Here is a 111,417-nt window from a genome sequence, read left to right as displayed (position 1 = left end):
TCATTCTAGTCGCCACATTACTGAGAGCATGGTGCAGACAGAGCTCAGTTAGTAGGTTCAGGCGCCACCATGTGGTCAGTCGGCACAAGTCAACTGGCTTGATTTCCAGCCTCAGCTCAAAATTAGTTTGTAATAGAGAGAAGTTAAACATATTTGAGTGAGCTGGCCGATACTTATTTGTATTGTTAGGATGCAGATAAGGCCACACAAATAAATCCTTACATCATGGAATGGTTAGGAATACTATTACTGTAGATTTTGTCATTAAAAAGTATCTCAGCCAAAAGTGACTAAATCTGTTTCGACTTTTACGGTGGCACCTTATGTTGAATTGGCCCCTCATTCGAACTTTCTTAATAATACAAAAAAATAATTTCTAGATGTATATACAATTACAATGTGACATAAATACGAGCAGGATACACATACTTTTCTGAGAACTATTTAATATGCGTTACTTAAAATGTTTTAAAACTATAGCATCCCACTGCTTGGTTTATTTTATTTTTCCACAATCATTATTAGCCTACTTCAATGTCAACATATGATTTGTCCATGTCAATGCACAGCACTGTTATACAAGCACAATTCTTCATTATTTGAGTTACAACTTTTCGGTTGCTTAAAAAAGTAAAACATTATGGGGGGGGGGGGGGGGGGGGGAATTATTATAAAAAAAAATACCACAGGAAAACCAAAACAAAAAGGACATGTAGCCTACTGTTCATTTTAAAAAGTGTGCCATCAGATTTTAATACACCAGGGTTAAAACAAACAAGTTGAAGTTTCTCCTTGATGAGACTCCTTTAGATGAATGACAATGGCAATGCAGGGGAAACAAAATGTTAATAGTTAAAATTAAAAATTAAAATAACTAACAAATGTGTAGGAATGAAAAAATCAGGACTGTACCACAATCACCCATCATTCTACAGTGTACTCTAGAGATGACTTATGAATACATTGAAATTAGTCCTGTGTAAGGTATTTACAGTTAAATGTAAAGCTTTGTTTCTTCACTTGTTGATGCAAAAAAAATAAAAAGAAGTTAAGTTCAGTAACTGCATGGTGTGTCATTTACACTTCAATTAAAAACCATTATTAGCATTATGGCACCCTTTATACCTGGCATCAACGTGTATCCTGACTCAGTCAAACAAGGGTCTTTGCTGTGTAAAAGCACCCAAGATGGACTAACAATATAGTCATGCAAAGCCTTCAAAAAAGGATACTTAATATATATTAACTAGCTCTAAAAAGGAAATGTTGCACCAGATCATGTAAATATCCACCAATGTGGAAATAACGGACGAGGCAGGGAGCAGTCTGGATAGCAACATGCCACAAGTACTGTTAGGTTGTGGCTATTTTTCAAAAGTTTTTACTTTTTTTTTAGGAAGCAATGACTGTAGGTTTTTAGCCTTTTTAAAAATGTATACTTCAGAAAGAAAATAGAGTCTACAATTCCTGCACTGCTCAATGCCCCTAAACTCAGCACTTTATCCTCACATTTCAAATCCAGTTCGCTGCAGTCAAAACATTACGGTCCAGATGTTTAAAAGCTGCACAGGAAACGCATTATTGCTAAATGGAAATGCTACGACTAAAAAAATCTGCTAAGTAAAACAGTACATAGACACAGCCCCCGGATAGGATGCATGTCAATGCCAGGTATTATAAGGGTCTCTATGATATTATTATAGTAATCTGTTAGCTCAGGTGTGTGCAGTGTGCCAGTCAATGCATGATTCGTAATAAAAAATTGTCCAACAAAAGCTTCATGTAAGTTTGCACTAAATTGTCCTTTTACACATTGTTTTTTCTTTCTGGTATACTATATACACTTTAAAAACTGACCAGATTCACCATTCTGAGTTATCATTACATATAGAACAGTCTATCAACTGAGGTTGGGGTCGGTGTCTCTTCTTATTTACTTCCCGCTGTCAAAGTGGCGTATTCTGTACAGTGGTATGTCGCCCAAGCTTTATAAAATGAAGTCAGACTTGTCCTGTAGTGTAAGGTGAAGAGGGAGTATGGTGGTGGTCCAAAGTCTTCGGAGGAGAATCAATAAGTATGCAGTGTGCATTATGCAGTGTGGACAAGGCCTCTGGAAGTCCTATTCCCAAGCATATTCCTGAGTTAAATCCGTGAATAGTAGCGGTGGCGATGATGAGTGTGTCAGTAATCGCAGAAACGGCCTGTGCTCACACCAACACTGTCCCTCCCAGTCAAACAGTCAGCTCATTGTTCATTGTCCCAAACAGTCTGCTAGTAGTTGAGGAGGTGCTCCCTTTCTGTACCGGCGTAGCGCTTGTTAGCAGCAAGCGCCTTTGCTTTGTTCACTGAAGGGCCTGTATAAAAATAAAGTCAGAACAGATCATTCATTTAAAAAAGCATTCAATCTTGTGCCTCAATCTTGTATGATGATGATTAGTGTGTTTTCCGTTAAATGTGTGACTTGACTGACCGATATAACTGAGCAGTACAGGGAGGAAGATGAGGCCGTGCGTGGCCCCCAGCAGCACTATGGCCAAGTACATCCTGAAGTAAAAGACCTGGAAGATCTGGGACTTGGAAAGCGCCAGGATTAGGATTCCTCCAAACTTTGTCAATGTGATCCCACTGAACACCTGTGAAAAAGGAGAAGGTGCCATCAGACATAACGTTATGTGATGATCAAAATTAGACTTGATGTTTAAAGGATAAGTATTATTTTACAACTGTTTTAATTAGAATGTATTATTTTTTTTCTAGTTCAGATACAGCAGTTATCTTATCCTCAGAAAAAGATTGCTTTACCTTTCCCCTGAAGCTTGTTCACACAGAAACCGGCATGCAAAAAAAACATTTAATAGCCCAAAAATCTCGTTATTTACCGTAATTTTCGGACTATAAGCCGCAACTTTTTCCCCATTTTTCGACCCTGTTATTACACAGCACAGTATATGTTCTGTAGCTACTAGGGATGGGCGTTAGTAATCGAGTACTCGAGTACTCCTCGTTTCAAATGAACTCGATTGGTGGATTAAAATGTTATATACGTGTACAAAACGTCACAAAACGGATAAAATAAAGTTTAACAAAATTAAATATTTTGATGCAAGTGCAATAAACTGAGCGTTGTGTCAAACGGCAACTGCAAATAACTGCCACCTCCGTGCCACCGCAGCGCAGCCTGTGTTCTCCACGGCACCGCAGAGCTGAACACGGTCTCTCCTTTCTCCAGAACATTTTCAGGAATATAACTGTCCAATTATTTCACGGAGTGAGCATTACGCGGTTGGATATAGTCTACTGCTTTGGAGTTATTTATATGTGTTTAAATTGTAGGACAATAATTTTATATTATTTGCTGCCCTTCTTATTTTAACCCTTAGGGCCCGTTGGTCCATTTTACGGACATTTCATTTTTCTTTTTTTGGATAATTTTGGCTGTGTTCATGCATATGGCATGAAAACTGGTAAGGAAGTGTATTTTTATATGATAATGTTATTTCCAGCTCAGCTCCTACAGTAAGGCTAAAATACACTGTATACAAACAAGAGTTACATTCAGACTGCTAAGGTCCATAAAACGTCCATTAACACCCATTCAAACACCATTTTTTCAACACACTGCCATTAAAGCATAATTGATGTATTTTTTTATATCTGGGTGTCAATCTGGGCTTCTACCTTGGAATTGATCATTTTTACTACTCTCCACCATGTTACGTCATTATGACCATATTTGGCATATGGAGAAAAAACAGGCTATTTCCACAAGATAGCACTGTCACAATCCCCCCTTCCTCTCCCTTTAGCTTTAACCCTGAGGAGTGTGTGTGTGTGTGTGTGTGTGTGTGTATGTGGGTGTGTGTGCACGTGTGTATGTGTGTGTGTGTGTGTGTGTGTGTGTGTGTGTGTGTGTGTATCCATGACCTATGACATTATGAGCAAAAGGCTAGTGGTTTTCAAGTGGCACTGTTTTCATTTACTCTGAATCCTCCTCCAGAGCTGGGATGTTTCCTCTGACTTTCAGTAGTGGAGAATTCAGTTGGCCCCACCAACACCCATACACAGAGACCTGTTACGCGTTAATGGAGGTTTCAGACACTGTGGTTGCGTTCCGAATCTCATACTCTTTCTTTTTTCTATTCTACATACTACATCCGACGATAAAAAGAATCTAGTTAGGATGCAGTAGGCATACTATTGGGACATACTTTACTCTCTTATTTCATCATAACATTGCGCCTTGATCTTGCCTCTTGCTTTTATATCCGTCGCGCGCACTTCACGTGCGCACTGGATTGTGGGTCAGAATCGCCCAAATAGGATGCACTTTTCAACACTAACAATCTTGGCCGCATGAAGTAGGACATCCGGGTACTTCTAACCATCCTAAATCTGGCCATAAGAATCGGGACATCCTAAATCTTTTTTCTACATACTATATAGTAGAAAGTATGCGATTCGGAACGCAACCATTGTCTGTGTCAGATTCCTATTACTCGCTATCAGAATCAGACTCCATCACTGTTTCCAAAGCTTTATGTACTTCTTGTGTAAAGGCTCCCTCCATATTGCCAGGTAAGAAATAACTAGTTCCACAGTTTGCTTTGTATAAACTCTGGTTTCAATGGCAGCTGTGTAAACAGCTCAACGACTTGTTATGTGTCTCTGACGGCTGCACCTTTGATGTGATTGAAGATGGCCCATGTTTTAACTTATTTGAAGCAGTGCACTGCACATGCTTGTGTGTATGGACCTCAGGTAGGTGTGTGTGCTGTGCATTTATACAAAGTCATCTTTAGAGGGATTTTGAACCTCTGCATGAAAAACTACACATGGAACAGAGTGAATGAAAACAGTGCCACTTGAAAACCACTAGCCTTTTGCTCATAATGTCTAGGTCATGGGGATACACACACACACACACACACACACACACACACACACACACACACACACACACACACACACACACACACACACACACAAACAACTTTATTTAGCCAATGATGTCCCTGTTACACTGTTCTTGGCCCGTTCACTGTTCACTGTTCACTTCTGGATAATAACAAAAAGAGTGGAAAATGTGCATGGACTGCAGGTGAGGTTCTTTTCCTAACACAAAAATTCAATTTATGATTAGTACTGATGTTGGTTTAAAATTCAAGCCTAAAAAAGTTGGAAAAATATCGATGTATAATATTTTTTATAGCTACCTTTTTCAAAAGTCCATTTTACGTACCTTAGCGGTATGAGTGTCAGTTTATTACACTGTACAAAAAATAATAATGCCTAAATATCTGTGTTGCTGCTCAGCATTGACATATCCCAGGCCTAATAATTCAATACAAAAAAAATTAGTTTGCATGTAGTATATTGAAAATAATAAACATTTTCAGTTTTTTCCTCCAAAATACGATGTCATCATGACCAAAACCTGGCAATTAAAGGGTTAACATCTTTTAAAATTCATGACTATTTTATATTAATAGTTAGGGCAGATGTAGGGGAAAAGAATTGGCAAAAAAAAGTTAAAAAAAAGATTGTATAACATTTTTTATAGCTACCTCAATGAAATGTCCATTTTACGGACCTTAGCGGTACGAGTGTGAGTATTTGACACTGCACAAAAAATAATAATGCCTGAAAATCAGTTTTGCTGCTCATCATTGACACATCACAGGCCTAATAATTCAACACAAAAAAAATTAGTTTGCATGTAGTATATTGAAAATATTTCAGTTTTTCAGTTTTTTTCATCTAAAATACGATGGCATCATGACCAAAACCTGGCATTTAAAGGGTTAACATCTTTTAAAATTCATGAATATTTTATATTAATAGTTAGGGCAGATGTGGGGGAAAAGAATTGGCAAAAAAAAAGTAGAAAAAAATTAATGTATAATATTTTTTATAGCTACCTCAAGGAAATGTCCATTTTACGGACCTTAGCGGTACGAGTGTGAGTATTTGACACTGCACAAAAAATAATAATGCCTGAAAATCAGTTTTGCTGCTCATCATTGACACATCACAGGCCTAATAATTCAACACAAAAAAAATTAGTTTGCATGTAGTATATTGAAAATATTTCAGTTTTTCAGTTTTTTTCATCTAAAATACGATGGCATCATGACCAAAACCTGGCATTTAAAGGGTTAACATCTTTTAAAATTCATGACTATTTTATATTAATAGTTAGGGCAGATGTGGGGGAAAAGAATTGGCAAAAAAAAAGTAGAAAAAAAATAATGTATAATATTTTTTTTAGCTACCTCAATGACATGTCCATTTTACGGACCTTAGCGGTACGAGTGTGCCTAATATTATAACGGGCCCTAAGGGTTAAATGGTGACTTAGGCTATTTTTATTTTGTTGTTACAACTACAGCCCATGCTTTTTTTCTCCCCACCGCATACCTACTCGATCGGTTTAAATTGTGGCCCGTCTATTTAATTACTTTCAGTGAGGAAAAGGTGTTTTAAACTTGTGGGGAAAAAATCCATAATATCATATGGCAACTGTGACTGACAATAAGCATTGAGCGCTTTATTGCGGTGAACCGTTGTTCTGCAGACAGATGCGTTGCGTTCTAAAAATAGAAAAAAGTTTAACGAGGTATCGATTGATCCTCGAGGAATGCAAGCAATCACACGAGTAGCGAAAACACTCGTGCCCATCCCTAGTAGCTATTGCACTAAATGGTAACACTTGAATAGGCTACGTTATGCAAATATGCAACTTGTTTGTTGAAATGTTAATAAATGGGAGCTTCCTCAAGCAGCCATCTCTTTCCCGACAATCTCCTCTGTGCACAAACTCTTACATATGGTAATTAAACATTATAACACCTGCGGCTTATAGTCCAGTGCGGCTTATAGTGTGGAAAATACAGTACTTAACTATTAAAAACAATTCAATGTTAAAGAGAGACTTACAGAGCTGCCCATGTGAGCCAGAGCATCCTCAGCTCGCTCCACCCTGTTCTTCTTCACACTGATTGAAAACGCTCGCACAATGTGACTGCAGAACTCCACCGAGATACCACAGCTCTGCAACAGAGGACGGGGGAACAACTCAAACTCAACGCAAAACATGGAAATGCTGCAATGAATTCAACTTGAATCATGCCTTATATTAATATTATATAGTTGAGATAAAGGTAAGTTGTTAACCAGTTAGATAAAAGAACATTTCTTGATCGGTATGACAACATTGTTTTCACCAGCATTAGTGCTGATAACTGGGGACACAGTTACATTGCTAGAACAAAGGCCCTACAGGTCAGATGAGCAGACACATTGTAAACAAGTCCAATTTTAAAAACGGCCCAATCTGTACTACACACCATCAATAATCGAAACAAAAATATAACTAAACGTAATGATTGATGTATTTTATATCAGTAATGATTGTAAACTAACTTTTTATCTACAACTCTTTATATATATACATATATTAATACACCTTTCATTTATATGATCAAAACTGCATGACAATGGACATGTGATGCTGCTGATGTTCCCAGAGTGAAGAAATTTAAACAGGCAAGTACAACGTTGCTGAAATAAATAACACCTAAAACTCCCCAAAATGGGAGGAATTCTGTAGAAATTATCCCAAACTCATCCTCTGTTAACACAACTCTTCCCTTCCTTGCTTATATTGTCAATTTAAGTCAAATTTGTGTTCTTTTATTCAGTTGTTCCAGCGTCTGTCAGTGTGAATGTCACGTTGCTTCTCACCATGACCAGGTTGACCAGAGACACAGCGTTGAGGCTGATGCTCCACAGCCACATGACGCCGAACATGTTGACCAGGATCATGGCGATGGTGAGGCTGACCAGCACGGCCGACCACAGCTCAAAGCCCAGCAGCACCGTGGACACCAGCAAGATAGACAGCAGAGATACGCTTAGGTTCAGAGCCGTGTCGTATGCAATGGTCAGGTACTGCTCGTAAAACACATAGAAGACGCTGCAAAAGAGGAGGAGAATATTAAATGTTATTTTAGGGGACACAACTTGAGAAAATTATTTTTAAAATAGAACAGGATGTGGCCAGTCTATAGATATTTGTGTTTTTTTGTTGTTGTTGATATTTATATTCTTTCAATCAAAGCTAATTATCAGCTTCTTTATCCTGTCATGCATTTCAATGTACAAGAGAATCTATTCCAAATGTTAATTTTGTCTCTGCAAAACTCTTTTTCCTGGAATATTTGGTTCAATGTCTGTATTTTGAAACATCAGCAGTATTGCCATTTATAATATTTTCCTTGTATCGTGTGCTTATCTTTCGACCTACTTCCACTCCCGATACCCTTGAACCTTGAGTTCAAAACAAGCACACCTGCTATCTGAAGGTTTTTATATTGTTTCACTATAGAAAACATTAACAGAAAAGCTTAAAGCAGAGTGGTTTGAACTGAAAACACCTAATAATAATTGTGACAAAGGACAGCTATTTATTACGCAAAGGTGAGAGCACCACATGCAGTGCAGCAGGACTGACCTGTAGGCAAAGACTTTGTGGCCCATGGACTGACTGATATTGTGAGCCAGGTTTCGGGCCATTTTCAGGGCATCTATGTAGTCGGGGGATTCTTTCAGGATGGTGTGGTAAGTCATGAAGTAAGAGGCGCCGACCCCTGATTTGTTGAAGTCAAGAGCTGTAGCATAGGCTGCATGGCCACTGGAGGAGAGAGAGAGAGAGAGAGAGAGAGAGAGAGAGAGAGAGAGAGAGAGAGAGAGAGAGAGAGAGAGAGAGAGAGAGAGAGAGAGAGAGAGAGAGAGAGAGAGAGAGAGAGAGAGAGAGAGAGAGAGAGAGAGAGAGAGAGAGAGAGAGAGAGAGAGAGAGAGAGAGAGAGAGAGAGAGAGAGAGAAAAGAGTGATACAAGATACTTTTAAAAACACACAAGAAGCAGAAGTCAAAGTCAAAGTGTTCAAATTCATGTGTTTACATTTTTTTTATTCCAGCAGAGCTACAGTATAAAATTACCCTTTTCCACACTTGATGTTGGGATTGTCTGACAGGAACATCGGTAGGAAGTGCATAAAGTCTTGCCCCTGTGGCCTCTGCTTTCCACTGGGAGTCATGGGTCGACAGTGAACACAGGAGGGATTCAAAACTGGGAAAACAATATCAGGAATATTATTCATCAATTTAACCAACAGGATTGGAGATGTATACAAATTTGTGATGAGCGTAAAAAATCCTCAGTGTACTAACAGGACTAGATTTGAATAAAAATACATGTATCAAATAATAAGGCAACATTACTGTATTTACATTTTGTGCATTAGCATATTCCTTCTCAAACGGCGTGTATTTTGAAAAAACAAATATCATTCATGGAAATTCCCAACGTATTTTACAATGCTGGAAAGGAATTTTTACTGTTTGTTTATTTCCTTGTCCTTTATTTGATTCATACTTCCTTAAATAAACCGTCTCTGACTGACACTCAGGTGATTTCAAACTGTCCACAGGTCAATTCATTAACTACAGATCTACAACTGCCCCAAAGTCTCGATTGTCTGCTTTAAAAATTATACCAAGAAAACACTTATATGTTATAGACTAATAGTTTTAATATTGATATATGGGAATTTATGGAGTTTTAGTTCTGCAAAATAGAAAGCACAATACTTTATTGTTTTGTTTCACCGTATTCCAGCTTTTCTTTTTGCTGCACTACGCCCTTAAACATTATTTTGTTCCATTGCAACTGCAGATGAAAAAATATCAAACTTGTGTCGAAAAAGCATGCTGTTGACTTCAGGATTGTGAGGCAAAGAGTTCAAGGCCTGTTTACATTGGATCAAACATTTACCCGATGCATTGCAGAAGGCCCCGCTGGTGTTGTAGTATCGACAGCAGGAGGACTGAGGCTTCACCCAGTCAAAGTAGTCATCCAGCCAAGAGGACGGCGTGAAGGCAATGGTTGTGCTAGGAGGAGCAAACAAGGAAAAGTGAAATTGAAATAGATCACGCCACCACCGTAGCCGAGACATACTTTAGCCCTTTGCCTTATGTGAACTCCCAGCTTTTCAGATTGTGGGGCTTGGCTAAAATGTACAGGTGCAATCTCAAAAAAATTGAATATCATTGAAAAGTTCATTCAAAATGTGAAACTTTCATATATTCTAGATTCATCACACAAAGTGAAATACGTCTGGCCTTAATTTTGTTTCAGTTTTGATGATTACGGCTTACAGCTCATTGAATAAAAAAATCCAGTGTTTCAAATATTAGAATATTACACAAAACCAGTAAATAAAAAAAACTATTAATAATTAGGGCTGTCAAATTAACACGTTAATTTCGATTAATTAATCACAGAAAAATGAACGCGATTAAAAAAATTAACGCAGATTAATCGCACTTCTATAATGCCCTTTCACCCGGTGCAAAAGTGGTGCGCAGCTCGGTGAGCTGCACCTGTAGCTTACAGCCCGCACGGGTGAAAGGGAGAGAGAAGCAGAGGAAAGGGCGGGGCCGAGGGCTCTATGGTAAATAAGCATGAAGGTAGGAAGACATCTTACTTTATTCTCCGCAGTGTCTGGGCATTATTGATTTAGTGGTGCAACAATATAGGTTCAAAACAGTAGCCTATCTCTCAATCTTCCTCTGTGTCTCAATTTTGTTTGCTAGCTGTCTCGTCTCCCGCCGCCCGCCCCGTGTGTGTGTGTGTGTGTGTGTGTCAATATTTTTGCCTATGAGTACGACGATGGTGAATGAATCGGCATAGGCATATGTTGCAGTGCAGCGCTGTCTGTTGTGGAGACAGAAGTTACGAGAGAGAGAGAGAGAGAGAGAGAGAGAGAGAGAGAGAGAGAGAGAGAGAGAGAGAGAGAGAGAGAGAGAGAGAGAGAGAGAGAGAGAAACAAACTGTAGTAGGCTATACAGCTGTTTATAAACAGGTATAAAAGTGTCATAAAAGTATGCGATTAATTTAGATTAATTAATCACAGAGCCTGTAATTAATTAGATTAATTTTTTTAATCGCTTGACAGCCCTATTAATAATAATACAGAAATGTCAACATTCTGAAATTATAGATTAATTTGACTTCATGTGTAATGAATCTAGGAGGATAATATGAAATTTCACTTTTTGAATTTTAACAGAAAAAATATGAACCTTTAGTGATATTCTATATTTTTTTTAGATGCACCTACATGTTTCAAATAGTTTTCAGACAATTCCAGTATCGTATTTTATGTTTTTATCTTCAATACCCATGTTTTCTTGCATTGTTTTTCAATCAAACCATCTGTGGTCTAACTTGACTTACTAGTTGCTGATGAGGGAGGCGTCGTAGACCTGCTGGACCAGAGAGTTGTTGTTGCAGCCCACTCCTCCACACACCATGTTCTGGCCCTCTGCACTGCTGTAGTTCAGACCGTCCTCCACCACAAAGTAGACTGGAGGTCCAGTGTGGAGATACATGCTCAGATTCTGAAAGTACTGAAGCACGTACGAGTCCTGGATGGAGAGAGGGATGAATAAATAAAATTCAGAATAAACCTACACAAGCAATATATTTAGCTTCACTTCATGGACTGACCACAAATAACTACATCAGTGATCAGTGCTTCTACAAAATATTCAATTTTATTTTTTTCTAAAATATATTATAAGCAGTGTCCCTTAATATTCCATGAAGACACAATTTTGATCGAAACTTGCAAAGACGTACATCAGGCATGGAGAGCTTCTGGTCCAGTCCAACCTCTACTTTATTCACCACAGCGATACTGAAGGAGAGCATTCCCACAAACACCGCCACCTAAACACAGAGAGATAGAAAAAAACGTAATCATCGCAACACAGCATACCACCACTACTCAACTATTTTACATTATAAACATACAGTATACATTAGTTGACGAAAGGGGGCATTGTGTCACTGAGGCACTTACTATGATGGGTCGCACCCACTCTTTGAGGATGAATGGCGCATAGACGTTTTTGAAAAAGCGGAAGAGGAAGCTGTCCGTCTTGGTTTCCTGTCTGTCTGGCAGCTTCACACAGCAGACGATGTCCAGTCGATTCTCCTTTTAAAAACACAACAGACAACACAGTATTGGAAAAGAGTAACTAAATCTGTTAACAATTTGAAGGTTGATTTGTTTAGAACAGTGCTTGAGTCATCTGTATCCGCTCCAGTATCACCATTTATGTAACCAAACATTTTCCTCCACTCACCTCCTGTCTTTTGGCGTCCAAGCCAAGCAGGCTGACAAAGCAACTGATCTGCAACAGGAAATCAATAAAAACAGCCAAGCCAGCAAACATGGAGAACGTCCTCACTGCAGGCATGTTGGACAGGGCTCCTGTAAAAGACAAACGTCAACTGTATTAGCAGCTTTTACTTTTGTAGCAACTATGGCTATCCGTCTACACAAAAAGCACATTTCTTAATTAAAAGAAAGGGTGTAACCTTCCCATTCAGAATACGTATAGTTTAATTTGACATGATCTATTTCACCTAGGAAGAAGGCCACAGTCTCAGAGAAGGAGGAGAGGAACATGCTGGGGGCGACGTCTCCAAGGATCCGACCAATCTGCTGGTGAAGTTCCTCCTGAGGCATCCGCTCATCCCTCTGTTCAGAAAGAAGAAAAAATGCATAGCAGCAGTTTTAAAAGATTTGGTGGGTTTTTACTGGTAGCTAGCGATTGCCATCCGCACAAGTCTTTTCAGGATTGCGATAAGTAATCAAAACCACTTGACAATTCATATTACAGTTTAATGGATTGGGAAAAAGTGGGAGGTTACCTGATAGGTCTGTTCTATAATAAAGATGTTGTCTACGCCAACAGCCAGCACTAGGAAGGGGATGACCTCAATCACAATGAGGGTGATAGGGACTCCAAAGTAGCTGAAGATTCCAAGAGAGGAGGACACGGAGCTGAGCACAATCACGATTCCCGCTATACCCAGAGAAATCTTAGAGTCCACCTGAACGGGCAAAAAAAAAAAAAAAAAAGAGCATCAGTCACGCTATCCCTTTGAGCTTTATCCCTTTCACACAGGAGTGGCAGGAAGTTGTCAAACACGCTGTACAGTACATGATGCATCAAAACCAGTACAGCCTGTACTGGTTTTGATGCATCATTGAATTTTCTCAAGCTCTTACGTAATGTGCAGAAAAGAGAGGTTAACATTGCGTAATGTGTAAAAAAAAGCAGCTATGTCAGATATGGATTCTCTCTCTCACCATCACTCTGCTGAAGCTCCGGATGTGACCCAGGGCCAGGGAGATGTAGATGAACATAATGGCATAGCTGATGACTATGGTGCTGATGTCACTGTTGCTCTCTCTGTTCAGTTCGTCCGTAATACTCCTCTCCGTATTGAAGGCTATGGTCAGGTTGGGGTTATGGAAGCTCTTCATGAACGTGATGACTCTGAAAAGCACACAAAGACATGTTAATATACCATGAATGGTGACTTATGCAGACTAATGGAAGCTCTGTCGGATGGACTGTCGACTCACTCTTTCTCCCAGGCCAGAGCTTTGCCCAGCTTGACTGTGTCGTTCTGGTAGTTGTTGAGCGGAAAGGTGATCACCAGAGCCGTGGCGTTGTTGTAGTTGGTTTCTGTGGAAAAGAAAGATACATTCATTTGTAAAAGTGAAGCCATCAATCAAAAAATCCACACTATTAACGATTATGGCACTGACAGTTACAACAACAGCAAAGTTAAAATACCAATGAAAGGCATGGATAAATGGTTGTGGCCGTTTGCTGTGGCAGCTCTCATGATACGAAGATATTTTTTAAATGTTATTCATAGTATCATTTCAAACACCACACTTGTCACCTGACTGCTTTACAAACGTGAGATTATTGTACAGTATATACTGTGTAGGGCTGATTATTGCAATTATAAATGCTGGTAAAAAAGTGCCAGTAAATACAGTATAATGAAATATATTTTAGAAATGAACTATAGGCTCCACATAGTTGCCTGATAAGAGTGTTTATATGAGCACAAAGTAAATCTAAGAAAGCCAAATTTAATGATCTTTTCTTAGTGCCATAAAATAAGCCACCGAGTGGTTGTAGGGGAGAACGGGGTAATTTGTCACACGGGTTGGTTGTCACAATCGTTATATCTCGGAACCAGAAGGCGCTGTCTGTGAAATGTTGGTATGTAAATATCCAGAATTGGGATAAGAGGTCACCTACATAGTCTTGGAGTTAGACTGCTGAATTTGAGGTGAGAGGACTGTTTGCGTTTTTCATGTCAAATTGAAAATATTTAGCTCCTCAGTATTTTTCTTCTAGGCTTTTACAGAATGGGTTTATAACAAAACACTTGTTACCCATAAAAAGTGTGAAGGGTAAACTATAGTTTAGATTGTGGTTAGCAAGCTAATTAGTTGTCAGATGGTTGTTGGCATTGATGCTAGCAAAAAATTCAAGTTGGGGTTGGTCGTCACATTTTTGGGGGGGTTGGTTGTCACAAGTTATCCAAAGGCTACAGCCAGAAAAGGAACCCAATAACGAAATAAATTGTCAAGCTGTATCCTCACTGACACCCCAGAGAAGGAAAGAATAGAGCAGGAAAAGGCAGCTAGCATGCAAAGGAAAAAAGGGCAACAAAATCAAAACAACCCAGTGCATCCCAAACTAGACAAGCTGCCAAGGCTACAGTAAGTTATATAGGCCTATTTGTCAACTTGACAATGCAATTGCATTTTCAAATTTAGTTCTACTTTCTTTCCTTCTTTTCAAGATTATTCCCATTAAGATAACATTGTGACAAACAACCCCATAGTGTATGACAACCGACCCCTTGATGGGGTTGATTGTCACAATGTGTTAAGGTGTCTTTTGGCGCTTTTCCACCGCATGGTATCAGCTCGACTCGACTCGACTTGACTCGCATTTTTGGCTTTTCCACCGCAATTTCATGGTACCTGGTACCACGTAGCGGCTGCTTTTTTGGTATCGCCTCGCTCTAGGTTCCAAGCGAGCTGAGCCGATGCTAAAAGGTGACGTCGGCAGACGGCCGGCCACTGATTGGCCAGAGACTATTGTTTGGCCAATCAGTGGCCAGAGACTACCGGCTTCATTCTGTTGTTTATTCTCCCCAACTCTCCGGGACTTTTAAGTGTATTTACGCCGCGTGCAGCCTACTCTGGCTCTCTTTCATTTGATTTGCATCACGGATCCGAATTTATTTTCCATATATTCGCTAAGCTCACCCAGTGTTGGTTGTTGGGGAAGTTACTTAACATACGAGAGGAGACATGTAGGGCAGCTAGCAGCTAGGCTAGTAGCCAGCTGGGACAGACATGATAGCGAGCGATTACATTACAAGCCTCGGACTGAACTGATTACCTCAATAAAATATTCAGGCTGAGACACGGCTTGCATTTGAAAACACGTATCCTGAAACAAGCACTAAACAGTCAACTTTATCATGCCCGTGTTTACGTAGGGATGTACGTGACGCATCCCTACAGCTGACTGTGTGGCACACATCGGGACAACAACCATCCCTTTTAATGGCCCGTAGCAATATTCTTCTACTTCTTTTAGCAAACAGATACAAGGGGGGTATTTCTTAAACATTTTTCATCCGTGTTTTTGGCGGTTGGTTCAGTTAATAGTGCAACAACTGCTCGTAATTTCTGCTTTGCTACTTTGCTCCGGAGTAGGCTTTCAGCCCCTTACGACAACCCCGCCCACGTTCAGCAGGTACTATTTGCGGTGGAAAACGACCCGTGCTGCTACCAAACCAAGTTGAGTCGAGTCGAGTTGAGTCGAGTCGAGCTACATGTGCGGTGGAAAAGCGCCATTTGATGATTAATTTCTTCTTTATTACAATAAGATAGAAAAAGTGAGGGGTACACATTTCAAGCCAACACTTTAAGCTTCAATGTAATGTAGGAATGACTATCGAAAGATGTTTAGGTGATGAGCAATTCTCAGTAGAGTAAAAAGTGTGCCTACTTACCCCGTTCTCCCCTAAACCAATCGTGCAACTTCTGCAAATTGGAAAAAAAACACCATTGTTTTCTACTTCTCTGCCCACTAAACGTTTTAATCCAGCTCACCGTCATATCCCCCCATGGCCAGCCAAGGGAAGATGGGGCCACCATAAGTGCCTAAACACGGGTCATGGCTTTTACTCATGTCATCGAGGGTTGCTGGTGCACTGTGGGAGAAAACACCAACAGAGTTAAAAGCCTGAAAAATCACAGTCGTTATTAGAATAAACCAGTCATCAGCATTGCAGCTAAGAACAGAACAGATGAAGAACAACTGCATGACAACCAATTAAATGAGGAAGTCGGATTGGGCTATTTTAAGGCAAAGCTTTCCTGCCTACAACATTTCTTAGAAAATATCAGCATCTGGAGAAAAAAATAGATTCTCGTGATCTGCTGGTGTTAGATTTCAACCCTGATGTGTTTTCAAGAGGTTTTGACCGTTTTACCAAAGCAACTTTTCCTCGACCAACCATCAAATTCGAGGCCAAATTACAGACCATGTGAGTGTGGCAGTCTGTTGGTTAACATTGAAAGTGAAAAACAAAACAAAAAAACTGAACCAAACTTCAGAAAAATCACCTGACACAGTAGAGGAAGTGGCTGTGATAGTCAGTAAAGGTATAGAAGTCGTCTCCAACGCTGTGGTCCAGCACTTCGTGGCTGTTCTGGAAGTAGTTGAGAACACTCAGGATGGTGCAGTTGTCATTGTAGGGGGCCAACGGAGCCAAGCAGAGGTCCTTCAGGGTGACGTTTTGGCCCTCGTACGTTGCTACAATGCCTTCCACTTGAAGTTGCAGATCCAGCACCTGGTTGGTTAAAGTTAGAAAGAAGAGAAAGTGCCCCTCTTTAGCAGCTATAAGAACCCTGTGGGAGCAGGACCTAGGCTCTGCCTTCACAGATCACATGTGGGATTCAGTCCTGGATCGGATACACTCTACCTCCATGTGCGCCCGACATGCTCTTGTGCAATTTAAAGTAGTACATCGTATCCACATATCTAAAACTAAATTAGCTCGCATGTTCCCCGATGTAGACCCAACCTGTGATAGCTGTAAGAGCGCACCGGCATCACTCTTTCACATGTACTGGTTGTGTCCCACCTTGACTGAGTTCTGGACATCAGTTTTTCAAACAATTTCTGAAGTAATTCAGCATCAAATTGAGCCGAACCCTTACACTGCAATTTTTGGCATTGCTCCAAATCCGGGCTTGCCTAAAGTGAAGCTGAAGGTACTGGCCTTTACTTCATTACTTGCTCGTAGGGTCATCTTACTCAAGTGAAAAGATCCTGCTCCTCCTTCCCACTCACATTGGATTAGAGACATTATGGCATGTATGAATTTAGAGAAAATACGTTACACTACCCAGGGATCCGAGAATAAATTTGACAGAATTTGGCGCCCCTTCCTAAATTATTTTAAAAAACCAACAATAATTATAGAAGAGTAGCTACCCCCTCCCCTCTTTTATTTGATTTAATTTTATTTCTTTATGTGTTTTTATTTCTTTATGTGTTTTTTTTTTTTTTTTTTTTTCATATTGATTGTTTGTTTTAGTTTCTTGTGGTGTGTGTTCCGTGTTGTTGGGTGTGAGGGTGGGATGTGGGTGGGGTATGTTCGGGAGAAAAAGGGGAAAAAATTTGTACTCGCTGTGCTACAATTCCGTTGTTACTAACATTTAATAAAATAACCTTTGAAAGAAAGAAAGAAGAGAAAGCCAAAAATAAATAAATAAACCACAGTCCAATCCACTGGAGTTAATACACTTCAAGCTTTGGTGAGAAATCTTGTGTGTACATTTATTTGCCAACTTGACGCTTCTGTAAATGAGATTAATCTTGGTCATATCCAACATCAGATTCAGTAGTAATGTTTGTTATCAGTTATGGAGACAGTGGCGCAGATGCCTCTTTTTAAGAGTATAGTCATTGTATTATTTTATATATGTTTCTTGGATACTGTATATTATGAACTTGTGCCTTTGGGATTTTTGTATGTGTTGTGTGGTGAATGTATTGTGCCATCTTTTATATTGGACCATGAGTCTGTAATAAAGTCTATTTTTATTATACAAACCACAGTGGCTCAAAATGACAAAATATTGCTAAGTGATGCGTCTTCCAAATTCTTCCCTTCCCCATTCTAACCCACCTGGTGCAGCATGTCTAGATCCAAGATGGCTGAAAATGGGACATCAGATCCGATGGGGTACGGGGAGTAGATGGTGTTGTTGTTGATGGGCGTGGTTATGATGAGCTGCACGGTTCTGAAGAAGGGTCCGAAATGGCTGTCAAAGTAGTCCTTCTCCTGGCGGGCCTGGCTGGTGGGAGCAGACCACAGCTCCACGGGGTCTGTGGTGATTTGCATGTAGACCAGGCCTCCGGAACAGGCCACCACCAGGATGAGGCTGCCCAGGATCACCACAGAGGGATGGCGCACGCAGAAGGAACCCCAGTTGCTAAAGCAGATCCGCATGGCATTCTCAAAGCGTTCACCCATCGTTTCGCAGCATGATGCATTAACTGAGAGAGGAGGAAAAAAAGACTGGGAGTTAGTTTTTTTTTGTCATTGGTACAACAATGCTATTACGTAAACTGGTTATGAGGAACTTTCTGTTTTTGTTGATTCTAGCAATGACGTAATGTATTTATTTGTGAATATGTAAGATTAATGATGGTAATCTATATAATATAATAACAACTTTTATAGGTCAGTTATGATTATCAGAAGTAGAATGTGACTGTTTCATAAACATTTAAAAGTCCCTCATAGATGTATTACACCTAAAGAACCGTGAAATTACTGTCATGATAAAGAGAAGTTTTCTTTTTCAGGCATTACAATACCTTGATCCGGGTTATCACTGTTGAGAGACAGTGGATTATTGCTGTCTAATATGGGTCCGTACTCAGACATAATGGTCCTTTTCCTGTAGGCACAAAGAACCACACAAGGAAATGTAATATTAACTTCTAAAGTCAGCACCAACATATTGTCTTTTTCTAGTCAGGTGAAGATTTGCATGTAAAAACCGAGAAATCCTGGTAGATGAATTTAAATAATGAATCTGTCAGTCCTTTACCTGTAACACCAGGTGCCCAGCACAGCTCCGATAAAGACAAGCAGGAAGGCCATGTAGGAGATCCACATGATGACGGTCATGGCATCCATACCCAGGATAGTCCATGGAGGGGGCAGGGGGGGAGGTACGGGTTTGGGCCCACAGGCCTTGGTGCAGTCCTGACAGGAGCAGGGACCTGAACCGTCATCCAGGCCCTCTGTGCAGGCAAACGTCTTGTTGTTCATGGGAGTGTGACCAGCCACCGGGACATCTAGAGCAGAGACGCATCAGAAAGTAAAGGTTAACAATGATGCAAAGGTAACATTACATTTTTCCTGCTGCACAGGATCATGACTTAATATACAAGATCATATAAAACCATTTACCTGTGAATATCGGGTTGATGGGAAACGGAGTCTGTCCGTTATTAATATCAAACATGTACTCGATCCAGTTGGTAGCAGTGCACTCTTTTGCATCCTTTCCACACAGCATTGATAAGGCCTTCACGTTGCTGGATGGTGCCTCCACGTCCTTACAGGCATTATACATGCCTGAAAAATAGATTATTTTAGAGCAAATGTCAAGATCCCCTCTTGAAGTTAAACAAAAATGTTACGACCGTTAGTCACGCACTAAGATGACATCATGTTCAGATTAGGGAAGTGATGAAGTTTACTCAACAGATGTGATATTCCATTAAAATAAAGGAAGGTGAAGCTCCTAATCAACATCTACTGTAGCTGTGAACAAACCATTAGCAAAGGTCTCTCCAATATAGTAGTCCACTTCCACCACATTGGTCCCGTTGAACTGGGTGCCATTCATGAACTGACTCTGGTGGGGGCTGCAGGTCAGCTCACAGAAGAGGTTTATCAGGTTGAAGAAACAGGCGGGGCACCTGCACATAGGCACACAGTAGTAATGACCAGTGTGAGAAGTAGCATTTAAAAAATAAAAAGAGTGTACTATGGTTGCAAAGCAATAACAAACGCAGTGTAGTAAATCCTCAAAGATAAGAAAACATGCCAACCTTTGACAAATCATAGTCAAATTGGTCTGTGATGCAGTTTCTCTCCAACCCATTATTTGTAACATACATGTTAAAACAAGAACATATATCATTTGAGCAGCACAAACACTGCCCCCATATCATTACAGATAGTCTACTCTGTGTACTTTTTGTGTTCAGATATTCATCAAGGGGTTAAGATAATGCCCTTCCAAGCCTTCCAATGTCATGTGCTTCAGTAGTTACTGGTTACTGTCATCATAACTGCAGTGCATACCTAGACAGGAACTGGAGGGGCACCTGGAGAGCGTCTTTGAGAGTGCTCAACTGGGCCACATCACAGCAGAGGCTTCGGTTTCCATAGTTATATCCAGGGCAGAGTTCCTGCACGCAAACACATATTTAAAAAAAACCCATGATTGATAATAATATTTTTTCCACAGTGCAAAATAAAGCGCCGCTGGAAAGCAGAAGTATGTTACAAAACACTTGGTTTTGAGCATTAGATGACTGCACCAACAGGAGCAAAAGCATGGAGATACTGTCATTTACCTTGAGAAGGTCATAACCGTCAGCGGGTAGCGGTTTGGCAGGACCGGTGTAGTTGCAGTTGTACTTTTTTCCGTGCACTACTTGGGACTCCCCACACTGGCCATACCACACGCAGTGCTGGGCCTCAACCTGACAGAAAGAAAACAAAAACTCAGTGATTATTGTGCAGTTCGTACATAGAGAAAATGTATTTGGTCGTTCTGTTCCAGTGTGCTAGTCTGCATGGATTATATTTGTTTTTATCTGCAGCATATATTGAATCTCATTTAGCTGTTGTTCACTGATATTAGCTTACTTCTATACAAGAACAAAGTATCGCCGACAAAGCAAAGACAGACGGCCCAAACACAGCAAGGAGTTCCTCTTAAAAGACAGTAGTGGACTGAACCTGAAAAAGGATCCGATATTGAAGCCGTACCTTTTTTTACCTTGAGGTTTTTATGCTTGCCATTTTAAACCTCTGGGCATGTTTCATATCCTGCGTTTTCTAGTATCTTGTGATTTGCACATGTGAAAATAAAATTTCACTTCTGCAAATTTTTTGTTTCTTTACAACCTGTCATTTGAAGCATTTAGTGTTGGCATACAGACTGCCAATTGAGTCACATCACCACGCAATGACATCTCTTGACTAACTGACATTCAATGGCCAAAATAAAAGGATGGCAGAAAGAAAGGAGAACTGTAGTTAGTTTTCTATGGCAACCCAACAACATTCAGCAACTGTTATGGCTACGAACAAGTTCAATATCAGATCATTAAAACATGATTTTAAATCAAATTTTGAATATATAAAAAAACACACAATTACAAGGCTTTTAGAAGGTTATATAAATTCTTTACAATGTATAACTTGTGCAGTCAATGTTTCCTGTTATCTGTCTATTCAGCATCAGAGCCCTCACGTGTTCTTTGTTAAGGAAGTCAATTCACTTACTCCACAAACTTTCTGAGTAAAGTAACCCAGTGTCACACTCTGTCCTACTTCAGTCTCGTGTGATTGAGTTCAAGGCTAGTATTTTAAATGTCACCATTTCCTCAGTTGGACTTTTTACGCAGCTGCAAATTAGAACAAGTCAGAACCAACTGAGTATGAGAGATTTGTTTAAACTGATCTATATACTGAGGGAGAAGCAGAACCCTGCCTGCACGGTTTGTTTAAAGAGGTTCATAAAGAGCAACAGAAACCTCATTTACAACCAATAATCCCACACACAGTAACCAACACACACACAAAAAAACCACACACAGAGAGGTTTCATATCAATCTATTGAGTTATTCACTGCAGTATCTGAATAATCAATCATTTCACTCAGTGCGGTTACATGGGACAACTAGATTGGATAAAGACATGCCGAACTTGACACTTGAACGGACTGCGTCATTTGTCTGAGTATACATGGCCTTTCAAATATTCGATAAATGGCCGGAGCATGAGTTATTCAGGTGTTCTTATACGACTTCGCTTGTCAGTTAACGTGCCGATTTGTGTGCGAAGTAGATCGGCTAAAGGTGTTTACATGCATTTTAGAATTCCTGTTGAAGTTTTATTATTCGTTTATTTACCCGATTATGAGTCTGCATGTAACCGCACTGACTGATCCCAAAACCATGTTGCTTTTACCGGCATGCTGCTTATGTCTTATCAGGATTGCATTGTAGTGACCTGATAACTTCATGGATAGGAGTGAAATCAATGCAGCAAACCAGCATCGCTGATGAAAAGTGAGCCAGCGAGTTAGTGACTACATCTGATTTAATCTAATCAAATGAATGGAGCAGAGCTGGGGATGTGTGTAGCGTAGGTTAGTGTGTGTGGTTTGTTTTGAAACAACAGCTTCAACAGAAAATAATAACCTCAATTGACTTACATTTGATTGACATAAGTTATGATGTCTTAATGATAAAGTAACATTAATCTCCATTTTTCTACAAATTCAAAATGATGTTGACGTTAGATCCTGTTTATAACACGTTATTATTTTCCTGTTTCGACAGCCACTCTAAATTGGGTTTACATTTATGGAATTGGACCATCGCAACATTAACTTGAAGTTGAAGACATTTACCTAGCTGACATAGGGTGGAGTTTTCGATCTGTCAAAACGTGACAGCAGCAAGAACTTTGTGTCTCTACAACCTGCACCGCCCGCCTCTCAGGAATGTCAAAGCTAACCTCTTTCACGTTTTCCAATATATATATTTTTTTCTTTTTATAACGTCCCGTGACTTACAAAGCCACACGCTACTATGTTTTCGGACCCTATCAAGCCAAGGACTGGCTAACGTTCATTTTACCCTGGGTGGAAAGAGTTGAAAGGCTCAGTAGCTAAGCTGACCATATTCGTAGCTTCATAAGTTAGCCGCCTCGGATAAACATTACACTAGCGAGATGAGTCAGGTTTTAGTCACGAGAGCACGGACGTTCAGTCACACTTACCCATCGTATATGTCCCTCTGACAGCAGGACAATGAAGAACAGTACAGATAAAACGTTTCTCCCGGGCGAGACACCCATCCCTCTCACTGAAGACATCGAAATAAAATGACAGTCCACTTGAAGTTTTGCATATTATCTTGTTGTTGATGGTTTCTTCTTCCTCGGAGTATTTGTTTGGGGCGGAGACAAACTGTTCCCTCGGTGCTGCCACCCAACGACGGTAATGACGCACTACACCTAAACGCCATGCAACTACATCATCTACCCTTAAAAATAAATTAATTATTAAAAAAAGCCTGTTTCTGTATCCAGCTTCTTAGTTTGAGCAATATATATATATATATATATATATATATATATATATATATATATAGTTTTAATTTTATTTTTTTATTCTTTTACAGCATTTCTATTTTTCAAATTAAAACCAGGTATATAAAAACTATTTCTATTGCTGTACCTGGTGTTTACATAGTCCAAGAACAACAAAGAATCAGACAAAAAGGGACAAAAAGCATCCACCTTAATCACATGAGCAATAATCTATAATATTTATTTCAGGAAATAACCCTCGTAAAAGGTATAATTACCTCTTGACAACAGCACAAGATGGGAACAACAATGTACCGAAAAGTAAAAAAAAATAAAAAAAAATAAAATTCAGCTGCTAAACTTTAAAGCGGTACAAAGAAAAGACACCACGTTCCGACTTACCTGCATAGGCTGCCTGTGAAATAAAGTCGTTTTTATAAATGTTATGTGTGCTGTATAAATAAAGTGTCTCGTCTTGACTATGAAGATTCATGCTTTAGTGAATAGGGGAGAACGGGGTAAGTAGGCACACTTTTTACTCTAGAGAGAATTGCTCATCACCTAAACATCTTTCAATAGTCATTCCTACATTAAATTGAAGCTTAAGGTGTTGGCTTGAAATGTGTACCCCTCACTTTTTCTATCTTATTGTAATAAAGAAGAAATTAATCATCAAAGACACCCTTACACATTGTGACAACCAACCCCATCAAGGGGTCGGTTGTCAAACACTATGGGGTTGTTTGTCACAATGTTATCTTAATGGGAATAATCTTAAAAAGAAGGCAAGAAAGTAGAACTAAATTTGAAAGTTGAATTGCATTGTCAAGTTGACAAATAGGCCTACATAACTTACTGTAGCCTTGGCAGCTGGTCTAGTTTGGGATGCACTGGGTTGTTTTGATTTTGTTGCCCTTTTTTCTTTTGCATGCTAGCTGCCTTTTTCTGCTCTATTCTTTCCTTCTCTGGGGTGTCAGTGAGGATACAGCTTGACAATTTATTTCGTTATTGGGTTCCTTTTCTGGCTGCAGCCTTGAGATAACATGTGACAACCAACCCCCCAAAAAATGTGACGACCAACCCCAACTTGAATTTCTTGGTAGCATCAAGGCCAACAACAATCTGACAACTAATTAGCTTGCTAACCACAATCTAAACTATAGTTTACCCTTCACACTTTGTATGGGTAACAAGTGTTTTGTTATAAACCCATTGTGCAAAAGCCTAGAAGAAAAATACTGAGGAGCTAAATATTTTCAATTTGACATGAAAAACACAAACAGTCGTCTCACCTCAAATTCAGCAGTCTAACTCCAAGGAAGACTATGTAGGTGACCTCTGATCCCAATTCTGGATATTTAAATTTTTTCACAGACAGCGCCTTCTGGTTCCGAGATATAACGATTGACAACCAACCCGTGTGACAAATTACCCCGTTCTCCCCTAAACTATCCAGACGTAGTGTAGCATTTGCTTTAAAGACATGCACATTTGACTCTTATTTAATTAAAGAAAGCCATTTACATTGTATTTTCTTCCATGACACTAGCATGGAAACATAATCCATAAATCAACTCTAACCTTTAAACATTCATGTTTGACTACAAACGTACTCTCTTACCTTTATTTATACAGGTATATCCCATTGAGGCCGAAGACTCTTTTGCAAGGGAGACCTGTTTTCCTTTCCCACGTTACCATTCACACACCGATAGCAGGCTAACTATCGACATTCACACGAGGCAAGGTGGGTGAAGTGACTTTCCCAAGGACACAACAACTATGACACAGGTGGCAGGGCGGGGATCGAACCTCCAACCCTTTGATCATCAGCCGACCCGCTCTCCCACCTGAGCCACAGTCGCCCAAAACTCAACATTCCTCAAGTAAATGGGAAACTAGCTGTAAGGATTACCATGTAGGAGGTTACACCATGTTATTGACAATTAGAATACAATTAGAAATGTAGAACAACTTTGGTTTTGTATCGCCTACATTCACATTTTCTTCATGCAATTTCCTATGTGAGTTAATACAAGATTCGTAACTGATTAAAATAATGTTTTAAAAAATAAATAAAAATACCTATTTTAAAATAAATGTGATCATATCAATAGAGAAAGATAAATACATCTCAAATCCAAATCCATTATTTGTATACCTAAATAATGATATCAAACAGTACATTGATGCAATAAAACAGAAAGCTGTTAACGTGTAATATGTGCTCTTTGATGGGATCACATCCTCTTCCTGCTCTTTGTTATCTGTTTTCAAATGTGTTTCTGTAAACAAAGTTAGTGGAAATTGTCAATCAACTCTGATCAAAGCACAAACAAACAAACTTTTTCAGAGACTTCTACAGAGATTTTTCAAACTAACTACTTCATCCCGCCCCCCAGTTTAGCACAGAACCAGTATATATACACAAATTAAGTGTTAAACTTCTCAGACAGGATTTTAATCACCAACGCAGTGCAGATTTAGCATGTATACAATGAGGTCCCAATCAAACCCCCTCTATCTCACCAGTGGTGGTTTCAGATCAAAGACCATTTAGAATGAAACAGCAAAGCATCCTGGTAGATGCTGCTGTTGTTCAGCTGATTATAATGACATTTCATCAAGTTGTTTCTAGAAGTGCTGCAGATATTAGGGATAAAACTACAGAGTAGATGAGTTAATCCTTCTTCTCACATATTGCCTTTAACTTGTCAAAGCTGTAAAAAAAAAACAAGTTTCATTTCTGTAGAAAAAAGATTTATTCATATTCACTTTTGCATGAAATAATCACAATTCGGGAATAAGTGCATATTCACGTATATTGTGACAAAACCGTGTACTGGGTATAACTTATAGGTGACTATTTTTTGGGGATATATTACAGCATAATCACTGTTTTCTGTACAGGTACCTGTGTAAAATCTGCAAAAAGGAGGCTTACAAGTTGCTACGAGAGTACATTCCTTTAAAACTAGGAATAATATTATGGTGTCAACACCCTGTGCGAAACAACCGTCACAAAATGTTCTTTAAAAAAAAAACAAGGTAATAGATAATAATATAGATACATTAGACCACAAACATTAGAAACATGTTTAGTTTCTGACTAGACCTGGAGCCATTCTAATAAAACTCACCGTGTTTAATCTAAAAAGACAGCTCAACCAGCATTTCTGTTTAGAAAATAACAAATCGGCTTAAAACTAGTGAAATTTCTATTGAAATGAATTTGGAAACGGAAGTTTTTACCCCTTCGCCAGTTTTTTTATGAAGTTTTTTGCTGTCACGTCAACTTGTTGACCAGTAAAACCTTGATACGCAATGAGTCCATTAAGAGTGTTACAAAATGCCAGGAAATGCTTCCTGGGCACACATACCAATCTGCCATACGGCTCAGGGCGGGTTTAGCCAACTTTGTGGGTTCACACAAAAATGCTTCATGCTACAGGAGAGCTGCTGGTTTTGAACTGCAAAACGCAGCAGTGTGAATACGACCACAATCACATATGCTTTACTCATTACATTCTATACATAGTTAAGTGTGCTATCAACACACAACAGGTGACACAGAAAAGTATCTAGTTCAAATCTAAGAGAGACAGCAACCAATGTAATATGCAGAGCACTGAGTTAGATCATAAAGGTAACATATTTAATAGCTTCAATTCAACAGCATCCTCCTTTAAACCGACTGTACACAATGCAACATTTGGTTTTCCTCATTGACTCGTCCTGCTCCAAGGATGAGTGTCGTCAGGGCGCGGAGGACCCCACGAGTCAAGCCAGCATTTAACTCTTTTAAAAAAACTCCCTTCAATCATCTTGACTTCACCACAGAGAAATGTAATTTTTCCAAAGTATAATTCCAACATTTCTATACCAACGTCTGAATATGTATATAACTTTGTGTTTCTGCAACACATGTACCTTAGGTTGTCTTTCGGGTTGAGCTGCCAGTTTCCGTTCTCTGGCGATAGAACTTCTTCAGCCTCCTCAAAAAAAGGAAGCATCGACATCCTTTTTAACAGCAGTGCAACACTGACACAATTAAGATTACATACAGAATGTTGTGCCCAAAATGCTGTAGGGAGATTTTCCACTTCTGAGACGGTCAGGAGAGATTTTAATTTTGGGAGGGGTTATGACATAATGGTTCATGCGCATCTCCAGCAACTCTCTGTCGTGTACGCAACGGCTTCCGTCCAGCTTTAATCAAGATCACCAGCCATCTTTAGTTTGGTGGTAAGAAAGAAAACCCTTTGGAATGAGTATGACTGCATGCAAACAACATGGAAAGCTGGACAAGGTGACACCCGACTCGGGATATAACATATATGATAATAGATGGTACCACTTAGCTGTGTAGCTTCTCCCAGCCATTGGCATCAATGCCCTTTTGTTAAACGCAACAGGAAAAAGTCTCCTATTAATTGTCTGTATACCACTTAATAAGTCCTCAGTCTGGCCCCAGGTATTCTGCGTTCTCCGCAGCCGGTATGTGTCCGTTGGTGTGTGTCTTAAAGGTGGGAGTGAAATCCTGTTGGTAGTCAGGGTTGTCTATGCTATTCTGGGGTTGGTATTTCACCATGCCGTTGACCATGCCATTAGAAGTGAGTGGGAGAATGGCAGGGGACAGGAGCTCGTTGAGATACTCGGGTCCGCTTGGCTTGAAGCAGTTCAAGTATTCTGACTCTGTGTCGTCAGAAGAGATGGTGGGAAGGAGGGTGCGAGGGGGACAGGGGTGCTGGTAGATGGGATTCGTCATGTCCGAGACTCCGTTCTGGTTCATGTAGTCTGTAAAGAACAGACCATAACAGGGATTTCAGATGCTTAAGGCCAATAACTACAAATTACGATTTCTCTCCTCAAGAATGTATATCACTATCACTTTCGCATATATAAATGAATCAATTTTTTTTTTACGATTAATTAGGCAGCCCTACTACGAATCATTTCATTGCTGCAGAAAATGTATCCATATGGTGATTTCAAATATGTAATAAAAGGGGGACAAATATGGTAATAACATATGTTGGATGTCTTTATGCCCCTAAGTACAGCCCCTAATGCTGCCACTACTCAATTTAACCCCCCCCCCCCCACTACAGCCAGCCAGAGATTTATGCAGTCATGGCACTGTTAAGTTACTGGAAGAATGACTACACCAAATGGTAAATTGCCTATCGGCTGGGGAGGCATTGCAATAAGAACGGCAACAACACTTTAAGTCCACTAGATGTCCCACTGCCTCACTGAATCAAACTGAGGGGACAAAGGGGAAGATTCTCTGCTGAGATTTTTCTGAATGACATATAGAGAAAAAAAGGTGGTGGTTTTAGCGTTGACAGGTACTTGCCTGGAGCTGGCTGGAAGGCCTCGTCAAAGAATTTGTCTGTGGGGTCAGGAATGTAGCGGAGCACCATGCTTCCGTCTCTACTCGGGAATCCATTCTGCAACAAAGGACGGTTGTGTGTTTTTCTTTGTTTAAATATAGGGTTAAGGCAAAAAAAATATATAATAAATTGGCTACACAAAGCGTGTCATTATCTTTATGGTCAAACTAAAATATAGATCTTCTCTTACCTACAGTATAAGCCATTTTCTGCTGTGGCATATCATATATAAACTCGGGTTTACGATGACACCACAGCGAATGCAGAGCAGGAAATTGTTTTTTATAGATCAATAACAGATTTTAATACGCTTCTATCACCCTCTCTCATCTATAAAGTGAAGAAAGGTTTAAAGTGGTACTACATATATGCATTTTCAGGGCTTTGCAAAGCACAAAGATGGTCCACTGTGCTCAAGTTCAGATTTAGGCAAATCCTTTTATTTTTGTGATCTTTCACTTGGACTGTCTTTTGATTTTGACTCACTTCTTTTATGCGTAATTTTTCTGAAATGTTTATTTGTTTTTTAGTCATTGCGATTTATTTCAAAGCCTCTCAGCGGACAATAAGTTCCCTTTGAATATTGATAGTAATGTGTTTTTATGGTTACCCGGAGAAAACATAGCTGTCATCTCAACACATGTTGATAAGGATCGAATGTAAACATCCCCCGAGCAAATTCATATTCATTCAAGCAAAGTGACATGCATTGTTGTGTCTGTCACATTCTCCAGGCAAAGAAAATGTGAACGGCGTTTAAGGCCTTGAAAACCGAGCGAGGAGGGAGACGGTGAGTGACGGCCGTGGCAACGCAATTACTTTCAACAAGAAAAGGAAATTAAACAAGCTCAAGGAGCAACCATCTGTAAAAGATTTTGCGACCCATAGTGGGCCATGTGATATTACAAAAGCAGGCATAGCAGGCTTATGCTGAGCTTTTTTGTTGGAAAAAGATTTTACAAAGTTCGCCGGGGTTTTCCTGCAAAGGTAATCAAACTTTTAAAGCCCTGTACGAGCAAAGCAGGCAGTGTGAGCGGCCGGCAGTGGTCCCAGATACATGAGGCAGACCTACACACGGCCTTCACTGAACCTGAGGTAGAGAGGAGTTGTGCTCACTCAGCTGTCATACATCAAAGGGCACCTGGGAGGAAAACGTGGGAGAGAAGGGGATGATGACGCTGAGTGGGTAGAGGGTCAGGAAGAGAAGAAATAGTCCCCAGTGGTGACAGTTAAATTGAATGGGGGCAGCTGGGGTTAGTAGGGTTCAGGCCAGGTAGGAATACAGGCCACTTCCATTCCAGTCATGACCAGTTTACCTCTCCTCACTGTGTGTGCTGACCCGGGATCAGTTTAACAGGCAGGGTTCTGTTTTCACTTTCTGCAGCTTCAGGTGACATATAATTGCTTTCAGAATGACTCTGCTGCTGTTATTTCCGTTTCTGACTCACGGGGTTAATGATTTATGCAGAAATCCCATTTTCCCCCCCAAAGACAGTTTAAATAGCAATATCACATTTGCAAAACTGTCGACAGAGCGTTGGTGCAGGCGGTGCAATTTGTCAATCAATTAGTGCAGTCTTTTTCTCTGGGAAACTTTAGCCTGTATCCAAAGCAGCTGGTATTCCTCTCCCACTGTTTGGATAGAGAAGGTCAGTGTGAGTGAGTCTCGTGTGTGTGTGTGTGTGTGTGTGTGTGTGTGTGTGTGTGTGTGTGTGTGTGTGTCTCCAGTAGAGGTATACGGGCCTCGTTACATGTACACGTTTGCTTTACTTTTTTTAAAGTCGTGGCTGAAAGTTCACAGTGTAGAATATTGTTGAAATGTATTTTCTCATTCTGGCTTCACATAATGAGAAGTAAACCTCGTGGACCAGGTCAACAGCTGCTTTAGTTTAAATACAACTAACTATAGACTTGTATTTTCCACTGCAGTGGTAGGGTTGGGCCTTTCGTTGATATAGAAGTCCATTCATATTTATACTGATGGGGTGTTTGGTTGTATTGGTCTTTCTCTATCTATGCCTTTATTTAGTTTTTTTTTACCATACAACGTTTTTCTTTTTTTTAAATGTACTTGATTGTGTCTTAAAAAGCAGCTACAATACAAAATATCTTCTATCGTGATACTGTTTTAACATGTACTTGCGGATGCAGGATGCATGTTCAGTCAAAGTCTGCCACCTTGTGGAAGTTCTACATACGCAGGCAGTGGTCTTCTTCACCATGTGTGACTCAGATGCCAGCAGTGTTTTTGCCCACAGTAATTACATGACAAAATAAAGGCACTTCTTGCCTTAAACGATAATCAAAACTGGATCAGTGTGGCAGGCCTGTTTTTTTTTTAGTTTGGAAAGGCTGCCTTTAAATATAGAATAATTTTTTTCTATTTTAAATGTCTCACCACGTAGCAGGAATGATTCACTCTTTCAAGGTCGATAGTTAGCCTGCTATCGGTGTATGAATGAGTGTGTGAATGGTAACGTGTAAATGGGAACAGGTCTCCCTTGCAAAAGAGTCTTCGGACTCAATGGGATATACCTGTATAAATAAAGGTTAAAGAAAAGTTTTCCTTGAATATCAGCAGTTATATTTAAAAAAAAAAACACATTTAAAGTTTTTTTTGTTTGTAATTTTTGTTGTTCCACGAATGTCACCCGGGACAGAGGCGCGGATGGACAGACAAACCTGATCCAAATCCTTTTGATTGTATTTTTATATAAGAATCAGCTTACTGTGGTGCAAATGCGCGGGGCGTGCGAGGTCCTGGGGCTGCTGAAGAAGCCATGTTGTGGCACCAGGTACTCGTCGGCATCCACTGCGTCCTCCATGTCCTCCCCGCTGATCAGGCTGCGGTATAATTTATTGTCTGTGGGACTCGGCAGGTGCATGCGGTCATCACCCTGCAATGGGAACAGAATCTCACCTAGTCAGCTTTTGTGTGTCCCAAAGGTTATTTACAGCAATTCATCATCAAATAAACTTGAAGATTTCTGGGAGTCAGAGGTAAAAAATTATACCTGGATGACCAGATAACGAGGAGGATCCCGGGCCATCTTTGTAAACTCAGCTATTAGTTCCCGGAAACGGGGTCTGCTGTCTGCGTCAATCATCCAACCTGTACAGACAGCACATCAGCAGATATATCATCATCATAAGCCATGAGAAACACCTTAGCATTTTCTCTGGGGAAATCATTAAGCAATTTAAAAGGTGGAGTCAGTGATTCTGGAAAATGCTTGTTGTCAAATAACTTTTTGTCAAAATCAGTGAATATCTCCTCACAATCCGCTACCTGAAAAAATAAATCTGGTGTAAATACACAGTTTAGGCTCTGTAAACTGGTACCTAAAAAAAGGATATGAAAACAAACGTGTCCCACCGTAGCTAGCAACTTGCCCGTTTACAGAGCCTAAGCTGTGTATTAACACTGGATTTTTTTTTCAGTGCAAACTCAGTACGGACAGGTAGCAGACCCTGAGGAGATATATTCCCTGATTAAGACAAAATGTCTTTTGACAACAAACGTTCTCATGAATCGCTGACTCCATCTTTTAGAGATTCCAAAGGGAAACATTGTAATAAATGCACAGGAGTTTCAACCAGCGTCCCGCCATGCTTACATTTCACCATGATCATGTAGACATCTATGGTACAGATTGGTGGTTGAGGCAGTCGCTCCCCTTTCTCTAGGACCACAGATATTTCACTGGCTGGAATCCCGTCATAAGGTTTGGTCCCGAAAGTCATCAGCTCCCAAACTGTTACACCTACAGAAAGGGAGGAAAGTTAATATACATGTTTGTTTGTGCTACTTGTAAAAAGAAAAGAGGAGAAATCAGAGTGACAGGATGTAAGCTCCCCCAAATATCACACGGTATGAAAATAACTATGTGTATGTTGACAAACTGGCAGTGCCTTGGAGGAGTGGGAGTTAGCAGGATGCAACTCTGTGTTGGAGGAACTGAAGAAGGGAAAAGGAGGAAAGGAAGCCTGTCACTTCTGCCAGGGTCTGTTGATGCTTTTGCCATATTGTGCGGAAGCCACGATCAAACCCCTCGGGGGGGAGGAAAGGAAGATTTGGAGGCTGGCCACACACAAGAAAGCTGTGCTGTGTTTTTTTGGTTTCTGTGTGTGTGGGTTTGTGTAGGCATCTGTGCATACGTGTGCTCCTGTTTATTGAACTTAATAAACAATAATCTCTTCTGACGTGATATTGTCCATCTGAGACTGCTGGTGTGTAGGTGTGTGTGATAAAATCGCAGATGCTACCAAGATGTCCCCCCATCTTTCTTGTCGACAAGACCTTGATTAGCTCCAAAAACAACATCCCAAACAGAAGCCACAGAACTGTTTTTGCACGTCTTTGCACTCACTCCATGTTAAAACACTTTATTTAATAGGATACTCAGGAGCACAGAAGCTCAGCAGTTTTACATATCGGAAGTTTGACAAGGATCCAGGAGGCTCAACCTGCATCGCTCAGCAGATTTGAATGCCTCCCAGGTAGAGCATGCATTCACGACATAAAGCACCAGACTTACCATAACTCCACACGTCGCTCTGGTGGGTGTACGTTCTGTTCAGGATAGATTCAAGAGCCATCCATTTTATCGGTACCTGTGCAACAAAAAATGTGTCAGGTGTTAATCAAATGATGATAATGATGAAGAAAAGATAAACTAACTCATTGAGACAGTGGCCTCAACTATACATCCTCAAAAGCAATGTCCAAAATTGTATGTTAGAAGGAATAGTAACTTAACTTGTACCTTAATAAGAACTGGTTGAATGAGTCTTTTACTGTGGCACTTTCTTAAATTGAAATCCATCACTGCCTTTACCACAAACAGACTATAATGTAATTGTGCTGTCACCTAGTGGTGTAGAAAATTAAATAGCCACACATACAACAAATCCACATTTTATCACAACCTTGCTGGAAATGCTTATATTTAACCTATATTTTGAATTAACAAACGGTAAACAACGTCAATGTTAAAGTTTGCAATGTGCAATGCACCCATCACACAAAGTGCATCAAGCGAAGCATAAAAAATGGTTTCTGGCATGGTTTCCTGCAAAAGGATCAAATCTTGTCCTGTAATAAATGTGTCTTTTGTAGGATATCTCTACTAAATCCTCACTTCCTCTGACACACGGTTTGATCCCTGCCTGGAAAAATGCTCCTGTAATGTTTTAGCAACAACATGTTTCAGTTTAGCGAGGCATTTTTTACTACTGTACAACAAATGAAGGAAATCCCAAATCTAGCAGCTGTCCTCGTTTGAGATCCAGTCCAAGGTTTTTCCAGATGAATTTAAAAGAACTGGGCAGTCTCCACGGGATATTGAAATAAATGCTCAAAATTTAAAATATGATATCATAGTAATCAAGTTGTGATCGCATAATAAGGCAATGCATCAATATGCTGTAGATCAAATCTTAAATAAAATAATACAAATATTTGGGTATAATAATTTAATGGTAAAATGATTAAATCACTGGGAACCACAGGGAGATGTGTATAGGTCACCCTGTAGTTACATGATTACATAAGAAAGTATATTTTTCTTTGGGGAAAAAATGCACTTTCATTTGCACAAAGAAACACTGATAAGAGAAGGAACTTATCTGATTTGTCATTTCTCTTCAAACTCACAGACGGGACTATTTATAATGCATCACTTACACAAGATACAAATCTAAAGCAAAGCTACAAATGCAAAAAATACCATCTATAGAGACATGGAGAAAAATTAATTCCTCTACAGGAAGTCATCCGTCAAATAAGAACCCCATTTGTAAGAGTCTATAAATGCACTGATGAGGTTGCTCGTATTTAGGGCCTATTTGTGTGCACCATCGACAGATGAGTAGAAAACGTTGTTCAACCTTTGCCATAGTGTCTTGATGAAGAAATCGTTTATTTTGAACACATATTTTTCTTTTTTAAATACGTTGTGACAGACAGAACTGTTCCTATCTACACTGTAGACTAGTTTAATCTCAAACCAACCTTTCCGCCATCCGCATGGTACTCTTTCTCATCCGCGTTGAGGAGTTTGGCCAGACCAAAGTCTGTGATCTTGACATGCTGCGGAGTCTTCACGAGGACGTTTCTCGCTGCCAAGTCGCGGTGTACCAGGTGGCGCTCCTCCAGGTAGTTCATACCCTTTTGACAAACAAAAGGTTCAAGTACAAGTTATTACATAGGTGCAGTTTGCAGCCATCAGTCATGATAAAAGATCTAAAGGAGCTGAATACTGTCTTTGTAGAGTTGTCATCATCACTTAAGTCATATCATTCAACAATATTTCTTAGCAAGTTAAAGGCAGCATGCACTGATTTTTATAGCAGCCGCCAGATGAAAACAACTTGACGTGCTCTGCAGAAATTTAACCCTTTTGTTTTTATCACACGTTCTTTATGGAAAGAAAGGCAAACACACAGACAATATCTTTTGTAGGTAGAGACAAAAACACACACAACTGAAGCCCCAAAAAAGGGTATCTATTGAATAGACTCTACCATGAAACCTGATGCCTTTACAAGGTTTCTCTTCTCACCTTGGCTATCTGCACACACCAGTTGAGCAGGTACTGGGAGCCGATATTGTCCTTGTTTTCTTTGACATAGTCCAGCAGGCAGCCGTAGGGCATCAGCTGTGTGACGAGCTGCACTGTTGAAGTCAGGCAGATGCCAAGCAGCCGACACACATGGGGATGATCCACACTGGCCATCACATAAGCCTCCTGCAGTGCACATAAAGACACACAAAAACTTTGTTCAGTGTTTGATTTCATTTGGGGACACAAAGAATAAATCCACCGTCTTTTATCTACAGTGCAAGTGGAAAAACTAAAACAGCGTCATTCACAGAGAAGGATTAAACGAGCAAACAAAAACAAGGAATTGTTTTGTTTGAGTAGAACATCCCTTATTACAACTTCCATTGAACAAATATTGGTAGAAGTGTCCACACATCCTGGAAAACGTGCTAGCTTAAGAAACATCACATTTGGCCAGATATCCAGTGTTGGGGGATAAGTTCCTTAGCAGCAGTCATATCCAGCCAAGCACATTTTATGCGGCTCAGCTGTATAACAAAAAAGTGGAAACTCTCAGTCGTCATAACAGAAGAAAAAAAACATGGGGATAATCCACACTGGCCCCCGATAAAACAGGTTTTTCTACATAGACACCTGAGCAAACAGCACTTCAAACTGAGCTTGATTGAGTAGATTTCATGTCAAGAGTGCATTATTTTCACCTTGAATATTTTCTACATGCTTATTACAGTGTCCACATTGCTCAGTAAATGACAAGTTGCCTGTTAGATGCTCTATAATCTTGACAGTCTGAGGAACAAAAGGCTTCAAAGACACATCTAAAAGAAGGTTTCTGCCCCTTATGTCGTGAAATTCAGAGGATGTGCATGTCTACCACAACTTCCAGATGTAAGATGACTGAGCAACACGACCGCAAAAAATCACAGGATCTGGGATGCACACATACAGCTGTTTGCATAATGCATTTGAGACAGGCTGCTTTTCTCAGCGTGGCTACACGACTGCATTCCTTTCCGCAACACCTCGGCCTTGGATTACACGCGAACACCCACACACTGGCCTGCAATGAAATAATCCCATTTCCTGCAGCCCAGTCAGAGGGCTCACAGAGTGGAAACATGACACGTTCTCTATTACAAAGAAAACAACAAGTAATTAGTTTCTAATAAAAGTTGCATGTGCCATACATTACTGGTCACACTATAGTTAAATTGACATCCGGAAAGCAACACATTTAGATACTTGTGAGCTTTTTTTAAACATATTGTGATAATAACTAAAATAAATGTGTATAGACTTTGTCACTTTTATATTTCCACTGTCATTTCCCACCACCAGCAGCACACACACATTGCAGAAGCGGTTCGGGAAATAACATTTCAAATTAATGTTTTTTTTTAGTTGTGACTCAGTGTTACAGTAAGCGTAGAGCCCAAAAATGTACCACATAAAGTTAGTGAACCTACGTCCAAGATTTCTTTGTTTGCTTTGGGTGATGTGGCTTCTCTCAGAACCTTGATGGCCACTGGGATCTTCACATCCTCTCCCTCCGGAACCCACAGGCCCTGGAGCGACACGGGTTTGTTATTTTTACATGCTACATGATTTAAATTACACCTGAATCATCAAGGGAACACGTGCAAGAATACAAATATTGGCCGATGCAATACAGTTAATAATGCAAACACGTATTGTAGGTACTGCATGACTGCAACCCCACCCTAGAAACGTATAGGCCAGGGGTGTCCAAACTACGGCCCGCGGGCCAACTGCGGCCCGCTTTTTTTTGGCCCGCGGCCGATTTTAAAAATATAAAATAAAAAAATATTTTAATTTTTTTTTTTTTTTTTTTTTTTTTTTTTAAATCCATGTGTCCTTCAATAGCTTCAAATTCATCTGACACAGTGTCTCCAAATTATTTTTTCATACTAAATTCCTAGGAGGGTCGGGATCTCGGCTGGCTACTATTTTCCCCCAGCTGGACATTGGAGGCAATAGCCGAAAACACTGGGTGTCTGAATGGCATTTAACAATAGTCAATGATTTGGTCAGCCCTAACATAAGAGAGGGGCCCCACTAATCAAATTCTGCTTAGGGCCCCATGAAGGCTTGGGCCGGCTCTGAGGGGAAATGTGTCTGTTTAATTTGCAAGGAAAGTGTTGCCATGAAGAAGGATTACAATTTACGAAGACACTATGAAACTAAACATCAGAGCAGCTACATGTCCTGATAAATGTGTTATTTTTGCAATGTGGCCCGGCCCTTCGTAGATTTTTCTGTATGTGGCCCTCAGTGAAAAAAGTTTGGACACCCCTGGTATAGGCCTACATACTTTTTTCTATACTAAAAGGAGAACATTATGTTGACTTACATTTTCTCAGGGGATTTATAGTAACCTTAACCTAAAACCAACCCTAAAAATAGACGCTTCATTTTGTAGAGATCAGCCTAGTGTCCCCATATGGAAGATAAGTCTACACAATGCCACTGTGTAAGCATACATCCCCACAATGAGATTAATAATACCTTATTTATAACATATGTAAACACACACACACAGCAATGAAAGTGAGAGTGGAGTCACTCATGCACGATCTGGCAAGTTAAATATGTGTGTCTTAATTGGAAAAATTGATAACAGATGTATACGAGCGAAAAGTCTGACGGGTGTCGGTTATTATGGAGACTTGGCACATACATTACCCCGGTGCTCCAGCTTCAATTAAGCTTAGTGCCGAATTTGGAGAAATGTTGACAAGAAGAGGTTTTTTGAGACCTCTAACCTCAAAATTGCTTTTACCTTGTAAACTGTACCAAATGCTCCCGATCCCAGCACTTTTATTTTCTTAAATTCGGGTTCTTTCAGGATCCGAAGCAGAGCCTGGTTTGGCGCCTCTCCACTGGGAGTCAGAGGTTCAACCAACTGAAAAAAAGGGAAGGATTGAGTATCTTAAATACTGTCTTGCAAATAGCACGGCCTAGATTACTGTAAACTAACCCCTCATCTTACCTCTCTCTCTTGGAGGAGTCTGCGCAGTGTTCTCTTCCGCTTGATGTGGCGTCGGCGGAGCAACACAAAGACAGACAGGCCGGCAATGAGAACCGCCAGCAGTCCACCAACCACACCGGCCGCGATCATGGAAAGACCAGAAGAGCTGAAAGACAGGTGGTAGCTTCTTTAAGAAATGTAGATATAGAAAACAAAACACATTCACACTATTTTTGGCAAAGTCAGTGTGTAGCTTAATATAGCATCAGTGATGAGAGCTATTCTACTCACTCACCCTTTGCCCTGGCAGCCTGCGAGACCAGGCGCGTTGCACCTGTAACAAATCAATGCAAAGAAGCTGGTGTTACCATACAATTACTGCAAATTCACAAAGTCATAACAAGTCAATTGTTTCTCTCTGAAGTAAAACAATGAAGGAAAAGCTTCGCCATCAATGTCCATCAAAAAATATCACTGTTGTCACACTTAACACATTATGTTAAGTAACATACTTTAATTGAATGTGAAGACAAAACAATGAGAAGTTGATATCACTGGGGTCATCTATGATGATGAAGGGTGAAGGACATACTACACAAGTGCTTGCAGTGGATTTAAGGACAAGCTGGTATCCTTGAAGCACTTCCCTGCTCTTTTATCAGTATACCAACCAGCCACAACCATGGTTGAGTGTGGCCCCTCCATCAATGTGAACATTAGGTGTGCTTTCATTTCTGTCAAAGTAATACTTGTTCTGTTATATAATCCAGTTCAGACCTCTATCTAGCGAAGACAGAAATAAATGTAAAGCAGTGGCAAAAGCCTTAAAAAATCTACAGAATTTGGAACACTTTTGGAAAAGTGGAATAAGTAAAACTGCTGTTTTTCACAATTGGGCAAAATGGCAAAACCATTGTTATTTTCCTTTCATCTTAGTCCACATCATCCCTCCCAAACTGTCCAAGTCCATCATTAATATCACAAAAACGGCCTCATGTTGAAAAACCACTTCTCTCTCCGAACGGTCTAACAGAGCCACAACTGAGCCTTGTGGCTTGTTATTGCATCAACATTACGAAAGACAAATGTTTGCAACACAGGGAAATGTAGTGCCAGTTCCCAGGTCGGCTGAACAATGCTTTTACCCCTGAGTGCAGTTCTTGTGGCACAGTTGGCACACTTTCTTATCGTCCGCGTATTTCCACAGCAGCGTGTCGTCCTCCGCTGGCACGCCTTGGGGACATCGAGACACACAGAACAGTCCATCTTGGTAGTTGGCACACTTCGTACAGTTTCCAGAACCCTGGAAAGTAAAAGCAAAAGACTCATAATGTTTACAGCTCACTTGAGATGAGTAGTAAATATTATGTGAACTGCACTGTCTCATAGTAATAATTTCTCAAAGCAGGACACATCCATAAAGATGCTAATGTGTGGCAATGAAAACCCACCCAGAAATGTAGTTCAGGCCAGTACAGAGTTGTACTGGCCTGAACTACATTTCTGTAGTGTTCTCCGAGACACTTATTGCAAGCAAGTGCTGCAATTTAATATTTTTTTCTCAACCTGTCTGCTTCTATTTTCAATAATGATACCTTACATTTCCCAGAGGTACTTTCAACGACTCCAAAAAGGTGCTTGAACTTGTTGTTTTCAGTCGAAGATGGGATTAGGAGGACATACAAGTACGCAGTGTGCCAACTAAATCACACAGCCACACCTCTTATCCAAAGCACTACATGTCTTGTGGGTGCATTGCATTACGGTCAATTAAAGCTGCTGTTGATGGAGAAATTGGTAGCACATTAAGACTTCTACAATGGATTTTGTGCTGCGCAATTGTTCATTTGTGATGTGCTTTGATTCCGAGTGACATTAAACATTACATCTAAGGTTGACATTAGAGAATTCATAAATAATGTTCAAAGCGCTGCTCTACAATAGTTCAAGTGTTTTTAGGATATTGTTTTTTTATGGATGTCTGTAATAACAGTTTACTTGTGACACATACAGGCGCAGTGCAGGTTGCAGTCTCATTCAAGCGTTGACATTCGGGGTGACACTCCATGCAGGTTGTATTCATGACGGCCTCCCGTGGCTCTCTGCAAAAAGCAATAACAAAGCTGTCACACTCTCGCCACTGGTGCACCACATTTCAAACAGTTACAAGTGAAGTGAGATAATTCTTTTTTTTTGAGTGCATAAGTTAAATTGTAAGCAGGCCAAGATTGAATGTTTGACAGAGATCTGCAAAGATCAACAGACACAGGTGAATGTGCTATTTAAGCTATCTACTGGAGGTTTTTACTTCAAAATACCTTGGATTGTATTTGGTCTCAGAACTTTTCCAGAACCAAATCACTAAACTCATTTAAAGTATTTAAACCCATTTAATGTTTTGTGTTTGTGGTATGAAAATAGACTTTGAAGGAGTTATCTGTGTACTGCGCAGAGATCAAATGTTCAGACAGTTTTTTGTATAAAAAAAAAGACACACTGCATTTTAGAGCTTAAAGGGCTTAAAAACCCAAATGCCTCCCTCACCCATCCAGGATGTTGCAGGAGTCAACACAGCTCCCATCACGGCTGTAGTCACGGCAGGCGAAACACATGTCCGGGCTGGGGCCCCAGCAGCCGTCCACGGTACACTTCCTATCACACGTGTTATTCCCTTGAGCTGGAAAAACAAAAACAAACCATACAATCTCAATGAGAAATTCTTCCCTCACAATAATCAGATTTAGATGCAAGACTTTATTTATTTAATCTAGCTTGTGCATTGCGTAAATCAGAGGTAACAAAGAAAAACAACAAGAATGATCTGACTGAATTTGTTGAAGGGGGGGACAAGATTTACCACATGTGGCAGCCTCAGCATTTTCCACTATGATAGCACTTTGGCTTTTTGATTTGAAGAGCCTCTTCCAGTGGCTCTGGTTGGCGTAGCACAGGTTCTTGTTCTTGATGATGACAACGTCGCCATCGCTGATTTCTTTGAGGGAGCGAAGGCCCAGGAAGTCGATACTGAGCTGAGTCATGACCACACTGCGGCTACCACTAGCAAATAGAAAGAAATAAGAAAAAAGGAAAGATTTTATTACAGCCTTAAACAAAACTCAACTCTTCAAACAACAAATGATTTTCTTGTGATCCAGTGGTTGTGAATCCACAGGGACCATACCGTTTAGTTCGTCCTCGAATGATCTCCAGATTGTCAAAAGGACTGAGTGAGCTCATGCTCTCTGGCCACGTTTGAATCCACAAATACCCTGAGGCAAAAATGGGGTTGTTAATTGTGACTCTTTCCCAAGCATTAGGTGATTTAGTGTCTCTTGCATGACTCAAGCCTTACGCAGTCTTACCAGTAATTTCCTTAACTGTCTTAAACACATCAAGCTGGGCAGGCACCATCTTTGGTGTTTTGGTATATGTATCCCTAAGAATAACAACAACAAAAAAAACATAAGCGTTATATGCCATGGCTAAAGGTGCCTGTAAAACTACCCCACCTGATACAGTTAAAGACAGGGATTAGCTGTGTGACGCTGTTAATATCCCATACTCACCCATGAATTGATGTGTGGATGATGGCAATGTTACCATTGATTTTGGTGCAGTTTTTGAAGGAGTCGATGTTGGTGGCGTTGATAGACAGGATGTTAGTCAGATCTCCTGTACCAAGTCCATTACACACTGTGAACATTATGAAAAAAATTAAATATTAGAACAGAAACTCATTCAAAGCACTTGACCTTACTCTACTTTTCTCTACAAAGTTGATCCAAACTGTGCAGGGCATTTTAGAGAAAGCAAACGGTGTTGAAAGTGCTGTAGTATGCAGACTCTTTAGTTAAAGAAGCAGTATCACAAATAAAAGTACAGTAAAAGTAGTAACGATTGTCAGCAAATTGTATGTTACAATTTTAATAAAGCACAGCACTGAAGTATAATGTACTTAATCTTGTCCCACCACTGCAAAGTATACTATGTGTATGAGTCAGACATGTCCTCAGGTGGCAAAGGGAGAGCTTAACCTTTTGGGCACAGTCCTTCACACTTGACGCACTTCCTGATTCCTCCCTCGTCCTTCTCGTATGTGTTACCGCTGCAGGTCCGCACGCACGCTCCGTGATCAGTCACGATATAGTTATCTGCAGGGATTGCGAAATGCAAGCTGTTCACTTCATGAATGATCATATAATATTTAACATTTACAGGCTGAATATTACACTGGATATAGAGGCACAAAAGGTAAGAAGGAGGGGGAAAAAATGAACATCATAACCAGTCTTTAGGCATTAATAACCTGTAGGAGTTATACCACCAATATGACTCTAGCTACATAATATTTTTTGCGGGCCGTAAAGACTGAGTAATACTGGGACAGACCTTTGCAAGTTAAACTGAGAGAGAACAGTTGTTGCATTAACACGCCCCAAAACTCAATCATTTTCTTTCTGTGTTTATAAGGTTTATAATTAAACTGAGGCAAACGGTAACCAATGAATGTCTAACATCCTTGGAGGACAACCTGGGCACTTGCTTGGCATACCACAATGTCAAAAAGCTTGTGATCATGCATGGTGTTTTGTTTTTGTTCTTTCATTTTGGCCAGTGAAGTCAACTCACTTTATTTTATTTATCTTGACTGTCAAACAGCCAGGAAAGTAATAAATATATCAGCGTGGAGAAGAGTTCAGAAACAATGCTGGTTTATAACATGCTCATGTTATACATTCCACAAGCCCAGTCTGAGCTTGGAAAGACAGCTTTTAGCTTCAGTGCCCCTGACTCCTAGAACAATTTACAGCAACAAATTAAAATAAATACCTTCATATCCTTAAACAAATTTAGACATATTATCTTAAATCTGCCGATCTCTACCTGTAACTGTTTTAATTAGGCTATATTGTACTTTCACCCATTTAATTTTTTTTTAAATTGCAGCCATTCTGCATCGCTGTCAAAATGATCCAACTGTGTTTGTGTCTTTAACAGCTTGTTATGTATTTGAATTGTATATTGTGTATGCATTGTTGTTTTTGCTATGCATTTGTTTGACATCATTGCAAATGAGGGTCACCCCTCAATTGTTCTCTTGAGTATAAATAAATGTTAAATGAAATGAAAACCACCAAAAAATTGAGGATACGTTTCTCTGTTTAGAGCGGTTCTTACGTGGACATTCCTTGACGCAGGTGGCCCCGAAGTTGTACTTTCCGTGTGGGTTGGGCACTAGCTGATGCAGGTTGGGGTCGTAGCGGTGGAGGCCCGGGCAGGAGTCTTTACACACCCCATCGTCCTGGAAGTCCCGACAGGCCTGCAGCACAAACAACAGTCACCCAGTGCACCGGGACCATAACACAGCCCCACACTAATGATAACAGCACATTCCTCTGTATCACGGCTTTGGCTGAATCCTCTCAGAGGTGCACAGAGAGGGGGGAGCAGACTGCGACACTCAAAGCACTGCCAAATCAAGGATTTAATCAGCAGCTATTATACAGTATGTCTCATTGGTATTGAAACCAATAACAATACTTGTGATCATAAAAACAGATGACCCAGAGTGAGGACTTTGTATTCGTGGGAGTTTTTCTCATCCAGATTTTACGTATGAAACATTGAGTTTTGTTATGTTGTTCATGCTGGTTCTGCTCCCCTGCCTCCTTGGTTATAACATAACTCTTGTCCCCCTACATGAAGGTGTCTTTCTCTCACCAGACAGTCGGTCGGCCGCGGCCCTGTGCAGCCCGCAGCACAATGCTCATTACAACAGTCGCTGGGTGAAGGTCCTTTGCATCTCTTGGAACACTGCTGTGCACAGTTCAGCTTTGTGACTGAAAAAATAAAATAAAAAAACAGGACAAAGTTAGTGAGTGGAATGATCTGTAGCTAGTCTTTTATTTTTTTATTTTGAGGACATATTAAGCTGCCCTCTATACTGCATATCTTTACTTATTTCTGTCCTTATGCTGTCGCAACACCTGAATGTCTCTGTAGGGATCTATGAAGGTTAACTTGTCTTATCTTATGGTAATATGCATGCAAAGAGAGATCCTTTGGTTCTCCATAGAAAAGTATGAAAACTATCTAAAACCATGACAAACAGTTTGAAGTGTTTCAACACACCACAACATATCGCATCAGAAAATTACACAGATCTCATGCACTAAAGATTTAGTTTTAATGATAAACTGGAATCACAAAAAGGCAGCTCACATGTCTGACAGTTTTGAGGGCCGGTTGCCCAGCATGAACCATTAAAGCAGCTTGAGTCACATCTTTTACCTGCAAAAAATAAACAGGGTAAAATGTTTATATGAAATGATCTACCAATCCACATAACGGTTGATATAAGGAAATGCTTTGTGGTATTTATCTCCGTCTTGGAAGTGTATAACTTACAACGTGGGTTATAACTGGCCACTGGGAGCTCCATGTTGGGTTTCCCCTCCGCATTGACAATATCGTACCACTGTATTGTTTCCACGTTGCATAGCTGGCTGGTCCCGAACTTCACACCTCCTTTGAGAATTTCTACAAATATAATACTGCTGCATTAGTCTGACAGAACCACACAATTCATTTTATGACAAATTCATATTTTTTTACCACTTTAAATTAAAAAAAAAGATTTTGTGAGAAATTCAGTTACAGAAAACTGAAGAAAATGGAGATGTGGACTGACCTGTCAGGCTGTTCAGAAGAAGCTCACTGGTGCCCTGACCTGTAGCTTTGTCATGATTGGCGAGCACAGCGAGGGCAAAGCCTCCTTCATAGAGAGAATGGCCCCGAATGATGCGCAGCTTCTCCAGAGGAATCCTGGACGCCGTGTTAAGAGCTATCAAGACGTAGCCGCCCACTTCTTCAATAGACTGCGGAAATATAAAATGTAGAAAATCGGACCTATGTTTATGCTATTTCCTGTATTAACATACTTTTTTTTCAAAAAGAATATGATGAAAGTGGTCTTCCAAAATGTAGGTGGTATACATTTTTTTAAATGCATGTCAGTTAGGGTATTAATAATGCAGTGGACTAACTTAAACATCTGAATCAGTTAACTTCTCTAAAATGGTCAAAATTATGATCATTAGGAACAGGCTGCTGTTGTTTTTTTTACATATTTACTAAATAGAGCTGTGTCCATGCGTACCTTACCTTTTGATATGAAATATATGAAATTCTAGCACAGGGGTTGACACTAAGGTTTCAAAAGCACTTGCCCATAGGGCAAGTACAGGTAATGTTTTACTTGCCCGAATGTTGTGTTCACTTGCCCAAAAAAACTGTTAAACAATGATATATATAGGCTAATGAAATTATACATTTTAGCGAACCTTATCTTTTAAATGCAAACACTGCTTACTGTCTCATCCTGACCACATACAACCAACAACAATTCATATAAGCCTAGATATCATGACTTCACACTACACCAAGCACTTGGTCCTGCTGCAGCATTGTAAAAGGGCCTCTTTTTGCCAGGCACCTGGCCTGGTTTTGGGGTTCTCAGAAAACTCAGTCTAGCTCAGAGTCAAGCTGAAGGTAAGCTTCCACACAAAAGTGTTCAGAAAAATGTAACTTATTTTACTTATTTAAAACGGTCACATTGTGCGAAAAAGTGATAGTCTGCCATAAAATTATTAAAGTCCACCATGTTAAAGCTATTGCCCAGTTATACTGTAAGTAGGGAGGGGGATCATTAATTTCTATTCATATTGATACCATTATAAAGACTCCACAATCCAAATCTTTATTGATACTTTTCTATTATTTTGTTAAAAGAGAACTGGTATTATTGCTTTAATTGCTTATAAGATTAGAAGAGCAAAGGATAGGACTTTAAACAGGTAAAAATTCCATATTTAGGCCTACTAATAATGTTCAGTGTTTCCCCCAGGAAATGTCTTAGTCAAGGTGGTCACTGTCTAGCCGTACAGGAGGCGCGGCGCAACGCGCCTCGGCGAAAATTTTGGGGGTATTTTGCTCAAAGATGCCAATGCGCACTAAAGAAATAGTTCTGTTTATTTGAATGACACTGACCTTACAGTTGTGCAATTTTGTTTGCTATGTGCACATTTTGTGTAAACATGCAGACAAAAAAAATACAATTAAAGAAATTCTACTGTTTTGGTGCAATACCATGCAGACACACTAAATAAAAATAATGGACCATACACTTAACATGTGTATGCACATCAAAGTGCTTTTTAAAGTTCCTTTTTGGATGGGGGGCTGTTGTGAGATTATTGTGGACAATAGGCACACTGTGATGCGATAAATTCATATATGGTTATTATTAGCCTACTTGCTTGATTTCTTTTTAAATGCAGAGGTTATTGGTTGTTTGGGAACATGTATTTCCAAATTTAAAACATAAAAATAAAGCAGCATTTAAAATGCAGAAAAATGAATCTTGTCGGCCTACACAAGCATGCTGTTTGAAAAATAATTCAATTATTGAAATAATACAAAGTGTTTTCCCCTTAAAATGACTAATGCATTTCAGCAGCTGATAGTCTGAGCAGAGAGAAACGCTTGGAGACATATGTGCACATTTATTTACCGCAAATCACGGCCTTTCGCGCAATTCTGACCATGAAAAATCACACATCGCGCTTGCTAGTACATTAATTGTGCAGCACTAAAAATAAAAAAATTAAAGATTTAATTTTTATTTATTTATTTATTTGGTCGGTCAGTAGTCAAGGCGGGGGGCTTGTTTTGCTAAGGCGGCCGCCTTAACTATAAAGCGCTGGGGGAAACACTGATGTTATATTGCTGGGGAAACAAGTTTTTCACCCAAACTGTATTATTCAAGCTTCTCACGAAAAACTTAAATTTCTTTTTTTCTTGATGTTACATTTGAACACATCATGATGTCATTTTATTGACCTGTGCCTAATAATCATTTTACTGAGCCGACCTGAACACATCACGTTTGAACCGTTTGCGATTTTTTTTTAAAGCCAACTAGTTCTTATCCTGCAGATTTTAATATGAATTTAAAAACTATCACAATTTTTAAAAACTATCACAATTTTTTCTCGTTTGCGTTTGTTGATCACCGCTGCTTTGAATGAATGATGAGACGGTGCCGAGCCCGTCAGCAGCATGGGCGGCAGCGGCTCAGCGGACGGATTTTTTTTTTTTTTTTTTTTTGGAGACAGAGTTGAAGCAGGTTGAAGGAGTTTCTTCAAGACAGTCGAAGGTACAACACTTTTACAGTCTATGATGCAGACCACTGATGGAATAATTCGCCAAAGTAGGCCTAATTAGTTGAAGATGACCCGACTCTACTCGATATTTAAAATTACATCATGTGACCTACTGGACTCCATAGCGGTATCGATAAGCTCAAACGTTATTGATTTCTGGGGTTTGAATATAGCGGAACCAGGTCCGTAGCCTAATAGAGCCGGCTTTCGGAACGTAGACAGCGAAACTGCGCGCACACAGGCTGTTGTGTGTGTGTGTGTGTGAGAGAGAGCGAGCGAGAGAGAGAGAGAGCGTGATGCTGCTGGCTGCTGCGCGCAGCTGCTCAATAGTAGCCGATCTATTTTGTGTGAGTTAGCGGGAAAAAAATGTTTTGCGGACTCTAAAACACATGAATAAATAGCTTAGACTACTGACAACTCATCTAAAATCCACTTGCCCGGTCGGGCAACCAAAAAGCAATATCAACTTGCCCGGACATTATTTTCACTTGCCCCGGGCAAGCGGGCAAGCGTTAGTGTCAACCACTGTAGCATCTACCTTCAAAGAATGGCATAACTACATGTGTCTAATGAAATATCAATTAAATGTTTTTTATACAGGAGGCCACTTTAGGTTTAACAATGTGACTAATCCCTAGAGAGGCAAAACCCATTGCAAAAGTCATAAAAGTACTCGCTATCACTTTTAATGCTTATAGCAGTGAGCACGCGATAACTGTAGGCCATTCAAGGTGACGATGATGAGCCTATCAACTCAGAGCTTCTCCCATCTGGATTAGGACAGCTGTACAAACTCTATTTTAAGAGATTTTTTTTTTTTTTTTTGCAAACTGAAAACGTAACAGTAAGGGGGCCAAAAATAAGGTTTTGAAAAAGTGAGGGAGACACCCCCCCCCCCACTAGTGGAAATTACACCCTCTGAACTACTGCACGCATCTGCTGACTGTGTCTTCTTCTGTGTTTTATGTGTGCAAAACTGCATGCGAGTGTGTGTGTGGTCCCTCCTTACATCTCCCCTCCAGTGTTCACAACGCTGTCTTTACAGCAAAGCTCCAACAAGAGCGCAATAAATTCACATGAGCTGTCACACAGTGGAGTCAAATGACTTGAAAATGATCTGTACCGAAGCGATGTTGAGTGAAGAAGATCCAGGATATATTGTTTGGCAAACTGGCCTCCGACCACCAAAGAGACAAAGTTATAAAAAACAATATATGTTCACGTTTAGCCCCCTCTGCTAATAGAATACAGTGTTTACCCCGAGGAAAGACAAGTCCCGGTGCTCCTCCATGTAGGTGATCTCTAGGTTCTCCAGGACCACGGTGCAGTTGCTGTAGGTCTTGACCATGTTCACATAGTGGTCCTCTTTGGAACCCAGAAGGTTTAGACGGTTGGTAATGCCTTGGCATACTGCAGGGACAGACAACAAAACAAATCAATTGGAGTATTGTTATGAAAGATTTATTTGAAAGTTTCACACGAGACGCAAGCTGGTCGTAACTCATCTGCAATGTCACAAAAGCATGTATGCAAAGAGGCAGCCAACAGTGCTATCAGTCAGAAACACACACACACACACACAAACACAAACACACGCTGCTTATGTAACACATTGGCTCAACTTATGAATTTCTGTGTGTGTGTGTGTGTGTGTGTGTGTGTGTGTGTGTGTGTGTGTGTGTGTGTGTGTGTGTGTGTGTGTGTGTGTGTGTGTGAGTGTGTGTGTGTGTGTGTCCCTGTTTCTGAATTCTGTTTCAGTCATTACTTGGCCAGCTTCCATGTTAAAATACCCGTTCTGGGTTGCATCTACAATAGGAATCAAATCTCAGCAACAAAGGCGAATTCTGGCTCATGAGTCAAAGTGAGCTGGCTGTATTTATACTGGCAAGGGGCTGGGATCTTTCCACTGCTATGCAGACTAGTTAAAACAACCGCCGGCATCAAACCAGCATCTCCAGGCCCATTGTGTCATTTCAGAGAAAAAGGTTTGGCGTGTCACAGATTCCATGAGATTTGGTAGTGTGTTTCTTGGAGGAGGAACTTTAGCTCTCTAAAGCTCATAATTAACAACCGTCTCAATAACTTTAGCCTACTTTAAGCATATCTGATTTTAGGGCAGGTTCTTGACATGATTAAATAACTAACTTAGGGTTTTAAATTGAATGCTGATCCATGCACAGTTTTTTTGTTGTTGTTCCAATAACAACAAAGCCATTGATAGAGGGATCTACTGGACTACAATTGTGGGCTGATAATGTAGCGTATCTGGCCTTGTGCAATAAAGTGTTTGGATAAGGAAGGCAGGTTATGCTGATAAGTGCAAAAGACACAAGAGGCATTTTCTTAATGATCGTAGATTTATTTTTTTTTCAAAGGGAGAATGTGTGTCTTATGAGAGTTCAGTCACTTGAGCTGGTCAGGCAGGTTCTGACTGGCACTGAGGAGTCAGCTGTGACGGACACACACACACACACACACACACACACACACACATTTTGGACAAACATATAATAAGCTTAATTTAAGTAATTGATGTTTCTCTTTTAAGTATTTAAGTGACTTATTTATGGGTTACCTTAAACAATAAGTTCAGAAAAACAAAAGATTCTTTCTCTGCGTTATCGGAAATGATAGCGCTGGTGTAATGTCTCTTGGGACACATTCCACAACGTGTCGGATCTTGACTCAAAGAAAGCCAAAGCATGCACTCCATTTTTTGAAGGCACACCTCACGACACTGTACATTACAGTTAGATCAATTGCACTGTGAGGCATTTCTGACTCGCCAAATTTCATCATCTTTCAGCTGAGTCAAAAACTATTATCGCCTAAGCCAATATTTTGTACCTTTCCTCATCGGCTGTGCATTTGTACTCTTGCAGTTGTTTGGAATTCACACAAAGCAATGGTGATGGGGAACCCAATCAGTGAGAATGAGGCACAAACAGCTGTTTGCCGCCCTCCCTCTCCTTCCTCCTCCTCGTTAGCTGGTCCCCGAGGGATTTCCCTGACATGAACCCTGCAGTCCAGCAGCCCAACGCCCAGGCAACACAGGCAGACCAGCAAAGGAAAGCTCACCATTTCAATTAGAGGAGATATGATTAGTCCCCTAATTATTATTAAGACTGAGAAACCAAACTTTAATCAACAAATAGGATGTTATGACTGTGCAGCCGTTAATATTAATCAACCTGATTTGGACATCCCAGATGACAGTTTGCTAATAGGGATGCTGATAATGGTTCATTTGTTTTTTTGTTTTACCATATACAGTTCATCATCTATGTATATCTCCCAGCTGCACATCCAAAGCCTGCTTCCTGTCTGAAAGTTTGTTTCAGTTAATATTTATGATGAGCAGTAAAGGCAGCATGAGGCAGGTGACTAAAGGTTCAACCTACTTCCTCCACCTGAGGCTCAGACTTGTGTGGCGCTAAGGGAAGAAAAAAAACTGTGGATTGCTCAAGCAAGCAGCACTATATCCACTGCAAAAATTCTCCTCTGCCCAGTTGTTGATTTCATAACTCTGTTGGTGTGTTGACCTGATTTCCTACAACCATTAACTGACTTTCATCAGAAACCGGGTCAGACTGTAGCTACATTGACGTTATGATTAAAAATGTACCTTGTGGTTCTATCTAGATGTTTATTTTCTTCTAACAACATAGCCTTCTACAAATGACTGTCACAGACAGAGTGTCTGAGTTAGATGTGTCATAAGAGGTTGCACAACTTGCAAACTATCTTTCTGCTGGTACAAAGGGACAGGTAGTGTGTAAAAGATTGGAAATGACAGGCAACCCAGTTTCTTTTACAGCAGCTGATTCAATTTTGAATCATCATCAGACACACTAAAGAACAGCTTGCCTACAAAGGTGGGGCCTGCAGTGACGTGACTGATACGGTGACAAAGACTTATTGCCAATTGCTTCACTTCCTCCAGCTGTAATGCTGTCACAAAATGTCCAGAGGCTAACTGTAGGAGCAAGGAGTGGCACGTCTGGTGTATCTCTGCCTTCATGTATGTGTTTGTACTGGCATGTGTGTGGGTGTGAAACACCTTTCCTGGATTGCGCATTGCTGATCAGCACTGAGTTGACAAAAAACTTGATAAACCAGATCATTTGTAATTTAAGCTTGTTGCAATGTGTGCTCGCATATCACTCACTTTTCATGTTTGATTGGGGACTAGTGTTGGAAGTCCAGGGTGTGTGGTAGATATTTGTTTCTTCAGGCTATATTTGCACAACTATAGAACAACTGCCTACGCCGCTTATTGTGTGAGATAATTAGCTCAGTGTTCACCTGACATACGTGATGCCCCCTCCATTACTGCCTTTAAATCAAGGCTCAAAACCCATCTGTACACCCTGGCTTTCCCTCCCCATTAGCTATCTGACTTTTACACTACTGTATATGTTTGTGTGTGGAAGTCCGGGTTATGTATTTTGTATTTTTTATCTTTATTTTTTCTATTGTTGTTGTTGTTATTTTACTTTCATGTTGGCCCATGTTGGCCTACTGAATGCACTATGTACAGCACTTTGGTCAGTGAAAACTGTTATAAATGTGCTTTTATAAATAAATTTTACTTACTTACTTACTTACTTCAGGTGCATGCTCAATACACACTCAAAAACCACACACTGTGATAATTCACATGGTACAGAGAAGGCAGTTCAAATCTTTGTTTAAACTTCCTGGGTTTCTCTACAAGTACTCAAAATAGAGCAATAATTACTCAAATATTATTACCATACAATACTGAAAAGTTGATTAAAGTGTGTAGCAAAATATATATTTTTTTTAAAAACTACAATATTCTGCAGTCCAATACAATGTTTTTGGTTGACTTGACTTCTCTCGTCACAAAATGTATGTTTTGACATGTTTTACTTTTTTGTGGACGGATTAAAAAGGTGCTCCGATGAACTTTCAGTTTAAGCTCATTCTTGCACCCCCTTTGGACAAAGGCGGAAGTGTTTTACTACGCTGGTAGTTCCTGGGTGAGCGTACCCATGACAAAGGAATTAAGAAAAACTATCAAAAATAGCGTTCTTTGCACTGATGGTCTCGTTTGCTGTTACATGTCATTTATTATCATCATCAGAGGAAAAACTTGACTGTTTCAGGAATATTTAAAAGTTTCTTGTAGCACCTTTAAACAAACAAGGTAAATGTGTTTATGAGTGAGCTTTAGAGTTGGTGGCAGGTATACTTTCTTACCACTTGACAGAGCCGAGCTAGGTATTTCCAAAAGTTTTCGGTCTTTATGCTAAACTGGTAGTAGCCTCATATTCAACAAAGAGATATGAGAGTGGTATCGATCCTTTCATCTAACTGCCTGCGAGAAAGCAAATAATCGCATTTCCGAACATGACATATTGACAATTTCCTTCAAAGCTTTCCATTGGACAGAGTGAAGGGGGAACAAGTAAAGCACGGTATAAAACCAAAGTCCCGGCAGACAACATTTTCAGTAAACTTTTGAGAAACATTAACTAAACATGGTGAGATCAAATGTACAATGTTAAGTACCAAAACCAACCAAAGGAAAAAGGCTCATATTCTTCCATGATTTCACATTTTTAAGAGCCTCATAAGAAAATATATATAGGGGAAGGTGGGGTGATTTGTGCAACTTTTTACTCAAAGTGATTTTAAAGTGAGGCCTTGACAGTTATGTCTCCAACTCAAATATGTACATATATTTCAGGATGTTGTGCATCCCTGGCAATAAAAACTTTGGATCTGGAATAAACTGTTTAAGAAATATAGCTTTCGGAAAAAAAGTTGTCTTGTCGCACAAATCACCCCACGTAGTGGGGTGATTTGTGCGTCATTGTGTCACAATTGTGTCACAATGACAAAGTCACCATCATCATCTTTCTGGCCATCTGAACTCTCATCAGTGGTGTCGTTAAGTGGAATTGAGATGTCACTCTCTTCTGAGCTACTGTAGACAATCACTTTCTTTTGGTGACCAGCGTATACAGCCATGCCACTGGCACAACTCTCAGAAATGTACTTTGCACTAGTTGCTCCGTGCTTGTGGAACCAACTGCCACCTGACAAATGTGATTCCCCCTACATTTCTGCCTTTAAATCAAGGCTCAAAACCCATATGTACACCCTGGTGTTTCCTCCCCATTAACTATCTTACCTCTGCACTACTATCTGTGTTTATGTGGATGTATGGGCTTTACGTCTTTTATTTTGGTTATTGTTATTGTACCTTCATTGTTTACCTACTGAATGCACTATGTACAGCACTTTGGACAGTGCAAACTGTCATAAATGTGCTTTTATAAATACATTTTACTTACTTACTTACTTATAACTCACCCAGGCCCTTGCGCACAAATCACCCCATCCCCAGAATTTTGGATAATAGGCATGATGCAGCAATTTAGGGTTGACATTGTGCTAACTATATAGACTCAAAGTGTAGCATACCAAAGCACTAAAACATGTGTCAAATGTTTTCAAACGTGTCTATAATTGTTCAGACACAATAATCAAAAAACCTTGATCATGGAAATTTTACTTTGAAAGGCAAAACACAGTTTTTTGAGCTTAAACGTGCTTATATCTTATTCCTTGTGTCTCCCTTCTTTACAGGATGAGTCAAATGGACGGCTCTTCTTAAATATGTGGTTACATTTCCAATTTCTTCCACGGTTTTCTAGAAACAAGGGGTTTTGCAACTTCCAAAATGCACAAATCACCCCACCTTCCCCTATATTTTTTTAAATTGTACAAAGAGTAAAACTGGATTTATCTGGTGAGGAAATGTTGAGTGTCCACAAATGTAGACCAAACTTTCCAGGGGCACGGCAAAACTTCTCTAAACCATCTAATGGTTTCCCTGGGTACACAAAGCCTTCCGCTATACATTTAAATCATCATGATTTATACCTTTCTACAGAAAACAGAAATGGCCCTGCCGCGTTGCCTTCCTCTCATTCACTACCTGCAATTCAATTACGCTGTGTCCAGAGTCTGATAATTCAATTATCTGAAAGCGTATACATAATTAATGGGATGCGACAATGCAAACTGACATGACTTGTTTGTTTTTTTCTCTCTCTCTCTCTCTCTCTCTCTCTAAGTCAACAGCATTACGGCAAAGTATATTATGTAACTCAATCTGCAGTGTTCCTCCGCTGATGATAAATGGATGCCAAGATTAATTCCCTTATTTTGAAGTAAATGATGGTTACCTCCTAAAGTCTCTGAAGATGTATTGTAAGAGCATGTGTATAAAAGGAGGAAGAAATACACGTTCTGCTTTTATCATCCTCAGTTTAAAGTTATAGGGCTCACTTGGGGTTGCATTAACTCCAAATGTCCAGACCTTTAGATTTTTCAGGGAAGCATAAATCTCTCAAAGCCCCACTATCAGTAAAATGAGGGGGGTAAAAAATCCACTTCCTTGAATCTTTCTGTACAGTCAGCTCTTCCTCCTCTTATATTTTCAGGCTGCCTAAAGATCAGCAGGAGATGAGGGATCATATGTCATACAAAAGGCAAAACCGGCAGCGCAAGCAGCCATGTGTGCATTCTTTGTTGGTGTACTAAATTCATATAAACACACTTTGTAGTTTGACAGAAAGATTCCTCATATCCTGCTCTGTGTAGGGAGGGGGGGGGGGAAACAAAATCTTCCTTTGCGTGGGAGATGCATCAATCCCTTAGAGAAAACATCTTGGGGCCTTCGGAAAAAGAAAAAAGGGGCCAGTAAGGACTAGAGGATACCCCCCGACACACACACACACACACACACACACACACACACACACACACACACACACACACACACACACACACACACACACACACACACACACACACACACACACACACACACACACACACACACACACACACACACACACACACACACACACACACACACACACACACACACACACACACACACACACACACACACTTTCCCTCCCTATCCCCAGTGAATGCAACAACACAAGTCCCTTTGACATCTCAGGAAGTTGATCTTTGCTTAGGGTCAGTTCCAGACGATACCCTGCCGATGCTGAACCAGATGGTAGTCGATTGTCGTCTCCAGTGGCGGAGGAGGACGTGCAATAAGGACAAAACGTACTGCACCATTGGAGAAAGAGGACTGATGGAGAGGAAGTGTGAGAGAATAGAAGGAACGGAGAGGGGGGAGAAGAAGGAGAGTCTGGAGCGGTTTGTGGTTTAGCTAACCAGAGACGTAGATGTGGGACATGGCAGCCAGCTGTGGGGTCAAACTGTGGAAATGGGGTGTAAAGCCTCACAGTTGATGTATGAGCGTGTCTGACCTTTTCCTTAAATCTAACAAAGGGGACAAAACACTGCAGCGTTCAGTTGTGGAACACAAGCAAAGTGAAGAAGCATACGTCACATCATGTCCTTTTAAACAGTTCTGGACCCCAGTGACTTTACTCATCGTCCCTGCCTGAGTTTGAGCGCAGTCTGTGAAGTTAAAGTCTGTTGAAAGCTCAGCAAAGTGACCAAATAAAGACCAAAAAGGCTGGTGTTTACTCTGCGCTCCTGAAAAGCACTCTCCGGCAGTTAGTGAGACACTCCACAGATACCTGTGGCTGGGCCCATCATAATGTTTACTCTCCGACTCGGTGTGAGGAAACCGTGGATTTGGGTTTTGCACAAACACAGGAATACAGCATGTACACCCACACTCCTGCACACCGTGTCCAGCATGTCTAAGTAAGACTTTAAGGCATATTAATGAGTCTAACCCAACCCAACTGTTCACACAAATGAAGTCCATGTTACTCTGGAGAATCAACCAGCTTTGCTGTCAACAATTTCAAACAAATTCAGTCTGTAGAAAGCAGTACAGTACATATATACACAACAGCATCACTTAAAATCAAAAGTGTTAACACATGCTTTCACTCCATGAAGCTCTCACATGTGTAACACCAACAGACAGAATAAAAGAGATAACTTGTATCTATTTACACCCCTCTAGTCAAAGTTACTTGATATTAGCCCTAGGAGCCCCAGGCCATTAATATGGTTTCAATATCTTAGGGGCACTTTACACGACAACACGAAACGGTGCAAACGCGGAAAAATTCCCGCGGTTGCACTATATCATTTACAGGAAAACAGCAAACGCAGGCATGAAACCGCAGGTTTTTGAGATCACCTCCCAGGGAGGATTTTTTGGAAAACTTAACGGTTTTGGTTTCCTGTAAACACCGAAACCATTTCCCCTGATAACGCTGACGTCACGGCTCCACCCTCACACATGCGTAGTCTATAACATTTGCTGTCAAAATACCCACAAGCGAGTTATAAAGTTAGAAGACAACATGAACGGTGTCTCCACGGCACCATCACTGTGAACAGCGGAGAGTGACGTGCAGGGCTAAAATATAGGCTAACACTCTCCAATTTAGTCCAAGCGATTACCGCAGTAAGTTATTGAGACCACCCGCCACTTTGGCTGGGGAAAGATTTGTGCTCTGTCTGTTTTTCTAGCTAAATAAACGTGTGTCACTTCTATATGCCAGGGACACGGCTCTCTCTACATTAAAAACACTATCAGCGTGCAGCGGTTAAGCTAGCGGCTACTGTTCAACAAAAGGAGCATTAAGGCTACGGCTTCAAAGTAAAAGCATTTCACTGGCTAAACATTAATAGCATTTCACTGGACACACGTGAGTTGACTTTTATTTTGAAGTACGCCTAACAGGAAGGTATCCGCTCACGAAGCCCCTTCACTATCAGCAAGTCTTCTGTTTTTACGAGTTCAATTTTTTTTTAAACCAAAAACTGGAAAACTGTCACGTTTTCACCGTGTAAAGTGCCCCTTAATATGAACAATGAGTCGGATGACTGAGTGATGGGAAAGAGATCACCAACAAAGAGAAATATTACCAAACTCTGCAGCTCATCGTTTTGGTTTTCCGGCCTGCAACTCTTTTGGTTCACTTGCACTTCAGCGTTGTTTACAGCTAGCTCTAGCTGCCAAAGCCTGTAGATATACAAAAGAAGGTAGCATCTATCTGGTGAACAAACGGAATAACTTGTATCTATTTACACCCCTCTAGTCAAAGTTACTTGATATTAGCCCCAGGAGCCCCAGGCCATTAATATGTTTTCAATATCTTAATATGAACAATGAGTCGGATGACTATGAGTGATGGGAAAAAGATCACCAACAAAGAGAAATATTACCAAACTCTGCAGTTCATTGTTTACAGCTAGCTCTAGCTGCCAAAGCCTGTAGATATACAAAAGAAGGTAGCATGGTGAACAAACGGAATTCTTTTGCTGTTGAAGAATCAGATACTTCCCTCAGAATTTAAAGGAACCCAAAACAGTGCTGAAGAAAAAATTAAATATTACAGCTATATTTATAGTCCTGGATGTGTAGAAAACTCTTTACGCAAACATGTTTGAACATATTTCACTCAAGATGGTTTATTTATTATATGCACAACAATTACAGCAGCATTCATTGGCAATTCAATTTGTGTGGCTTGGGGATGGACTATATGCATGGCTATCTACCACAAGACAAGAGGAACCGTATTTTCCGCACTATAAGCCGCACTGGACTATAAGCCGCAGGTGTTATAATGTTTAATTACCATATGTAAGAGTTCATGCACAGAGGGCATTGTCGGGAAAGAGATGGCTGCTTGAGGAAGCTCTCATTTATTAACATTTCAACAAACAAGTTGCATATTTGCATAACGTATTCAAGTGTTACCATTTAGAGCAATAGTAGCTACTAGGGATGGGCACGAGTAGTGTTTTCGCTTCTCAAGTGATCGCTTGCATTCCTCGAGGATCAATCGATTCCTTGTTAAACTTTTTTCTATTTTTAGAATGCAACGCATCTGTCTGCAGAATAACGGTTCACCGCAATAAAGCGCTCAATGCTTATTGTCAAACAGTCACAGTTGCCATAGATATTAAGGATTTTTTTCCACAAGTTTAAAACACCTTTTCCTCACTGAAAGTAATTAAATAGACGGGCCACAATTTAAACCGATCGATTAGGTCTGCGGTGGGGAGAAAAAAAGAGAAAAAAAGCATGGGCTGTAGTTGTAACCTAAGCCTAAGTCACCATTTAAAATAAGAAGGGCAGCAAATTATATAAAATGATTGTCCTACAATTTAAATACATATAAATAACTCACCAAAGCAGTAGACTTAGTAGTTGTATATCCAACCGCGTAATGCTCACTCTGTGTCCGTGAATAATTACTGCGACTAATTCCTCTTCTTCTTCTTTACTTTTCTTTCCAAGCGGAGAGCACCTTGCATGCTCACCTGGAGTCTACTCATTACTAACTGAGAGTAACAGGTGTCATCTCCCCTTTTTATAAACGTAACTTTATCATCTGCTTTGAAATAATTGGACAGTTATATTCCTGAAAATGTTCTAGAGAAAGGAGAGACCGTGTTCAGCTCCGCGGTGCCGTGGAGAACACAGGCTGCGCTGCGGTGGCACGGAGGTGGCAGTTATTTGCAGTTGCTGTTTGACACAACGCTCAGTTTATTGCACTTGCATCAAAATATTCAATTTTGATGCAATTCAACTTTATTTTATCCGTTTTGTGCCGTTTTGTACAAGTATATAACATTTTAATCCACCAATCGAGTTCATTTGAAACGAGGAGTACTCGAGTACTCGATTACTAACGACAATCCCTAGTAGCTACAGAACATATACTGTGTAATAACAGGGTCGAAAAATGGGGAAAAAGTCGCGGCTTATAGTCCGAAAATTACGGTAAGTGCAAATAGGCTGTTAGGGATTCCAGTGAACCATCATTCATTTAGAAAATAATTTTCACTTTTTATGTAGGCCTAGTTATTGACTTACAACAAAGACCTCATCGCATTCATGCTGGTTATCAGTTGAGCTTAATCAACATACTGCACATGTATCTGGTCAATAATGCATTCATTAACTAATAGTCATATATACCACATAAGAAATACATCAACCACAAACGATAGAAGACCATTAGAAAAGCCGTAAATTACTGGGCACTGGGTTGATTTATTGGAGTTAGTTAAACACAGCTGCACAACTTTTACTCTCCAGCTGCAACCAATATACAAGGGGCCCAACATGATGGCCCAGATACCCGGCAATACATATTAAGTCAAATAATTCTCGATGATGTCCTGTTGAGAAGTCCATAAGTCCTCCATAAAAGGCTCAACAAACAATCCCACTCCTGTTACCCCGAAAAACTCACACAATCCGTTAGCCCTGCAGCCCCATTTAAATTTAAATAATGCACCCACCATTCTCCTGAAATGTTCCAACATTCAGCCCACTTCCTCCCTTACATCCAGACATTCTCCCCATTGAAGCGCCTTCTAGCCAAGACAACGATAACCCCCCCCCCCCTTCTCTTTTTCCTCTTTCTCCTTCCCTGTTAAAACCATACTCCTCTTCAATCCCACAGGAAGCACGGGAGGAAGAATGAAGAGGGTGTGGGCGGCAAGCGCACTGCTGCTAACTCACTGCTTAACGTCCAGTCCCCTTCCACCCTCCACCACCACCTCCACCAACCATCACTGAGCCATGCCAAGACGAATGGAGGAACAGGGGCAGAGACAGAGAAAGCAAAACAACAACCGCAAGCGAAGGAACCCACACATTTCACACATCATTCCTACAAGAGAAAGCAGCTGGGACTCGGGAATCCCCTGTTGGTTTAAGAATTCCCGGCCCAGGTTATGTTGGAGCACATCAGCAGAGAGGGGACAGAGATAACGCTCACTCACTAGACTCCTCACTTCATCTAAACAAAGGCGATAGACACACTCTTTGAGGCAGCCTTACTGCTTAAGAGGTTTCTTATTTTTAGCCCGATGGCTGACAGGCACATTTCTGTGTAGGTCTAAACCACTGTTTCACAGCGCCTGCCAGCCAACAATTCTGTTGCTGCCTTAGTCATGTCTCTTTAGCAACTCAGCCCATTGGAGAGAGACCCCATAAAAGGACTATTCTACAAAAGCCCTGGGGTTTGCGTTAGAAAAGCTTTACTCTGTTGCTCAGCCCTTACTCACCATTTCAACCCCTGGTTGATGGTTGACATCAGAAGGCCCTTAAAGCCACTGATGAGTAGCTTCCCCCTCATCGACATTGGCAGGGGGCGAGAGTCATGGTCAAACGGAGCTCATGGGAATTAGTCTGTACAGCCGAGGAGCTCTCATAATATTCAACACTGTGGAAGAGTATTTTGTTACGTTGTTGCGTTGTACTCGCCAAAAGCATGACCAATTTAATTTGCACAGGAAAGCTCCGATGATTTAGCTACGTCTTCCTGATGACACATCAAACTGAAATGTTTGAAATGCAACGGGGTGCCACTGCCAAGTACATGGGGCCCCCAGAGTGCTCGATTACACTGTTCAGGGTATTTTCAAAACACTTCTATCCCCACCGAAAATGTGTGAACAGCAACGCCTGACAGAAAATAGTGCTTGTTTTTCATCAAACACCTCTCGCACAAGCCCACGGATCCGATTTCAGTCATTGTTAACATGCGGGGCGTTATCCTGTTCCTGACAAAGAGCACATCGCACATGCTCAAACAATGCAATAGCTTGTTTAAGATGATTATGACTGAGGAGGGTGGTTGTTTCAAGGACGCCCCCTCACTACAGAGACACACAGGGGCTTTTAAACAACCTAAAGTCTGGCTGCTCTGCATCAGTCATCATCAAAGGCATCGCAATTGGCAAGCCAGACCCTTTTCTCGCTATCAGCTACACTGCTTAACACAAGGACCCTGGCACAGAATCACTGTGTATGAAACACTCACTATGAACTTTTGACTATTCCAGAGAATGGGCAATCAGTATATAAGCCATGATACAAAGCAGCCTTTCCAACATTATCCAATGTGCAACCCAGTGAAAAAAGAGACGGATCAGCTTCCCTGTTCTCAAGTTGATTTGATATAAGAAAAGAAAAACAATAATAATAGCAATAATTATCTTAATATTGGTGTGAAGGTTTTGTTTCTTTATAACACACGTGCAAACATCACAGTTTGAGTTTGAAAGTCCCTTTTGACCTTGAAAAAGCAACTCACTTCTAGAATCTGTTCTGGGGTTTTCATTAATATAACATAATCTTCATCTCATTGGGGTGAAAATGTTTCGTCAACAACTGCAGCCGTTGCCAATGTGAGGAATGAACGAAAGACAAATAGATAAAAAGTCAACAAATAAAAATGTTTTTACTTTTTTTTTTACTACTGTTTCCATGGTCACAGATGAACTCCCAAAACTCAACTTTTAAGCCAACATTCATCTCCTTTGTTGTGCTCCCAAAAAGGGAAAATGCAATGTCTACCATTCCATGACAACTGGCCATACCCCATTTGCTGACGAAGATGGTGTAAAATGATCAAAATCTCCATTAAATCTTCTAAATAGACCTCATGGTGAGATTGTTTTTTCAGTTCCAAAACAGCTCCACAGATGTAATGACGTTTCCAGCTCCAAATCCCGGATCTCATTACTGATTTGTTTTGAACCGACAAACAGGTGCCAAGCATTTATTACCCAGATTTACTCTTGGACAGTTCAGATAACTTTATTTCCTGGAAGCAACGGACATAAATGCATACAAAGTATCCGAGATGCTGCCTTACCCGTCCGAAATACAATAAGAAGAAAAGGCAATTTCCCCTGCCAGTCTTATATGCATATTTCAAATACCTCCTGTCTTACTGGTACAAGAAATAAAGCTGAGTGGGTTATGTACACATCCCTTGACCCAGAAACCTGATTAGATTGGTTTTTAATCCTAAGTATTATGGGTGAGCGACTATTGAAATAATACTGTACTCGGATCAAAACTAAACAAGTGGATTCATATTAAAAAATCTCAGACTGCCTTCTAATCAGCTCAGGAAGAGGTTGTTGATGTAGTGGATATACTGCAGGTCCGGAGAGCTAATCCTTACTGGCTGGCACCTGTCCAACTATGCACTCCAGGGTATTTCTATCAGGGAACCTATTCTCCACCTACACAGCTATCAAGCTGAAGTGGTCTGTTATGAAAATGAAAGGAGAGTATTAGATATTGATCATTTTTTTGTGATACTTCAAGTTGCATGGGTCTGTAATATGATGCAGTGCATTGGAATATACATATGCTATATGGCCTTCTAATGGTTTAGTGGGCAGTTTCCCTATTAGAGGGAAACATTGTAAGTGGAGCAAGCAAAATTATTTTTACAGGCCTCTGGCATCAATTATGAAAACATGTGGTAATGAAGATGTTCTGCTCAAAGTCCCACTAGGAAATTCATTCTGAGCTCAACGAAGCATTGGTGTTGTTGAAACTTACCAGGCAATTAGAAAAAGGTACTACAGAAGGGATGTTGTGTTTAGAGCACATTATGTTTCACAGCCCGGGAGTGAAACAAATCACAAATGGCCTCTGTAGCGGAGCCTTGCAACCACTCAATATTATAACAAGTGCTGTCATCTCATCTATAAATGGCTGGGATGAAATACGTTTTACGATGATGATGAAAATCCCTGAGAGGTGATGCTGGCTTATAAAACGCTGGAACCATGGCGTAGGGAGGGCTGACATCTTCTTTTCTATCTCTAACAGGGCCAGCCACAATACAGTGCCAGAAGCGTTATCTTCATTGTTGTCGTAATTCAGAGAAGAGCTACAGTATGTTATGTCTCTTCTTGCTTGCCAGAAATATGCATCACTGGCCTCTGATTTGGTGTCCTTTTTTGTTCCCGAGTTATATAAGTTTTGAGACAAACTTTGGGCATATAAAGAAAGCACCTGGCCAAGCATTAATAAAAAAGTCTTCTCTCTTAGCCATAATTGCAGCATGGCTCGGTGGACCACTTTGGTCCTATTGGATAGAAAGCAACAAAAGTTGGGACAGGAGACTAAATCCTAATGACTTTGGTTATCCTCTGACTTTTCTTATGGTCACACCTCAAGGTTGACATTCAGCATTTAAGCATTATAATTGAGACTGAGAGTATTTTAGATGCCCTGGTCCAAAGTTCCAAAATCTAGCTAAATGGATTATTTTGCCCAAACAGCCTTGATAACTTTCAGCCAACAGGGATGCCTTTCTCCTCACTGTTGACACAGGGCTGTAAAGTCATGTCTACATGGCAAGTTAAGGTCAAGGAAGACAGATAAGCCTCTGTCAAAGAGGACAACAAAGTCCTGCATAAAGAACCTTTTGTCCCAAGACTTTCGGACAAAAGTTTCTGCAGGGAAGTTTCTGCCGGGAAGGAGATTTCCATTTAAGTTTTGTCCACACATGAGCTACAGGAGCTGGTTGAGAATCAATTGTCCTGCATGCTTTCCTTTTTCTTTGTCCTGCATGCTTTCCTTTTTCTTTGTGAGTGTTTCTCAGCCATGCGTGTTCTCTCATTATCTTACTTGGTTCTCTGCCACCCACCCACGATGTGTATTGGCATATTTTCTGCCTTTTTTCCCATTTTCTGTAGGAAACACTACTGCTAGGGATCTTACCACAAAAAGCACATTGTTGGGTACAAATGCAAGCTTTGCACTCTGTAGCTTGTCAATACTAGGCCAATTCAAATATGTGACAGGAGTCTGGGCTAAAAGGAAACCTTGAGGCAATACAGGTATCCGGTAACAAGTGATTTTGCAAGTCTGTAGATGTAAACCTTGCTTGTGAGAAAGTCCTCTGTAAAAAGCCATTTTCATCTTGATCCTGTCAACCAAGACCCAAAGGACTCAGCATTCAATAAATACAACAAAGTTACAAACTGCCGGTTTTGATTGGCACTCTACCGCACCCTTGCAATGAAGCGTGTAATGCCTTAATAACATGGGCAAAGAAAACAAGATTTTCCATAACTATCGAGCGATGAAAACTATCAGACAATCCTGCTCAGCGCTTGTAATCTATCAATGAACAAAATATAGTTTGAATTAAATTCCTGCAGTAACTATATTCATGTCAAGAAATTATTAAGAAATAATATCAAAGTCACTCTTTTTACAGTGTTTCCAGGTGTGAGTATAAACCTTAAAGCAACACATTAAACCAGAGCCAATGCAAACAAATAACAACTATGCTAATTCTTGAGGTTGAGGCTGTTAAAGAGCTCCAACATCCTTTTGAACCAGGATGTGAGGCAGGAAGCCACCAACCCCCTTTACTCTGCAAAGGGGAATACAAATTAAACATCCTGGATCTCCATTCCATTTTCTTTTGCAAATTGCAATTGGAATCGATTTAGAAAATGTTGATGAATTAACCATAATTTGCCAAAAGGTCCAAACCACAAACAGTGAGTCGCAGCTTAAAATGCCCCTTTTAGTTAACCAGGCCAGTGGACCGCACAGGAAGAGGCTAAATGCGCTTAGGGAAGCAGGGTTTCAGAGATCAGCCACCACCCTGAAACCAATGCTTTCTTCTGAAATATTCGGAGATGGAGATTTGTTTGTGAAGCTATTGTTCCCTTCCCTGTGGGGGATTCCTCTTTTGGACGAGCACCATTTGAAACTTTGCTCCTAAGAATGACCCTTAAGGCCAGTACACACCAGTCCGACTCGTTCCGACTACCCAAAAAATGGAGTCGCCGTTTCAGGAAGCTCCAGTCTTCCCGTCGCGGCCAAAAAACACACCGAGACGACTGCTTATTTTCCGTACGCTCTGCGCTTGCGCGGGACGTAATGTCTCCACAACAGCAGGCGGCGCTAATCTGTATTGTGGCCCGAAAAAATACGAAAGCCGGAAATGATGGGACAGCTCTCTAGAGCATAAACATAGATAGAAATACGTATTTATATTTACGGACCATAAGAGCACAATTTTTAGCAGAGAGTGTCGAGCATGATGTCGAGCAGTCAACAAGGGTTGATGCATGTGAGTACTCTCAAAACGAAACGAACAAACACATTAAAACGATGGCTAGCTGTTGTTAGCTGTTTGTGCTACCCGCCTCACTTCCGGGCTTCACTGATTCGCTAGCCCTCCACCAATCAAATTGCTCCAAATGAAAGACAGTCGGCCGCCGATTGAACATGACGTCGGCCGACGACCTCTACGTTGGCCGACGTCACGGCACACACCAAACAGATTTGTGTCCCGACCCCCTACCGACACTACGACGGCGATTATCTGGCCGGTGTGTCCTGGCCTTTAGGTTATTAGAGAATATGCCACACCTACTGGTTGTATTCGGGATAATGGTGAGAGACTAATCTCCAATTTAGATATCAAGGTGAGGCAGCAGCAACTAAAAAGGACAACTCAAGGCCTTTTTGAAGAGGCAGATTAACACCCATATCAATGTCAAAGATCTCACCCCTTCCATCTGATGTTTGTTGGTATATCCTCAACTTTTTTTTCTTGCCAGTGCAATACTTTCTTCAATCTTTAAAGCATCCTGTCTATCTCATTGACATCTTATTTGCATTTGTGACATCCATAGAGTTCCTTGCTAAATACAAATACACCAACTGAATTATCTGTAAGGCCTCGCTCACACTGTTCACTTTTCTTCTGGACTGAACTGAGCTGCACGTTTCTCAAGCAGGTTGGAGCAATGGTTTTCATCCAAGCTAAAAGCCTCCAGGACGGAACACGTTCAGTGCCCACTTTCCATCCTTGCCTTCACTACTACAGCTGAATTACTGTTTCAGCAGTTCCAGCCTGACAGAGCACATTCAGAAAACAGCTTTGTCAAACACAGCAAAAACATGAAATCCTTTTACAGCAGAAATTTTAAGTTAAAGGTGCAGTGTGTAATATGACATCATCAAGAAAGTTCTACAAAGTTCTAGAATGCAACGCTCCCTGGGTAACCCCAACCCTTTCGAATAATAAACAGAAGCTACAGTGGCCTTCAAGGACAAGAACAATTCTACATTTTAAACAATGCACCTGATGACATTCCAACTATGACACTTTCAAGATGGCGGCACTAGGCCTTGGTCCAAAATATACAGAAACATGGATATATATGAGACCCTTTCTAAGGGAAAAAAAATCATTCAAAAAATTTTTTCAGCTATTATGCACTAAATTAAATGTTCTTATGGATATTATAATTACTTTCTACAAAATCTGCAAGGAAATAAAACCCACAATTCTACACACTGCAGGTTTAAGAAATGTTTCATTTGCTGCAACCAGTCTACATGAAGAGGGTGTACTACAGTCCATTAGCTCACATACACCATCCAACCAAAAGAAAACAATATTTGTTTTCATTTGAACCCATCCATTTAGCAAATCTTGAGTCATGCATAAGTAACTAGTCCAGTTTAGACTTTCCTTTAAAAACTAGATGTACATATAAAGTCCATATACAGTCCACATAGATAAATAATAGCAACAATATGTGTCCTTGAGGATGTTTAACACTTTAAAATAACTTTTTCCAATTTGACTTTGTATGAAGATGCACACAAAGTAAAGTGAGATTTATCAGTGGGGTGTTTTTTCATTGGACTGGGTCTTAAAACATAACGCAAAAGTATAAATCAAATCAAAGCACTTAATCAAAGCACTAAATCATGACAACTCCTGGACAGCCCATCAGTTAATAGATATCCTGTAGGAGATACATACACAGGCTTAGTAACTCAATGAAACCTGTGGCCACTTTTCGCCTTTTAACACGACACTACACCTGATGAGATGGAGAGATAGCGGAAGGGCTATTTTCCAACCTGAATTCCTGGGTCTCTTTCCACTGGAGACTCCATGCACAGCACAGGGGATCATGGAAAGGCCATAAATGCAGCGGATCACTTTGTTACCATGTACAAACAAAGGACGAGAATCCGTTCAATGAGTAACCAACGTTCACTCACTTATTCCATGCTATGTTATCAGTGGATGTATACAAACTACAGAGTGGATTTTAGTAGCTGCTGTTACAACACATTAAAAAAAACGGTTTACTTTAAATGAAAACAAGCGCATTGAATGTTAAAAAACAGATGTGCAGACAGCATTTCTTAAAACTATTTAACATTTATGTCAGACATTTAAGCATTATTTGGTTGTGGTTGAACTGAAAAGCAATGAAACCAGACAGGTAATTACGGTGTGTGCAGCCCTACCTGATTCCTAAACAGCTTCACACAATAGATGTTCTGTATTCAGATGTTTCTTTTACAGTTAAAAGTAAGAAGAAGGGGAAAAAATGCTGCCTCACTTCTGTGTTCCTTCTCGATGACATACAAGTCTAGCCTCGAGGTGCATCTGCTGCACGGCCCCAGATCTCAATTGCTCTCAGAGTCTCTATAGAAAAGTATCAGTGCTGCCAGGTAACCTGCCCCTCTCTACAGAGGCGCTATTGTCCGGGAGGGAAACCAAAATCCTACATACACCTCGCCAGCAGCTCTCTCTCAAAATCTCAACCACTCACTCAGACACGGCGCAGTGTATCAAAGCTGGGAAGGCAAGAGAGAAATGATCCTTCCAGCTCCCACGGACAACCCAAATCAGAAAGCCATACTTCCAACGATGGCTGCAGCAGATGGGAAGTCTGGGAAGGTCGTCAGAGAAAGCAGCTAGATAGACAAAGCAGCAGCAGCAGTGTAGGAGCACAAGAGCCACTCTGGACCCTCAGAAGAGATTCTCCGATTACACTGGAACATAACCTGTACAGTATTTCACTACCGACATCCATCTTATCCCAGAGAGTGGGCCTTAATGAAAAGAAAAGGCAATGTTTTCTGAATGTGACGGAAAGAAATAGATAGGACCGATGATTGAAGTGGTGCTTGTTAGATTCCAACACCACGCATACAGAGGGGAAAAGCACTTACTCAGGATGCTAAAATGCCCTGCAGGAGTGACATTTTTGTCATGATTCAGCTCAACTTTTGCAGGTGTGCAAGCACATTAAAGGAGAGACACTGCAGGCAAAAACATTGTTTTTTCAAGCATTATTCAATTAAGAAATTGTTGTCTATTCTGCTTCCATCATACTGGTATAAGTGAAAGGTCCAAAATTTACATTTAGTTGTTTATTTTACTAAACCTTGTCTGTTTGCGTCTGTAAATCTCTCCTATACAACCATCTTTAACAGCCATTATCACAACATTATCTCTGGTTTTATCCCAAATCTAGAATTTAGATTTTAAAGAGATGCAAATGTGTGCATAATTAGTTAGATATTCCCAAATTTGCATATTTATAGTAATCAACTGGCAAAAAGTTTCATGATGATACCTTTCAGTTAAAAAAATTATTAAATTCACAGAGGGTCTCGCCTTAAATGAATGATCGAGCTGGACTTCACTTGTGTCTATTATCTTCCAATCTCATTCAGTCCAGGACTTTGAATAACCCATTAACTCTGATAATGTATACAGACCCGGTTATCCTTTTCCCAAAGCAAGATGGGGATTAAGGATCTAGCTGTTGACATGTCCCTGAGATTAGTTTGATCTTTCACAGATTAACTCATAGGGCTCTCATGGAGGTTTACCTCATATCCCACACATTGAACGGCAGATAGGTTTAGACTATTTAAGCATACCATACAAAATGTAATCATCACCACTACAACAGTATAACTCCAGCCACAAATAGAAGGAGTCTGATGAATCCCGAGACCATTTAGCATTTCCTCTGGGAAATAAATCACCACAGTTATTACTTGTGGTTGGGGCTGCCGGGTTGAAGCTGCGGGCATTATTTATAACCTCCCCCGCGGATGATGACAGTTAATAAAGTGAGCATGCCAGCGCACAGGACCAGGAGCTTTTCTATTATTCAGCAAGTCCTGCCTGACTCCCACCTGAAGCCATCACACCCCTGGCAGACTGACAGGTGGGGGCTTCCTTTGGGAGAGGCTTACTCGCTACCTGGTGCATTACCAAATCTTGAGTTTATTTTAAAAAAGGCCTTAATGTCTTCCCCACAACAGGATTGCAACTGGAGAAGGTGGACTAAATGATCACCTGGTAAATTATATGTTTATACCCCTAGTGCGATTATAATTTAATATATTTGGGAATTCATCTTTTGAGTGGCAAATAACATATTTCACATAATTTGGTGCAGCTAACTACTTAATACTTAAGTTTTCCCTCCTCACACACCTGCACATGTAGTCAACGGTGAACAGATGTACCTCTCAAAGTCCTTGATTTCAAGAAGCTAAAATATGGTACAAAGTCACAGTGACCTTACTATATGTAAGAGGTCCAAGTTACCTTTGACTAGCGGTGGGAATCTCTTGGCACCTCACGATTCGATTCCGATGTCAACGATTCGATTCAAAATCGATTCTCAATGCATCTCGATGCAATTTTTTTTTACGTACATACCTATGTGTGATTTTCAAAAATATATTTATATACACATCTGAGTTTGCTACTCAGAGTTTGCTAATCACTTCCTACTTTTGTGATGATCATTAAATACAATCAACAGATGAATTACCTTCTCTAATATTGTATTAGAGAAAAAGCTTTTCTTGTCACAAATATGACTTTCTATGAACAGTGCAATAATCAATGCAGCTTTCAACACAATATGGAAGTATGTCAAAACTATCTAAACTATTCAGTTATATTTTCTTTCTAATCTTGTAAATCATGTTTCTATAGGATTTCTATTCTATTATTGTCTATGTCATTTCAACACATTGTGCAAAAAGTATGGCTTGGAAATCAGCTCTCATACAAAAAAGTAAACGGACACAAAGCCAGTGCAGGTCATATGGTTTGCTGCTCTCTGCCCTTTTGTCGCCACTTTTAACAACTCACACTTGTGTGGTGTGCATGCGCAGTGGTGCAGGAAATACTAATATTAAATACTAGTATAAAAAAAAATAAAAAATGATAAATCGATTATTAAGTTTTATGAATCGATTCTGAATCGTTCGAGATAGAATCGCGATTAATCGGAAAATCGATTATTTTTCCCACCCCTACCTTTGACCTATAAAATCTATACTCAAAGTTTCCTTGAGACATTGCGTTCACACTACACGAGGTCTCAGTGACATTGACCTCCAAAATATAATCATCTTATCTTCTACTCAAACTGTGAGTGTGTGCCAAATTTGACCTTTGACCTCCAAAATCGAATCAGTTCATTCTTGAATTAGAATGGACATTTCACATTTGCGAAAAGTTTAAAGAAAATCCCTCGAGTGTTCATTGGATATATATCGCTGACAAGAATGGCTAGAACGGACAACCCGAAAACATAATGCCTTCGGTCTTAGGCTATCGCTAGTGTGGAGGCATAAAATGTGAGATCAGGCGGTTACTGTCTGACGTTTGGAAGCTTACATTACATATTTATACCTTTTCAAAAATGTTTTTACTTGAAACGTTACAAGAGAAAGTAGTCTTAGGGGCCAAGCAATGGGATTTGCAGTCATAAAGCTATATCGAGTAATAATGGATGTGGTTGCTGGAATGTTAACTTGCCTAAATCCAATAGAGAGCAGGAAAGAGTAGCTAACATTACCCTCCACTCCTATACGGTAGCATCCGGCTTCCAAATAGTGGATGTTCTATCATCACAAGCTAATCTAGTTATTTAATCATGTGATCTTTTGCCCTTCCCTGAGAGCAAATAAACAGTTTAATCAATCCCTTTAAACTTATTTATCTGTTTTTCAAAAGGCTAAAACAATAAAATAGAGCAAAACCCCACCCTCCAACAATGTTTAAATCCCTCCTAGCACAGCCTGATAAATACAGTTTCAACATCTGGAGAAATCCAAACCTTGACAGGTCTTCCTTGCCTATTTACAGGTGCTAAACTAGGATTAATAATCAGCAAAGGAGTTAAGCAAACTGGCAATTTAAAAGTGACAAAATTAATTGGTAGACCTATGAATGAATGTGTTTACAAATGTAATTAATCTGATAGTTGTGTTATAGTATCTGTAATTAAGTGAACATTGTTAATGCGAAAATTAGAGGGTTGTCTCCCTCTTCAGCTCATTGAACCATACACGGTGAAAGTTTGTTAAAAGGTTAAATAAGTTCAGAATGTCCCGAGAAACAACACCAAAACACAGAAAAATATGCACAAAGGGTTCTCCATCAATTTCAAGTTTTTCTCATCTTGAAAATCATTTGCCACTTCTCAGTGTAAACAGCTGACCAGATGTTCTCACTTGCTCCCTAGCAACACACTTCCAGCTCAAACAGACTGTACCAACACAGATCAGACAGTCGTCCATCCGTGAAAACCATGTATCTCCCTGCTGGGTGATTTTAAAATAAGTCCAAAGATTGCTTGATCCTTTGAGACCAGAGAAAATGATCCTTCTTCTTAAGGCTTTTAGAATCTCTTTCCAACCCTCTTTGGATTATCTGAGCATTGTCACTAAACTTAGATCAAGACTGTCTCTTTTTGTTTTTACATTTTGGAGCTAGTTGTAATTATATACTAAAGTACCTCGTGTAACTTTTAATAAGCTTAAGAAATCTTATTAAATAAAAAAAAATTATTTAGGTGGACTTGCAGCTTACACACACGGGCAGGTTCAGTCAGCATCAATAATCCTGTTCTATTCTGCAAGACCGGAAAATAACACCCCTTCCGATTTTCAAAGTAAAAGTAGTACTAATTTAGAAATTAAAGTTGTAGGATATTTTTGTGTGTATAAAAAAATTGGATAGAAATCTCACTGATACATGATCAGCCCACCATTTACATCAGCACCTGTGAGAACTGAAATGTTTAAATAAGGATGGTAGTTTTTTTATTTACTCTTCATTTTGCTGCTTTTTAAATATTTCTTGTTTTTATTGGCATTCAATAAACACCATTTCCCATGAGCCCTTTCACTTGCGTTAGCGTTCAGAAGCCTGATGGGACTTTAAGACATCAGTGAAACACATTTAGAAAAGTAAAACATTTTACTGTATTTCCAGTATGTGTGGTAATTCAGGACATATTTTAAGTTAATGAATAAACCAATTGCAAAGTAGATGGCTCAATCCTAGGAATACATTGTAGCACCCTCCGGCCAATCTTTCTTTAATCAATAACATAAAATGAATGTATGCGTTTATCAAGATGTGAAACAACCAACAGAAAATGTCCAACAAGCACTATGTTATTTGTCTTTTTCCATTTTGGAGTTTTCGATGCCATAAGAACGAAATCGGAATTTGACATCCTGTTCAAATCAAGTTTAACAATCGTTGGACATAGTGTGCTTGTTAAACACGGCGTGCCACATAGAAACATCTGTCTTAGCCTCTGGCCAAAACCAGAAAAAAATAGCAACAACAAAAACAACAACTAAAACTTCAGACCATATGGCAGAGAATGCATTTCTTGGCAATAAAAATTGGATCAGTCGTAATAAAAATGGACAGCAATTTGTAGTGCATAGCATAACTATCAATACAGCTGTTCATTACTGATCTTCTATGGTCTTAATAAAATCCTTATTTACCGTGGGAGACTTGCTGCTGTGTGAAATCAAATGTACACTGTCAAGTTTGTTTAGAAGCCCGGAAATATTTAGGGACTCTGTCTTTTTGGCTCACAAACACTTTTGATTTGTTATGGTTCTCTAAAAACCCCGGCTCTGGTCGTTACTTGTCGGAGCAGACGGGGGGAGGGGGAGATGCAACTTGTCTTGCACGTGCGCTGCTGGCACTGAGCGCGCTCTGCTTATCTGCTCATAAGGAGGAAAAACAGTGCAATGAGAGCGGACAATGATGATTCATGAGGAAAGGAAGTTACACTCATTAGAGAGTAAAGTGATACTTCTGGTCACTCTCTCTCTCTCTCTCTCTTTCTCCTGACATCTGGCCTTTATATGAGTTCTGATTCACTGCCCCTACATGTGGAATATATTTAAAAAAAAAAAAAAGGTATTCTTACATGTCAGATATTTCTTCCGCCCTCTATTTCCAGTCAAATATCTGAGGTGTTCATTTAGAGGCTGACATTTTTAGCCCCAAAGTGAAAGACATATTTTTTTGAAAATGGCAAGAGAGCATTGAAGTGAAGTACCAGTCAAAACACTGCCATGGCATCAAAAAAAAAATGTTGTGACCTTTACTTCAGGGTCGAAAGAAAGCACTAAAACAAACTTCAGCACTTGTTTTCATACTTCACGCCTACCCTTTCTCATGAAGTGATAGGTTTTCACAATGTTGATCTAATTTCCTTTGAGGACCAGATGCAAACTAGGCACATTGTTTTACATAGCATATATTATAATTGGAATTATGTAAGTATGTAAGATGGTGCTGAAAATAAGAACACAGCTTGGGTGAGAAATAGAGATGTTGGTGTGTGTTGGTGTGTGTGTGTGTGTGTGTGTGTGTGTGTGTGTGTGTGTGTGTGTGTGTGTGTGTTTTCAAGGTGACAGCCTTGTCCTGATTTGAATTCTATATTTTGCTATAGCCTACAACTAGGTCAAAAACACTGAATGCATAAAGCACTTGAAACAAAAAGATGACACTTCACTTCATCCAAAATATAACACAGTAAGAGGGGCGGGGGAGAGACAACACTTAGAGTAAAAAAACTAAAAATACGCCAACAAGTTGCACAATCTCCTCCCTGCAGCATCATCCTCAATGTGGTGCAAATTTCCGATACTTTGGGGTCCTAGTCATTTTCACAAGGGATGTGGCAGTCATGCGCAGTTTTCTAAATTGCCAATTAATCAGAACTTTTCCACAGCGGCCCACACGCTACTTTATACGTTATCGATAACTGGCCTACCGCTTTAAATCGCCTATTGATACAGAAGGCTAAACTTCACTGGAGCCTCTGGAGCTTTAACCAGCTACACCGAAACTTTTCTCCCACGCTGGGTCAAGTTTCTATGCTCCACTTTTTTTCTTTTCGGAGCAGTCTTTGATTTAGTTGAGATTTATGTACCCTAAATGCTGGCCACGAAACTAGGAAAGCGAAAGCCAAACACAGCCAACATACATGTGCAATAGCTCTCTGTAACATACCTTTCTTTTCCGCCAGAACACAGCAGCCCAGGCAGAGCAAAGAGGTGAGGCTGATCCACTTCATGAAACGGGCTGCCATCGTGGCTGTGTGTATTTTTTAAAGCTCCCGGCGAGAGGGTGTCATTCCATGCCAACAACACGCGATATTCCGCTTTATCGAAACGGGGTGAGTAGGCTATCTCTAGGTTTTCTTCTTGTTAAGTGAAGGACTTTTTTTCCCCCTTCTCTGGGAAAACTTTGACAGCTCCTCCTCCTCGCGCACAGATATATCCAGCGGTCTCGAGCTCGTGCGGCGCGAGGACAAACTACTGGCCGCTCTGACGTCAGCAAGAGGGAGGATAGATGCGCTTCCCCTAACAGCTCAGGTAGAGGCACAGAGGATGGCTGCCATGAAAAAATAAAGAAAAAAAGACGTTGTGTGAACTGTTAGTAACACTGTTGTAAAGGGCCGTTGGTTAGTTACTACAGTTGTTCACGTGAGCGGCCAGTTTTTTTATGTATGGTCATGCTTTCGGTGCATGCACACCTGTCTCCTCTCGTGCATCTAATTAGAGAGCGAGCGGGTGATGTAGTTGCCGAGGGAACAGTGTGACAGCGGACATCAGCGCGAACGGCCTGAGAGAGTTGGCCGTGTGTGTTTAACTGTTGATTATTCCAGTATTGTGTGCGTTCATATACCTGTAAGTACCTTCCCCTTTATGCTTATGTAAGGGCGTTTTATGTTGATTGTTAGATCGCCATTACTAGCGTTTTCTGTATTGTATAATATGTTAATGCAACGGCAGCGTCGGAACGCCATTAACATATGAACGTGACGCATATTATTTAATTATTTAAGAGATCGCTGTTATGTTTTATATTACTGTTGTTTGACTGTAATATTGTTATTAGCCTGGTGTGTATAAGCAGCATTGTATTATGTGTGGCTAAGTATTCTTTCTGTATTTATTTGTCTATTTACAGAACCACACTCATACCAACAGTTGTGAACCACAGATGTGTATTCTGCATTATTTCATTAAACCCCATTTGGACTATACATCCTCTGCGCATTTTTACCAGATGCACCACAGCGGCTTCTAAGCTATTTCTTACCAGAATATAATCTCTCTCCACAACAAATTGGTGCCGAAACCCGGGAAGAGAAGTTACTGTGGAGGCAACCAAAGATGTATAGGCCTACAGACCAGTTCAGTCACGAAGCAGGCGCCCGGCCCAGACGTGAGAGAAGACCACCAGCCTGGCTTGATGATTACGCCGTCTCCCAACCCCGTTACGAGCAACGTCCACTTTCACCTCAAGCAACGCCTCACCCCGCTCGGATCCAGGAGTCAAATGGCGGCGCAGAGAGGGCAGCCGAGATGGTCCCTTTTGCCCTTCAGCCGCCTCATGAGCAGTGGTCTGTGGATACCGGTGCCATACTAAAAAGGTTTAGTCAGTCCGCCCCCCTCAGAATACCCCCTAAATACCAGAGTACTCCTGCCACCCAATATTCGCAAGCATCAGAGGCTACGTCGGTTATCTTGGATGCAATAAAGCAGCTTCAGGAGGACAATCAGAGGCTTCACTGCACAGTGACACAAATGAAGAGACAGCTGGATGCCAGTACTACAGGAGGCACCCCCTTACCTCCTCAACCTGTCCGCTTAGAGTTACACCAGTCCGCTGCACGTTCAATGAGACCAGAGGTGGACAGCCTACCACCACCACCTCCGCCACCACAGGTGCAGCAGTTCACTGATGCCCCACCTGTCGCCTTTAAAGAAGAAGAGGATTATTGGCCTCCTCCACCACCAGTAGTTGAGCCCCTACAACCAGCATCGGTGACCGCCACCCAAAGTAAACTGGTGGAAGAGCTGACAGAGTGCCTTAAAAGGTTTGGGAAGGCTCAACAGCCACCTCCAGTGCCCACACCTGATTACGGTGAGCCAGATGCAGGCTCTGTATGTGGATCAGTGTACAGCATCCATCAGTCAGGCGGCGAAGCAGCGGCTCATCAACAGGACCACAGTGATCGCAGCTGGAAGCAAGAGAAGGTGTACCGTGGACCAAAACCCAGTATTCCCATATTCACCAGGGGGGACCCAAGAGAGTTCACTAGATTAAAGATCGCTCTGGATAACCTGCTCCCAGCTGATGCTACGGAGCGCTTCAAATACCAAGTTCTGGTGGATCACCTTAGGTTTGAGGACGCTCTCCTAATCGCCGACTCCTATACCAACTCCAAGCAGCCCTATTCCAACACCATGGCATCCCTCACAGAGCATTACGGGCAACCACACCAGCTGGCCTTGAGACGCATAGCCGAACTGATGGAAGCCCCCAGCATCAGCAGCAATGACAGCTGCGCCTTCAAGCGGTTTGCGCTTCGAGTGAGGGCACTGGTGGGAATGTTAGACCACCTTGGGGAGAATGGCCATGTCGAGCTGCAGTGTGGGTCACATGTGGCACGGCTGCTCTCCAAGCTCCCACAGGACATGAGAGCAGAGTTTAAAAGGTATCTGTACCCCCAGCATATCCGCATTCCCACTCTGAAGAATTTTGGAGAATGGTTAGAGTATGAGCTGAAGATGCAGGAGTCTGTGTTTGAGTCCCTCGGTGAAAGCAGCATACATGACGTAGACCAGAAGGAAGACAAGCACAGGGATCCCAAGTGGACTCGGCCTACCAGTATCCTGTATGGCGCCGATCAGCAGGAGAGCCACCCAGAGGAAGAGTCATCCGCGCCTGTAAGCAACCTGCCAGGGGATAGACAGGTGTACTGCCCCTACTGTTCTAATTCACAGCATTATTTGAATCAGTGTTCCAACTTCAGTCAGCTGACCGCCGAGCAGAAGAGCACATGGGTGAAGACCAACAAGAAGTGTTGGCGCTGCGGCCGCTCCCACCAGGCCGCGCAGTGTCGACTGAAGATTACCTGCAAGACATGTAAGGGGAAACATTTGGAAGCCCTTCATGATGTCAATGCTAAGCCAGTAACAGGACACAGTTCTGGACCGGTGAGTACGGTGAGCGACGTTTTCTATTTGGATCGACGATCAGGCTGCAGTTCAGTGATGCTGAAGGTGAGCAAGGTGATACTGCGCAACGGCAAACACTGCATGGAAACATATGCCATATTGGATGATGGCTCTGAGCGCACCATCCTGCTCGCCACGGCTGCGCAGACTTTGAAGCTACAGGGTGAACCAGAAAACCTCTCGCTGAGAACAGTACACCAGGAAAGTAGGGTGGTCCATGGGTCATCTGTCTCCTTCTCCATATCCCCTGCCTGCCAGCCACACAAGACCTTTCAGATTAAGGGAGCCTTCACTGCCGATCAGCTAGGTTTAGCCGAGCACACTTACCCAATTAAGATGCTGCAGAGGAAATTCAGGCACTTAAGAGGGCTGCCACTCCAAGCCTTCAGTGCAGTCCATCCCGTGTTATTGATCGGTTCCGACTACCCCCACCTCGTTACCGCGGTCCAGCCAGTGCGTCTGGGACCCCCTGGAGGTCCGGCTGCGGTCAAGACCCGACTGGGATGGACTCTTCAGGGACCGACCAGGTTTGGGACAGGTCGGCTCCAGCCAACACAGTGTCTGCATATGTCCACGTTCTCCCCCTCTGCAGAGTTATTGCAGCGTGTTGAAAGGCCCTCGCAGATGGATGTTCTTCCTTTGAGAGGTGAGAAGCAAGTTTCCTGTTCCAGACAGGACCAAGAAGCCATCATCCTGCCAGGGGAGAGAACTGAGCTGATGGAGGTTGGAGGGATTCAGCACAAGGTACAGGCACCCAAGGAAGCTGTTTTAACACAGTCGCTAGAGTTCTGGCAGACCAAATTATCTGCAGGCTCTGTGGAGAAAGAAGCTGAGGTACGGCAGCCGACTTTCTGCAGTTACGGTTCAGCAGCGGCAGGGCCCCCACTCCCAAACCCAGAGCAGTTTACCTCATCTAGAGAACTGGTGCGTGCTGTTGCACTTTCCCGCCAGGGGGCGGCCACCAGCCAGAGTAGCCCTAATGCTGAAGACTACAAAGAAGCAGGGTTGGACCTCCTGCGACAAGATCAGCTAGCTAGACACCAGATCAGCTTCAAGTTCAACCCACAGAGTGCACCTCATTTCTGTGGCATTCGGGAGAGAGAAATAAGGTCAGTGAAGACTGCCCTGTACGCCACCGTCCAACCTCAAGCAGTCACTGAGGAGGTGTTGAGGAATGTCCTGATCGAAGTGGAAGGGGTGCTGAATTTCAAGCCCCTGGGATATGTGTCAAGTGATGTGGCTGACCCTGATCCGGTGACCCCAAACCTGCTGTTGATGGGGCGGCGCGACCCGTCTCTGCCTCATTCAGCTTATGATGAGTCCAACCTCCTGAGTCGTCGCCACTGGAAGCACTCCCAGATCCTGGCAGATCAGTTCTGGGCCCAGTATATCAGACATTATCTCCCTGTTCTCCAAACCCGCGGGAAGTGGCAGAAGGACACTCCAGCCCTCCAGACCGGTAGCCCACCTCATCGCACTACCTGCTACCCGGGAGATGGACCCGGAACCACACAGCCCTTCTACGTAGAGCAAATTTGGCAGGCCATATTTGGGGGCGGCTGTTGTAAAGGGCCGTTGGTTAGTTACTACAGTTGTTCACGTGAGCGGCCAGTTTTTTTATGTATGGTCATGCTTTCGGTGCATGCACACCTGTCTCCTCTCGTGCATCTAATTAGAGAGCGAGCGGGTGATGTAGTTGCCGAGGGAACAGTGTGACAGCGGACATCAGCGCGAACGGCCTGAGAGAGTTGGCCGTGTGTGTTTAACTGTTGATTATTCCAGTATTGTGTGCGTTCATATACCTGTAAGTACCTTCCCCTTTATGCTTATGTAAGGGCGTTTTATGTTGATTGTTAGATCGCCATTACTAGCGTTTTCTGTATTGTATAATATGTTAATGCAACGGCAGCGTCGGAACGCCATTAACATATGAACGTGACGCATATTATTTAATTATTTAAGAGATCGCTGTTATGTTTTATATTACTGTTGTTTGACTGTAATATTGTTATTAGCCTGGTGTGTATAAGCAGCATTGTATTATGTGTGGCTAAGTATTCTTTCTGTATTTATTTGTCTATTTACAGAACCACACTCATACCAACAGTTGTGAACCACAGATGTGTATTCTGCATTATTTCATTAAACCCCATTTGGACTATACATCCTCTGCGCATTTTTACCAGATGCACCACAGCGGCTTCTAAGCTATTTCTTACCAGAATATAATCTCTCTCCACAACAAACACTATTTAGGGGGAGTTGTCTGCAGCATGAAAAAGTAAACATATAGGCCCAATTGGGATTTAAAGGGCTACGAACGTGGGAAAAAAACACATGTAGCCTCTATTTATTTAATTTGTCAGAACCAAACCAAATTTCTCTTGGTGGTAGCCTAGCCAAGTGAGGAACATTTCATATATTGTGATGAGCAAAAATATTTGTAGAAAGGCATGACTATGGGATCGGTCTCCTTCAAATTATTCAACTTGAATAAAGTAAGGGAAGAACGAGATTGAAAAAGCAGGTAAACACACCTTATCCAGCTGTTTTACCTGCATTAAAAAAAGTTGTCATTTATATGTTTGATCTTTTACTAAACCTAGACTGATTTATTGTTGAGGCTAACATTAATATATTAAAGTTTAAAATCTGATAATGTTATCAACACATACTGTAGGCCTATACATTTTTAAGGTAACATTTTAACAAATTAAATGTTCCAATCTCAAACCATGCATAGGGAGACTGTCCCTATTGTTACTTCAAACATGTATATGGCAGTTTATTTATTGTAATTTCTAGTCACTTATCAGCCAATAAACTCGCTGATTAGGATTTGCGAAAAGCTAATGTTGGTCGAGCTCTAGCCCTGGTAATTACATTCCATAATATAAATTATTTGCAAAGAGTAACTTTGTGACCATGAATAAAACATGATTCTTTTTTAATTTTAAAAACATTGGGAATCTGTTTCATTCTCTTCCTGCCTATAATGCTCAGTAGTTATAGTTTAAAGAGAAATGTTGGCATTCCCAAGTTGCCATGGTATAATGCTATGATGTCTATGGGGAATTAGGCTTTTGAAGTGACTTTGCCCCTGTGGCATGTGTATTAAAAGGAAAACAAAATTAATATAAAAACATCTTTTGATTAAAATTTGCACTGGCTGACGGGCCTTTTGTCACAGCAGATACTCTGACTTGAATTGCGGGACTTGTCAGTTCACTGTAAGGCCTGGTAAAGAGACAACAACAACACAGAAAGCTGATGTTACCACATATGATCTGAGATGAAGCTTTTTGAATGACACCGATGCTGAATATTTTCAAAGCAGATAAGAAACTCAGAGATGTACAGTCAGGGTCACAAACAATTATCTCAGATTTTAGATGGACCAATACACCACATCTGACATAAGTGTCTCTTGATCTATTTAAAGGGCTATACATAGATTTAAAAAAGTTAGAGAAAGATGATGATTCATCTCGTTTTTTAAACTTGACCTTTAGAGATTTCCTTCAATTTGGGCCATAATCTAAGCAGTGGTGGTGTCTTCAAATCAGCCTTTCACCCTTATATCATTGTTTATGTGTTATGAAAGACAGTCAGTGTCATACAGGATTGTGTGGACAAAATGTCTAGACTGTTGACAGAGTGACTGTCTGATCGGAGCCGAGTCTAATTGGATGTCAAGCTGCTTAAACGTGTTTGTTGTTGTACACAGATCAGACTCTGTGGGGACAGGAGTGATAGAAATCATTTTTCACACTGGTGTTTATTTCATTACCGCGGCCTAATGGCGGAGCAAATCCTCTTTGGTTGTACTACTGGCGGAAGAGGTTATTGTGTTGGACGAAATTATGACCATTTTCCTCGAGGAGAAATTACTTAATGTGAGGCTTACGTTTCACATGAGACGCCGCAGTTAGCCGTTGTCAGGGGTGATGTGGATGTGGTACAACCTGTCTGACTGTTAGGACTGGGACTGATATGGGCGGGGGATATATTCACTGCCTTTGTCATTTAAGTAAGTCAGGGTCAAAATGGTAACTGTATTACGTTAGAAAAGATATTGCCTTACATATTAGGTTAAATATTGCAGTTTAGTTTTACTTTTAGTGCAAATCTAATTGCAGCTTTACTTCAGGGTCATATAGTTCATTGTGACTCTGTGGTTGTTTTTTGAAAGCAAGTTTGTAGCCACAATGGAGGTTTTTTAAAACAGAGAAAAAAGCAAAGAAATCACGTTGGCCTCTCACTAGTGGTCCATTTCTACACAATGGTTTAATGTCTCAATTATGAAATGTTCCACAGCAAGAAAGAAAGGAGTCTCCAGTTGTTACTTCGTTCGGTATTGCCTTCCATCTGTGTGCGTCTTGCACAGGCCTCACACTTACAGCTGCCTGTCAGCCAAGCAGAGACCCTAAATAAACATGGAATAATGGCCAGACCACTAGGGATTTCAAAAGAGACAGTAAGAAGAAAAATTAACCAGGTAGGGAAAGAAGGAAGTGTGTGAAAGGGCGATAGGAGAGATGACAGCTAGGTCTGGCAAGGCAAATACATGTCCCACCTTGTTGAATATTCACACATTTTCCATCTGGCATTCGGTACCTGCAGGAACATTTTGGATGTGTGAATAAGCGCATGCTCGTTTGTGAGACTTGGGTTTTTTTTAGGTGCAGTAAAAGCTAGGCAATATACTGTATATAACCAAATGTCTAAGATGATGATGTTTACACGAGGAGTCTTTTAATTAAGTGGTTCAGTGAGGCAGAAAGGTTTACAGGACCTGAAGGTCTGAACTCTGATCTGCATGACAGAGCCCAGATGGACCAGCAACATCTCAATCCAAATTATTGGTAAAAACATGCATGGGAAAAGGCCAATTCCTCCAACTAACAGCAGGCATATTTGGAGTGTCTTACTGGGTAATATGGAGGAGACTCGGTGCTGCAGAAACAGGAGAGAAAAAGACAACATATGGGGGCTCATTTAGAATTCACTATCACTCACAAGCGCAGTCATCTGCTGCATACACCCAAAGACTAGTTGTGTTTCAGAGTATTATAATTGTATTTATATTGTATTTTACTAAACCGCTAAGTAACAAATACACAATTGTGTCTTATAATTCAGCATTGTTAATTTGGTTGTGGAATTCTCTTGAAAAGCACGGAGCAAAAATATATAATATGAGCCTGGAAAAATGACCACACCTTCATACAGATCCACTTAATTACAAGCCATATTGAGTGATTATGTTTCGGAAATTGATCAAATCATATACTGGAAATCAAAAGTTTAATTTCAGTAGTCCTCATTGTGAATCTCTGCACTATTTTAGACATTTAGCCACGGCTGCCATATCTCTGGCATGTGAGATAAGACGTGGATTAGATGTGACTGAATCCATATAAGTTTTAATAATAGCTTGCTAAGTCCTGTTTTCAGCGTTATAGCTGAAAAGCCCCAGGCGCTCAGAACAAACTGTCAAGTACCAATTAATTAGGTTTAATTAGAGGAGCCAGTGAGATTACCTTGTATTTCACCATCTGCCCCCCTATAAAGGAGATTCTCCTTCAGCTAAACTCCAAGGCAAATATTTGTATGTATGAATGGATTGTTGTTTTTGAATAGAGAGTACACACACACACACACACACACACACACACACACACACACACACACACACACACACACACACACACACACACACACACACACATGTGCATGCTGTATGTGTTCTCTTCCTATTCTTATTTCTCTGTTTTACTGTTTCCTCGTAAGCCCCCCACTTTGTCTTTGGCTGTGAGCCATGTTCACTTGCCAGAGCATGTGGTCTCCATGGCAGCCCATCTTGGTTAGACAGTAAACACCTCAAAGTAAATGAATGAATGAACCTGTTCTAATCCAATAGGAATCCATTTCTCAACTCCTCAACCAGTCACATCCTGCCTCATGACACGGAAAACACCTTGTTCGCCAGTTATGAGTAATGTGAATTATTTCCTGATGGTTTAGTGCTCTCGGGTCAGGTTTCAAAGGTAATTTAGCAATTTTGGTTTCAGAAAATGTACTGTGCGTGGTGCGTGCCATGCTGATGATAATAATAGTAATTAGAACTTCAAAGAGCAAGACGGAAATGGGGGGGAAAGAATTAACAAAACACCAATACATACATAGTACACACACACACACACACACACTTGGATGCATTCATGTGAGCCAGCTAAAACTGAATCATAGGAAAGCCTTAGGGAGGCGGGAAATGTTCAAGGATCAAAGTTTGTTGTCAATATGTGTATTGAAATACAATGTGGTACACACATAAAGGCTTTGCTGGTGTGAAAAAAAAGAGAAACAATCATAAACACAAAACATAAACAAAAGAAGATAATTATATAAATATAAATACATGTTACAGTTATTATAACAGTCAGTGTAGCTGTGCTGCTGTCAGAGTCTATAGAACTTTGTTTGAGGATCTTCAAGGGGGTCATTATGACTTCTCCTTCAGGTATTATGTAGGTGCGGCACCCAATTTCATACTTGTTCATCACTCATCCAAATGTTGTCATCAGACAGACACTGCCCCAAAGAAATGGTTTTACAATGTTTTTTGTACAGGACAACATTCCAGCACAAGGTCAAGAGAGCTTAATCTCATTAAGGTGGCCTATCTCATCTTTAAAGACACCCCTTTATGGTTGATGGAGCTTCAAGTGCTCAGCTGGGGGGAGCATCGGCATTCCTGAATATGGCTGCCATGGTTATATGTTTTGGTAAAGGATGGCCGACTCCATTAAATCAGCTCAAATCAGTGACGAGAGAAGGTGCCCAAGGAATCTCTGAGTCATTCACAAGTGGGAGTGAAAGGGATCAAAGGATTGACCGTTAGCAAAACTGTCTGCAGCAGTAAGGATTTTTGCATTGGACTCTTTAGTCACACACACACACACACACACACACACACACACACACACACACACACACACACACACACACACACACACACACACACACAAAATGTACAAATGTGTCAGCTTGGCAGATGAGTCAATCCAACTCGCTCTTGAACAAGTGATTGGGATACAATGAGTCTGTCCGTGGATGTAATCAGCTTAAGTTCACATTTCTCTGCAGGTGGCCACACTCTTTGTAGGGGATTCAGAATCAGGGGCCACTGCTCATTTTTGAAAATGTTTGCTCCATTGACAGAAGGCTGCAGGACAGCAGCCAATTGACAAACTTTAATGGCTAAATGTTAACCACCAGGCATCTCCCTTGATGACTCCTCGAGTCCTCAGTACAAACAGATAAAGCATTTGATAATGGTAAAATGGATTTAAAATGTTATATATGTTATCATTTCCTGAATATATTTATTTATTGTTTTTACCCTTTGTGATGCAAATAATCTGTCAGGAGCTTCTTCTATTTCTTCCCTCCTTCCCATATGCCCTTTCCGCCTGTCGTATCAAATCAATGTCAGATCTATCAGCTTTCTCGGCTCATTAGTTGGTGCCCGGGTGGATTGAGGTTCCTGTGTGTGTCCTCTGTCCTCCTTGGATGTTTTAGGAGCAACAACGGCTGGAGGCCACGACGACGTATGCTACCTCAATGAAACACCGCCATCGTGTGGCTCGTTCGCTCGAGGCAGGATGTTGTGTCACAGCACCACAGGCCTATTATATCTGGGCCATAAAGAGCTGCAGGAGCTGTAAATGTCTTGGGGAAGATGTCAGGTCGTCTGTTTCTGGGTCTCCCGGCCAGAGATCAACACACCACGCGGTATAACTGTGGGACAGATAGCTGCAGTTTAAAGAGATTAAAGAGGCCATTGGGTTATTTTAATTAACCCAATGGCCAGCTTTTGTCCTGAATGTCTAACTGCATATGCAGTGAGAATCATGATTAATAGATAATTCAAATGTGCTGGTTAAGACATATATCTTTTTTTTATCATAGGATTATTACGCAGTTGTTTCAGTGCACAAGTAGATGTTATTTGTTTATGTAGCCTGTATGAAAGCATCAGTATAGAGGTATTTATAGCCTGCATCAGTCCATAATCTGGACTAAGGCCTTTGTTCACTATCAGCAATCCATCTGACTGCACATGTGCGTTTCAGATAGACCAAAGCCTTTGTTTTTTTTTCAATGTAAAACTCCAACGTGCAGGCGGTTATGAGGAATGGCACTTCGTCTCTCGTGCGCTCTGTGGGGCAGCTCTCATGATGCTGCCAAGCGGCGCTGCGCTGTGTGAGAAATCAAAGGCGCAGGCGTCGAGTCGGGAGGGAGCCTATCTTTGCGCATGCAGGCTGGGTACTGTACATGGCCATTGATGCTGCTGGATAGATGTAGCCCCTGATGTAAATAAGAATGGCGAGGCAAGCGGGTCTGACGCGTCGCGTTTTCTCTGCTTGACAACGGATACATTCTTTTTATGCCACCAGGGATTGTCTAAAAACGTGTGGCCCCCTTTTTTCTCTCTCGTCTTTCGTCTGAATCCTGCCTTGACAGCTCGCCCGATGATTTTCACTTGACAAGAGCCAAAGCAGACGGGGCGGCTTCTTCTAATAAACACTCGGGAAAAACAGGTCATTATGACCTTAGTATCCTCCAGTAAAAGAAAACCATCGGATTGCTTTTACGCGGCAGCCTTCTGCTTGCATATTTTCCTCTGGATTTCGTGTGCCGTGTCCGGGGAGGAGGATCATCATCAGTTCAGCGTTGAGGTAAGATAAATGGCCTTCCCCTCTCTGGTTATCAGAAATGACCGCGCTCTCTCCTCAGCATCATTTGCCTCGGCTCAGCGTTAAAAAAAACAGGCTATTATACAGTATATTAAATTGACACCCCACCACGCTATCCGTGGGCTCAATTACCATAACGCATAACATGGATACATGTGTAAGCCTATCAGGACAGCTCGCGCACTTAACGGCCATAATAAAATATCGAGCATTCCACATTTGTGGCTCGTGCAACGAAACAGAAGGATGCTCATTTTTATTACACTGCGGGTCCGTGAGCCGAGCCGAGTCTATCCAGCCCACTGATCCCCAAAATGTTCAGACCAGATATGATTGCACTTCAACAGAGATGCCCCGCAGCATATTGTTTCCATTGCTAGATGATGCACTTCTGATGACAGGCCAACACAAAGTCAGACATGCTTTGGTAGCATCGTAGTGTTGGAGGAGATTAGACATGTACACAGGCAAGTTGCATAATGGGATTTTGCTTCTTTTTCTTTTTTTGTATACCTTATTAATTGATGTCATTTCATCCTCAACCCCCAGGCTCCCCTCCCACCACTCTGATGAAATTAAATACTGAGGCTGACAGTCACACACACACACACACGCACACGCACACACACACACACACACACACACACACACACACACACATCATTATTCAATTTTATGGCTCGCTGGAATCTGCCCGATATATCTCTCTGGGATCTGTGCCTTTAAACAAACACAAACACACACACACAGGAAAACACACCCACGGGAGAGAGAGAGGGAGAGCGTAGAGAGAAAAAAAGGGATAAACAAGGCGTTTAGCTCAGCAGAAAGAGGGATAGAGGCAGAAGAGGGGAGGGGGGAGAGAGAGTGGACAGAGGAGAAAGCCATTCAGATTAGCTAAAGCTGTAGCATATCTCATAGGCTGCTGCATGTTGTAGTGATGGGGAGGCAGCCATGGTTTGTGGAGTGTGGGCACCTCGTGGCTCTCTGGGCTTCATGATTGAGTCTGACAGTGACCTGGATGATGCTCGCTCTCACCTCTATCCTCCGTTTCAAGCAGCACTCTCGCATTGTAAGGCCAAGAGGAAGCAGGGCCACACATGTACAGCCGCACGACACAAACACTGACTAAGGGCACTGCTAGGAGGGATTCAGGTCCAGTGCTCCTCCGAGCAAATTCCAGACATTTGAAGAAGGCTATTTACATGCATATACAACCTCATTAAACAACCTCATTATTTAAACTTCTTAATTAACATTTGTATTTTATATTCAAACAGGTAATCTCATTGAGACACAGGGTAGCATTCTCAAGAGACACCTGTTTGGGACAATACAACAACAAACCTTTACAGACAGACAGACGGACAGACAGACAGACGGACGGACAGACAGACAGACAGACAGACAGACAGACAGACAGACAGACAGACAGACAGACATATTTATCAATAGCACATACGTACATACAATATTTCTTCCATAATGTGCTGTTGCATACAGTTATATATACATACCTACCCACTGCTGCCTTTTGAATTGAGTTGTAAAAATGGTTAGTCACCTCACAGCTTCTCTTTAGAGGCAGAATAAACGACCGATGCCATGTCCGCATTGATTTGTGTTATGGGATTGGCCACTTAACTGGGAGAGACTGTGAAGGGTAACTCGTCAAACTATACTTTGTCCTCATTAAACAGCCACTGCCGTGGTGCCCTTGAGCAAGCAATCCACTGCGTTGGAGGAATGTCTGCATTTGCACTAGACAGCCTCCGGGTAGTAAGTGAAATGTGAACCATGAAGAAGAGAGAGTACATCCAAATAGTTACACGTGGGAGTAAATCGCATCACAAAATGAAGGAGATTTGAGTCCTTAGCTGCAGTTCATGGGAAGACAAGAGAACAGCGTTTCACTTATTACAGTGACACACACACACACAACACACACACACACACACACACACACACACACACTCAAGCTTGGTTGATTCATGGCCATTGTAGTAGATGATTAACTCATTTATTATCCGAACGAACTTGCAAAATGCAAATGTAAAACTTCCTGGATGTGATTTCTGCATTTTCTCACAAGACATCTCCCTTTTCATGTCTGTGTCATTCCTCCCAGTTTAGACGTAAAGGTTAAAGAGTCCAAAACAAATCTTAAAATAGCCACGAGATGAAGGCCCATATCTTTTGTCCTTGCAGGGATGGCTACAGAGGTATGGCTACCTTCCCCACACAGAACCAGGAATGTCTGTCCTGCGCTCTGCCCACACCATGCACTCAGCCATTGCTGCCATGCAGCGTGTCTACGGTCTCAATGTCACAGGGACACTGGATGAGAAGACCAAGGAGTGAGTATACACACGTGCCGTGACCGTGCCTTTTCTTTTTTCTTTTCTTTTTTTCCCCCAAACACTAGGCCGTTGAAGTCACATTAATGCAAATGCTCCCGCTCAATCGTTTGAAATACAGTGGGAATGGCTATGAATATTTTAATATATTAGCAAAGGACAGAAATAGATATATTTCCTCGCCTAAAACAACCCCGGACCAAGGTTTTAACACTTTTCCTTCTTCTCATTTTTGCATGATGATGCAGTGATAACACGCTGAGGTGAGAATTAATCTTTTGCCTATGTATTACGTGTGTTCTGTACTTGTGAAAACCTGACGTGGTGTGAATGAGAGACACTCTTGATTTCTTCTCGGCACTCACTGAGATGTTTGAATCTTGCACTCATGTTATTGATGGCTGTGGTTTGGAGTAGTCTAGTGGTATTTTGCACTTTTTATTGTTATTGTTTTGATTCTGGCACCAGTCAGGGAAGAGAACCACTGAGTTCACTTCAGCTCTTTATGTTGTCTCGTGATGATGTTGATGGTGTCACATGTTGTTTACCTTCTGGGCGGCAGTGGCGAAGTTGGTAGGGAGATCGCCTCTGGAGTGCAGGGTCGGAGGTTCGATCCCCCGTCTCCCCGCCACATGTCGAAGTGTCCCTGAGCAAGACACTGAACCCCAAATTGCTCCCGATGGTTCAGAGAGCGCCTTGCATGGCAGCTTCTACCATCGGTGTATGACTGTGTGTATGAATGGGTGAATGTGGTAAGATATGTAAAGCGCTTTGGGGCTGAGAAAATCGGCTAGAAAGCGCTATATAAGTCAAGTCCATTTACCATTTACCATTTCTGACTTGTATTATGCAAACACTTGGGTCACCTTCTTTTTCTCTTCTCTCCTCTCCTCCCTAGTTGGATGCAAAAGCCTCGCTGTGGAGTTCCAGACAATTTAAAAAGTGTTTCCAGGTCGAGGAAGCGTCGATATGCGCTGACAGGACAGAAGTGGCAGCGTACGCACATCACCTACAGGTGGGCAATAATAGTTGAGGCAGTTGTCATGGCGACCATTGACTTTAGCAGAGCTTGTTGTGTAGGGTTCAGACGCGTTCGTTTTTTTTCTCAGCTCCCTCCCTCTGTCTGGCATCTCTTCCTCTTTAACCACCTGGTATCACATGCTCTGTGTTGTCATAGAGACTGTGCAAGTGCGTCACATATGTGGGGGGGCCCACGCGCACACAGATATAGTCAACATCACACTTTCAAATCAACACATACTGTACATTTGTGTGCTGTGTGAGTATGTTTACTTTCTGGTGTATAAATAGCTTGCTTGCAAAAAACGAAAAATGGGATGAGGCAGTTCTTCCCTTCTATAAAACAAAACAAACTTTTTCTTTAGCAGAGTGGCATAAGATTGAAGGCTTTAACTCTGACTCATATGCAACTGAAAAGTCCTCAGTGCAAATTGTCCATAATCTCAGAAAAAAAGAATATTCGTACCCTCATCTTATCTCGCCTGATTACAGTAAGCCTCAGCTTTTTTAATGGGTTCTGAGGAGAACTGATAAACGGTTCTCCGGCACAACTGCAAATTGACAGGTTACAGCCGTAATAGACGATAACACTGCCAATTTATTCAAATCCTTCCTTCCTCTGCGAATTTGAATTGATGAGCCACCTCTCCTAATGGAATGTCAATCAGTGCTGAGCCAGTGCTGCTGCTGACTGCACTTTATTCATGGAATGAGTGGAGGGAGCGGGCAGAAGATTTCCCATTCGTCTCTGCCTGCCAGGGACTGATAACGACGGCTGTGTTAAAAGTTCACTTAAAAGCTGCCGGGCCTGAAATAGTTGTGTCAAGTACAACTTTTTCCCCTCTAGTGTCTCTCCTAATTTTGAGAAAGTAAAAAATGTTCTCTTGAAACTACTGGTCTGTATTTTATTTCTGCTTCTCCCTATTTAGTTTTGTTCCCCCCTTTAAAAGTGTAAAATGATGTAGTAGGCCTATGTATAACTACTGCACACACAGTAGGCAACCTACAACCTGCAGAGCATCAGCCTCACAGCATCAAAGCCTCTACCTCTCGTAAGATTTTTCAGTCGTTTTTATTTTATTTATTTTTTTCTCGCAGCATAAAAAATGTCACGCCAAAGGTGGGCGCCCGGGAGACTCACGATGCCATCCGGCGGGCGTTTGACGTGTGGCAGGGCGTGACTCCGCTGCGCTTCGAGGCCGTTCCGTACAGCGCCCTGGAGACCGGCAGGCGCGACGTTGACATCACCATCATCTTCGCCTCGGGTTTCCACGGCGACAGCTCGCCTTTCGACGGCGAGGGGGGGTTCCTCGCCCACGCCTATTTCCCCGGCCCGGGCATCGGAGGGGACACGCACTTTGACTCGGACGAGCCCTGGACCCTCGGCAACCCAAACCATGATGGTGAGTGGGAAGGAAAGAGTGGATGTATAAACCTGAATCCAGCCAAAGGGGTTAGTGGTAGGATAAGTTAACAAAGAGCCACCAATAGAGGTGAGACAGGAAAAGCTACAGCAGGTGGGAAAGACATTATTGAAGAAAAGACCAAGATTGGGGAGGAAAGTAACGGTTGTTACGTAAATGCAGAATTTAAAGGTCACATATTAAGCCCATTTGCAGGTTCGAAAATGTAATTTGGGTTTCTACTAGAAACTGTTTTCATGTTGTGGAGTCCAATTCTTTGGGGGGATTTCTCACAATGCCATTGCTAAGTCTCCTCATTTCAGCTTCTGTCTGAAACGCTCCATTTAAGAGCCTGTCTCTTTTGAGCCTCACCTTCCCAAATGCCCAGTCTACTCTGATTGGCCCTGAATCTAATTGCCGGTTCAGGGATCACAGGTGGAGCTAGTGCTATGTGTAATGTTGGTAATGTGGGGGGGGGGGGGGGGGGGAGAGGGGGGGGCATGGCTTCTTCCCTACGTCATAAGGGAAGATAAATCTGACTGGTATTATTGAACACAACAAGTTTTCAGGAAGGTAGGGGCAGAGAAAAAGAGCGATTGTTGTATTTTCACATACTGTGGGAGTCTCTAGTCACATTGGGGACCCATATTAATGTTGAAAAATGTTACATATAAGTGACCTTAAAGTAAACAAGTAAGGGGGTGGGGATGGAGTGAGGAAAGCATTGAGATAAAAAAAGAGTCATCAGGAGAGACAGATAAGGATCGATAGGAAGCAAATACTGGAAATACAAAGGGCACAGCGGGCAGTGTGACTGAGATGGTATCACAGGGCCAGGGTGTGAGGGACGCTTAACCAACAACAAAGAATGCTGAGATGCCTTTGAACGGGCTGCGCTCTGTAAAGATGCCTCATCCCATCTGTCAAGATTTTGATGGGGTTTTTATTTCCCTGCATAATAAGCCCTTCAGATGACAGGATAAAAAGCTCTGCTATTTTAAGACTAAGGATGCTGGCAAATGATTATGGCCATTCTGTTTCCAGTGAATTTCAGTGGTATACTAAAAGAATGTTAAAATAGGAAAGAGAAAGGTAGCAAATAGGTTATAATGGTTTGTGTTAATTTATGTGTTGCATTCCATGCGTTGCATTATGTTATGCTATTATAGGTATAGTAGGTTCATTTAGCTTAGTACGCATGGGTTATGCTGTGTTATGTTATGTTCATGATAGGTAAATTTAGGTTTGTTTATTTGTTTATGTCATGACATGTTTTGTTATGTTTTGAAATGAGAAATGTTTCTGAGTGATGAGGTTAGGTTCAAATGGATTATAACAGTGGCCCACATAAAATGTAATGTGGGCCACCCTGCAATGCCATGTGGATTCTGGCAGGCTGCAGCAGCCCAGAGAGGGAGATAAGACGCCTTTCTAAGCCATCCACACACTTTAATTACCGTACCTACAGGGTTCCGTGCCTGTCAGAACACCATCAGGCTACTTCACTAATACCCATGTGCCATGCGTTTTTTTACATTTTAACCTACTATTAGTGAGGGAGGTGGGAAACAACTCACATTCTGTTTGTTCTGGGAAAGTGTTTGCCACCCATCAGGTCCACTCTCTCTCTCCCTCCCTCTCTCTCTCTCCCTCTCTCTCTCTCTCTCTCTCTCTCTCTCTCTCTCTCTCTCTCTCTCTCTCTCTCTCTCTCTCTCTCTCTCTCTCTTTTGTTCTCATCCTCCATTGGTAATTGTCTCTGACTCCCAAGTCAAATTCATGTTCACCCTTGCATGGTGTCCAACGGTTATGAACGTGGAGTGATGAGGCCTTGCTTCTGAAAAAAAAGCCCCGCCTAGGTTTCTGTAAAGCTGTACACCCTTTAATGGGTTTTCACAGCAGTGTAACTGTAAATGTTGCATGTTGTCATGTGCGCTAATGGCAGGTCTGGCCTGTCTCCTGGGAGATCCTTATTGGACATGTTTGGGTTGGGCTGGAAGAGGCTGGTGGTGGTAGATAAATGGGGTAAGGGGGAGCTGTAACCTTTTAGCTGCTGAGCTAAAGGGTCAGTAGTTGTTCATGTGCACCGCTGCTGGCAGGAGTGGATATCATGCTTTAAAGGGCAACAATCTCCCAGGGACAGCTCCAGTCACAAGCTGTTTGTAAATGTTGTACTTCTTTCTAAATCACGTTGACATTGTAAGCTGAGTTCTGACCATAGACACTGACAGTGACTTCCCCCCCCCCCACCCCCCCTTTGTACATGGTATAAACTAGACCCACATGATTTTTTTTTGGGGGGGGGGGGCTAAATGCTGACATTTGTACAGGTACATTGTAATTTCTAAGAACAATTGTTTGAAATATCACTGTTCTCTGTTGCCTTGGGCAGGAACGTGAGTGTGTGTCTCTCTGCTCTCTCTGACCTGTGGCTCACATATGGCTTATCTTCTCTTATGAAGCAAAAGTCCTAGGGTGCCCATGTTTTGCAATGTACCTGCAGTAATCTTTACTTGCTACTACATTGCACAGCATTAGCTCAAGCGACTGGACCAGAGAGCTGCAATGATTATTTTCATTGTTTTGATTAATCAACCAGTAATTTGTCAATTACGGTACGTGTTTAATGGTTGGTCTATTAGATATCCTAAAATAATTATATCACAAGTTCAGAGTGTGTAAAAAAACGGAATACTGATAGGTGGTGAAATACATGAAAGTGAGAAGAGAAGCACATTCTCATATGTAAGACCCCCTTGATGAGGAAATAGTTGGTAATCTGTGCATGAATAATGACTTTAATGGTTTACTGATTATCAAAATTGTTGTCGATATAATTTCCGACGATTGACTATCAAGCAATCAATATAAAATATGAGGAAAGGTTGATTGCGATGTGCCCACGTGTGCTTGCCACATGTCATATTGTCTCCTCTCCTGGTGTGATTCCTTAACACATATTAGCCATTAGCTCAGCTTCAGTTGCACCGTAATATGTGGGGAAATAATGAATAGAATAATCAGTTAATCAAAATCATTTAACATAGTCCCCAAGCACCACCAATCCCCCACCCTACCCCAGATGGCAACTACACAGAGTAATAAACAAAAGAAAAAGAAAAGAAAAAAATCAACATTACTATTATCTATAATAATAATTATAATGAAAAATTAAATGATAATAATAAGAATGTTTTATTCACAATCAAAATGTCCTCTCTCCAGGCAACGACCTGTTCTTGGTTGCGGTGCACGAGCTGGGCCACGCCCTGGGTTTGGAGCACTCCAACGACCCCACTGCTATCATGGCTCCGTTCTACCAGTACATGGACACAGAGAACTTCAAACTACCTCACGATGACCTTCAGGGCATCCAGAAGATCTATGGTAACCCCTCTTTTCTCTCTCTCTCTCTCTCTCTCTCTCTCTCTCTCTCTCTCTCTCTCTCTCTCTCTCTCTCTCTCTCTCTCTCTCTCTCTCTCTCTCTCTCTCTAGTCTGGAATGATGTGGAACTCGCACAAAGACAAATTATTTCTTCTGAAAATTCTAATAGATAGAAAGTAGTTAGAGCCCTTTAGAGCAATGCTATGCGTGTATTTTATTCTATTTTGTATTAGTCACTATTATTAAATGCTGTTGCATCATACAGTTATTTTGGGTTGAATCCCAGTAAACAGCATTTGTCAGCTGTTATAGGGAGGACAGCCAGGGTGAGCCAAGTATAACTGTGCACTGATCTGCGCCAGAATAGAAGGGCATTGGTCAACAAAACTGTAAACTTATTCAGTGGCTCAATATGGACCATCCCAGAAATAGTTCAATCTTTCAAACACAGGCAAACTGTATTGACACAAAGGAGCAGTAACTGAATGAAGATGATGCACACTGACTTAAGACTATCGCTCTCTCGAGTGTATATATTCTGTTAAAAAACCTATATTGTATTTTACTCTATTCTTATTTTATTTTATTCTATTTTATTGTATTTCTATTTTGAGCACAGAAATATGGAGAGTGTCACAACAAAATTTCACTGCACATCCTGTATGAGTATGTGACGAATAAAAACCTTTTGAACATTGAATCTTGAACCTACTCGTCTTTGTCTTTATTAATGTAGGTCCACCGGATAGAGCGCCACAGCCTACCAGGCCCCCACCCACGGTCCCTCCTCCTCGCTTCCACCCTCCCCAGGACCCCCGAAAGCATGACCGCCACGCCAGACCCCATCGGCCTCCACAGGGGGCCAAGCCCTCCAACCCCAACTCCAAACCTAACATCTGTGATGGAGGCTTCAACACCCTGGCCATCCTGCGCCAGGAGCTTTTTGTGTTCAAGGTATAGAGTGAATCATCAGCCCCGAGTGAATAGAACTGCTGATTGTGTCTGGTATTAGAGCAGATTGGATAATGATGATGATGATAATGCGTTTGACCTTGTCCAATTACACAGGACCAGTGGTTTTGGAGAGTACGGGACAACTCTGTAGTCCCCGGCTACCCCATGCAGATCAACTACTTCTGGAAAGGCTTGCCTCCCAAAATCGATGCCGTGTACGAAAACAGCGAAGGGAAGTTTGTCTTTTTCAAAGGTAAATCGATCCCCGAGTCTTGAGATTCTTTTACATTTTTTGTAGGGGTAAACTGAAGCAGCCAAAAGGGAACTCATGCCGTGATACATGCAAACTCAACAAATCTTTTCAAATGCCAGATTGTTGCTCAGAAGGTCAGAATAGGTATGAAGTATGAACCCCCATTCCCAGATTTTACCCCCTTATTTCCTTTGCATCTTGTTCCCATACATATCTCAATGTACTGTACTGGTACACAGTCAGCACAAAATAAAAAATCTGACATTTTAAATGGGTTATTATCGCGGAACGTGTGTAAACCAATATAATGTAATAACCAGTAAATGACAAAAAAAATGTTGTGTAAGTGTGAGCTCTCACAAATACAGTAAGGTTTTAGTCATACATCAACCGACCGGATGACTTTGAGCTTGTTTTTTTCTCGCTCTGTACGGTAACAAAACTGGAGCAGGTCCAGTACAGCCAACTGTCCATCAGGCAGATTAAGATGACATCTGTCACCCAGTGGGATCAGAGTGCCTCATGCTTTATTTATTCACTCAGGGGGACTTAACCTCGTGTGTGTGTGTGTGTGTGTGTGTATGTGTGTGTGTGTGTATGTGTGTGTGTGTGTGTGTGTGCGTGTATGTGTGCGTGTGTGTGTGTGTGTATGTGTGTGTGTGTTTGTGCGTGTGTGTATATGGGTGTGTGTGTGTGTCTGTGTCTGTGTGATTGTCTTGCTACTTGCACACCACCAAGGCAGCTCTCCTCGCTCTGCCTGAGGCACTTATGATCAAACTGAATTTAATGCAACAACAGCTTCAATAAAAGTAAAAACAACGACTCTCTGCGGACTTGCCTTCAGAGCATCGTCTCCTTGTTCACTGTATCATAGATAGCGCAGCATGGACTTTGAACTGTGCAGATACTTTGTTGCCTAAAGGAGGTGATACCTTTGTTTTTTTTAAATCATGTGAATGGAAAAAATGTATAATCTCACTGAAGTGCTCCCACATGGAAGGCACTGATGAGCCGAGAGCTGCCAGTGTTTTTTTTTTTTTGGCGCAATTTTTTGAGGTCATCTTTATGATTTTGTCTTTGTCTCTTAGCCTCCTAACTTTGGTGTGTTTATTTTAGGAAACCGTTTCTGGGTCTTCAAGGACACAACTCTCCAGCCTTCGTACCCTCAGGACATCTCGCTGTTCGGGAGCGGCATGCCCACTCAGAGTATCGAGACAGCAGTGTGGTGGGAGGACGTCGCCAAAACCTACTTCTTCAAAGGAGACAGGTCTGTGTGGAAGGATTATTAGTACTGTTAGGAAGTCAAGCAGTTGGGCAGAACTGGAATATCTCAGAAAAGAATTGTGAAGAACATAAGAACTAGAAATCTCTGTGAAGTCATTTGGTTTTTGGTTGTACATTTTGAACAAATGGTATACACATATTTGTATTTGCTTTTATAAGAATATAGAGAATACAATGAGCAGTGCATACTATGGACAAAAGAATACAATCTTGAGTACAATCGAGCTCCTTTCGTTTGTGAATCTTTATCAATGCCCTTTGTCTGTGCTCGGAACTGTAAATGGTATCCCGGTTTCCCTTGAGAAATGTAATTATTTTTCAGGTTTGTTGAACAATACATGTTCAGTTTTTGTTCACTGATAGACTGCAATCGTTGTAGCTCTGCAAGCCGTCACATGTTGCTGTAGAAATGCCACAAAACAGCTGACGAATGGACTGCTTTATTGGAATTTGACCTCAGTATGACCCATTGTCAGAGCAAGATTTGTAACGGTGATTACATTACAAGTATTTCAGGCTTAAGCCTTTTTCTGCAAAGTATTTACTTTATTTTGTCTCCCTTCATGCATCTATTGATTTATTCATGGATTCAGATGGTGACTTGCAGTACGTTGGAAGTTAATTAAAAACCCAGGGAGTCTTTCCAAAAACTACCACATAAGAGAATCTGTTGTTTGTCCATTTGCGTTGCAAGTTTGAGAGTATGCCAGTGTGGCTCACATGTTTGTTCAGCTGTCACAACAAATCACATCCTAAGAGGTCAAGGGACCATGTGGCGAGAGCGGACAAAATGCTTTGTCATGATACTGTCATACCTCAACCTGCTGCTGTGCATCGTGACAAACAGGGCGTTCTTTCTGTCCAGCGTCTTCTCTCGCCCTGTGACAAGGCGGCATTTGTTCCAATTCAAAGAAATGACACTGCGCAGCGAAATTTATGTGTGTGAGCGTCGGTGTGTGTAAGTGGCAGATCGATCACTACGAGCCCGTGTAACAATTTTCGAGCGGCGGATAAACACAGAATGGACTATGGATTGATGGCTTTTTCTGTGATCATGTGAATTAAGTCAGTTGCTGATCATTAAATGTTCAGATCAAGTGTGAGGATTGTTATTTTAGGACTTTAGAATGACATGTTCTGTAAGTGATGCTGGTTAGCAACAGACTTTTTTCGCTACTTCATTATCTCTTAAGCGATGGAACTGTTTATCGAAAAGCCTGGATAGAAGAGTGAATAATCCTTTCACAATTTGCTTGCCCAGACTATATTCGATTTTCTAACAGCTCTGCCCTAGTTTGAGGTCCTGTGAAAGGGACTGTCCAAACCAGATGAATATGTGTTGATGAATTTAGAAACTGTGTTGCCGTGCTGACTTGTGTTAGTATGCATGGATTTGTGCATACTGTAACTTAGTGAACCTGTAAATTCCACCAACTTGGGATTGACAGAGTCACTGCAGAGTCAGGAGTCTGTCGCGGTTAAATGTCGCTGACTGACTGTGTGCATAAATCTCAGTATTGATTTGTTTTTCTTTCTGTCTTGCTGTAGGTACTGGAGGTACAATGAGGACATGAGGACCATGGATCCAGGTTATCCCAAACCTATCACCATTTGGAAGGGCATCCCTGACTCTCCACAGGGGGCTTTTGTGGACAAGGCCAACGGTATGTCATCTTTATGGACCATGTAACTAGTCACATGAGATTGGAGTAAAGTAGATTCACATGCTGGCATCCCATCACGATAGTTTGTGAGAAACCATGCCATTTATAAAAGATCGAGAGCAACACCTTCCGATACTGTAGGGACAACAGAGTTTGGCCTCCTACTGTTATCTTCTGGTATGTGTTGCATAACCTCTGCTGGTTTAGTTTTATGGTTTTCCAGAATATATTAATAAACGAGTGCAAAATCTCGTTTTATAAGAGATCAGAGCATCTGCTCACATTAACCCTTCATAGCTGGGGCAAAAGGATGGCTATAAATGGACTAATGGAGCCAAATGCATGCACGGCTTATGCAATATCACACTAAAACTGCAACCATATGATAATCGACTGATATACGAGTAATTTTTCTACCAGAAAGTGCCATATTGTTCCAGTTTCTCGTTTGTATCATAAATGATAGTAAATTAAATAATAGTTTGCATTTTATAGTATTTCAAGGCTAAAATAACATCAATCTGTGCTTGAAAAATCATTACAGCAATATATTGTGATATTTATTTTCCGTGACAACTGTATCACTCCAAAAATCTCTCCAAAAGAAAAAAAATCCATATCGTATCGTGAAATCCTTGCCAATAGGACCCAGAACTATTAATCAATGACGGCTATATTCATGTGAATATTCTGTAGAGAGATGTAGACAGTCCCTGAATTTGGCTAGTCTACTGCACAACAACGTGGTACATGTACAGTAACTTCAAATTATATGCAAAGCTCATATGCAAGCTTGTATACATGGAAAACTCATTGTATTTATTTTGTCCCACAATACCTTCCCATGCAGGCTTTACCTACTTTTACAAGGGGAAGGAGTACTGGAAGTTTAACAACCAGATGCTTCGCGTGGAGCCCAGCTACCCTAGATCCATCCTGAGGGACTTCATGGGCTGCGATGGGCTGCCCGCCGACCCCGACTGGGACTGGAACCCCCCGGTGGCCGAGGAGCGTCACTACGACAACGGCGACGTGGACGTGGTCATCAAACTGGACAGCTCGGGGGGCACGGAGAAAGCGGTGGCCATCGCTATCCCCTGTGTCCTGGCCCTTTGCATGATGGTCCTTCTCTACACTGTGTTCCAGTTCAGGAGGAAGAGCACACAGCGCCACATACTGTACTGCAAGCGCTCCATGCAGGAGTGGGTCTGAGAGGGGGACTGTCACTGCACTGCACTGTACAGAGAGGGGTGTGTGAAGCTCCGATAAAAGGTCTAGTTATTACTTGAAGCCCTATACGTACAGTAATTGGAAGCACTGTAAAGGGGTACAGTACGTAATGATTGCCATGTTGGCAGATTTAAAAAAAATAAAAAAAACTGCTCGAGCTCTGAACGCGCAAGCTGCAAGGGAGCAAAAAGGATCAGCAGAACTCAAACGAAGACAGCGCGGGCGAGCCACATCTCGCATCACGTCCAACACTAATATGTATGTATCCGGTTTGACTTTGTTCTCTAACTTGGAATGAACTCGATTAAGTGAGACAGAGTTAAGCTACTACTGTATTAGTGGGAACTTTGTCTATCCTCGTCTCTGCACGCCGCTTTAAAAGCCCCTAGCACTAACTTCAGTGGACAAATTAGATATGAGCTTCGACTTTACTTTGCATTTCTTAATTCAATCGCTCTGAGCTGTGCTTTTTTATTTATTTATTTATTTTGGGTCCCTGTAAAAGATGATTCATTGTGTGGAGGACTGATACACAAACCAAATATGACCTTTTTTCTTCCAAAGAGGATTACTGCTCGATGTTGTTTCTTTTTTTTTGATGGGATATTTTTTGGTCCATGGAATCGAAACATTGTGTCGTTGTACTCAGATTTTCTTTTTTCGTCATTGGTATTCACACCCAGCCGTCTGCTCTGTAATCTGTGGGGATAAAAAACAGTCGTTGGTAAAGAGCTAGGAACTGAAGACTGTGGTGGCAGTCTATCTCCAAAACAGGGGCCAAAACCTCTCTGCAATATTTATGAGACTGCCTTAATCACAGATTGCTTAAACAGCCTTCTCTTTCTCTCTGTCTCCGGTCTGGGTGCGAGATGCCGAGTGACACAGTTGGAATACGAACGGTGTATAAAGGCATTCATTATCGCCCGTAATGCGATTTTAAAAACCAGTAATTAAGAACAGTTTGATGAAAATGCACTAAGCTGTGCTAAATACATGATGGCAACTAGGCTGTAAGCTTTCATCAGCTGCCTCACCGGAGGGCGTGAGAGAGAAAGGGAGGGTTAGTTGTGTGTGTGTGTGTGTGTGTGTAAAGAGACAGTAATTATCCACACTATATGTATGTACTGTACCGTACTGTACTATACTGTAGTGTCAGTCATTCTACAGCTACCATCCTGCTTCCCTTTTTTGTCCTGACAAGTTTGGACACTAATACTCCAAATACAGTGTCAGTCCATACATTTTAAACATTTTCTCAACTTTTATACAAGGTTTGTACGTTTACATCATATTTCACATCGCACATGACTCAGAGTAGGAGGAGAGAACAGAGACAGGGGGAGACAAACTACATGTGCCCATTTTCAAAATGAGACTCACTTGAAAAACAAAGTAAAAAGTCATCCCTGCATCTCCAGTTACCAAAGGCCTTGTATCAGTGGCCAGTGCTTTTGCCCAGATGGCAGTATTTGCAAATATGTTTTGAGGAATTGCAGAGGGAAACAATCGTCATCAGGGAAGAAAAAATTCTAAGGAAAAACAAGAATAAATAATCCGTAGAAAAAAATAAACTTCTGGATGACAGAAAAAAAGTTCATATAATGGAACCAGGTTGTTTTATGCACTGCGTTATACAAAAAGTATACATATGTTACATTAACAATTTACTAATAAATATATATATTGAACTAACATTGTTGGAATTAACAGGCGTATCGTAAAAGTAAAACCCAGCTAAATTAGGTCTGAGGACAAATACTTCACATATGTACCAGGATTTATGATGTTACATACATATATGACATCATACATAAACCATAATATGTTTCAAAGAGTAGAATCAATCGAGTACAACTGCTTGATATAAAGCATAACAAAAGGCACTCTCTCTCTGAGGGGAGATGGTGCTAAACCGAGCAGGAGTTATTTTCTTTCTATCTCTGTATTGTGTTAAAAATGCAATACACACAAATTCTAATGAAATAGAATTGCCTTTGATCGATGTGGCACAGGTAAACGATGTGCGGTGTAGCGTTTCTTAGAGTTTGCCAGACGCGAGCACTCGTGATGGGATTATTTGTTTAAATATAGATTTTGTGCTCCTTGATTTTGTTACTCTTTTACTTGAAATGGTCGTCAAGCTGTACAGGATATCTGACATAACATTCCCTTGATATCAAGGCAAAGCCATTTCATAACATACCACAGAAGGTATTGGAGTTTTTGGAGATCAATGATCTGATGAAGGGTAAACGGGCTGGATCACGATTGAATGGATGTGTCATCATTTGTAAGGGATAAGAACTTAAAACCTACATAAGGGAAGTGCATGCTGTTGTTAAAACTAAGATGTCATTATTTCATTTCATAGCTGTTGATCATTCGGACACTCTCATACTATTCAGTCTTTCCCAATATGGTTAGATGTGGTGACTGATCACCTTTTTGAAGGTTTTCTGTTGGATTCTCTGACAGATCCAAACTGTCATCTTTTATATACCATGTAACAATTACTAGCTTCCAGTCTGTCATCGCTGTTCCAATCTTCAGGCCAATTTTCAGAGCAGTGAAAGAAGATGTACTTACACTTTTTTATTTAAGAGTAAGGAAACATCTTTGCTTTCCCTTAAGTCGTGTTGAATTGGAGCATATCAGTCCATTTTGGTCCACCGCCACTGTAATTTCAAAGTGAAGGCTTAAAAAAAAACAATTTTGCTCAGTGTTGTGTGTCATGTCCTATCAGTTTGTGTGTTTGTGGTGTGGCTCTGACGGCTCCGGCGAGAGTGAATTAAAGGCAGCCATTGAAGCGAGTAGTCCTATATTTCTTGCAGTATTTGTTCCTCTGTGCTCGGCACCTCAAATCTTGCCTTGCGTCGTACTGAGGGCAAGAAGCTGTCAATAAAGTGGGGTTGAAATGCATTGTTTGTTTTTTTCCATATCTTACCACTACCAAGTGATCTTCCTCTTTCTGTGATGTCTTCAGTAACAAACAATTCATCCAGTGTGAATGTCTTTTTTTTTCAATCTCGGAGAGGTAGATCACAATCTTGAAAAGGCTACATATTGAGCTTGGTCTCTCTCTGTGGCTCGAATCAATTGAAATACCTGACATTTTAGTAGCGGACTGAATGGGATCAGTCTCTTTGTTCTGACCTGTCCCTGGTTATCTCCAGACTCCACAGTGCTTTTTTTTTGTCTGCCTGGACACACGCTGCTAAGCATCAGTCATTCCAGGAAGTAGATGGGCCGATAAGACAGGGGTCGATACACCGGAGAGAGCTAGAGACGAGGAACGGTTTGCAATTATAGCAATCAAGCTCCTTGACGCAGACACACGCCGTAGATATACTCCAAGGCATAGTGTGCGAGACGAAAACATATTACATAATATGTACATAAAGGCAGAGTGTATACTATCTGCTTGGGGGATAATTTGTTTCCACTCCATCCGTTCCATGGATACAGAAACTGCTGTGTGTTGTTGTAAATAAAACAAGTGCATAATGAGTGTGTCCTGATATCATGTTCTCACACACACACACACACACACACACACACACACACACACACACACACACACACACACACACACACACACACACACACACACATCTAAAATGAGACACTGGTGAAAAGAGTTAATTACTGTAGTGACAGCCTGAAGATTCACTATGTAAGCCGATTAAGATGTGGTTGTTAAAGGGTTTATTCCGGAAACTTTTATTTATTCTTGCACTACATTCTATTGGCACTGGACAAAGAGAACAATAGAGAACACTGTATTATTATGTTGAGGTTCGGCACCAAACAAGAGAACAACATACATGAAAGAAGCCAAAAGTCCATGAGCATTGCCACACAAATTAAAGCTATGGTGCGTAACTTTTTCATAATAATGAATGTCGGTTACATTCAAGCCGTCAACAAACAAGTTAACACAAAGTTGATTAAACCTATCAGCTGCACAAAACTGTATTTCTTATTATGGCATTGTTTAAACACTGGTGTCAACCCCCCAACACTTAAGCAGGAGCTCAGAAAAGGCTTACCTCAAGTAGATGTGCCAACAGAGTTGAAATCCTCATGGGGGCAACAGAAGTTACGCTCTTTAGCTTTACGCAGCACAAACAATAATGCTCTATATTTTTTTTGTAGACCTTGATCTTGAAAGGATAGGATGAGTCACATGCATATATGGAAACTAGAGATAAATCCAAAATGAACTTTGTTACCTGTATTATGGATAAGTTACCATGCTGTGAAGATACTCAGTCTTCCAAAGCAGAATAAGCATTTTGGATGAGATAAAAGGTAGATCAAAGAAAGTTGAATTATACTTATTGTAAGAAGTTCTGGATTCAGGTTGTTTAAATGTCTGTCTGAAAAAGTGCAGTACACATGTAATAAATAAATATTATACCATCTTTAGAGGAGGTAGTAGTCATCAAGTCTGAGTCTATCTTGTTTTATCCTCCAGCTTGTGTCTGCTCTCTAACTGTCAAAGCTTACAACACAGACATGAAGGCCTCCTGGCTGAAATCATATCCCTCATCTTCAGTGATGCACCCATTATTTTATTTCAGTACTAACCTCCACTAATCAAGTGGTAAAAGGAAAATATAAACTGACACAAAGTTGCTTTAATGGCTTTACAACATGGTATACTGCAAAACTGAAGTACTTCCTCACATCACCCTAAAGGGTTCCCATTGTGAATTGTTACATTTATACTTAAAATAACTGCAGGCTTGATGTGTGGGCCTGCACTTAATGTGACCCAGAATTTGTTAGTATTTATAAATGATGAGACATTTTAGTGGGAAACTGTTCCAAAGGCCCAGAGCTCCAGGGGCCTCTGACAGCACCAGCCTCACTGTGTGTCTACTGGCTTGTGTTGATTCAATTAAAAATTAGTTTAGGATCATGCATCCTTAAAGCACAATATCTACTGACATGAGAAGCGTCTTTGTTTCGGTTGGTGCTGCTTTATTTCCTAATGCTAAGAGCCTGTCTGGAAGAGGGTGTGTGTTGCTGAGTCATCTAGTTCCAAAACTTGTATTATACTGTATCGGATTTGTGCTTACACGTTGCATATTATTCCTAAATGCATGTTTGTGTATATTCAAATTACCACAAGGAACACCTAGAGTGAAGTTGTGTTTCACATTGCACAGAGGGATGGGACGGATGAGGGTTAATATGGGCCCACCACCAGATCTGTCAACAAGTCACTTATCTACAGGGCCAGCTGAAAATGACAGACACAATTAGAGTTTGGACAGGTAGTGTGACGACCCTTCTTCCTCACTCCACATCCTCAGTTTTAACGAATTGCTCTTAGTGTGATTCTTGCTTCAAGTGTAAGAAGTCCTGGGTGTCAACTGACTGACTTGCTTATACAGTCTAGTCCTAAAGCCAGAGCAAATCTACTGACGACCCCAATCCGTCTACCGGGCATCCACATGATGTCCAGTCCAGATAAGACTGTCCCTGCATTAGTGCCCTCTCCTGATCGAGATGAGATGATGAGATAGGGTCGCTGGGTTTTCTGTGCCAACAAGAAATGGTGATAAATCCTACAGATAAATTACGGCCTGCTTTGAATGTGCCAAACAGCTACAGTGGAATTCCCTACTTTGCCTAGAAAATGCAGCCAATTCAAGGATACTGTATTTACTGTGGTGCGCGTCTATCAGTACTGTTGCAGTACTAGTGCTTGGAGTGGCCATGATGGACTGAAGTTCGCCGCTTCTGTAACAGTGAATGTGAATAGATGCGCATGCACCACAATCAAAGCAGCAGTAGTTCGGAGTAGTATAAATGAATCTGCAGTGGATGTGGGAGGTCTAAATGAAAACCTTAATCCTCATGATAACAAATTACACTTCTTTTGGTGATGAGGGGGCTCTTTAGCCACCTCTTGTGGTAAATATTGCATTTGTATACATTTATACTAAGGATATATGAACTTTTACCAAGAAGCATTTTCTAAATATGTCCGATAGGTTCAACGTTTTTTGTTGTTGGTGCTTTTACTAGGGTATTAAAAGGCATTCTAATTGCCCTGCCTGCCCTTTTAAGATATATTTTTTTTGCATTTTTATGCTTTATTGATAGTGTAGAGACAGAGTTGAAAAGGGGCAGAGAGGGGAGTGACATGCAGAGAACGACCGCGGGCTGGAATCGAACCCGGGTCCGCTGCTGGCCGAGGCCCATGGGGGGGACGCCCTACCAACTGAGCTAAGGGCGCCCCCTGCCTGCCCTTTTGACCGAGATCTAAGTTTTACTTAAAAATGTGTGTTGAGGTGATACACTACAGAGCCAGCCACCAGCACACTATTACTGTCCACGTTGAATAAACCTGATTCACTACAGCCATGCTCTCAAGTAGAACTGTTTGGCTCTCTGGCTGCCAGCCTTCTGCCTGTTCCCTACCATGCTTTCAGCAGGACGCTCATGTAATACTCTCCTACCTCTAGACACAGTAAGGACATTACTGTAAGCCGTTGCAGCTTGTTGTCAAATTAAGACAACTGTGTCCGTACTGTGATAATTGCTCTCTTCCTCCAGGCTCTTTGGGCTGCCCTGCAGGCAGGCCTGCCCAGACAACTGACTGGGTCCCTGAAAAGGTCCAGTCATTGGGCCCCCTTTACTCATACTGAACTTGTATCAACGTGCATGATGCGCTTATTCCTACATAAACACATACCTGTACACAGGGCCGGTTCTAGCCAGTTAGATTAGGGTGGGCTACTGGAAATAATAGTGGGCAGAGATACCGAAGATGCTCGCCCACGCAGTGCGCGAGCAGACATTTTTTGCTCTTGCAAGATCTCTGCACCTGCTTTTTGGCACATTTACTGTAACATTTACTGTAACGTAAGCTTTTAGACACACCAATGCTGTAGGGGGGTCTACCATGATAGCACTGCTACCAGATTTGAGTCTTCAATCCTTTGAATTTCTTCGAAAGATGTCACTATACAGAAAGATAGTGTGTGTGTGTGTGTGTGTGTGTGTGTGTGTGTGTGTGTGTGTGCGTGCGTGCGTGCGTGCGTGCGTGCGTGCGTGCGTGCGCGCGCGCGCGTGTGTGTGTGTGTGTGTGTGTGTGTGTGTGTGTGTGTGTGTGTGTGTGTGTGTGATAATATAACAACAGAGTGAAAGTGTGAATTTCCCCAAGGGGATTAATAACTGCTAACAAGCTGGCAGTTGTAATATTATTATTGTTTATGTTGCTGTTGAAAATCTATACACACGTTTAAATCCATGAAGGTCATCATTAGGCCCTCCATCTGTGACATTCACATTAAGACTCTGTTATATAACAAGTAAATACAAAGTGAGCTACAAAAGAAGAAGTCTAAAGCTAGTCTGTTGATATTGCAGGCACATGTTTTTTTCTGCAGATGGGGAATAAATTCGCAGAAATTTCCCACTTGCTCTTTTTTATCTTCTATGGAATCACTGTATTCTTGTTTTACATGCATGGTCAAATGCAAGATAGTCAGATGTCAGAAGTCAGATGACTTTCTCTCTGACAACTGGGCATACTCGAGGTGGAACATCACAGAATCAGGATCAAGCTTGACAGTCAGTAAAAAAGAGCAGTGAGTGGATACATATAATGGGATTTAAATAAAAACAGGTTCAACCATTGGTAAAATGGACATGCATGTGCCCAAAAGTGCACAAAATTGACAAGTTACTTTTACTGTATAATTTTGCCATGTCTCATATAGTTTTGAAAACTCAACATTTCCGATATTGCCTAGCCTACAATGTGTATGATATCATGTACCTGTATTGGAAAGAGAAAAGTAGCTGAATTTGACAAAGAGAATCGCAAGGTTAAAAATGTTGTATTACAGAATTTTCCTTTCCAAAGTGTGTCATGGTTGGAGACAGATCATTTAAACGTACAGCAAATAACATGTGAATTTCACTTCACTGCACTCTCTATCCACTGCTAGAAAATGTGTCTGAAAGTTAAACTAAAGCACAATTATTATAACCTACTTCTGCCATCACGAGTGTGACACAGAGAAAGATGAGAAGGAGAGAGTAGAATGAGTGGTCGACTTTTTTCAACACACCTGTGAAAGTGATCCACTTCAAGTTATGGGTTACACAACTAAATGAAGACAGGAAGTCTTTTGACAAAGGGAAACAATGAAAATGGACCATGAATAATTGTTCCAGTGTTCAAGAGTCTTGCTGATAGTGTGACAAAAGCAAGGTGTCACGCGAATAATCACTTGACAGTCATTCTCAGGGCATCCTTTTATCCAACCCAGCTTAAGTTAAGAATATGGGGGGAGGGAGGCATGACAAATGCGTGCATATGGAGATTTTTGAGCTGATATAATAATATTTGTTTGATATTATTTTAAAATTTTACTTCTATGAAATCGATTGTTTTGATGAAACAAAACAACACCACATGAATTAAACTTTGATTAGTATAACTAGGATGTCATTTGCATAGAGTAACAGTTTAACTTTTTTATATGGCAAGCCATTTGAAGTAAAGTTAGCCCAGTAAGCATGCAGTCTATTAAAGTCTTTACTCACATATCTGGATTATTTTGTTTTGGTTTCCAGCACCATTTTTTCTAAAATGTTCATTCAAAGTTCCGGCTGTAAAGTTCAGGCTCGGTAATGTTGGCACGTCTGGCAGCAAGAATTGGTTTCAAAGTCCGAACTTTAGTCAAACAGTAACGTTTCCTGTCTGTATGCTTTATGGTTTAGCGTCAACATATTTTTTTTTATTTTTTTTAAATGATAGCAGCCCTTTGTGAGTCACTTGTGAGGCAGCTCATAGTTGCAAAATATTAACTACTGTGTTTATTTTATTTTATTGATTGTGTTCCTTTCCTTGTGTGGAGACAGCTGCAGTGTAAGTGTTTTTGTGTTTTGATCATATGATGTTGTCAGCAGAAAATGTCTGTAACATTAATGCCTCACTAATATAGGTCAGCTCTACAAACGGATGGTTTTAGAATAGAAATAATATCATTTAATCAGAACACAAAGGTAAGCTCCTGTGTTATAGCAAAATAACAAAAAAACAAACACATTTTTCCTCAAACATAGCTTTTATTTTTTTAAATCCATTCTCCTTATCGCCATGACTGGACAGAGAGTTCAGCTGCGACAAAACACACATTTCACATTTCACGTTTATTAGCAGGCAGAAAGTCCCATTCCCAGGCAGAGCCACTCGTTGGTGAACTGTATGAAGCCTGGAGCTTTGCTGAGGCCACTACCTGTACAGACAGAGACATAGGAAATACAACAGTTAACAATATTATATAATAATATTAAGTGAATCATGTAGGAGTAAAAGCATTGGGCGTCCGCTTGGACTACAACCCACATACCTTGCATTATATTGTGGAGGTTGCAATAGTTGACGCCGTCATCTAACAGGCTTAACCAGAATGCAGACATGGATGAACCCTGACCAACAACCAAAGAGAACACGGTTATACCAAAGAGAACACGGTTATTACATTTCGAAATGTTGTTGCATTCAGTTTTTGTTCATTCTTGGGACCCCTTTGGACAAAAGCGGTAGTGTTTTTACAATGCCTACTATTGTTCCTATAGGTGAGCGTAACTCGACAAATGCATTAAGAAATATATAAAAATAGCATTCCTATCACTGATGGTCTTGTTTGCTGTTGTTATGTCATTTGTAATCATCAGAGGAAAATTGAGAATGTTTCAGAAATATTTCAAAGTTCCTTGTAGCTACTTTAAGATGTATTTGAAGGCAAAAGTATCTCCTATTCCCTCACCTCTATGTGGCAGCCCAGGCTCATAGCTGTGCCCATCATGGTGAAGTTCACGCCCTCGATCTGGCCGACTGCTGAGGTGTGGTTGGCCTGAATCAGGGCTGCAGTCACTGGGCCCAGCTGGATTGGAGCCACAGTGCGAGAGAGAGAAAAATCAGTATCAACTATAATGAAATGAAAGACACCAAAATAAAGCCATGTGAGACTATACTATGTCTATTGGAGTTTCTCACTTTGTATGAGCCCATGGCTTTCATCTGAGTCAAGATGGCCATGCTCACTGTATCACATGGCACTCCAACCAACCTAAGGGAACAGAAAGCATCAAATATATCATCCGCCTGTTTATATTTGTATCGATAAACTCTTATTTATATATATTTTTCTTCGCTTTTTCTTCATAATATCTCATTAACCCTCTCCATTTCAAACTACACGACAAACTAAGGACCAGATCAGACACTTGATTATAAAACATAAAGACTTACCAGACAATCCTGCAGAAGGCGTGTGTTGGATTGGCTGGTTTGCCACTTGTGAAGATGCACAGTCCCAAAAAGAGAGCGCAGCAGGCCACACCTAAAGTCCTAGCAGCCATGATGACGGTTTGTTTCTAGTTCCAGAGGCAGATACTTCCACTGGACTGTGTGGCAGTTTCTGTTAGGGTTAGGGCTTACATACAAACACTGCGTGAACTTGACGACCATTGGCTTGTCATGTGGACCCGTGGAAAAGTGATTTGCATGACGATCCGTGTTAAATGCATGGCCTGTTTCACACCCACAGGTCTGGACTCAGCGGCCTGAATGTGGTTCTCTGGGAGTTTGTAAAAGAAAAAGACAAATAGCCTACCATATGCCTATAACGACACAAAAAAACATGTTTTTAATGTTTGGTGTTCATTTCTATGATAATTATCCTCTAATTGGACATTGTTTTAATATTTGAGTCTTTCTGAGTTACTTTGAGGATCTCACACACTAACTGAAACATGTGCTTCTGTTAAAATGCTGTGTTTACTAATGACAAGGTTTGCCATTTCATCACGGTCTCATTGTTCGCATAATTCATTACCTCACTGTTAACAGTAATTTCAAATGCTCGAGGGCTTGTGGGAAGGCACACCAGCGTGGAAATAAGAAACAACAAGCAGAAGAACACAGTCAACGAATAGCCGCAAAAAAACTCATACTTAAATTTTGGAAGGGTGCTGACAGACACATTGCACCTAGAACGTGTTAGGTTTATCTGGAGTGATAAATTGAAGCATTTTTCAAAAATATGGTCACCTTTTATTTCATTTCTCGATCAACAAACAATTTGAACATACACATAAAAATCACATGTAGCCCCGGATGGGTAGGTTAAGGGGTGGGTAGATGGATTTTTTATATTTTTGCCTCTTTTTTGTGTTTTCTTTGTGTTTTTTTTCTCTCCTTCACCTTTTCTATTATGCTTGTAAACAAATGTAAAATTCTAATTGAAGCAGTTCCTTATTGCGTGTAAATGTCAAGTGATATGCACATATGCTTTCAATAAAAAATATTTGAAACAAGAAGAACACAGTCAACTACTGGCTTTTATTGTTCATTCACGTCATTTAAATTGAACGGAAAAAAACAGCCTCTCACAGTCCCATTCTTCTGCTTTCAAGTACAATCGCAAACAACAGATATTTGTACTGCTAGATCTTTGGGGCCATGTCGAACTGCAAAATACAGTGTGTGCCTCCACTCAGTCTGCAGAGGGCACCATACCAC

The 111,417-nt window shown here is 41.1% G+C and overlaps 3 protein-coding genes across 4 annotated transcripts; 1 reads left to right on the top strand and 2 right to left on the bottom strand.

Annotated features, from left to right (window-relative positions):
• Positions 1 to 448: 448 nt before the first annotated feature.
• Positions 449 to 23,199, bottom strand: npc1 (Niemann-Pick disease, type C1). The gene is made up of 25 exons (XM_080034644.1): positions 23,077 to 23,199; positions 20,636 to 20,764; positions 20,361 to 20,467; positions 19,827 to 19,972; positions 19,458 to 19,625; positions 19,093 to 19,342; positions 18,857 to 18,939; positions 18,162 to 18,532; positions 16,591 to 16,817; positions 16,075 to 16,175; positions 13,504 to 13,606; positions 13,225 to 13,414; positions 12,783 to 12,965; positions 12,495 to 12,609; positions 12,212 to 12,339; positions 11,926 to 12,060; positions 11,703 to 11,792; positions 11,298 to 11,488; positions 9,834 to 9,949; positions 8,999 to 9,128; positions 8,513 to 8,692; positions 7,744 to 7,975; positions 6,937 to 7,050; positions 2,471 to 2,633; positions 449 to 2,354 (listed from the first exon to the last, which is right to left on the bottom strand). Exons 1-25 carry the CDS (start codon positions 23,170 to 23,172, stop codon positions 2,272 to 2,274), a joined length of 3,831 nt encoding a protein of 1,276 aa, XP_079890770.1. The 5' UTR covers positions 23,173 to 23,199; the 3' UTR covers positions 449 to 2,271.
• A 2,942-nt stretch (positions 23,200 to 26,141) lies between these two features.
• Positions 26,142 to 74,795, bottom strand: egfra (epidermal growth factor receptor a (erythroblastic leukemia viral (v-erb-b) oncogene homolog, avian)). 2 transcript variants are annotated; one of them, XM_080034334.1, is made up of 28 exons: positions 74,533 to 74,604; positions 57,479 to 57,575; positions 48,822 to 48,973; positions 45,031 to 45,217; positions 44,748 to 44,879; positions 44,562 to 44,630; positions 44,061 to 44,179; positions 43,518 to 43,659; positions 42,374 to 42,490; positions 41,906 to 42,032; positions 41,702 to 41,775; positions 41,521 to 41,608; positions 41,197 to 41,396; positions 40,884 to 41,016; positions 40,351 to 40,441; positions 39,485 to 39,642; positions 38,635 to 38,673; positions 38,361 to 38,505; positions 38,151 to 38,273; positions 36,817 to 36,915; positions 35,348 to 35,533; positions 34,798 to 34,953; positions 33,323 to 33,398; positions 32,402 to 32,548; positions 31,799 to 31,896; positions 31,514 to 31,681; positions 28,748 to 28,841; positions 26,142 to 28,185 (listed from the first exon to the last, which is right to left on the bottom strand). In XM_080034334.1, the coding sequence occupies exons 3-28, from the start codon at positions 48,909 to 48,911 to the stop codon at positions 27,848 to 27,850; spliced, it is 3,396 nt and encodes a 1,131-aa protein (XP_079890460.1). In that variant the 5' UTR covers positions 48,912 to 48,973; positions 57,479 to 57,575; positions 74,533 to 74,604; the 3' UTR covers positions 26,142 to 27,847. The 2 variants fall into 2 exon arrangements, with proteins under 2 accessions (XP_079890460.1, XP_079890459.1); XM_080034333.1 differs by lacking the exon at positions 57,479 to 57,575 and having other exon boundaries at positions 74,533 to 74,795.
• An 11,369-nt stretch (positions 74,796 to 86,164) lies between these two features.
• mmp16b (matrix metallopeptidase 16b (membrane-inserted)) lies at positions 86,165 to 99,842 on the top strand (the record flags this gene model as incomplete). The annotated part of the gene is made up of 10 exons (XM_080033992.1): positions 86,165 to 86,296; positions 88,523 to 88,671; positions 89,570 to 89,686; positions 90,790 to 91,094; positions 94,317 to 94,478; positions 95,212 to 95,429; positions 95,544 to 95,682; positions 96,799 to 96,949; positions 98,515 to 98,630; positions 99,481 to 99,842. 10 exons carry the CDS (start codon positions 86,165 to 86,167, stop codon positions 99,840 to 99,842), a joined length of 1,851 nt encoding a protein of 616 aa, XP_079890118.1.
• Positions 99,843 to 111,417: the final 11,575 nt, after the last annotated feature.

The sequence above is a fragment of the Ammodytes marinus genome (assembly GCF_949987685.1).
Source record: "Ammodytes marinus genome assembly, chromosome: 9".
Lineage (NCBI taxonomy): Eukaryota > Metazoa > Chordata > Actinopteri > Uranoscopiformes > Ammodytidae > Ammodytes > Ammodytes marinus.
This window is presented reverse-complemented; position numbering and strand designations above follow the sequence as displayed.

Coding starts and splice junctions, on each gene's coding strand:
- npc1 (XM_080034644.1), bottom strand. CDS start 23,172: ATGTCTTCAGTGAGAGGGATGGGTGTCTCGCCCGGGAGAAACGTTTTA. Junction 11,793..11,925: donor AGTGGGTGCGACCCATCATA/GTAAGTGCCTCA, acceptor CTCTGTGTTTAG/GTGGCGGTGTTTGTGGGAAT. Junction 9,950..11,297: donor GCCTCCCTCATCAGCAACTA/GTAAGTCAAGTT, acceptor TGCTCCTCCTAG/CACAACCATTGCCTTCACGC.
- egfra (XM_080034333.1), bottom strand. CDS start 74,611: ATGGCAGCCCGTTTCATGAAGTGGATCAGCCTCACCTCTTTGCTCTGC. Junction 38,674..39,484: donor CACAAGAACTGCACTCAGGG/GTAAAAGCATTG, acceptor GATTTGTTACAG/GTGCAACGCGCCTGGTCTCG. Junction 36,916..38,150: donor CATTTGGTACAGTTTACAAG/GTAAAAGCAATT, acceptor GTGTCGCTCCAG/GGCCTGTGGGTTCCGGAGGG.